Source organism: Ranitomeya imitator, chromosome 3 (genome assembly GCF_032444005.1).
Source record: "Ranitomeya imitator isolate aRanImi1 chromosome 3, aRanImi1.pri, whole genome shotgun sequence".
Classification (NCBI taxonomy): Eukaryota; Metazoa; Chordata; class Amphibia; order Anura; family Dendrobatidae; genus Ranitomeya; species Ranitomeya imitator.
In genome coordinates, this window is record NC_091284.1 from 841838613 (window position 1) to 841982791 (window position 144179).

The 144179-nt window shown below is 49.9% G+C and overlaps 2 protein-coding genes across 2 annotated transcripts; one reads left to right on the forward strand and one right to left on the reverse strand.

Annotated features, from left to right (window-relative positions):
- The first annotated feature begins 24520 nt into the window (after positions 1-24520).
- CCKBR (cholecystokinin B receptor) lies at positions 24521-111077 on the forward strand. The gene is made up of 5 exons (XM_069759606.1): positions 24521-24800; positions 97328-97576; positions 105621-105882; positions 107878-108005; positions 110545-111077. The coding sequence occupies exons 1-5, from the start codon at positions 24614-24616 to the stop codon at positions 111075-111077; spliced, it is 1359 nt and encodes a 452-aa protein (XP_069615707.1). The 5' UTR covers positions 24521-24613.
- A 2506-nt stretch (positions 111078-113583) lies between these two features.
- LOC138671867 (ribosome-binding protein 1-like) lies at positions 113584-115666 on the reverse strand. Its single transcript, XM_069759997.1, has 2 exons — positions 115154-115666; positions 113584-115107 (listed from the first exon to the last, which is right to left on the reverse strand). Exons 1-2 carry the CDS (start codon positions 115664-115666, stop codon positions 113584-113586), a joined length of 2037 nt encoding a protein of 678 aa, XP_069616098.1.
- Between the last annotated feature and the right edge of the window lie 28513 nt (positions 115667-144179).

Genomic DNA, 144179 nt, shown 5'->3' on the forward strand with positions numbered 1-144179 from the left:
TGTACACTGCTGTGTGTATATATATATATAGGGCTAGTATGTGTGTGTATACTGCTGTGTGTGTGTGTATATAGGGCTAGTATGTGTGTGTATACTGCTGTGTGTGTATATATAGGGCTAGTATGTGTGTGTACACTGCTGTGTGTGTGTATATATAGGGCTAGTATGTGTGTGTACACTGCTGTGTGTATATATATATATAGGGCTAGTATGTGTGTGTATACTGCTGTGTGTGTATATATATATATAGGGCTAGTATGTGTGTGTATACTGCTGTGTGTATATATATAGGGCTAGTATGTGTGTGTATAATGCTGTGTGTATATATATATATAGGGCTAGTATGTGTGTGTACACTGCTGTGTGTGTATATATATAGGGCTAGTATGTGTGTGTACACTGCTGTGTGTGTGTATATATAGGGCTAGTATGTGTGTGTACACTGCTGTGTGTGTATATATATAGGGCTAGTATGTGTGTGTATACTGCTGTGTGTATATATATATATAGGGCTAGTATGTGTGTGTATACTGCTGTGTGTGTATATATATATAGGGCTAGTATGTGTGTGTATACTGCTGTGTGTGTATAGGGCTAGTATGTGTGTGTACACTGCTGTGTGTGTATATATATATAGGGCTAGTATGTGTGTGTATACTGCTGTGTGTGTATAGGGCTAGTATGTGTGTGTACACTGCTGTGTGTGTATATATATAGGGCTAGTATGTGTGTATACTGCTGTGTGTATATATATATATATATAGGGCTAGTATGTGTGTGTATACTGCTGTGTGTGTGTATATATATAGGGCTAGTATGTGTGTGTACACTGCTGTGTGTATATATATATATAGGGCTAGTATGTGTGTGTACACTGCTGTGTGTGTGTATATATATAGGGCTAGTATGTGTGTGTATACTGCTGTGTGTGTATATATATATATAGGGCTAGTATGTGTGTGTATACTGCTGTGTGTGTGTATATATATAGGGCTAGTATGTGTGTGTACACTGCTGTGTGTGTGTATATATAGGGCTAGTATGTGTGTGTATACTGCTGTGTGTATATATATATAGGGCTAGTATGTGTGTGTACACTGCTGTGTGTGTGTATATATAGGGCTAGTATGTGTGTGTATACTGCTGTGTGTGTGTGTATATATATAGGGCTAGTATGTGTGTGTACACTGCTGTGTGTATATATATATAGGGCTAGTATGTGTGTGTATACTGCTGTGTGTGTGTGTATATATATAGGGCTAGTATGTGTGTGTACACTGCTGTGTGTATATATATATAGGGCTAGTATGTGTGTGTACACTGCTGTGTGTGTATATATAGGGCTAGTATGTGTGTGTATACTGCTGTGTGTGTGTGTATATATATAGGGCTAGTATGTGTGTGTACACTGCTGTGTGTATATATATATAGGGCTAGTATGTGTGTGTACACTGCTGTGTGTATATATATATATAGGGCTAGTATGTGTGTGTATACTGCTGTGTGTGTATATATAGGGCTAGTATGTGTGTGTATACTGCTGTGTGTGTATATATAGGGCTAGTATGTGTGTATACTGCTGTGTGTGTGTATATATAGGGCTAGTATGTGTGTGTATACTGCTGTGTGTGTATATATATATAGGGCTAGTATGTGTGTGTACACTGCTGTGTGTGTGTATATATAGGGCTAGTATGTGTGTGTACACTGCTGTGTGTGTGTATATATAGGGCTAGTATGTGTGTGTATACTGCTGTGTGTGTATATATACAGTGGGGCAAAAAAGTATTTAGTCAGTCAGCAATAGTGCAAGTTCCACCACTTAAAAAGATGAGAGGCGTCTGTAATTTACATCATAGATAGACCTCAACTATGGGAGACAAACTGAGAAATAAAAATCCAGAAAATCACATTGTCTGTTTTTTTAACATTTTATTTGCATATTATGGTGGAAAATAAGTATTTGGTCAGAAACAAAATTTCATCTCAATACTTTGTAATATATCCTTTGTTGGCAATGACAGAGGTCAAACGTTTTCTGTAAGTCTTCACAAGGTTGCCACACACTGTTGTTGGTCTGTTGGCCCATTCCTCCATGCAGATCTCCTCTAGAGCAGTGATGTTTTTGGCTTTTCGCTTGGCAACACGGACTTTCAACTCCCTCCAAAGGTTTTCTATAGGGTTGAGATCTGGAGACTGGCTAGGCCACTCCAGGACCTTGAAATGCTTCTTACGAAGCCACTCCTTCGTTGCCCTGGCGGTGTGCTTTGGATCATTGTCGTGTTGAAAGACCCAGCCACGTTTCATCTTCAATGCCCTTGCTGATGGAAGGAGGTTTGCACTCAAAATCTCACAATACATGGCCCCATTCATTCTTTCATGTACCCGGATCAGTCGTCCTGGCCCCTTTGCAGAATAACAGCCCCAAAGCATGATGTTTCCACCACCATGCTTTACAGTAGGTATGGTGACTGATGGATGCAACTCAGTATTCTTTTTCCTCCAAACACGACAAGTTGTGTTTCTACCAAACAGCTCCAGTTTGGTTTCATCAGACCATAGGACATTCTCCCAAAACTCCTCTGGATCATCCAAATGCTCTCTAGCAAACTTCAGACGGGCCCGGACATGTACTGGCTTAAGCAGTGGGACACGTCTGGCACTGCAGGATCTGAGTCCATGGTGGCGTAGTGTGTTACTTATGGTAGGCCTTGTTACATTGGTTCCAGCTCTCTGCAGTTCATTCACTAGGTCCCCCCGCGTGGTTCTGGGATTTTTGCTCACCGTTCTTGTGATCATTCTGACCCCACGGGGTGGGATTTTGCGTGGAGCCCCAGATCGAGGGAGATTATCAGTGGTCTTGTATGTCTTCCATTTTCTAATTATTGCTCCCACTGTTGATTTCTTCACTCCAAGCTGGTTGGCTATTGCAGATTCAGTCTTCCCAGCCTGGTGCAGGGCTACAATTTTGTTTCTGGTGTCCTTTGACAGCTCTTTGGTCTTCACCATAGTGGAGTTTGGAGTCAGACTGTTTGAGGGTGTGCACAGGTGTCTTTTAATACTGATAACAAGTTTAAACAGGTGTCATTACTACAGGTAATGAGTGGAGGAAAGATGAGACTCTTAAAGAAGAAGTTACAGGTCTGTGAGAGCCAGAAATCTTGATTGTTTGTTTCTGACCAAATACTTATTTTCCACCATAATATGCAAATAAAATGTTAAAAAAACAGACAATGTGATTTTCTGGATTTTTTTTCTCAGTTTGTCTCCCATAGTTGAGGTCTACCTATGATGTAAATTACAGACGCCTCTCATCTTTTTAAGTGGTGGAACTTGCACTATTGCTGACTGACTAAATACTTTTTTGCCCCACTGTATATAGGGCTAGTATGTGTGTGTACACTGCTGTGTGTGTATATATATATAGGGCTAGTATGTGTGTGTACACTGCTGTGTGTGTGTATAGGGCTAGTATGTGTGTGTACACTGCTGTGTGTGTATATATATATAGGGCTAGTATGTGTGTGTATACTGCTGTGTGTATATATATATAGGGCTAGTATGTGTGTGTATACTGCTGTGTGTGTATATATATATATAGGGCTAGTATGTGTGTGTACACTGCTGTGTGTGTGTGTGTATATATAGGGCTAGTATGTGTGTGTACACTGCTGTGTGTGTGTATATATAGGGCTAGTATGTGTGTGTACACTGCTGTGTGTGTATATATATATAGGGCTAGTATGTGTGTGTACACTGCTGTGTGTGTGTATATATAGGGCTAGTATGTGTGTGTACACTGCTGTGTGTATATATATATATAGGGCTAGTATGTGTGTGTACACTGCTGTGTGTGTGTATATATAGGGCTAGTATGTGTGTGTACACTGCTGTGTGTATATATATATATAGGGCTAGTATGTGTGTGTACACTGCTGTGTGTGTATATATATAGGGCTAGTATGTGTGTGTACACTGCTGTGTGTGTGTATATATAGGGCTAGTATGTGTGTGTACACTGCTGTGTGTGTATATATATAGGGCTAGTATGTGTGTGTATACTGCTGTGTGTATATATATATATAGGGCTAGTATGTGTGTGTATACTGCTGTGTGTGTGTGTATATATATAGGGCTAGTATGTGTGTGTACACTGCTGTGTGTATATATATATAGGGCTAGTATGTGTGTGTATACTGCTGTGTGTGTATATATATATAGGGCTAGTATGTGTGTGTATACTGCTGTGTGTGTATATATATATAGGGCTAGTATGTGTGTGTACACTGCTGTGTGTGTGTATATATAGGGCTAGTATGTGTGTGTATACTGCTGTGTGTGTATATATATATAGGGCTAGTATGTGTGTGTATACTGCTGTGTGTGTATATATAGGGCTAGTATGTGTGTGTACACTGCTGTGTGTGTGTATATATAGGGCTAGTGTGTGTGTGTATACTGCTGTGTGTATATATATATAGGGCTAGTATGTGTGTGTACACTGCTGTGTGTGTATATATATAGGGCTAGTATGTGTGTGTACACTGCTGTGTGTGTGTATATATAGGGCTAGTATGTGTGTGTATACTGCTGTGTGTGTATATATATATAGGGCTAGTATGTGTGTGTACACTGCTGTGTGTGTGTATATAGGGCTAGTATGTGTGTGTACACTGCTGTGTGTGTGTATATAGGGCTAGTATGTGTGTGTACACTGCTGTGTGTGTATATATATAGGGCTAGTATGTGTGTGTACACTGCTGTGTGTGTGTATATATAGGGCTAGTATGTGTGTGTATACTGCTGTGTGTGTATATATATATAGGGCTAGTATGTGTGTGTACACTGCTGTGTGTGTGTATATAGGGCTAGTATGTGTGTGTATACTGCTGTGTGTGTATATATATAGGGCTAGTATGTGTGTGTACACTGCTGTGTGTGTGTATATATAGGGCTAGTATGTGTGTGTACACTGCTGTGTGTGTGTATATAGGGCTAGTATGTGTGTGTACACTGCTGTGTGTGTGTATATAGGGCTAGTATGTGTGTGTACACTGCTGTGTGTGTATATATATAGGGCTAGTATGTGTGTGTACACTGCTGTGTGTGTGTATATATAGGGCTAGTATGTGTGTGTACACTGCTGTGTGTGTGTATATAGGGCTAGTATGTGTGTGTACACTGCTGTGTGTGTGTATATAGGGCTAGTATGTGTGTGTACACTGCTGTGTGTGTATATATATAGGGCTAGTATGTGTGTGTACACTGCTGTGTGTGTGTATATATAGGGCTAGTATGTGTGTGTATACTGCTGTGTGTGTATATATATATAGGGCTAGTATGTGTGTGTACACTGCTGTGTGTGTGTATATAGGGCTAGTATGTGTGTGTACACTGCTGTGTGTGTATATATATATATAGGGCTAGTATGTGTGTGTATACTGCTGTGTGTGTATATATATATAGGGCTAGTATGTGTGTGTATACTGCTGTGTGTGTATATATAGGGCTAGTATGTGTGTGTATACTGCTGTGTGTGTATATATATATAGGGCTAGTATGTGTGTGTATACTGCTGTGTGTGTATATATATATAGGGCTAGTATGTGTGTGTATACTGCTGTGTGTGTATATATAGGGCTAGTATGTGTGTGTACACTGCTGTGTGTGTGTATATAGGGCTAGTATGTGTGTGTACACTGCTGTGTGTGTGTATATAGGGCTAGTATGTGTGTGTACACTGCTGTGTGTGTATATATATATATAGGGCTAGTATGTGTGTGTATACTGCTGTGTGTGTATATATATATAGGGCTAGTATGTGTGTGTATACTGCTGTGTGTGTATATATATATAGGGCTAGTATGTGTGTGTACACTGCTGTGTGTGTATATATATATATAGGGCTAGTATGTGTGTGTATACTGCTGTGTGTGTATATATATATAGGGCTAGTATGTGTGTGTATACTGCTGTGTGTGTATATATATATATAGGGCTAGTATGTGTGTGTATACTGCTGTGTGTGTATATATATATAGGGCTAGTATGTGTGTGTATACTGCTGTGTGTGTATATATATATATAGGGCTAGTATGTGTGTGTATACTGCTGTGTGTGTATATATATATAGGGCTAGTATGTGTGTGTATACTGCTGTGTGTGTATATATATATATAGGGCTAGTATGTGTGTGTATACTGCTGTGTGTGTATATATATATAGGGCTAGTATGTGTGTGTATACTGCTGTGTGTGTATATATATATATAGGGCTAGTATGTGTGTGTATACTGCTGTGTGTGTATATATAGGGCTAGTATGTGTGTGTACACTGCTGTGTGTGTGTATATATAGGGCTAGTATGTGTGTGTACACTGCTGTGTGTGTGTATATATATATATAGGGCTAGTATGTGTGTGTATACTGCTGTGTGTGTATATATAGGGCTAGTATGTGTATATACTGCAGTGCTGTGTGTGTATATAGGGCTAGTGTGTGTAATTTCTGCTGTGTGTATACTGCTGTCTGTGTATAGGGCTAGTATGTGTGTGTATACTGCTGTGTATACACATATGTTATTATAGGTATTTTATATACAGTGTACATGCATGAGGGGGGGCCCCAAATGTATTTCCTGCACAGGGGCCCATTGTTCTTGTGTCCGCCCCTGACCTGTACCCCTACCCCGGTGACAGTGACCTATACCCGCCATATCGGTGAAAAAGGGTGGTATGCTTTGGATTGCAAAAAGTGTATTAAAGTGCAGAAAGTCAGATCAGGCTGCAACGTCAGTTCACGGAAGAGCAGCAGCAGGCCAGTTACTAATGCCACCAGTCCACCTAGACACCAGTGGTGGAACCAGCCAGTGTGCCCTGGTATGCCGTACCAGTTGAGAGGTACGATCCGGAGTTTTCCCGGTCAGGCAGTAGCAGTCACCAGGAGCTACCCTGGAAACAGCAAAAATAAACAAGATAAATGATGTGACTGTGAAGAGTTAAAAGTTAATACGGCAAGGTTTCTGCTTTAAAGGTTCTCTTATTTGAAAAGACACTGAGGTCATGGACAGTGACTGGTCCACAAACTTTCCTGTATATAGTTGGCACCTTCTTAGATGCTTTCTACTGGTTTTACATAAAACCACTGAAGAAGCTGTTCATTGTTGATTGCACTAAAAAGTTTACAACTGTTCAAGGAGAAAAAACCCGCTTGGCGTAGCCGAAGGAACGGTCCAAAGAGGAAGCCAGTCATGTCTTGCAGAACACCCAAAGCCTATGTTGGGGGTTTACAAATGGGTCCACCGCATCATTGCAGATTGTTAGTGAGAAAAATCTCACAATATGTTGAAACTGAAACTGTTGCTGTTATTATGTGAATTCCTTGAATAATGTTTGCACCTTTAGTTGCACTACCTCAGAATAGAAAAATGTTGACTTTGGCTTTGTTTAATAGAGTGATAGTGTTTAGTACTGCCAGAGAAGTTAAGCTGTAATGGAAGTGAATAGTAGTTTAAATGTCAGATTGGTAATGTATGCACAGGTAATATTGAGTATCACAGTGAGAGTTTCCTATATTTGTAGGAGAGCTAATGTTTCTGCACTATATCAGAGGAAGTGTTGCCAAAGATAGTATACCCGTAAAGGGTAATTGCCATTTCACATTTAGTATTTAATATTAATGTCATAGAAAGTTCTATTCTGAAAAAGTTCATTTCTACCTTATATTAAAGTTTTGTAAGGTTTAAAGCTAATTACTTCCCATAAAGGGAAGCCAAAGTTTTCTTTACCAGTTGAAATGCATTTCAAAAATTTTGCACTTGTCTTTAATCGTTTATTGTTGTTTTTGTTTTCCCAGTCTGGGAGTACTGGATTTAACGGGTGGGGGAGAGTGTAACACCCTAGGTTCCTGGTTGTTACAGTGGCATTGCTTTCCTCAAGGGGAGAGTGATGTCATGCTTGGAAGCGAGGAAGGATTCCTTTTATCAGGTATTCACATACATGCAACACAGTTCTGACTCCAGGTTAGAAGGGGGAGCTCTGAACCTGGTTTCAGGGGAGCTTCCCTGTGTGTGTATATATATATATCTACTATATAATTGTCTAAGGGTCACTTCCGTCTATCTGTCTGTCCTGGATATTCATTGGTCGCGGCCTCTGTCATGGAAATCCAAGTCGCTGATTGGTCGCGGCAAAACAGCCAAGACCAATCAGCGACGGGCACAGTCCGGCGACAACATGGCCGCTCCTTCCTCCCCACAGTCAGTGCCCCCTCCATACTCCCCTCCAGTCAGCGTTCACACAGGGTTAATGGCAGCGTTAACTGACCGGGCTATACCGCGGTGTAACGCACTCGGTTAACGCTGCTATTAACCCTGTGTGACCAACTTTTTACTATGAATGCTGCCTATGCGGCATCAATAGTAAAAAGATCTAATGCTAAAAATAATTTAAAAAAATAAAAAATTGTTACATACTCACCGACCGTCGGCCCCTCGGATCCACAACAGGCCTTTCCCGCTCGCGACACTCCGGTAACCAGTCCATGCTGCGATCTTGCGAGATGATGACGTAGCCGTCTCCCGAGACCGCTACGTCATCATCTCACGAGACCGCAATGCACTCTTGACACCGGAGCGCGGGAGGACTCAGCGTTGGTAACCGCTTCGATTGGATCCAGGGACTCCGGAAGGTGAGTATATAACTATTTTTTATTTTAATTCTTTTTTTTAACAGGGATATCATGCCCACATTGCTATATACTACATGAGCTGGGCAATATACTACGTGGGCTGTGCAACGTGGCTGGGCAATATACTACGTGAGCTGTGCAATATACTACGTGACTGGGCAATATACTACGTGAGCTGTGCAATATACTACGTGACTGGGCAATATACTACGTGGCTGGGCAGTATACTACGTGGCTGGGCAATATACTACGTGGCTGGGCAATATACTATGTTACTGGGCAATATACTACGTGGCTGGGCAATATACTACGTGAGCTGTGCAATATACTTCGTGACTGGGCAATATACTACGTGGCTGTGCAATATACTATGTTACTGGGCAATATACTACGTGGCTGGGCAATATACTATGTTACTGGGCAATATACTACGTGGCTGGGCAATATACTATGTTACTGGGCAATATACTACGTGGCTGGGCAATATACTACGTGGCTGGGCAACATACTACGTGACTGGGCAATATACTATGTAACTGGGCAATATACTACGTGGCTGGGCAATATACTATGTTACTGGGCAATATACTACGTGACTGGGCAATATACTACGTGGCTGGGCAATATACTACGTGGCTGGGCAATATACTATGTTACTGGGCAATATACTACGTGGCTGGGCAATATACTACGTGAGCTGTGCAATATACTTCGTGACTGGGCAATATACTACGTGGCTGGGCAATATACTATGTTACTGGGCAATATACTACGTGGCTGGGCAATATACTATGTTACTGGGCAATATACTACGTGGCTGGGCAATATACTACGTGGCTGGGCAACATACTACGTGACTGGGCAATATACTATGTAACTGGGCAATATACTACGTGGCTGGGCAATATACTATGTTACTGGGCAATATACTACGTGGCTGGGCAATATACTATGTTACTGGGCAATATACTACGTGGCTGGGCAATATACTACGTGGCTGGGCAACATACTACGTGGCTGGGCAATATACTATGTTACTGGGCAATATACTACGTGGCTGGGCAATATACTATGTTACTGGGCAATATACTACGTGGCTGGGCAATATACTACGTGACTGGGCAATATACTATGTAACTGGGCAATATACTATGTGGCTGGGCAATATACTACGTGGCTGGGCAATATACTATGTTACTGGGCAATATACTATGTGGCTGGGCAATATATTACGTGGACATGCATATTCTAGAATACCCGATGCGATAGAATCGGGCCACCATCTAGTGTATGTATATGTATGTATATGTATGTATATGTATGTATATATATATATATACATATATATTTTATATATACACAGTACAGACCAAAAGTTTGGACACACCTTCTCATTTAAAGATTTTTCTGTATTTTCATGACTATGAAAATTGTACATTCACACTGAAGGCATCAAAACTATGAATTAACACATGTGGAATTATATACTTAACAAAAAAGTGTGAAACAACTGAAATTATGTCTTATATTCTAGGTTCTTCAAAGTAGCCACCTTTTGCTTTGATGACTGCTTTGCACACTCTTGGCATTCTCTTGATGAGCTTCAAGAGGTATAAGCTGGAGGAGTGGAGGACACTGCACATGGAGAAAGCACCAAGATAAGGAACAAAGCCTTGCAGGGAGTATCGCGCTGAAGGTCTGGATCCCGAGGAGCAACGCGCCGTGCAGCAAGGAGGACGCTCCGGACCTTCAGCGCGATACTCCCTGCAAGGCTTTGCGCCTTATCTTGGCGCTTTCTCCATGTGCAGTGTCCTCAAATCCTCCAGCTTATACCTGCCGCAGCATTTCCTTTGGACGCTCATTCATCTATGCATTTTACCTGCTTCTACATCCAGTTCATGTTAAAGAACGCTCTGACGAAGGTCCTCTGTTGGACCGAAAACATTTAGTACTTTTTTGTTTGGATGCACTAATTAACAAGAAGCTTTCTGATTCACATTGAGTGCCAAGTTTATTCATCTTATCTCCCAGAAAGAGACATTCAGAAGGTAGAATTGTATTGCAGCGAGCGTGCAAGGAAAGCAAAACAATGGAGAGGATTCCAGAAGGGGCCAGCCCTACACAGGCTGCCTCCTTCTGAGGCGCAGAAGCCCGGTAGCCGGAACACCGAGGGAGTAAGGACCTTTATGCTTTGCTCCAGAGACCGTCAGGACAGCTAATTGCAGGTTACCTGTCCGCACCTATACCCAGGAGGAACGGTGGCATCCCTTAGAGGCCGGGGCATGCTAGAGTCCCTATAAACAGCCACAAGCCACCAGTCATACGGGTTTTGTCCTATCCTATATGGGGGACAGAGAGAGAAAGACATCACATCTGTGAGACCCTTATGTGAAGCCGTAGGCAGTAAGGCACTACACCACTGCAGCACAAGGGAAGGCTACTGATTTCCACCTGGACAAGGGGACTCTGGACTTGCCTCCAAACAGCCCGGACTCTGCCCTGTGATCTGGTGCTCTGGACTGTGGATGCTGAAGTCTTCAGTAATGGTAAAGAGACTGCAACCTTGTTTCCTCGTTCTTCTCTGCGCCTCTCACCATACCACCATCTACACACCGGGAAGCCCTGGGGAGTGTGGGAAGGTATACCATCTAGCTGCCGTAACATCACCCCAGCGGACCCTTAAAGCGGCATCGGTCACCCTGAGCGAATACCACACGTGGCGTCACGAACACAAACTCTTTTCCCCTTTAAAGACCTTTCCCTTTTACACGGACGTCCCAGGGCCATGGACCGGGTCAGCCACTGTGACATCCCCCTGTGAACCGCAGGACCCGGTACCGAGTACCCCACGGCCCCAAGGGGGCGCTCCAAAAACCATCAAGCACTACAAAGAAACTGGCTCACACGAGGACTGCCCCAGGAAAGGAAGACCTAGAGTCACCTCTGCTTCTGAGGATACATTTATCCGAGTCAGCAGCCTCAGAAATCGCAGGTTAACAGCAGCTCAGATTAGAGACCAGGTCAATGCCACACAGAGTTCTAGCAGCAGACAGGTCTCTACAACAACTGTTAAGAGGAGACTTTGTGCAGCAGGCCTTCATGGTAAAATAGCTGCTAGGAAACCACTGCTAAGGACAGGCAACAAGCAGAAGAGACTTGTTTGGGCTAAAGAAGACAAGGAATGGACATTAGACCAGTGGAAATCTGTGCTTTGGTCTGAGGAGTCCAAATTTGAGATCTTTGGTTCCAACCACCGTGTCTTTGTGCGACGCAGAAAAGGTGAACGGATGGACTCTACATGCCTGGTTCCCACCGTGAAGCATGGATGAGGAGGTGTGATGGTGTGGAGGTGCTTTGTTGGTGACACTGTTGGGGATTTATTCAAAATTGAAGGCATACTGAACCAGCATGGCTACCACAGCATCTTGCAGTGGCATGCTATTCCATCCGGATTGCGTTTAGTTGGACCATCATTTATTTTTCAACAGGACAGTGACCCCAAATACAGCTCCAGGCTGTGTAAGGGCTATTTGACCAAGAAGGAGAGTGATGGGTGCTACACCAGATGACCTGGCCTCCACAGTCACCAGACCTGAACCCAATCGAGATGGTTTGGGGTGAGCTGGACCGCAGAGTGAAGGCAAAAGGGCCAACAAGTGCTAAGCATCTCTGGGAACTCCTTCAAGATTGTTGGGAGACCATTTCCGGTGACTACCTCTTGAAGCTCATCAAGAGAATGCCAAGAGTGTGCAAAGCAGTCATCAAAGCAAAAGGTGGCTACGTTGAAGAACCTAGAATATAAGACATAATTTCAGTTATTTAACACTTTTTTGTTAAGTATATAATTCCACATGTGTTAATTCATAGTTTTGATGCCTTCAGTGTGAATGTACAATTTTCATAGTCATGAAAATACAGAAAAATCTTTAAATGAGATGGTGTGTCCAAACTTTTGGTCTGTACTGTATATATTCTGGTCTGGGGGAGGAGTTGGTCAGTCTGTCAGAGGCAGGTAATGAGACAGTCTGTCAGAGGGACAGAATGGAGAGGAAGCAGATGGTGAGAGTGTGAGAGAGAAAGAGGGGGCCGTGCAGCCACGAGAGGTGCTGCAACTCCTAGAAGGAACGACAACAGAACACTTTGTAGAGACAGCGAAGGAGGAAAAGGAGCAAAGAGTTAAGAGCTGGAGCGAGAAGTTGCGACTGGGCTTCCTCCACGCTGAGCGCAGATACCGGTAGCCGGAAGACTGAGGTTGTGGGGGTAACTCTATGCCCCATGGCAGAAACCAGCGGACAGCGGATTACAAGTTACCTGTCCACTATTGACACCTGAGGACACAGCAGATAGAGCCCGGGTCATGATAGAGATCCTGTAAAAAGGCTCGAGCTACCTGTCCTAAGGGTAGTGTCCTACCAATAAGGAGGACTGAAAAGAAACGTGAGGACCTTTTGTGAGGCCCAAGACAGCAAGAGACTACAACGCAGCGCTAGTAGGAAGGCTTCCAACCCCACCTGGAAAAGGGGATTCCAGATTTGTTTCCAAGCCAGCCAGACCTTACCTGTACCTTTGATCCGGTCCCCTGGACTGTGGCTGCCTGAATTCTTCAGTAAACCAGGTAAAGAGACTGCAACCCTGTGTTCTCTGTTTATTTTCCGGCACCACACCATCCTTGCCAAACATCTCGGGAGCCCTGGGGACCCAGCTTCACCTGTGGGAAGCCATACAATCCCTGCTGCCATAACATCACTGTCACGATAATGTAAAAATGCCATGCTCTGAGTAATTTTTTAGAAGGTACCATTGTGGCAGACACACGCTGTGGGCTCTCTGACCCACCCTCTTCACACTGCCTAGAAAGCTCTTCTCTATTGGCCTGCAGGCAACTCCTTCCCCCCTGCATGCAGCTGGAATGTGAAACCAGTGTGCTGTGAGCAGGCCTACTCAGCCGCCTGCAAAAAGCACATGGCCAATGGGGTTTTCCCTTTGTTCTCTTAAACTGGTACATAATCGCGCAGGTTAGGTCTGGAAGCAGGACAAATACATTTTTGGCCTCTGCATTGGCTGGGTCATCACCCAGTGCCTTTTCCAATTTCTTGTACCCTTGGTATCCGAGAAACGAATTACTGCTTACCCGCGTGGCATAGCCAGGTAATGTTTGGTCTTAATAGAATGCTAGTTGCAAAACAAGATCAATACTAATTCCGTTGTTGCTATACGAGGTTGCATCCTGGAGCTACGGTGGATATGAATGTTCCATAACTCTGAGTCCCTCTGAGAAAGTAGGAGTGCAATCCATAGCTCTGCCCACTCAGTGATGTCACGACCAGGGGGTATAAGAATGTAAGAGCTCATTTTTCACTAGTCTTTGCCCAGGAAAAGAGATAACAGCATCTCTGCACGCTGCTCCGATGCACTCTGACGTTCGCCCCTCCCCCAGCCACATGGTTTACCATGATCTGAAATGATAGGAGAGAACTGTGTTTTTTCCAACTTTAATCCCTTTTTATTTGTAATCATCTGTATATTCATAATCGTCTAATTTTATAATATCTTTTTACCCTTTTGTAAACACTGCCTATCTTTTGGAGTAAAATATATAAAATTACTATCTTCGTTACTCCTTGCTCTATAACGTACTGTCACGTCCTCTGAAGAGAATTAGACTACTAATTGGATTGGCTCCTGACCCCTTAATTCAGAGATAGGAGCTGGTGGCAGCGGATTTGTCCTGCATGTTTGGGAAACCTGGCAGCGATGGACGGTGTTGATAATTATTATTCCCACCTGAGTAGGAGTAGTTATACTCACTGCAGTGTGCCCACCAGCTAGTGCAAAGTAAGGCAGCCTTTCTGGCGACTAATTATCCTAGGCGCTGTACCCTGTCTGACCTAAGGATAAGGGGGGCACCAGATAGCTGCGAGTTCCAAACCAGAACTGGGAAGTGGGATATAGACAAATCCCCTTCAGAAAAAAACTAGGGGCAACCAAACAACCCCGGTTCATATCATATTAGTGTGAGTGGTGGGGATGATAGAAATATCCTCCCTGTGATTCATGACATATTGGTGGCAGCGGTGGGATGATAACGTTATCCTCCCTGTGAGTCCTGAGAATCACCCCAGAGGACCCCTTTAAGCAGCGTTGGTCACCCCTGACCGAGTACCACAGGTGGCATCACAACTTTTATTATTTCACAAACCCCTTTAAAGACCGTCCTTTTAACCAGGGATTCAAGCTTTAGGAGGCTAATTTGCATATTCCAGGTGCCTTCTGGGAGAAGCGAAGTCTCCCTAAGCTAGAAGATCGTTGGGTACAGCCGGGACCAGCTGCTTCGAAAGCATCACCAAACCAGGGATTCAAGCTTTAGGAGGCTAATTTGCATATTCCAGGTGCCTTCTGGGAGAAGCGAAGTCTCCCTAAGCTAGAAGATCGTTGGGTACAGCCGGGACCAGCTGCTTCGAAAGCATCACCAAACCAGGGATTCAAGCTTTAGGAGGCTAATTTGCATATTCCAGGTGCCTGTAGGACATTATTGCAAGAGAGCTTGGCTGAGTAGATTACACAAGAAGGAAAACACACAGCAAGTCAGCAGGATCTAGGAGCAACATGGCAGATGTGACAACCTACATGGTGAGCTGCAGCATGTGCTACATGTTCACAGATCGACCAGAAGAAGAATCCAATTTCACCTGTCAGAAGTGTAGACTAGTGGCCCTTTTAGAAGAAAAGGTGCGGGGTCTGGAAGAAAGAATAGCAACTTTGAAACTCATCAAAGAGAATGAAGACTTTCTAGACAGAACAGAAGCATCTCTACTGGTCACAGAAGGTGAAAAAAGTGTCAGAGAACCTCCAAAAGCAGATGAGTGGAAGCATGTGACCAAAAGAAGCAAGAAGACCATGGAGAAATCACCAACCACACAACTGAAGAACCGATATCAAATCTTTGTAGAGGATGAAGATGGCACACCTAAGAATGAAGCAATACCAGCAAGCAAAAAAGAAAAGGGCACACAGCAACAAGTGACAGCAAAAAGTACAGCCAAGAAGCAATGAAGAGTGGTGGTGGTGGGAGACTCACTACTGAGTGGCACAGAAGCAGCCATCTGCAGACCGGACATAACTGCAAGAGAAGTATGCTGCCTTCCAGGTGCGATGATCAAGGATGTGACCGATAGGATACCAAAGCTCTTCAGCTCCAAGGACGTCCACCCATTTCTTCTGATACATGTTGGCACCAATGACACGGCAAGGAAGGACCTACCGACAATCTGCAAGGACTTTGAAGAGTTGGGGAAGAAAGTAAAGGAACTGGATGCACAGGTAGTTTTTTCTTCTATCCTTCCAGTAGACGGGCATGGCACCAGGAGATGGAACAGGATCCTTGATGCAAACAACTGGCTAAGACGATGGTGCAGACAACAAGGATTTGGATTCCTGGACCACGGTGTGAATTACTGGTATGATGGACTCCTCGCCAGAGACGGACTACACCTCAACAAACCTGGGAAACACACATTCGCCAGAAGACTCGCTACACTCATCAGGAGGGCGTTAAACTAGAAGAAGAGGGGACGGGAAGAAAAACATTAGACTCGAACAAAGACGACCCAGGAAAACATACTCAGAAGGGAGGTAAGAACATTTCTAAAACAATCCACAGTGAGGAGATTGGAACAAAACAAAATCCTCTAAACTGCATGCTCGCAAACGCCAGAAGCCTGACAAACAAGATGGAAGAACTAGAAGCAGAAATATCTACAGGTAACTTTGACATAGTGGGAATAACCGAGACATGGTTAGATGAAAGCTATGACTGGGCAGTTAACTTACAGGGTTACAGTCTGTTTAGAAAGGATCGTAAAAATCGGAGAGGAGGAGGGGTTTGTCTCTATGTAAAGTCTTGTCTAAAGTCCACTTTAAGGGAGGATATTAGCGAAGGGAATGAGGATGTCGAGTCCATATGGGTTGAAATTCATGGAGGGAAAAATGGTAACAAAATTCTCATTGGGGTCTGTTACAAACCCCCAAATATAACAGAAACCATGGAAAGTCTACTTCTAAAGCAGATAGATGAAGCTGCAACCCATAATGAGGTCCTGGTTATGGGGGACTTTAACTACCCGGATATTAACTGGGAAACAGAAACCTGTGAAACCCATAAAGGCAACAGGTTTCTGCTAATAACCAAGAAAAATTATCTTTCACAATTGGTGCAGAATCCAACCAGAGCAGCACTTTTAGACCTAATACTATCTAATAGACCTGACAGAATAACAAATCTGCAGGTGGTTGGGCATTTAGGAAATAGCGACCACAATATTGTGCAGTTTCACCTGTCTTTCACTAGGGGGACTTGTCAGGGAGTCACAAAAACATTGAACTTTAGGAAGGCAAAGTTTGACCAGCTTAGAGATGCCCTTAATCTGGTAGACTGGGACAATATCCTCAGAAATGAGAATACAGATAATAAATGGGAAATGTTTAAGAACATCCTAAATAGGCAGTGTAAGCGGTTTATACCTTGTGGGAATAAAAGGACTAGAAATAGGAAAAACCCAATGTGGCTAAACAAAGAAGTAAGACAGGCAATTAACAGTAAAAAGAAAGCATTTGCACTACTAAAGCAGGATGGCACCATTGAAGCTCTAAAAAACTATAGGGAGAAAAATACTTTATCTAAAAAACTAATTAAAGCTGCCAAAAAGGAAACAGAAAAGCACATTGCTAAGGAGAGTAAAACTAATCCCAAACTGTTCTTCAACTATATCAATAGTAAAAGAATAAAAACTGAAAATGTAGGCCCCTTAAAAAATAGTGAGGAAAGAATGGTTGTAGATGACGAGGAAAAAGCTAACATATTAAACACCTTCTTCTCCACGGTATTCACGGTGGAAAATGAAATGCTAGGTGAAATCCCAAGAAACAATGAAAACCCTATATTAAGGGTCACCAATCTAACCCAAGAAGAGGTGCGAAACCGGCTAAATAAGATTAAAATAGATAAATCTCCGGGTCCGGATGGCATACACCCACGAGTACTAAGAGAACTAAGTAATGTAATAGATAAACCATTATTTCTTATTTTTAGGGACTCTATAGCGACAGGGTCTGTTCCGCAGGACTGGCGCATAGCAAATGTGGTGCCAATATTCAAAAAGGGCTCTAAAAGTGAACCTGGAAATTATAGGCCAGTAAGTCTAACCTCTATTGTTGGTAAAATATTTGAAGGGTTTCTGAGGGATGTTATTCTGGATTATCTCAATGAGAATAACTGTTTAACTCCATATCAGCATGGGTTTATGAGAAATCGCTCCTGTCAAACCAATCTAATCAGTTTTTATGAAGAGGTAAGCTATAGACTGGACCACGGTGAGTCATTGGACGTGGTATATCTCGATTTTTCCAAAGCGTTTGATACCGTGCCGCACAAGAGGTTGGTACACAAAATGAGAATGCTTGGTCTGGGGGAAAATGTGTGTAAATGGGTTAGTAACTGGCTTAGTGATAGAAAGCAGAGGGTGGTTATAAATGGTATAGTCTCTAACTGGGTCGCTGTGACCAGTGGGGTACCGCAGGGGTCAGTATTGGGACCTGTTCTCTTCAACATATTCATTAATGATCTGGTAGAAGGTTTACACAGTAAAATATCGATATTTGCAGATGATACAAAACTATGTAAAGCAGTTAATACAAGAGAAGATAGTATTCTGCTACAGATGGATCTGGATAAGTTGGAAACTTGGGCTGAAAGGTGGCAGATGAGGTTTAACAATGATAAATGTAAGGTTATACACATGGGAAGAGGGAATCAATATCACCATTACACACTGAACGGGAAACCACTGGGTAAATCTGACAGGGAGAAGGACTTGGGGATCCTAGTTAATGATAAACTTACCTGGAGCAGCCAGTGCCAGGCAGCAGCTGCCAAGGCAAACAGGATCATGGGGTGCATTAAAAGAGGTCTGGATACACATGATGAGAGCATTATACTGCCTCTGTACAAATCCCTAGTTAGACCGCACATGGAGTACTGTGTCCAGTTTTGGGCACCGGTGCTCAGGAAGGATATAATGGAACTAGAGAGAGTACAAAGGAGGGCAACAAAATTAATAAAGGGGATGGGAGAACTACAATACCCAGATAGATTAGCGAAATTAGGATTATTTAGTCTAGAAAAAAGACGACTGAGGGGCGATCTAATAACCATGTATAAGTATATAAGGGGACAATACAAATATCTCGCTGAGGATCTGTTTATACCAAGGAAGGTGACGGGCACAAGGGGGCATTCTTTGCGTCTGGAGGAGAGAAGGTTTTTCCACCAACATAGAAGAGGATTCTTTACTGTTAGGGCAGTGAGAATCTGGAATTGCTTGCCTGAGGAGGTGGTGATGGCGAACTCAGTCGAGGGGTTCAAGAGAGGCCTGGATGTCTTCCTGGAGCAGAACAATATTGTATCATACAATTATTAGGTTCTGTAGAAGGACGTAGATCTGGGTATTTATTATGATGGAATATAGGCTGAACTGGATGGACAAATGTCTTTTTTCGGCCTTACTAACTATGTTACTATGTTACTATGTTACTATGTTAACATGGGCGCCCAGGTCCACGGACCAGGTCACCGCCGCCGGGATACATCCCTTTAAGTACCAGACCAGGTACCGAGTACCCCACGGCCCTGGCGGGTGTTCCACCTGCATAGTATTTTACAGGTGCCTGTGAGCATGTGTGGTAGGAAGCTTCACCCCTGTGTAGAATATTATTACAGGTGCCTGTGAGCATGTGGTAGGAGTTCTGCCCCTGTATAGAATGTTAGGCCAGTTGTATGTATGTGCGGTAGGAAGCTCCGCCCCTGCGTAGAATGTTTTACAGGTGCTTGTTAGCATGTGTGGTAGGCGCTCCACCCCTGTATATAATGTTAGGAGGACAGTTGTCTGTATGTGTTGTAGGAAGTTCCGCCCCTGCATAGAATGTTAGGATGACAGAGTTCGGTGAGTATGTGTGGTGAGCAGGTCTGCCCATGCGTAAAATGTTTCTACAGGTGCCTGTAAGGATATGTTGTTAGTGCTCCACCCCTGCATAGAATGTTAGGACAGTTTTCTGTGAGCATGTGTGGTAGGAAGCTCCGCCCCTGCATAGAATGTTAGGACAGTTTTCTGTGAGCATGTGTGGTAGGAAGCTCCGCCCCTGCGTAGAATGTTAGGACAGTTGTCTGTGAGCATGTGTGGTAGGAAGCTCCGCCCCTGCTTAGGATGTTAGGACAGTTGTCTGTGAACATGTGTGGTAGGAAGCTCCGCCCCTGTGTGGAATGTTAGAACAGTTGTCTGTGAGCATGTGTGGTAGGAAGCTCCGCCCCTGCATAGAATGTTAGGACAGTTGTCTGTGAGCATGTGTGGTAGGAAGCTCCGCCCCTGCATAGGATGTTAGGACAATTGTCTGTGAGCATGTGTGGTAGGAAGCTCCGCCCCTGTGTGGAATATTACAACAGTTGTCTGTGAGCATGTGTGGTAGGAAGCTCCGCCCCTGCATAGAATGTTAGGACAGTTGTCTGTGAGCATGTGTGGTAGGAAGCTCCGCCCCTGCGTAGAATGTTAGGACAGTTGTCTGTGAGCATGTGTGGTAGGAAGCTCCGCCCCTGCATAGGATGTTAGGACAGTTGTCTGTGAGCATGTGTGGTAGGAAGCTCCGCCCCTGTGTGGAATATTACAACAGTTGTCTGTGAGCTGGGCTGTGCTTGGTATAGGTTATCTCCAGGTCATAGCAGCCACTCAGCAATTGAAAAGATGATATTTCCACTGGGAGCAGATCTTCTTACATTTGGCGGCAGGGTGGAGCTTCCTACCACACATGCTCACAGACATCTGTCCTAACACTCTATGCAAGGGCTGAGGTTCCTAGTGCACATGCTCACAGACAACTGCCCTAGCACTATGCATGGGCGGAGCTTTCTACTGCACATGCTCACAGATTATCCTAATATTCTACGAAGGGGTGGAGCTTCCTGCAGCACATGGTCACAGATGATTGTACTAACACTCTATGTCCCCCGGTGCTCATGTCAACTCTCGCCCCTCAAATTCCCATCATCCCTCATGTCACCAATTTCCCTTCATGTCCTCAGATCCCCTGGCACCATTCCTTTCACCCATCACCTCTCTTGTCCCCCGACACTCTTCTTGTCTCCTGGTGACCATCTTGTCCTCCGTGCCCCTCATGTCCTCCGTTGCTCCTCATGTCCTCCGGTCCCCTGGCGCCCCTCCTGTCACACATCAACTTTCCCTTGTCCCTCAGCGCCCCTAATGTCCTCAGGTCCCCTGGTGCCAGGATTGGATTGGCCCACCAGAGAACCAAAGAATCCTCCGATGGGTCCTGGCTTCTTCTTCAGGAGAGTTCATAGTGCAAACCTTGTAATTGCTATGGGGCTCTTCAGTGGGGGGAAAGGTGGGCCCTCAGAATCAAATCCTCCGGTGGGCCCAATGTTCTTCAGTCTGACACTGCCTGGCGCCATTCCTGTCACCCATCACCTCTCTTGACCCTCGGCACAGCTCATGTCCTCCAGCACTCCTTTTGTCCCCCGACACCCCTCTTGTTTTCCGACACCCTTATTGTCCCCTGGCGCCCCTATTGTCCCTCGGCGCAACTCATGTCCCCCTGCAACCCTCTTGCCCCCCTACGTCCCTATTGTCCCCTGGAGCCCCTCATGTCCCCCGACACCCCTCTTGTCCCCCTTGTCCCCAGGAACCCCCCATGGCCTCCAGCACCTCTAATGGCCAGTTGCAGATTCAGCGACACCTTCATAGAGAAGTATAAGTTGAATTCTGCATGAGACAATACAAGTCGCCGGAGCCATCTGTTGATATGTCTCGTGTAGTGTTCGCAGCAGGAGGCATGTCTCACAGAACAGCACACACTTTGCATCCACCTGTAAAGTGGGGAAACACTAATAACATTGAGCCACTTTCTCCAGCATTGGTGGTGTGGATTGTGCTGGGAGATGTGACGGTTACTTTAGCTTTACACAAAGCAAATGATTGGACTCAGATTGAGAGGAGGAATATATAGGAAGAGAAAAAGGAGAAAGGGCATCAGCAAGGATGGGTGAGGCAATCACTGGATTCACGTATACGAAACAAAGACAGGCCACCCAAACTCAACAAAGAATATGCACGAGAACTCTGGAGGAAGAGAAGACAGGAAAAAACACAAGATGGGAGATTCTAGAGTAACAAGATACTGGTAAAACTAGGAAAGTCAAAGCTAGATATTCGAAACATGACAAGATATTCTGGAGGATGGAACATTCTGGAGAAATACAAACAAGATGTTCTGAAGAAACATAAGACTGGATATCCTGAAGGAACCGAAGGTGGGACAATATGGAGGAACAAAAGACTGAATATCTTTGGGGACCATAAGACTGCATATCCTTTAGGAACATAAGATGGGACAATATGGATGAACACATAACTGGATATCCTGGAGGAGCACAAGCCGACACAATATTGACGAACATAAAACTGGATATTCTAGAGGAACCAAAGACAGGATGTTCTTCAGGAACACAAGACTGAATATCCTGGAGGAACACAAGATGGGACTATATGAAGGAACACAAGACTGGATATCTTTTAGGAACCAAAGATGGGATGTTATTGAGGAACACAAGGCTAGATATCCTGGAGGAACACAAGAAAAAACTATATGGAGGAACATAAGACTGGATATCCTGGAGGAACCGAAGACAGGATGTTCTTGAGGAACATAAGACTGGATATCCTGGAGGAAAATAAGATGGGACAATATGGATGAACACATAACTGGATATCCTGGAGGTACACAAGCTGACACAATATGGACGAACATAAAACTGGATATTCTAGAGGAACCAAAGACAGGATGTTCTTCACCAACACAAGACTGAATATCCTGGAGGAACACAAGATGGGACTATATGAAGGAACACAAGACTGGATATCTTTTAGGAACCAAAGATGGGATGTTATTGAGGAACACAAGGCTAGATATCCTGGAGGAACACAAGAAAAAACTATATGGAGGAACATAAGACTGGATATCCTGGAGGAACCGAAGACAGGATGTTCTTGAGGAACATAAGACTGGATATCCTGGAGGAAAATAAGATGGGACAATATGGATGAACACATAACTGGATATCCTGGAGGTACACAAGCCGACACAATATGGACGAACATAAAACTGGATATTCTAGAGGAACCAAAGACAGGATGTTCTTCAGGAACACAAGACTGAATATCCTGGAGGAACACAAGATGGGACTATATGACGGAACACAAGACTGGATATCCTTTAGGAACCAAAGATGGGATGTTATTGAGGAACACAAGATTGGATATCGTGGAGGAACACAAGACAAAACTATATGGAGGAACGTAAGACTGGATATCCTGGAGGAACCGAAGATAGGATGTTCTTGAGGAACAAAAGACAGGATGTTCTTGAGGAACACAAGACTGGATATCCTGGAGGAACACAAGACAGGTTAATATAGAGGAACACAAGGCTGGATATTCTGCAGGAACACAAGACAGGACAATATGGAGGAATACAAGACTGGATATCCTGGAGGAACCGAAGATAGGATATTCTTGAGGAACACAAGACTGGGTATCCTGGAGGAACACAAGACAGGTTAATATAGAGGAACACAAGGCTGGATATTCTGGAGGAACACAAGACAGGACAATATTGAGGAATACAAGACTGGATATCCTGGAAGAACCGAAGACGGGATGTTATTGAGGAACACAAGACTGGGTATCTTGGAGGAACACAAGACTGGATATCCTTTAGGAACCGAAGATGGGATGTTATTGAAGAACACAAGACTGGATATCCTGTAGGAACACAAGATGGGACAATATGGAGGAACACAAGACTGGATATCCTTTAGAAACCTAAGATGGGATGTTATTGAGGAATCTTTACTGTTAGGGCAGTGAGAATCTGGAATTGCTTGCCTGAGGAGGTGGTGATGGCGAACTCAGTCGAGGGGTTCAAGAGAGGCCTGGATGTCTTCCTGGAGCAGAACAATATTGTATCATACAATTATTAGGTTCTGTAGAAGGACGTAGATCTGGGTATTTATTATGATGGAATATAGGCTGAACTGGATGGACAAATGTCTTTTTTCGGCCTTACTAACTATGTTACTATGTTACTATATTACAAGACTGGGTATGCGGGAGGAACACAAGATGGGACAATATGGAGGAACACAAGACTGGATATCCTTTAGAAACCTAAGATGGGATGTTATTGAGGAACACAAGACTGGATGTACTGGAGGAATCGAAGGCTGGTTGTTTTGAAGGAAATAAAGATGGGACCTTATTGAAGAACACGAAATGGATCATTCTGTAATACCCAAGTTGGGACATTTTAGAGGAGAAGGCAGGATATTTTGGAGGAACGCAAGATACAACCTTGAACTTTGTTGAGTAACAGAAGATGAAACTTTCTAGATAAGTAAATACACTGGACGGTACAAAAAGAGGAGCACTTAAAGGGATGCTTTACTGTAGTGTTCTTCTGGTGTTGTCCTGTATCAGAGGCTCCATAGATGTGATGGCTCCTGGTAGTCCGGCAAGAGCCGCATCACTGGGCACCAGACTGACAGATTTGCAGAGAGCAGTGGCTGTGATCCGCGGTGCCCACCCTCCAGGGTGCAGACCCCAGCTGCCAGTCTCCGGAGCGCCGGCAGGGTGCAGCTCGGCGCTCGGGCACTGGGGGGCGCTGCTGCCCATCACTGCTCTGCGCTCGGTGCGCTGTAGTGCGGGGCTGCGCTCAGTGCTGCTGTGAGGATCGCGGGCTGCACATGGCACCGGGAGCGGCGGAGCCGGGCACCGGGAGCGGCACTGACTGAGCTCTGACCGGTGGACATGGAGCCCGCACGGCTGCTGCCCGGGAACCTGAGCGTCCTGCAGGAGCTGTTGTGCCGCCGCAGCCTCCTCAGCCGCCTGCACAACCTGAGCAGCAGCAGCAGCAGCAATGCCACCTGGAACCTGACAGCTGGCCTCAACCTCACCTGTGACCTGGTGGGCAGCAGAAGACCGCAGAGCCCTGCAGGTGAGAGGGCAGGGGGTCTGCACCCGGGGCCGGGGGGCACAGGAGGAGAGAAGGTACAGCCAGCTGTCAGTGATCACAGACCCGCACCGGGCATCACCCCGACAGAGGGCATCACCCTGACCCAGGGCATCACCCCGACACCGGGCATCACCCCGACACCGGTTATCACCCCGACACCGGGCATCACCCTGACACCAGGCATCACCCTGACAGAGGGCATCACCCCGACACCGGGCATCACCCCGACACCGGGCATCACCCCGACACCGGGCATCACCCCGACAGAGGGCATCACCCCGACACCGGACATCACCCCGACACCGGGCATCACCCCGACAGAGGGCATCACCCTGACACCGGGCATCACCCCGACACCGGGCATCACCCCGACACCAGGCATCACCCTGACCCAGGGCATCACCCTGACCCAGGGCATCACCCTGACACCGGACATCACCCCGACACCGGACATCACCCCGACACCAGGCATCACCCCGACACCGGATATCACCCCGACACCAGGCATCACCCTGACCCAGGGCATCACCCTGACCCAGGGCATCACCCTGACACCGGACATCACCCCGACACCGGACATCACCGTGACACCGGACATCACCCCGACACCGGATATCACCCCGACACCGGACATCACCCTGACACCGGGCATCACCCCGACACCGGGCATCACCCAGACCCAGGGCATCACCCCGACACCGGGCATCACCCTGATACCGGGCATCACCCCGACACCGGACATCACCCTGACCCAGGGCATCACCCCGACACCGGGCATCACCCCGACACCGGGCATCACCCCGACACCGGATATCACCCCGACACCAGGCATCACCCTGACACCAGGCATCACCCTGACCCAGGGCATCACCCCGACACCGGACATCACCCCGACAGAGGGCATCACCCCGACACCGGACATCACCCTGACACCGGGCATCACCCCGACACCGGGCATCACCCCGACACCGGGCATCACCCCGACAGAGGGCATCACCCTGACACCGGGCATCACCCTGACACCGGGCATCACCCCGACACCGGATATCACCCCGACAGAGGGCATCACCCCGACACCGGGCATCACCCCGACAGAGGGCATCACCCTGACACCGGGCATCACCCCGACACCGGGCATCACCCCGACACCGGTTATCACCCCGACACCGGGCATCACCCTGACACCAGGCATCACCCTGACAGAGGGCATCACCCCGACACCGGGCATCACCCCGACACCGGGCATCACCCCGACAGAGGGCATCACCCCGACACCGGACATCACCCCGACACCGGGCATCACCCCGACAGAGGGCATCACCCTGACACCGGGCATCACCCCGACACCGGGCATCACCCCGACACCAGGCATCACCCTGACCCAGGGCATCACCCTGACCCAGGGCATCACCCTGACACCGGACATCACCCCGACACCGGACATCACCCCGACACCAGGCATCACCCCGACACCGGATATCACCCCGACACCAGGCATCACCCTGACCCAGGGCATCACCCTGACCCAGGGCATCACCCTGACACCGGACATCACCCCGACACCGGACATCACCGTGACACCGGACATCACCCCGACACCGGATATCACCCCGACACCGGACATCACCCTGACACCGGGCATCACCCCGACACCGGGCATCACCCAGACCCAGGGCATCACCCCGACACCGGGCATCACCCTGACACCGGGCATCACCCCGACACCGGACATCACCCTGACCCAGGGCATCACCCCGACACCGGGCATCACCCCGACACCGGGCATCACCCCGACACCGGATATCACCCCGACACCAGGCATCACCCTGACACCAGGCATCACCCTGACCCAGGGCATCACCCCGACACCGGACATCACCCCGACAGAGGGCATCACCCCGACACCGGACATCACCCTGACACCGGGCATCACCCCGACACCGGGCATCACCCCGACACCGGGCATCACCCCGACAGAGGGCATCACCCTGACACCGGGCATCACCCTGACACCGGGCATCACCCCGACACCGGATATCACCCCGACAGAGGGCATCACCCCGACACCGGGCATCACCCCGACAGAGGGCATCACCCTGACACCGGGCATCACCCTGACACCGGGCATCACCCCGACACCGGATATCACCCCGACACCGGGCATCACCCCGACACCGGGCATCACCCCGACACCGGACATCACCCTGACCCAGGGCATCACCCCGACACCGGACATCACCCCGACAGAGGGCATCACCCCGACACCGGACATCACCCCGACACCGGACATCACCCTGACACCGGGCATCACCCCGACACCGGGCATCACCCCGACAGAGGGCATCACCCTGACACCGGGCATCACCCTGACACCGGGCATCACCCTGACACCGGCCATCACCCTGACCCAGGGCATCACCCCGACACCGGGCATCACCCCGACACCGGACATCACCCCGACAGAGGGCATCACCCTGACCCAGGGCATCACCCCGACACCAGGCATCACCCTGACACCGGACATCACCCCGACACCGGACATCACCCCGACACCGGACATCACCCTGACACCGGACATCACCCCGACACCGGATATCACCCCGACACCAGGCATCACCATGACCCAGGGCATCACCCCGACACCGGACATCACCCTGACACCGGACATCACCCTGACACCAGGCATCACCCTGACCCAGGGCATCACCCCGACACCGGACATCACCCTGACACCGGGCATCACCCCGACACCGGACATCACCCCGACACCGGACATCACCCTGACAGAGGGCATCACCCTGACACCGGACATCATCCTGACACAGGGCATCACCCTGACCCAGGGCATCACCCCGACACCGCACATCACCCTGACACCGGACATCACCCTGACACCAGGCATCACCCTGACCCAGGGCATCACCCCGACACCGGACATCACCCTGACCCAGGGCATCACCCCGACACCGGACATCACCCCGACACCGGACATCACCCCGACACCGGACATCACCCTGACACTAGGCATCACCCTGACACCGGACATCACCCTGACACCGGGCATCACCCTGACACCAGGCATCACCCCGACACCGGACATCACCCCGACACCGGACATCACCCTGACACCGGACATCACCCTGACACCGGGCATCACCCTGACACCAGACATCACCCTGACACCGGACATCACCCTGACACCGGGCATCACCCCGACACCGGACATCACCCTTACACCAGGCATGACACTGACAGCAGACATCACCCCGACACCGGACATCACCCCGACACCGGACATCAGCCTGACACCAGGCATGACACTGACAGCAGACATCACCCCGACACCGGACATCACCCCGACACCGGACATCAGCCTGACACCGGACATCACCCTGACACCGGATATCACCCTGACACCGGATATCACCCTGACCCAGGGCATCATACTGACTCCGGGCATCACCTTGTCACCAACATCACCCCAACACCAGACATCACCCTGACACCAGACATCACCCTGGTATCTTCTGCCCTACACGAATACCTCTCTATCTAAGCGACATTTCTTCTCTCCCATTTATGAACTTTCCCATCGTATCTCTTTCTATCCTTGTCATCTCTCCTGGCATACTGTCTCTACTCGTACCTGACTGTTTCCACTCGTATCTGACTGTCTCCTCTCACATCTCTTATTTTCTACTGTTTCCTTTTATATCTGCCTGTCTTATTCTTTTACCCATCACCTCTTCCATCCCGCTGTCAGTTCTCCTTTCTGTCACCTCTTCCAACCCGCTGTCAGTTCTCTTTTCTTCCTGTCACCTCTTCCATCCCGCTGTCAGTTCTCCTTTCTTTCTGTCACCTCTTCCATCCTGCTGTCAGTTCTCCTTTCTGTCACCTCTTCCATCCCGCTGTCAGTTCTCTTTTCTTCCTGTCACCTCTTCCATCCCGCTGTCAGTTCTCCTTTCTTTCTATCACCTCTTCCATCCCGCTGTCAGTTCTCCTTTCTTCCTGTCACCTCTTCCATCCCGCTGTCAGTTCTCCTTTCTTTCTGTCACCTCTTCCATCCCGCTGTCAGTTCTCCTTTCTGTCACCTCTTCCATCCCGCTGTCAGTTCTCTTTTCTTCCTGTCACCTCTTCCATCCCGCTGTCAGTTCTCCTTTCTTTCTATCACCTCTTCCATCCCGCTGTCAGTTCTCCTTTCTTCCTGTCACCTCTTCCATCCCGCTGTCAGTTCTCCTTTCTTTCTGTCACCTCTTCCATCCTGCTGTCAGTTCTCCTTTCTTTCTGTCACCTCTTCCATCCCGCTGTCAGTTCTCCTTTCTGTCACCTCTTCCATCCCGCTGTCAGTTCTCCTTTCTTTCTGTCACCTCTTCCATCCTGCTGTCAGTTCTCCTTTCTTCCTGTCACCTCTTCCATCCCGCTGTCAGTTCTCCTTTCTTCCTGTCACCTCTTCCATCCCGCTGTCAGTTCTCCTTTCTTCCTGTCACCTCTTCCATCCCGCTGTCAGTTCTCCTTTCTGTCAGCTCTTCCATCCCGCTGTCAGTTCTCCTTTCTTTCTGTCACCTCTTCCATCCCGCTGTCAGTTCTCCTTTCTTCCTGTCACCTCTTCCATCCCGCTGTCAGTTCTCCTTTCTTTCTGTCACGTCTTCGATCCCGCTGTCAGTTCTCCTTTCTGTCACCTCTTCCATCCCGCTGTCAGTTCTCCTTTCTGTCACCTCTTCCATCCCGCTGTCAGTTCTCCTTTCTGTCAGCTCTTCCATCCCGCTGTCAGTTCTCCTTTCTTTCTGTCACCTCTTCCATCCCGCTGTCAGTTCTCCTTTCTGTCACCTCTTCCATCCCGCTGTCAGTTCTCCTTTCTGTCACCTCTTCCATCCCGCTGTCAGTTCTCCTTTCTTCCTGTCACCTCTTCCATCCCGCTGTCAGTTCTCCTTTCTTCCTGTCACCTCTTCCATCCCGCTGTCAGTTCTCCTTTCTGTCACCTCTTCCATCCCGCTGTCAGTTCTCCTTTCTGTCACATCTTCCATCCCGCTGTCAGTTCTCCTTTCTTCCTGTCTCCTCTTCCATCCCGCTGTCAGTTCTCCTTTCTGTCAGCTCTTCCATCCCGCTGTCAGTTCTCCTTTCTTTCTGTCACCTCTTCCATCCCGCTGTCAGTTCTCCTTTCTGTCAGCTCTTCCATCCCGCTGTCAGTTCTCCTTTCTTCCTGTCACCTCTTCCATCCCGCTGTCAGTTCTCCTTTCTTCCTGTCACCTCTTCCATCCTGCTGTCAGTTCTCCTTTCTGTCACCTCTTCCATCCTCCAGTCAGATCTTTTTTGTTTCTGTCACCTCATCCATCCCGCTGTCAGTTCTCATTCCTTTCCGTCACCTCTTCCATCCCGCTGTCAGTTCTCTTTTCTTCCTGTCACCTCATCCATCCTCCTGTCAGTTCTCCTTTCCCTCACCTCTTCCATCCCGCTGTCAGTTATCATTTCTTCCTATCTTCTCTTCCATCCCGCTGTCAGTTCTCCTTTCTTTCTGTCACCTCTTCCATCCCACTGTCAGTTCTCCTTTCTGTCACCTCTTCCATCCCGCTGTCAGTTCTCCTTTCTTCCTGTCACCTCTTCCATCCCGCTGTCAGTTCTCCTTTCTTTCTATCACCTCTTCCATCCCGCTGTCAGTTCTCCTTTCTTCCTGTCACCTCTTCCATCCTGCTGTCAGTTCTCCTTTCTTCCTGTCACCTCTTCCATCCCGCTGTCAGTTCTCCTTTCTGTCACCTCTTCCATCCCGCTGTCAGTTCTCCTTTCTGTCACCTCTTCCATCCCGCTGTCAGTTCTCCTTTCTTCCTGTCTCCTCTTCGATCCCGCTGTCAGTTCTCCTTTCTGTCACCTCTTCCATCCCGCTGTCAGTTCTCCTTTCTGTCACCTCTTCCATCCCGCTGTCAGTTCTCCTTTCTTTCTGTCACCTCTTCGATCCCGCTGTCAGTTCTCCTTTCTGTCACCTCTTCCATCCCGCTGTCAGTTCTCCTTTCTGTCACCTCTTCCATCCCGCTGTCAGTTCTCCTTTCTTCCTGTCTCCTCTTCCATCCCGCTGTCAGTTCTCCTTTCTTTCTGTCACCTCTTCCATCCCACTGTCAGTTTTCCTTTCTGTCACCTCTTCCATCCCGCTGTCAGTTCTCCTTTCTTCCTGTCACCTCTTCCATCCCGCTGTCAGTTCTCTTTTCTTCCTGTCACCTCTTCCATCCCGCTGTCAGTTCTCCTTTCTTCCTGTCTCCTCTTCCATCCCGCTGTCAGTTCTCCTTTCTTTCTGTCACCTCTTCGATCCCGCTGTCAGTTCTCCTTTCTGTCACCTCTTCCATCCCGCTGTCAGTTCTCCTTTCTGTCACCTCTTCCATCCCGCTGTCAGTTCTCCTTTCTTTCTGTCACCTCTTCCATCCCGCTGTCAGTTCTCCTTTCTTCCTGTCACCTCTTCCATCCCGCTGTCAGTTCTCCTTTCTTCCTGTCACCTCTTCCATCCCGCTGTCAGTTCTCCTTTCTGTCAGCTCTTCCATCCCGCTGTCAGTTCTCCTTTCTTTCTGTCACCTCTTCCATCCCGCTGTCAGTTCTCCTTTCTTCCTGTCACCTCTTCCATCCCGCTGTCAGTTCTCCTTTCTTCCTGTCACCTCTTCCATCCCGCTGTCAGTTCTCCTTTCTTTCTGTCACCTCTTCGATCCCGCTGTCAGTTCTCCTTTCTGTCACCTCTTCCATCCCGCTGTCAGTTCTCCTTTCTGTCACCTCTTCCATCCCGCTGTCAGTTCTCCTTTCTTCCTGTCTCCTCTTCCATCCCGCTGTCAGTTCTCCTTTCTTTCTGTCACCTCTTCCATCCCGCTGTCAGTTCTCCTTTCTTCCTGTCACCTCTTCCATCCTGCTGTCAGTTCTCCTTTCTGTCACCTCTTCCATCCTCCAGTCAGATCTTTTTTGTTTCTGTCACCTCATCCATCCCGCTGTCAGTTCTCATTCCTTTCCGTCACCTCTTCCATCCCGCTGTCAGTTCTCTTTTCTTCCTGTCACCTCATCCATCCTCCTGTCAGTTCTCCTTTCCCTCACCTCTTCCATCCCGCTGTCAGTTATCATTTCTTCCTGTCACCTCTTCCATCCCGCTGTCAGTTCTCCTTTCTGTCACCTCTTCCATCCCGCTGTCAGTTCTCCTTTCTGTCACCTCTTCCATCCCGCTGTCAGTTCTCCTTTCTTCCTGTCACCTCTTCCATCCCGCTGTCAGTTCTCCTTTCTTCCTGTCAACTCTTCCATCCTGCTGTCAGTTCTCCTTTCTGTCACCTCTTCCATCCCGCTGTCAGTTCTCTTTTCTTTCTATCACCTCTTCCATCCCGCTGTCAGTTCTCCTTTCTTCCCGTCACCTCTTCCATCCCGCTGTCAGTTCTCCTTTCTTCCTGTCACCTCTTCGATCCCACTGTCAGTTCTCTTTTCTTTCTATCACCTCTTCCATCCCGCTGTCAGTTCTCCTTTCTTCCCGTCACCTCTTCCATCCTGCTGTCAGTTCTCCTTTCTTCCCGTCACCTCTTCCATCCCGCTGTCAGTTCTCCTTTCTTCCTGTCACCTCTTCCATCCCGCTGTCAGTTCTCCTTTCTTTCTGTCACCTCTTCCATCCCGCTGTCCGTTCTCCTTTCTTCCTGTCACCTCTTCCATCCCGCTGTCAGTTCTCCTTTCTTTCTGTCACCTCTTCCATCCCGCTGTCAGTTCTCTTTCTTTCCTGTCACCTCTTCCATCCCGCTGTCAGTTCTCCTTTCTTTCTGTCACCTCTTCCATCCTGCTGTCAGTTCTCCTTTCTTCCTGTCACCTCTTCCATCCCGCTGTCAGTTCTCCTTTCTGTCACCTCTTCCATCCCGCTGTCAGTTCTCCTTTCTGTCACCTCTTCCATCCCGCTGTCAGTTCTCATATAGTAACATAGTAACATAGTTAGTAAGGCCGAAAAAAGACATTTGTCCATCCAGTTCAGCCTATATTCCATCATAATAAATACCCAGATCTACGTCCTTCTACAGAACCTAATAATTGTATGATACAATATTGTTCTGCTCCAGGAAGACATCCAGGCCTCTCTTGAACCCCTCGACTGAGTTCGCCATCACCACCTCCTCAGGCAAGCAATTCCAGATTCTCACTGCCCTAACAGTAAAGAATCCTCTTCTATGTTGGTGGAAAAACCTTCTCTCCTCCAGACGCAAAGAATGCCCCCTTGTGCCCGTCACCTTCCTTGGTATAAACAGATCCTCAGCGAGATATTTGTATTGTCCCCTTATATACTTATACATGGTTATTAGATCGCCCCTCAGTCGTCTTTTTTCTAGACTAAATAATCCTAATTTCGCTAATCTATCTGGGTATTGTAGTTCTCCCATCCCCTTTATTAATTTTGTTGCCCTCCTTTGTACTCTCTCTAGTTCCATTATATCCTTCCTGAGCACCGGTGCCCAAAACTGGACACAGTACTCCATGTGCGGTCTAACTAGGGATTTGTACAGAGGCAGTATAATGCTCTCATCATGTGTATCCAGACCTCTTTTAATGCACCCCATGATCCTGTTTGCCTTGGCAGCTGCTGCCTGGCACTGGCTGCTCCAGGTAAGTTTATCATTAACTAGGATCCCCAAGTCCTTCTCCCTGTCAGATTTACCCAGTGGTTTCCCGTTCAGTGTGTAATGGTGATATTGATTCCCTCTTCCCATGTGTATAACCTTACATTTATCATTGTTAAACCTCATCTGCCACCTTTCAGCCCAAGTTTCCAACTTATCCAGATCCATCTGTAGCAGAATACTATCTTCTCTTGTATTAACTGCTTTACATAGTTTTGTATCATCTGCAAATATCGATATTTTACTGTGTAAACCTTCTACCAGATCATTAATGAATATGTTGAAGAGAACAGGTCCCAATACTGACCCCTGCGGTACCCCACTGGTCACAGCGACCCAGTTAGAGACTATACCATTTATAACCACCCTCTGCTTTCTATCACTAAGCCAGTTACTAACCCATTTACACACATTTTCCCCCAGACCAAGCATTCTCATTTTGTGTACCAACCTCTTGTGCGGCACGGTATCAAACGCTTTGGAAAAATCGAGATATACCACGTCCAATGACTCACCGTGGTCCAGTCTATAGCTTACCTCTTCATAAAAACTGATTAGATTGGTTTGACAGGAGCGATTTCTCATAAACCCATGCTGATATGGAGTTAAACAGTTATTCTCATTGAGATAATCCAGAATAACATCCCTCAGAAACCCTTCTGAGGGATGTTATTCTGGATTATCTCAATGAGATAATCTCCTTTCTTCCTGTCACCTCTTCCATCCCGCTGTCAGTTCTCCTTTCTGTCACCTCTTCCATCCCGCTGTCAGTTCTCCTTTCTGTCACCTCTTCCATCCCGCTGTCAGTTCTCCTTTCTGTCACCTCTTCCATCCCGCTGTCAGTTCTCCTTTCTTCCTGTCACCTCTTCCATCCCGCTGTCAGTTCTCCTTTCTGTCACCTCTTCCATCCCGCTGTCAGTTCTTCATTCTTTCTGTCACCTCTTCCATCCCGCTGTCAGTTCTTCATTCTTTCTGTCACCTCTTCCATCCCGCTGTCAGTTCTCCTTTCTGTCACCTCTTCCATCCCGCTGTCAGTTCTCTTTCCTTCCTGTCACCTCTTCCATCCCGCTGTCAGTTCTCCTTTCTTCCTGTCACCTCTTCCATCCCGCTGTCAGTTCTCCTTTCTGTCACCTCTTCCATCCCGCTGTCAGTTCTCTTTTCTTTCTGTCACCTCTTCCATCCCGCTGTGAGTTCTCCTTTCTGTCACCTCTTCCTTCCCGCTGTCAGTTCTCCTCTCTTTCTGTCACCTCTTCCATCCCGCTGTCAGTTCTCCTTTCTTTCTGTCACCTCTTCCATCCCGCTGTCAGTTCTTCATTCTTTCTGTCACCTCTTCCATCCCGCTGTCAGTTCTTCATTCTTTCTGTCACCTCTTCCATCCCGCTGTCAGTTCTTCATTCTTTCTGTCACCTCTTCCATCCCGCTGTCAGTTCTCCTTTCTGTCACCTCTTCCATCCCGCTGTCAGTTCTCCTTTCTGTCACCTCTTCCATCCCGCTGTCAGTTCTCCTTTCTGTCACCTCTTCCATCCTGCTGTCAGTTCTCCTTTCTGTCACCTCTTCCATCCCGCTGTCAGTTCTCCTTTCTGTCACCTCTTCCATCCCGCTGTCAGTTCTCCTTTCTGTCACCTCTTCCTTCCCGCTGTCAGTTCTCCTTTCTTTCTGTCACCTCTTCCATCCCGCTGTCAGTTCTCCTTTCTTCCTGTCACCTCTTCCATCCCGCTGTGAGTTCTCCTTTCTGTCACCTCTTCCATCCCGCTGTCAGTTCTCCTTTCTTTCTGTCACCTCTTCCATCCCGCTGTGAGTTCTCCTTTCTGTCACCTCTTCCATCCCGCTGTCAGTTCTTTCCTTCTGTCGCCTGAACTATTTTATTTCTTGCCTCTTTTTTTAGTGTCTCACCTACTGTCAAACTATTCCCTCATTTGTGCCACTGTTGCTCGTCACATCCCTGTTCCCGGCCATAACCAGCTGGCTTTTGTACTGTTTCTCATGCTTCTCTCGTTTCCTGACCACTCTTCCTTTCTCACTATCTTTGCCTTTTGTCCCTCGTCTCCCCTCTTACTGCTTTTTCCCCACTGCCGTGTCTCCTTTCCCAAAGTCTCATCTGTTGTATCTCCTGCTCTCTCCGCTCTCATCCCTCAGTATTTTGCCTTACTCCGCTGACAGCTCTTCTCTTTGCACTGATCTGTTTCCTCTCCTACATTCAGTGCTGCTGTAACTTGTTACATTTACTGATGCTGAAACCTGATCTAATCTTTGCCACTGAATCATTTTTTTACCCCGAGCTGCTGTAACCTGCTGTACTCCATACACTGAACCTTTTATACTCGTTGCCACAGTAGCCCTGTGTCGGTGTTGTTGTAGTAACATGATATACTTATTGTTGCTGTAGCTTATTTTACTTAATTATAATATTAATATGATTCACTTAGCACTGCTGTGACTTGTTATTCTTGGTGCTGTTCTGATATTCGGTACCTAGTGCTGCTCTGACCTGTTATTCTTGATGCTTTTCTGATATACCTACTGCTGCTGTGACCTGTCATTCTTGGTGCTATTCTCATATACCTAGTGCTGCTGTGACCTGTTATTCTTGGTGCTGTTCTCATATACCTAGTGCTGCTGTGACCGGTTATTCTTGGTGCTGTTCTCATATACCTAGTGCTGCTGTGACCTGTTATTCTTGGTGCTGTTCTCATATACCTAGTGCTGCTGTGACCGGTTATTCTTGGTGCTGTTCTCATATACCTAGTGCTGCTGTGACCTGTCATTCTTGATGCTGTTCTCATATACCTAGTGCTGCTGTGACCGGTTATTCTTGGTGCTGTTCTCATATACCTAGTGCTGCTGTGACCTGTTATTCTTGGTGCTGTTCCCATATACCTAGTGCTGCTGTGACCTGTTATTCTTGGTGCTGTTCTCATATACCTACTGCTGCTGTGACCTGTTATTCTTGGTGCTATTCTCATATACCTAGTGCTGCTGTGACCTGTTATTCTTGGTGCTGTTCTCATATACCTAGTGCTGCTGTGACCGGTTATTCTTGGTGCTGTTCTCATATACCTAGTGCTGCTGTGACCTGTTATTCTTGGTGCTGTTCTCATATACCTACTGCTGCTGTGACCTGTTATTCTTGGTGCTGTTCTCATATACCTACTGCTGCTGTGACCTGTCATTCTTGGTGCTATTCTCATATACCTAGTGCTGCTGTGACCTGTTATTCTTGGTGCTGTTCTCATATACCTAGTGCTGCTGTGACCGGTTATTCTTGGTGCTGTTCTCATATACCTAGTGCTGCTGTGACCTGTTATTCTTGGTGCTGTTCTCATATACCTAGTGCTGCTGTGACCTGTCATTCTTGGTGCTGTTCTCATATACCTATTGCTGCTGTGACCTGTTATTCTTCGTGCTGTTCTCATATACCTACTGCTGCTGTGACCTGTTATTCTTGGTGCTGTTCTCATATACCTACTGCTGCTGTGACCTGTTATTCTTGGTGCTGTTCTCATATACCTATTGCTGCTGTGACCTGTTATTCTTGATGCTTTTCTGATATACCTAGTGCTGCTGTGACCGGTTATTCTTGGTGCTGTTCTCATATACCTACTGCTGCTGTGACCTGTTATTCTTGGTGCTGTTCTCATATACCTACTGCTGCTGTGACCTGTTATTCTTGGTGCTGTTCTCATATACCTACTGCTGCTGTGACCTGTTATTCTTGGTGCTGTTCTGATATACCTACTGCTGCTGTGACCTGTTATTCTTGATGCTGTTATTCTTGGTGCTGTTCTCATATACCTACTGCTGCTGTGACCTGTTATTCTTCGTGCGGTTCTCATATAAAAGTAATCTTGGATCTGCACTACGTCGAGTCAGGACGAAGTTCCGTGCTCCTTGCACATATCGGTGAGCTGGCTTTTTTCTTTCGCTGTTCTCATATACCTACTGCTGCTGTGACCTGTTATTCTTGGTGCTGTTCTGGTATACGGTACCTAGTGCTGCTGTGACCTGTTATTCTTGGTGCTCTTCTGATATACCTACTGCTGCTGTGACCTGTTATTCTTGGTGCTTTTGTGATATACCTACTGCTGCTGTGACCTGTTTTTCTTGGTGCTGTTCTGATATACCTACTTCTGCTGTGACCTGTTATTCTTGGTGCTTTTGTGATATACCTACTGCTGCTGTGACCTGTTATTCTAGGTGCAGTTCTGATATACCTACTGCTGCTGTGACCTGTTATTCTTGGTGCTGTTCTGATATACCTACTTCTGCTGTGTCCTGTTATTCTTGGTGCAGTTCTGATATACCTACTGTTGCTGTGACCTGTTATTCTTGGTGCTGTTCTGATATACCTAGTGCTGCTGTGACCTGTTATTCTTGGTGCGGTTCTGATATACCTACTGCTGCTGTGACCTGTTATTGTTGGTGCTGTTATGATATACCTACTGCTGCTGTGACCTGTTATTCTTGGTGCTGTTCTGATATACCTACTGCTGCTGTGACCTGTTATTCTTGGTGCTGTTCTGATATACCTACTTCTGCTGTGACCTGTTATTCTTGGTGCTGTTCTGATATACCTACTTCTGCTGTGACCTGTTATTCTAGGTGCAGTTCTGATATACCTACTGCTGCTGTGATCTGTTATTCTTGGTGCTGTTCTGATATACCTACTTCTGCTGTGATCTGTTATTCTTGGTGCTGTTCTGATATACCTACTGCTGCTGTGACCTGTTATTCTTGGTGCTGTTCTGATATACCTACTTCTGCTGTGATCTGTTATTCTTGGTGCTTATCTGATATACCTACTGCTGCTGTGACCTGTTATTCTTGGTGCTTTTGTGATATACCTACTGCTGCTGTGATCTGTTATTCTTGGTGCTGTTCTGATATACCTACTGCTGCTGTGACCTGTTATTCTAGGTGCAGTTCTGATATACCTACTGCTGCTGTGACCTGTTATTCTTGGTGCTGTTCTGATATACCTACTGCTGCTGTGACCTGTTATTCTTGGTGCTGTTCTGATATACCTACTTCTGCTGTGATCTGTTATTCTTGGTGCTTATCTGATATACCTACTGCTGCTGTGACCTGTTATTCTTGGTGCTTTTGTGATATACCTACTGCTGCTGTGATCTGTTATTCTTGGTGCTGTTCTGATATACCTACTTCTGCTGTGACCTGTTATTCTAGGTGCAGTTCTGATATACCTACTGCTGCTGTGACCTGTTATTCTTGGTGCTTTTCTGATATACCTACTGCTGCTGTGATCTGTTATTCTTGGTGCTGTTCTGATATACCTACTGCTGCTGTGACCTGTTATTCTTGGTGCTTTTGTGATATACCTACTTCTGCTGTGACCTGTTATTCTTGGTGCTTTTGTGATATACCTACTGCTGCTGTGACCTGTTATTCTTGGTGCTGTTCTGATATACCTACTTCTGCTGTGATCTGTTATTCTTGGTGCTTTTCTCATATACCTACTGCTGCTGTGATCTGTTATTCTTGGTGCTGTTCTGATATACCTACTGCTGCTGTGACCTGTTATTCTTGGTGCTTTTCTGATATACCTACTGCTGCTGTGACCTGTTATTCTTGGTGCTGTTCTGATATACCTACTTCTGCTGTGTCCTGTTATTCTTGGTGCAGTTCTGATATACCTACTGCTGCTGTGATCTGTTATTCTAGGTGCAGTTCTGATATACCTACTGCTGCTGTGATCTGTTATTCTTGGTGCTTTTCTGATATACCTACTGCTGCTGTGACCTGTTATTCTTGGTGCTGTTCTGATATACCTACTTCTGCTGTGACCTGTTATTCTTGGTGCTTTTCTCATATACCTACTGCTGCTGTGATCTGTTATTCTTGGTGCTTTTCTCATATACCTACTGCTGCTGTGATCTGTTATTCTTGGTGCTTTTCTCATATACCTACTGCTGCTGTGACTTGTTATTCTTGGTGCTGTTCTGATATACCTACTGCTGCTGTGATCTGTTATTCTTGGTGCTGTTCTGATATACCTACTGCTGCTGTGACCTGTTATTCTTGGTGCTGTTCTGATATACCTACTTCTGCTGTGTCCTGTTATTCTTGGTGCAGTTCTGATATACCTACTGCTGCTGTGACCTGTTATTCTTGGTGCTGTTCTGATATACCTACTGCTGCTGTGACCTGTTATTCTTGGTGCTGTTCTGATATACCTACTGCTGCTGTGACCTGTTATTCTTGGTGCTTATCTGATATACCTACTTCTGCTGTGATCTGTTATTCTTGGTGCTTTTCTCATATACCTACTGCTGCTGTGATCTGTTATTCTTGGTGCAGTTCTGATATACCTACTGCTGCTGTGACCTGTTATTCTTGGTGCTGTTCTGATATACCTACTGCTGCTGTGATCTGTTATTCTTGGTGCTTATCTGATATACCTACTGCTGCTGTGACCTGTTATTCTTGGTGCTGTTCTGATATACCTACTTCTGCTGTGTCCTGTTATTCTTGGTGCAGTTCTGATATACCTACTGCTGCTGTGACCTGTTATTCTTGGTGCTGTTCTGATATACCTACTTCTGCTGTGATCTGTTATTCTTGGTGCTTTTCTGATATACCTACTGCTGCTGTGACCTGTTATTCTTGGTGCTGTTCTGATATACCTACTTCTGCTGTGATCTGTTATTCTTGGTGCTTTTCTGATATACCTACTGCTGCTGTGACCTGTTATTCTTGGTGCTGTTCTGATATACCTACTGCTGCTGTGTCCTGTTATTCTTAGTGCTGTTCTGATATACCTACTGCTGCTGTGACCTGTTATTCTTGGTGCAGTTCTGATATACCTACTGCTGCTGTGACCTGTTATTCTTGGTGCAGTTCTGATATACCTACTGCTGCTGTAACCTGTTATTCTAGGTGCAGTTCTGATATACCTACTTTTGCTGTGATCTGTTATTCTTGGTGCAGTTCTGATATACCTACTGCTGCTGTGACTTGTTATTCTTGGTGCTGCTGTGACCTGTTTTTCTTGGTGCTGTTCTGATATACAGGTGCATCTCAAAAAATTAGAATATCATCAAAAAGTGAATTTATTTAAGTTTTTATATACAAATAGTGAATCTCATATATTCTATAGAATCATTACAATAAGAGTGATCTATTTCACGTGTTTATTTCTGTTAATGTTGATGATTATGGCTTACAGCCAATGAAAACCCAAAAGTCATTATCTCAATAAATTAGAATACTTATAACACCAGCTTGAAAAATGATTTCAAAATCTGAAATGTTCCCTACTGAAATGTATGTTCAGTAAATGCCCTCAATACTTGGTCGGGGCTTCTTGTGCATCAATTACTGCATCAATGCGGCGTGGCATGGAGGCGATCAGCCTGTGCACTGCTGAGAGGTTATGGAAGCCCAGGTTGCTTTGATAGCAGCCTTCAGCTCGTCTGCATTGTTGGGTCTGGTGTCTCATCTACCTCTTGACAATACCACGTAGATTCTCTATGGGGTTAGTGTCAGGTGAGTTTTCTCGCCAATCAAGCCCAGTGATACTGTTGTTTTTACACCAGGTATTGGTACTTTCGGCAGTGTGGACAGGGGCCAAGTCCTGCTGGAGAATGACATTTCCATCTCCATAAAGCTTGTCAGCAGAGGGAAGCATGAAGAGCTCTAAAATGTCCTGGTAGACGGCTGCGCAGACCTTGGTCTTGATAAAACACAGTGGACCTACACCAGCAGATGACATGGCTCCCCATGACTCATGTGTACCGGCACAAGGATCTTGAAGTCACTGATTTGGGGCAGCTTGGCAGCCGGCCCTCACATTTTTCATGCTTTTGGTTTCCATAGATGGATGATATGTCAATAGGTTTTCAGTGGATGCCACAAGTGGTGAGATGCGATGAGTGGTCTTATTAGTCTTCCCTTGTGATCAGTGACTGGCAGCGTCCTGCCACCAGGAGGACTATTAACGAACTGTCATGTCTGCACCCACGCTCCTCCAGCAGATCTTGGCTCAGATGTAGTGGGGATTCCACGTTCTGATTTTTTGGGGGCGATTACTAATTTATTAGCACTTCAAACTCCTTCCTGATCAAAGTGAGATTTCCTGTGAAGAACGCCAGAAGCGAGGGAATTGCGAGCGTCTCCCCGACACCGAGGCCAGATCCAGGGTTCACGCTGGGGACATCTCCAGCCAATCTCATCGGATCGATGAGAGATGGAGCGATGGCCTGCAGACTGATGACCGCCCCAGCAGGAGGCCGCGGGAGCTGGCGGAGAAGCAGCATGACATAGGAGTGCATTATGATGCCATCATGATGCCACATTGATCCTACTTCATTGCTTTGTGATTACGTTATTTATGGATTTGACGCTCATCATTTCAGTGAGATCCTGCCAGACAAATCTTCTGACCCGCTCTCATCAGCTGTACCCAAGGACTATAACTCAAGGATGATGAGTTCTGGGGAGAGTAGGTGACCGAGGCACAACAGGCCAGTGACATCAGAACGACCATTCATTACAGAGGCCACCAAGAGGCTCTGTGGATCCCTCGGCCTCAGGATCTGCAGCTATTCCTCACAGCACCGAGTCCCCCCGGGGTAATGAGGCCACAGGACAATGTGGAGCCGCTGACCTCCCGGAACATCCCGTGATCTGCAGGATGAAGAGACGCAGCGTCCCGCCACGTATCTGGAAACAATCCACAACGACACCACATAGGGCCGTGGGGCTTCCTACTGCCACAGTGCAGACCACTGCCAGGAATGGGGGAATTTGGGCGGCCATCATGCTTAGACAATCGTCACTGCCCAAACCAGGGCGCACCAAGAAAACCTTCCCCACCATTACTGCACAACCACCAGCCTGATAGGAAGAAGCTATCCATCCGCAGGAGCCAGGGAACACCAAGAAAACCCCTCCACCATTACTGCACAGCCACCAGCATGACAAGAAGGAGCTATCATCCACAGGAGCCAGGCTGCACAAAGAAATTCTTCCCCATTACTGCACAACCACCAGCATGACAAGAAGCAGTCCTTCTGCAGGAGCCAGGGTGCACCAACAAAACCTTCCCCACCATTACTGCACAGCCACCGGCCTGACAAGAAGGAGCCATACTTCCGCAGGGGCCAGGGTGCACCAAAAAAACCTTCCCCACCATTATTGCACAGCCACCAGCCTGACAGGAAGAGCCAGGGTGCACAAGGTAAACTTTTCCTACCACTACTGCACTACCATCAGCTGACTGGAAGGAGCCATCCATCCGCCGGAGCCATGGTGTACCAAGAAAACCTTTCCCACCTTTACTGCATAGCCACCAACCTGAGAGGAAGGAGCCATCCATCTGCAGGAGCCTGGGTGCACCAAGAAAACCTTCACCGCCATTACTGCATAGCCACCAGCCTGACAGAAAGGTGTCATCCATTCTCATGAGCCAGGGTCCACCAAGACAACCTTCCCCACCATTACTACACAGCCACCAGCCTGACAGAAAGGGGTCATCCATCCGCAGGAGCCAGGAAGCACCAAGAAAACCTCCACCATTACTGCACAACCACCAGCATGACAAGATGGAACCATCCTTCCGCAGGAGCCAGGGTGCACCAACAAAACATTCCCCACCATTATTGCACAACCACCAGCCAGAAAAAAAGGAGCCATCCATCCTCAGGAGCCAGGGTGCACTAGGAAAACTTTCCCCATCATTACGGCACTACCATCAGCCTGACAGGAAGGAACCATCCATCCGCAGGAGCCAGGGTGTACCAAGAAAACCTTTCCCACCTTTACTGCCCAGCCACCAACCTGACAGGAAGGAGCCATCCATCTGCAGGAGCCAGGGTGCACCAAGAAAACCTTCACCACTAAATAAGATTAAAATAGATAAATCTCCGGGTCCGGATGGCATACACCCACGAGTACTAAGAGAACTAAGTAATGTAATAGATAAACCATTATTTCTTATTTTTAGGGACTCTATAGCGACAGGGTCTGTTCCGCAGGACTGGCGCATAGCAAATGTGGTGCCAATATTCAAAAAGGGCTCTAAAAGTGAACCTGGAAATTATAGGCCAGTAAGTCTAACCTCTATTGTTGGTAAAATATTTGAAGGGTTTCTGAGGGATGTTATTCTGGATTATCTCAATGAGAATAACTGTTTAACTCCATATCAGCATGGGTTTATGAGAAATCGCTCCTGTCAAACCAATCTAGTCAGTTTTTATGAAGAGGAAAGCTATAGGCTGGACCACGGTGAGTCATTGGACGTGGTATATCTCGATTTTTCCAAAGCATTTGATACCGTGCCGCACAAGAGGTTGGTACACAATGAGAATGCTTGGTCTGGGGGAAAATGTGTGTAAATGGGTTAGTAACTGGCTTAGTGATAGAAAGCAGAGGGTGGTTATAAATGGTCTAGTCTCTAACTGGGTCGCTGTGACCAGTGGGGTACCGCAGGGGTCAGTATTGGGACCTGTTCTCTTCAACATATTCATTAATGATCTGGTAGAAGGTTTACACAGTAAAATATCGATATTTGCAGATGATACAAAACTATGTAAAGCAGTTAATACAAGAGAAGATAGTATTCTGCTACAGATGGATCTGGATAAGTTGGAAACTTGGGCTGAAAGGTGGCAGATGAGGTTTAACAATGATAAATGTAAGGTTATACACATGGGAAGAGGGAATCAATATCACCATTACACACTGAACGGGAAACCACTGGGTAAATCTGACAGGGAGAAGGACTTGGGGATCCTAGTTAATGATAAACTTACCTGGAGCAGCCAGTGCCAGGCAGCAGCTGCCAATGCAAACAGGATCATGGGGTGCATTAAAAGAGGTCTGGATACACATGATGAGAGCATTATACTGCCTCTGTACAAATCCCTAGTTAGACCGCACATGGAGTACTGTGTCCAGTTTTGGGCACCGGTGCTCAGGAAGGATATAATGGAACTAGAGAGAGTACAAAGGAGGGCAACAAAATTAATAAAGGGGATGGGAGAACTACAATACCCGGATCGATTAGCGAAATTAGGATTATTTAGTCTAGAAAAAAGACGACTGAGGGGCGATCTAATAACCATGTATAACCAGGAAGGTGACGGGCCCAAGGGGTCATTCTTTGCGTCTGGAGGAGAGAAGGTTTTTCCACCAACATAGAAGAGGATTCTTTACTGTTAGGGCAGTGAGAATCTGGAATTGCTTGCCTGAGGAGGTGGTGATGGCGAACTCAGTCGAGGGGTTCAAGAGAGGCCTGGATGTCTTCCTGGAGCAGAACAATATTGTATCATACAATTATTAGGTTCTGTAGAAGGACGTAGATCTGGGGATTTATTATGATGGAATATAGGCTGAACTGGATGGACACATGTCTTTTTTCGGCCTTACTAACTATGTTACTATGTTACTATTTTACCACCATTACTGCATAGCCACCAGCCTGACAGAAAGGTGTCATCCATTCTCATGAGCCAGGGTCCACCAAGACAACCTTCCCCACCATTACTACACAGCCACCAGCCTGACAGAAAGGGGTCGTCCATCCGCAGGAGCCAGGAAGCCCCAAGAAAATCTCCACCGTTACTGCACAACCACCAGCATGACAAGATGGAACCATCCTTCCGCAGGAGCCAGGGTGCACCAACAAAACATTCCCCACCATTATTGCACAACCACCAGCCTGAAAGAAAGGAGCCATCCATCCTCAGGAGCCAGGGTGCACTAGGAAAACTTTCCCCACCATTACGGCACTACCATCAGCCTGACAGGAAGGATCCATCCGCAGGAGCCAGGGTGTACCAAGAAAACCTTTCCCACCTTTACTGCACAGCCACCAACCTGACAAGAAGGAGCCATCCATCTGTAGGAGCCAGGGTGAACCAAGAAATCCTTTTCCACCATTACTGCACAGTTACCAACCTGATAAGAAGGAGCCACCCATCCACCGGAGCCAGGCTGCACAAAGACAACCTTCTCCACCATTACAGCTCAGCCACCAGCCTGACAGGAAGGAGCCATCCATCCACAGGAGGCACCAAGAAAACCTTTCCCACCATTACTGCGCAGCCTGTAGCCTGACAGTAAGGGGTTGTTCCTTCATTCTGCTCTGTGAACAGAAGTCTGGATTCAGCAGATCCAGTGATGCTTCTGTTCCTGCCAACGCCATCTTTGCTTTGTGCAGTTACCTTTCTGTTTCGCTAGCTCCTTCCTCTCTGTGTGCCTCCTTTAGCTCCCCCCCCTGTGTCTCCTATAGCTCCTCCCCCTGTGTCTCCTATAGCTCCTCTAGGTCTTCTCTAGCTCTTGCCCCTTGGTCCCCTCTAGCTCCTGTCATGACTCAGGATGGGGTGGTTCGGCTCTGTCCTGGCCGGGTCAGGGTTACGTTTGTCCACCTCTCTTTGGTTCTGGGGTGGCTATTTAATGCTGGTAGTTCCTGGGCCCAGTGTCGTTGATACTTCTGTTTACTCGGCTAGGGATTGCTGACCCAGGTTACTCGTCTGTAATCACTGTTCCTCTGCGTGTGTGACTTTCACTGTGTATGACCAGGTTTGTCCATATACTATTGTCTCTGTCTCCCTGCTCGGTACTGCTTTGTCCCTCTTGGTATTCTGACCCCTTGGCTCATCCCTGTTTACTCGTCTGTTTCCCCTGGTTACCTCGCACTTGTCTGGGTTCTGACCCTTGGCTTTGCTTTGACTACGTTATTCGGTTTGCGCACCTTTCTGCGCACCACGGTTGGCTCTCTGTCCGCTCGCTGGGTAGCTCCGCCATTGTGGTCCCGTGATCAGCTTAGCCCCGCCCCTGTGGTCACGTGATTGGCCTAGCTCAGGTCTTGTGCGCTCTGCACACCTTGGTCTTCTTGCTCCGTGTGTATCGGCTTGCGTTCCCGGCTAGCACCCCTGGCCTTAACCCCGGTGACACTATTCCCATGTCACTACAACTCTTTCCCCCTCGGTCTCCTCTAGCTCCTCTCCATCAGTCGAATCTAGCTCCTCCCCTAGTCTCTAGCTCCTCCCCTAGTCTCCTCTGGCTCCTCCCCTCCATCTCCTCAGGCTCCTCCCCGCCGTCTCCTCTAGCTCTGCTCCCTCCTCCCCAGACTCTTATAAGCCATCTCCACCCTGGGTAAGCTGACGGTCTGTCATCAATGATTACAGTTTTTATCTGAATGATCGGTCCTGGAGGAGAGAGGAACGGATCCCTCGGATGCCCTGGAGTGGTTCCTGGTGTCTACCGGCAGCCTGTCCTCACCCTCAGAGGGTCTAGTGAATATCCGGTTCACACTTAGCCATTCCCCTCCAGGATAAGCCTGGCCCTTGGCACAGTGTATCTACACCCACCAGTGTTTACAGCGTGCACTGCCTGTTCATCAGAACGATTCCTCACATCCTGCTTTGATCCTTCTATTACAGCGATTCCTCACATCCTCCTCTTATACTTTTAGAATAACGATTTCTTACGATGTCTTCTGATCCTTTTATTAGAACGATTCCTCACATCTTCCTTTGATCATTCTATTACAATGGTTCCTCACAACCTCCTCTGATCCTTTCCTAGAGAACTTGTTTCAGACCACAGGATCCGGTTTCTCTTGATATTCTTCCCGCTGCTCGTTGTACGCAGTGAGATCCTGGCCTCTGATCCTTCACCGGTCCCTCGGCCTCGTTCCAAGCTTTTCCAATCGCTCAATTTTTCCATTTAAATGTCGGTTTTTACCCGATCTGGTCTATGGAAAGCTGGATTTATTCTGCGCTCTACGCTGAAGGGTGTGAATTCATTATCGAAGAGCTCTGACATGACAGACGTGACGCATAATACCCCGAACATCAGAACAGTCCCGGCGGCTTCAGTCACCTGTGATGTGAGGCGCGAGGAGAGGTCGGATCATAAAGCTGCTGACAGCTAGGAAGCAACATGTGGGATCAGCGGCGGCATAACAAGCTCACGAGGGACGGCTCGTCATCATCAGAGGCATCGTCAGGAGAAAACTCAGCTCCTCTTCATAGGAAAAACATCCAAAATGGGGAAAAACACAATCTGCCAACTCCTTAATGCAATTCTTGTGCTGTCTCCTAGAAGAAGAAGACAAAACAGAGACATGAGGACGTCTCCTGTCAACCACAGCAACCCAAGACACAACCATATTACTAGTCATCAAAAGTATGGATGTCAAATAATACAAGTATCCAGTGTCCATTCATAGTCCGCCTTCTGTCCTGTGCAACGAAGAACCGGCAGGATGGGAACCCTGTACCGTATCGCCAGTATCAGACCTACAGACACATCGATTATCACCTCCATCAGGTTGTCAGCTCTGCCGTAGTGATCATAGTCACTTATCAGCTCTATCAGGTGTTCTGCTCTGCCATAGTGATTGTCATGGTTCACGGAGAGGATACCTTTATCATCCCCATCACTCACACCAATTTGTCATGAATCGGGGTTGTTTGGTTGCTCCTGGTTCTTTCTGAAGGGGATTTATCTATATCCCACTTCCCAGTTTCGTTTTGGATCTTACAGCTCTCCGGCACCCCCCTTACCCTCAGGTCAGACCAGGTACTGCACCTAGGATAAGTAGTCAACAGAAAGACTGCCTTACTTTGTACTGGCTAATGGGCACACTGCAGCGAGGGCGATATAATTACTCCCACTCAGCGGGAACACTAATTATCAACGCCGCCGTCACTACAAAGCCTCCCAACGCACAGGACAAATCCGCTGCCACCAGCTCCGATTTCTTAATTAATAATGGGTCTGGAGCCAACCCAGATTGGTAGCGTTATTCACTTCAGAGGACGCGACAGCACATTATAGAGCAAGGAGAAACAATGCCAGTAATTTTATATTTTACTCCAAAACAGGTAGGCAGTGTTTACAGAAGTATAAAAAGATATTATAAAGAAGACAAGTATCGTATGTACCGTATGTACAGTACAATTACAAATAAAAGGGGATTGAAGTTGAAGAGAACACTTACATGGCGTTCAGATTATTTCATCTCATGGCTGACCGTGTGCTGTGGGGGATGGGCGAACATACAGAATATCCAGATGCATAATCACACCTGTCTTGCAGCTAGACCCCGGACAAAAGACTCTGGAAGACTGCTGCTTCACTCACTTATTTCCCAGCCTAAAACCAAGGCACTCCCCCTGTGGTGACCTCACTCAGGGGCTGAATCCTCCCCTTTCTTAGAGCTGTGACTAACCATTTTTATACATAGCTCGCTGTATGAACCTTGTATACGAACGACACAATGATCAGGATGTGCACCCCGTCAGGGAGGATTCTTTTAAGTGTAAACACAGTGTAGTTACTTGACCCGCTTATGGAGAAACAGACAAAAAATTATAAAGTGCTCAAAAATATCAGTGCATGTAATAAAATGGTACAATCTCACCCAATTGTTGTTTCCTGATTTTCCACCATTCATAAAGGATCAGGACAGGTGAACTTGAAGTAACGAGGGGAAAAAAAAAATATGGGGGGGGTCTGACTTCCCTGTCGTGCCCTCTGGAAAAAGACTCCCGCCCTGACAAGGGCAGTACCCAAGTATAGATCTACTACACGGTGCCCATGACAAGTATAGCCTCCCTGAGTAATGTATCTTCCTTTCCCAACGCGTTTCCTCCCCTGTTCAGGGGGTTCATCAGGGGAAATAGTTCAGGTTCATAAAGGTCTCCTGCAGTGGCAGTTCTGACCTTCCTATATGATAAGAGTCCCAGTGTGAGGGTAAAAGATCTCCGTGCAGAGGGCACGACAGGGAAGTCAGACCCCGAGACCCCCACCCCCCCATATTTTTTTTCCTCTCGTTACTTCAAGTTCACCTGTCCTGATCCTTTATGAATGGTGGAAAATCAGGAAACAACAATTGGGTGAGATTGTACCATTTTATTACATGCACTGGTATTTTTTTGCACTTTATAATTTTTTGTCTGTTTATTGTCTTTTTATCTTATAAATTAAAGGTTAAGTTTTATCAGATTTAGAAGCTGGCTACGCTAGATGGTGGATATATGTACTAGTCAGAGTAATTTAGAGCAAACTGCTCAGATTTGAATTGCTGAGTATACCGCTTACGGAGAAACCTACTCCTTGCACTCGTTGGGTTTAGCTCCTAGCGATTTCCGTGAGGTATGGATCTCTCGATGGACATCTGGAATATATAGTCCTTATATCTCTAGCCTTGATCAGTGCCAATATACATAACCTTAAAGGAACAATAGCATCCCATGCTTGCTTTACCAGATTTGGCCAGTTTCAGATGGGAGGGGGGAATGAGGAGTTTTACACCGAGTCTGGTTTTCGCAGCACCAAGCCAGAAACATTTGGTAGGACTGGGAGGGGGGAAATGAGGGGTTTAAGATTACACGCAGAGGCAGAAGGAGAAAAGTTGTTTTTTCCCAGGTGAAGGGGCGCTGTCATCACCCACAGGCATGGGTCGGAAAAGCCATGGACCATTTTGGTATGTACTCAAAACATTGCATAGCATATTTATATTATCGTGACAGTGATCATAGTTACTAATCAGCTCCATCACTCTGTCAGGTCTGCCATAATGATCATAATCACTTGTCAGCTCCATCAGATGTTCAGCTTTGCCATAGTGATCAGTCACTTATCAGCACCATCAGATGTTCAGCTTTGCCATAGTGATCAGTCACTTATCAGCTCCATCAGGTTGTCAGCGCTGCCATAGTGATCATAGTCACTTATCAGTTCCATCAGGTTGTCAGCTCTGCCATAGTGATCATAGTCGCTTTTCAGCTCCGTCAGGTGTTCAGCTTTGCCGCGATAGTGATGATGATTCCTTCTTGTGGGTAGTGTATGAGGTTTTGTGCAGAGCTATGTGTGGCCAGTGCCTGTCGGGGCCCCTACATATTTTGTAATTCAGAGTAGTTTCTGGATTCTCTGGCCACCTCCGCTTATTGATGGACTGATCTCCGTGGAGTCGCTCATGGTTCACTGTGAACGTTGTGGCTGCAGGTAGTGACACTGACTCCCTGCCAGCCTCCGTTTATTGATGGACTGATCTCCGTGGAATCACTTACGTTTCGAGTGGACGTTGCGGCTGCAGGTGGTGACACTGGCTCCCCGGCAGCCACTGGTTGCTGATCTTCTTCTTTATGGAGGTCCCTCACGTTTCGCTGTGTACGCTGTGGCTGCAGATGGTGACCCTGACTCCCGACAGCCTCCGGTTATTGATGGACTGATCTCCATGGAGTTGCTCACGTTTTGCTGTGGACACTGCGGCTGCAGGTGGTGACACTGGCTCCCAGGCAGCCTCCAGTTATTGATGGACTGATCTCCATGGAGTTGCTCACGTTTCGCTGTGGACGCTGCAGCTGCAGGTGGTGACACTGACTCCCTGGCAGCATCCGGTTGTTGATGGACTGATCTCTGTGGAGTCCCTTACGTTTTGCTGTGGACGCTGCGGCTGTAGGTGATGACACTGACTCCCTGGCAGCCTCCGGTTGTTGATGGACTGATCTCTGTGGAGTCCTCACGTTTTGCTGTGGACGCTGCTGCTGCAGGTAGTGACACTGACTTCCTGGCAGCCTCCGGTTATTGATGGACTGATCTCTGTGGAGTCCCTTACGTTTCGCTGTGGACGCTGCGGCTGTAGGTCATGACACTGACTTCCTGGCAGCCTCCGGTTATTGATGGACTGATCTCTGTGGAGTCCCTCACGTTTCGCTGTACACGTTGCGGCTGCAGGTGATGACACTGACTTCCTGGCAGCCTCCGGTTATTGATGGACTGATCTCCGTGGAGTCACTTACGTTTCGCTGTACACGTTGCGGCTGCAGGTGGTGACACTGACTCCCTGGCAGCCTCCGGTTATTGATGGACTGATCTCCGTGGAGTCACTTACGTTTCGCTGTGAACATTGCGGCTGCAGGTGATGACACTGACTCCCTGGCAGCCTCTGGTTATTGATGGACTGATCTCTGTGGAGTCCTCACGTTTTGCTGTGGACGCTGCTGCTGCAGGTAGTGACACTGACTTCCTGGCAGCCTCCGGTTATTGATGGACTGATCTCCGTGGAGTCACTTACGTTTCGCTGTGGACACTGCGGCTGCAGGTAGTGACACTGACTTCCTGGCAGCCTCCGGTTATTGATGGACTGATCTCCGCGGAGTCACTTACGTTTCGCTGTGGACACTGCGGCTGCAGGTAGTGACACTGACTTCCTGGCAGCCTCCGGTTATTGATGGACTGATCTCCGTGGAGTCACTTACGTTTCGCTGTGAACATTGCGGCTGCAGGTGATGACACTGACTCCCTGGCAGCCTCTGGTTATTGATGGACTGATCTCTGTGGAGTCCCTCACGTTTTGCTGTGGACGCTGCGGCTGTAGGTGATGACACTGACTTCCTGGCAGCCTCCGGTTATTGATGGACTGATCTCTGTGGAGTCCCTCACGTTTCGCTGTACACGTTGCGGCTGCAGGTGGTGACACTGACTTCCTGGCAGCCTCCGGTTATTGATGGACTGATCTCTGTGGAGTCCCTCACGTTTCGCTGTACACGTTGCGGCTGCAGGTGGTGACACTGACTTCCTGGCAGCCTCCGGTTATTGATGGACTGATCTCCGCGGAGTCACTTACGTTTCGCTGTGGACACTGCGGCTGCAGGTGGTGACACTGACTTCCTGGCAGCCTCCGGTTATTGATGGACTGATCTCCGCGGAGTCACTTACGTTTCGCTGTGGACACTGCGGCTGCAGGTAGTGACACTGACTTCCTGGCAGCCTCCGGTTATTGATGGACTGATCTCCGTGGAGTCACTTACGTTTCGCTGTGAACATTGTGGCTGCAGGTGATGACACTGACTCCCTGGCAGCCTCTGGTTATTGATGGACTGATCTCTGTGGGGTCCCTCACGTTTTGCTGTGGACGCTGCGGCTGTAGGTGGTGACACTGACTTCCTGGCAGCCTCCGGTTATTGATGGACTGATCTCCGCGGAGTCACTTACGTTTCGCTGTGGACACTGCGGCTGCAGGTGGTGACACTGACTTCCTGGCAGCCTCCGGTTATTGATGGACTGATCTCCGTGGAGTCACTTACGTTTCGCTGTGAACATTGTGGCTGCAGGTGATGACACTGACTCCCTGGCAGCCTCTGGTTATTGATGGACTAATCTCTGTGGGGTCCCTCACGTTTTGCTGTGGACGCTGCGGCTGTAGGTGATGACACTGACTTCCTGGCAGCCTCCGGTTATTGATGGACTGATCTCCGCGGAGTCACTTACGTTTCGCTGTGGACACTGCGGCTGCAGGTGGTGACACTGACTTCCTGGCAGAATCCGGTTATTGATGGACTGATCTCCGTGGAGTCACTTACGTTTCGCTGTAGACGCTGCGGCTGTAGGTGGTGACACTGACTTCCTGGCAGCCTCCGGTTATTGATGGACTGATCTCCGCGGAGTCACTTACGTTTCGCTGTAGACGCTGCGGCTGTAGGTGATGACACTGACTTCCTGGCAGCCTCCGGTTATTGATGGACTGATCTCCGCGGAGTCACTTACGTTTCGCTGTGGACACTGCGGCTGCAGGTGATGACACTGACTTCCTGGCAGCCTCCGGTTATTGATGGACTGATCTCCGCGGAGTCACTTACGTTTCGCTGTACACGTTGCGGCTGCAGGTGGTGACACTGACTTCCTGGCAGCCTCCGGTTATTGATGGACTGATCTCCGCGGAGTCACTTACGTTTCGCTGTGGACGCTGCGGCTGTAGGTGATGACACTGACTTCCTGGCAGCCTCCGGTTATTGATGGACTGATCTCCGCGGAGTCACTTACGTTTCGCTGTAGATGCTGCGGCTGTAGGTGGTGACACTGACTTCCTGGCAGCCTCCGGTTATTGATGGACTGATCTCCGCGGAGTCACTTACGTTTCGCTGTGGACACTGCGGCTGTAGGTGATGACACTGACTTCCTGGCAGCCTCCGGTTATTGATGGACTGATCTCCGCGGAGTCACTTACGTTTCGCTGTAGATGCTGCGGCTGTAGGTGGTGACACTGACTTCCTGGCAGCCTCCGGTTATTGATGGACTGATCTCCGCGGAGTCACTTACGTTTCGCTGTAGATGCTGCGGCTGTAGGTGGTGACACTGACTTCCTGGCAGCCTCCGGTTATTGATGGACTGATCTCCGCGGAGTCACTTACGTTTCGCTGTGGACACTGCGGCTGCAGGTGGTGACACTGACTTCCTGGCAGCCTCCGGTTATTGATGGACTGATCTCCGCGGAGTCACTTACGTTTCGCTGTAGATGCTGCGGCTGTAGGTGGTGACACTGACTTCCTGGCAGCCTCCGGTTATTGATGGACTGATCTCCGCGGAGTCACTTACGTTTCGCTGTGGACACTGCGGCTGTAGGTGATGACACTGACTTCCTGGCAGCCTCCGGTTATTGATGGACTGATCTCCGCGGAGTCACTTACGTTTCGCTGTGGACACTGCGGCTGCAGGTGGTGACACTGACTTCCTGGCAGCCTCCGGTTATTGATGGACTGATCTCCGCGGAGTCACTTACGTTTCGCTGTAGATGCTGCGGCTGTAGGTGGTGACAGTGATGGCTGCTTGGTGATTCAGTCACCATCGTATGACCACCGGTCATTACCGAGCAGTGAGGCAGAGCCGGCGCTCCATGTGATGGGATTTCTTTGTGGATGACCCGCTAATTGACAATTTGTGCTTCCATTGAGAGAATGATAAGTGAGGACGGAGCCTGTGAATGGTGACTGGAGGGGACGGCTATAATCCCACCACAGCAGCCTGCCTGGTGGGGAGAGGAATGGAGACTGAGCTGTGGTCTAATGATCGCTGGAGGCTTCAAGGGCAACTCCAGTATTTGGAAACCTGAAATAAAGATGAGTGGGGGGGTGTTGATATGTGTGAGTGTGATTCTTTTTTGCTTTATTATGTTGAATATGTAGTGGTATCAGAAATGTTCCTGCTGGGGGTCCCTGAAGCTGGAAAGTTTTAAGGACTCTGGTGAAGGATTTCGTTTTGTTGGATTTTAAAAATGCTGTTTATTTCTTTTTCTGTTGCAGAATATGTTTTGTGTCTTTTGATTGGTTTTTGTAATGTTTATGTGTTTCGTATTTTTATAATAAAAAAAAGTTCCAGTATTTGGAAACCTTGTCGTCAGCCATCAGTGCATGCTGAGAGTTGTAGTTCTGCAACAGCTGCATAGGTGAGGTGTCCCCCTGGGTCGTCGTCACGCGGTCACAGGCCAAACATTGTCGTCACCGGCGTCATTCCTGAGCTCTGAGTGCGGCAAGTGTTTGCCCAAAACAAGATAAGAGAAAATATCAGCAGGAGCCGAGAGGAGAAGAACCTGCGTCTGCCCCCCGCACCCCAGATCACGTGACCAGCAGGGGTGGCTGGAATCTGATTGGCTGGAGTGGGATTATTAGGGTCTGCATATGATCAGAGTCCCCCACATAAGGGGCTAAAGATCAGGCTAGGGGGCGTACGGTCAGACTAGGGGGGAGTACGGTCAGACCAGGGGGGAGTACGGTCAGACCAGGGGGGAGTACGGTCAGACCAGGGGGGAGTACGGTCAGACTAGGGGGCGTACGGTCAGACCAGGGGGGAGTACGGTCAGACCAGGGGGGAGTACGGTCAGACTAGGGGGGAGTACGGTCAGACTAGGGGGCGTACGGTCAGACCAGGGGGGAGTACGGTCAGACTAGGGGGCGTACGGTCAGACCAGGGGGGAGTACGGTCAGACCAGGGGGGAGTACGGTCAGACCAGGGGGCAGTACGGTCAGACCAGGGGGGAGTACGGTCAGACCAGGGGGGAGTACGGTCAGACCAGGGGGGAGTACGGTCAGACCAGGGGGGAGTACGGTCAGACTAGGGGGCGTACGGTCAGACTAGGAGGGGCGTACGGTGAGACTAGGGGGGCGTACCATCAGACTACGGAGCGTATGTTCAGACTAGGGGGGCGTAGGGTCAGACCAAGGGGGCGTAGGGTCAGACTAGGGGGACATATGGTCAGACCAGGGAGGCGTACGGTCAGACTAGGCAGCGTATGTTCAGAGTAGGGGGCGTACCGTCATACTAGAGGGTGTACAGTTAGATTAGGGGGCGCACGATCACACTACTGGGTGTATGTTCAGACTAGGGGGCATACGGTCAGACTAGGGGCATACGGTCAGATTAGGGGGTGTACGGTCAGACTACTGGGCGTATGGTCAGACTAGGGGGCGTACGGTCAGACTAGGGAGCGTATGGTCACAGTCTCCTCCTGTCACTGCTGTCACCCAGTCTGCTCCTGTCACTGCTGTCACCCAGTCTGCTCCTGTCACTGCTGTCACTCAGTCTCCTCCTGTCACTGCTGTCACTCAGTCTCCTCCTGTCACTGCTGTTACTCAGTCTCCTCCTGTCAGTGCTGTCACTCAGTCTCCTCCTGTCAGTGCTGTCACTCAGTCTCCTCCTGTCACTGCTGTCACTCAGTCTCCTCCTGTCAGTGCTGTCACTCAGTCTCCTCCTGTCAGTGCTGTCACTCAGTCTCCTCCTGTCACTCAGTCTCCTCCTGTCAGTGCTGTCACTCAGTCTCCTCCTGTCACTGCTGTCACTCAGTCTCCTCCTGTCAGTGCTGTCACTCAGTCTCCTCCTGTCAGTGCTGTCACTCAGTCTCCTCCTGTCAGTGCTGTCACTCAGTCTCCTCCTGTCAGTGCTGTCACTCAGTCTCCTCCTGTCACTCAGTCTCCTCCTGTCAGTGCTGTCACTCAGTCTCCTCCTGTCACTGCTGTCACTCAGTCTCCTCCTGTCAGTGCTGTCACTCAGTCTCCTCCTGTCAGTGCTGTCACTCAGTCTCCTCCTGTCACTCAGTCTCCTCCTGTCAGTGCTGTCACTCAGTCTCCTCCTGTCACTGCTGTTACTCAGTCTCCTCCTGTCACTGCTGTTACTCAGTCTCCTCCTGTCACTGCTGTCACTCAGTCTCCTCCTGTCAGTGCTGTCACTCAGTCTCCTCCTGTCACTGCTGTTACTCAGTCTCCTCCTGTCACTGCTGTTACTCAGTCTCCTCCTGTCACTGCTGTCACTCAGTCTCCTCCTGTCACTGCTGTCACCCAGTCTGCTCCTGTCACTGCTGTCACCCAGTCTGCTCCTGTCACTGCTGTCACCCAGTCTGCTCCTGTCACTGCTGTCACCCTGTCTGGTCCTGTCACTGCTGTCATGCAATCTGGGGCCGCAGGGTGCGGAGCGGAAGGAGAGTGAGCATGATTCCTGCACACAGGGGTGCGGAGTGGGAGGGGGGTGAGCACGATTCCTGCACACAGGAGTGCGGAGCGGGAGGGGGGTGAGCATGATTCCTGCACACAGGGGTGCGGAGTGGGAGGGGGGTGAGCACGATTCCTGCACACAGGGGTGCGGAGTGGGAGGGGGGTGAGCATGATTCCTGCACACAGGGGTGCGGAGTGGGAGGGGGGTGAGCATGATTCCTGCACACAGGGGTGCGGAGTGGGAGGGGGGTGAGCACGATTCCTGCACACAGGGGTGCGGAGTGGGAGGGGGGTGAGCATGATTCCTGCACACAGGGGTGCGGAGTGGGAGGGGGGTGAGCATGATTCCTGCAAACAGGGGTGCAGAGTGGGAGGGGGGTGAGCATGATTCCTGCACACGGGTGCGGAGTGGGAGGGGGGTGAGCACGATTCCTGCACACAGGAGTGCGGAGTGGGAGGGGGGTGAGCCTGATTCCTGCACACAGGGGTGCGGAGTGGGAGGGGGGTGAGCACGATTCCTGCACACAGGAGTGCGGAGTGGGAGGGGGGTGAGCACGATTCCTGCACACAGGGGTGCGGAGTGGGAGGGGGGTGAGCACGATTCCTGCACACAGGAGTGCGGAGTGGGGTGAGCATGATTCCTGCACACAGGGGTGCGGAGTGGGAGGGGGGTGAGCATGATTCCTGCACACAGGGGTGCGGAGTGGGAGGGGGGTGAGCCTGATTCCTGCACACAGGGGTGCGGAGTGGGAGGGGGGTGAGCACGATTCCTGCACACAGGAGTGCGGAGTGGGAGGGGGGTGAGCATGATTCCTGCACACAGGGGTGCGGAGTGGGAGGGGGGTGAGCACGATTCCTGCACACAGGGGTGCGGAGTGGGAGGGGGGTGAGCATGATTCCTGCACACAGGGGTGCGGAGTGGGAGGGGGGTGAGCATGATTCCTGCACACAGGGGTGCGGAGTGGGAGGGGGGTGAGCACGATTCCTGCACACAGGGGTGCGGAGTGGGAGGGGGGTGAGCATGATTCCTGCACACAGGGGTGCGGAGTGGGAGGGGGGTGAGCATGATTCCTGCACACAGGGGTGCGGAGTGGGAGGGGGGTGAGCATGATTCCTGCACACAGGGGTGCGGAGTGGGAGGGGGGTGAGCATGATTCCTGCACACAGGGGTGCGGAGTGGGAGGGGGGTGAGCACGATTCCTGCACACAGGGGTGCGGAGTGGGAGGGGGGTGAGCACGATTCCTGCACACAGGGGTGTGGAGTGGGAGGGGGGTGAGCATGATTCCTGCACACAGGGGTGCGGAGTGGGAGGGGGGTGAGCACGATTCCTGCACACAGGGGTGCGGGTGTGACCCCATCACCTATAGAATATTTTACCTGGGCGTCCATCGAGGGGAAAAAGCATCCGGCAGCCGTGAGTGCCTCATCTTGCAGCTTCGGCTGTGACTACTGACATCTCTTGCTTTGGCCTCAGATCTGGATGTGGAATTTGACATCGGATAATACGGGATTATCGTCATGTGATGGATTATTACAGGAAACAGCACGGTGTGGACGGGGGCCAAGACCCCGAGCAGGGAGGGGGCGACCTACACAGGGCCGTGGTCACACACCTTCACTGGAGACTAGGGGGCACTAGGTCTGTAACTAGGGGGGCACAATGCCTGTATCTAAGGGGGCGCCGTCACCTGGGGCTGGGGGGGGCACTAGGCCTGTAACTAGGGGGGGGCACAAGGCCTGTAACTAGGGGGGCCCGGTCAGCTGGGCCTCTGTCTTCTCACCTCTCCTCTCAGCCGCCTCCGCACGCTGGCTGTACAGGTACCTGAGGCCGAAATTTGGGAATGAGCTTCCATTACTCGGCCGCTCGTTGGCTGCGGTGTAAATGCCGAAACACCCAGAGATTGGACAAGGAAAGTGCAGCCTGGAGCTGCCGGTCACATGACACACGATGACCCCAGAACAGCGGAGACCACCTGGCAGTACAATGGGAAGCAGATCTGTGTACATCGGCAACTACACCTCCACCAGTCACCGAATACATCGCCCATAGTGATAGGATAGTGACTGCAGCTCTGGAGGTGATTGGAGGATAAGACTGGTTGAAGGAGGAGCTGCGGGTGGCCCGGGTCCTGAACACCCGAGCCTCTAACGGAGAAACCCGCGACCTCCCAGAGGTTCAGAGCCCTCAGACATGAGATGGTCCGGTTAGTGCTCCTCCGGGAGGGGATTGAGAAAAGTGCAGGTCCCTTCCTGGAGAGGTTTAAGAACCAGCGGCGGTTCTCAGAAATGAAGGGGTTAAATACCTCAGGAGAGCCGCCAGCCGGCGTCCTAAGCGACGAGGAGGAGGAGGAGGACATAGTAACATAGTAACATAGTTAGTAAGGCCGAAAAAAGACATTTGTCCATCCAGTTCAGCCTATATTCCATCATAATAAATACCCAGATCTACGTCCTTCTACAGAACCTAATAATTGTATGATACAATATTGTTCTGCTCCAGGAAGACATCCAGGCCTCTCTTGAACCCCTCGACTGAGTTCGCCATCACCACCTCCTCAGGCAAGCAATTCCAGATTCTCACTGCCCTAACAGTAAAGAATCCTCTTCTATGTTGGTGGAAAAACCTTCTCTCCTCCAGACGCAAAGAATGCCCCCTTGTGCCCGTCACCTTCCTTGGTATAAACAGATCCTCAGCGAGATATTTGTATTGTCCCCTTATATACTTATACATGGTTATTAGATCGCCCCTCAGTCGTCTTTTTTCTAGACTAAATAATCCTAATTTCGCTAATCTATCTGGGTATTGTAGTTCTCCCATCCCCTTTATTAATTTTGTTGCCCTCCTTTGTACTCTCTCTAGTTCCATTATATCCTTCCTGAGCACCGGTGCCCAAAACTGGACACAGTACTCCATGTGCGGTCTAACTAGGGATTTGTACAGAGGCAGTATAATGCTCTCATCATGTGTATCCAGACCTCTTTTAATGCACCCCATGATCCTGTTTGCCTTGGCAGCTGCGGCCTGGCACTGGCTGCTCCAGGTAAGTTTATCATTAACTAGGATCCCCAAGTCCTTCTCCCTGTCAGATTTACCCAGTGGTTTCCCGTTCAGTGTGTAATGGTGATATTGATTCCCTCTTCCCATGTGTATAACCTTACATTTATCATTGTTAAACCTCATCTGCCACCTTTCAGCCCAAGTTTCCAACTTATCCAGATCCATCTGTAGCAGAATACTATCTTCTCTTGTATTAACTGCTTTACATAGTTTTGTATCATCTGCAAATATCGATATTTTACTGTGTAAACCTTCTACCAGATCATTAATGAATATGTTGAAGAGAACAGGTCCCAATACTGACCCCTGCGGAACCCCACTGGTCACAGCGACCCAGTTAGAGACTATACCATTTATAACCACCCTCTGCTTTCTATCACTAAGCCAGTTACTAACCCATTTACACACATTTTCCCCCAGACCAAGCATTCTCATTTTGTGTACCAACCTCTTGTGCGGCACGGTATCAAACGCTTTGGAAAAATCGAGATATACCACGTCCAATGACTCACCGTGGTCCAGCCTATAGCTTACCTCTTCATAAAAACTGATTAGATTGGTTTGACAGGAGCGATTTCTCATAAACCCATGCTGATATGGAGTTAAACAGTTATTCTCATTGAGATAATCCAGAATAACATCCCTCAGAAACCCTTCAAATATTTTACCAACAATAGAGGTTAGACTTACTGGCCTATAATTTCCAGGGTCACTTTTAGAGCCCTTTTTGAATATTGGCACCACATTTGCTATGCGCCAGTCCTGCGGAACAGACCCCGTCGCTATAGAGTCCCTAAAAATAAGAAATAATGGTTTATCTATTACATTACTTAGTTCTCTTAGTACTCGTGGGTGTATGCCATCCGGACCCGGAGATTTATCTATTTTAATCTTATTTAGCCGGTTTCGCACCTCTTCTTGGGTTAGATTGGTGACCCTTAATATAGGGTTTTCATTGTTTCTTGGGATTTCACCTAGCATTTCATTTTCCACCGTGAATACCGTGGAGAAGAAGGTGTTTAATATGTTAGCTTTTTCCTCGTCATCTACAACCATTCTTTCCTCACTATTTTTTAAGGGGCCTACATTTTCAGTTTTTATTCTTTTACTATTGATATAGTTGAAGAACAGTTTGGGATTAGTTTTACTCTCCTTAGCAATGTGCTTCTCTGTTTCCTTTTTGGCAGCTTTAATTAGTTTTTTAGATAAAGTATTTTTCTCCCTATAGTTTTTTAGAGCTTCAATGGTGCCATCCTGCTTTAGTAGTGCAAATGCTTTCTTTTTACTGTTAATTGCCTGTCTTACTTCTTTGTTTAGCCACATTGGGTTTTTCCTATTTCTAGTCCTTTTATTCCCACAAGGTATAAACCGCTTACACTGCCTATTTAGGATGTTCTTAAACATTTCCCATTTATTATCTGTATTCTCATTTCTGAGGATATTGTCCCAGTCTACCAGATTAAGGGCATCTCTAAGCTGGTCAAACTTTGCCTTCCTAAAGTTCAATGTTTTTGTGACTCCCTGACAAGTCCCCCTAGTGAAAGACAGGTGAAACTGCACAATATTGTGGTCGCTATTTCCTAAATGCCCAACCACCTGCAGATTTGTTATTCTGTCAGGTCTATTAGATAGTATTAGGACGACGTGGCTGTGACTGGAGTCCTACAAGCTGAAACCAGCCGGGAGAGTGAGTCGCAGATCCGACAACAGGGGAGCGGCCTCCCGGCACGGCAGAGGACTCCGACAGCACAGGCTGGAGTGTCAGCGGAGGAAGAGGAGGAGGGCGGTCTGCTAGAGGAGGAAGAGGAGGAGGGCGGTCTGCTAGAGGAGGAAGAGGAGGAGGGCGGTCTGCTAGAGGAGGAGGGCGGTCTGCTAGAGGAGGAAGAGGAGGAGGGCGGTCTGCTAGAGGAGGAGGGCGGTCTGCTAGAGGAGATCCAACAGCTGGAGTCTCCAGTGAACCTGGACCGCTTTTCCTTTGGTGAGGACGAGCCAGCAGAGGAATCCAAGAAGAGGAAGAAGACGACGAAGGAGACTGCACGGGAGTTGGTGAGTTTCAGATATGTACTGATGGATGATGTTACACCTACCGCCTCCTGTGTAAACCCCACCAAACCTAAAGGCACGGGCTCTGCAGTGGGTCCGGGGCATAGGCAAGGTGGGGAGAGGAGGAGGACGTCCGGCGGTGCTGCCGTCTGTGCGGGGAACAGTGCAGGGGGCGAGGCTGTGGTGGTACTCACGGCGCCGGATATAGGGGACCCCGAGGAGCTTCCCTCCCTGCCCTCTGCGGCTAAGCCGGTTATCACCGGGGCGGCTGAGGGGGGCGAGGGGGATGTCCACGCCGTTGCGAAAGGGGGACGGTGTGGGCAGACTCCATCCCTGCTCACTATGGCTGAGCCGGCCGACGCCGGGGCTGTGGGGGGCAGGTCCGAGAGACTTGGTGCGGCGAAAGGGGGGCGCATTGTTGTGACAGGGGGCTCAGTGCGCCTCAACAGAGAAGAGGCATGCGGCTGCGACAGGGGAGCAGCAAGTCCAAAAAGGACAAAAAAAGCAGGAAAAATCATCTGCAGGGAACACTGGGCGCCCTGCAGTGACAGGAGGACAGAGCGCTCCAGCGCCCAAACGTGACACCAGGACCCCGAAGTCTGTGGGTGCGGGGCAGGCGGTGCCCCCCAACAAGCAGCGGGCCCAGGATAATAAAATACAAACTGCTGCAGTGGGGGGGCAAGGAGCTCCAGAGACACAACACAGCACCAATCAAGGGAAAACGGGTGTGGTGCTGCACCCCTCCCCCGGTCCAGCAGGTGTGAGTGCAGAGAAGCCAGACACAAGTGAGGAAGGAATGGATGTGACTGTGGAAGGTGCAGAGAACACTGGGACAAATGGTGGTGACACTACTGGTAATAAAGTGACGGGAAGTGGTGGCAATGGTAAGGGGAATGATGGGAGTAGTAGTGGAGTGAATGGTGGGAGTAGTGGTGGAGTGAATGATGGGAGTAGTGGTGGAGTGAATGATGGGAGTAGTGGTGGAGTGAATGGTGAGAGTAGTGGTGGAGTGAATGATGGGAGTAGTGGTGGAGTGAATGATGGGAGTAGTGGTGGAGTGAATGGTGGGAGTAGTGGTGGAGTGAATGATGGGAGTAGTGGTGGAGTGATTGATGGGAGTAGTGGTGGAGTGAATGATGGGAGTAAAAAGGACGCCATGTCTGCCCAGGAACCTTCATCCGGTGATAGTCTGGATGAGGGAGAGGGGGAGTGGTCACAGCAAAAGAAAAAAGGTAACAGGAAAACAACTAAGGATAAGAGGGGGTCCGGGCCTCGAGCCTCCTCCTTGGAGTGCGACCCCTCTGACTCCGTAGCCCTGATCCAGGTGCCATTGGAAGGTCCAGCCGCCCCCCCTCTGGTGGATCTCTCTAACCGGTTCCGGGCCCTCCAGGACTCCCCTCCAGAGGGGGCGATGGGGACCCGGGGCCGGAGGTTGTGGACAAGGATGTTGGGGCTCAGGAGATCGCTGGGTCTTCTCAGGGGGCAAATACAAAGCCTTCTGGGGGGCGACTACCTCAGGACCACCAGACAGGGGCCAGAGTGTATGTAAGGAGAGAATGGATGAGTCTGTTTGTCTTAAGCGCACTAAAAACTCATCATTGTCAGAGGAAGAGGGTGAAACTGTTGGGGGTGGGAAGAAAATGGCTATCTAATTCAATCAATCATGATGGCGGCACCCACCCCGTTGACGCTGGCAACCATTAATGTTGCCAGCATAAAGTCAGAAGCGGCAAGGTACACGGCCTTTCATTTTCTCGGCCAACTTGACGCCGACATTTTGTTTTTGCAGGAGACCAGGTTCACCGACCTATCAACCATGCATAAAGCAAGGCAGGAGTGGAGGCACGGGCCCTCCTACTGGTCTCTTGCGGCCAAGCCGTATAGCGGGGTGGCGGTCCTTTTTAAGACCTCAGCGGTTGAATGCAGACGATTGATCGAGTTAGAAATGGGGAGATGCTTGATCTTAGATGTCTCCATGGGAGGACAGGAGCTTCAGCTCATTAACATCTACGGTCCCCAGTCCAAGTGGGACCGCACGTGTCTCTTCATGAAGATCAAACCTTTCTTATTTTCGAGTCGGCAGGTGGTCTTTGGAGGGGATTTCAACAACGTCACAAGACCCTGTGATAGAGGAGGTTCCAGAGACCGGCTGGCTTACGATTGTGTCGCACTAAATAGGAGAGTAAGTGAGGCACGCCTAGTAGATGTCCACATCCGGCACAAAACAGGCCACGCGGGGTTCACCTTTTTTAGAGGTAGTCAGTGCAGGTCTAGGTTAGACAGGTTTTATTTGAAGGAGGAGGCCGTTTCCTCGCCGTTGTCGGTTGTGGAGGTGGAATTCTCCGATCACTGTTTGATTATGTTTTCTCTGAGCGTTACAGAGACTCCTCGGATGGGAAGAGGTTATTGGAAGCTGAATTCGTCACTTCTTGAGGAAGAAGCTGTAAGATGGTCCTTTGAGGAATTTCTTCAGAGCCAGGTACCGCTGCTGGGCCTAAGTAACACTAAGGCTAGGTTCACATTGCGTTAATGGGTGTCCGTTAGCGGACTCAGTTACATGTCACAATTGTCGCAATTAACGCTATGTAACGGATCCGTTAGCGCACCCATTGACTGCAATGTGCTAACGGATCTCTAGCGCATCGCTGGCGCATGCCATTTTTGGCATGCGCTAGCGATGTCTCGTTAGTTTCGGACGGACCTCGGACGCTGCTTGCAGCGTCTGAGGTCCGTTCCTCGCTAGCGGGATCGCCAAATGCGATCCTTTTCGGGACATTGCATTAGCGCAATCCGCTAGCGAATGCGCTAAACGGATTTCCCTAACGCAATGTGAACCTAGCCTAAGTCTGAGTGGTGGGAGATGTTCAAACATCGAGTGGCGAGATTCTTCCGGCAACTCTCAAACCTCAGAAGCCTGAACAGGGATCGCCTGTATTAGAGCCTGAGGAGGAAATTCGAGCATCTTGTCTCGACTGGGGGTAGCCAAGAGGTGATCTCCAGTGTGAAATCCTTGCTAAAGAGGTGTCAGTACGATAGGCACGCATCTTTGGTTTTTGAGAGGGACTACGGGAAATACTACTCGCCCGACCCTTTCAGAAGCTGCAAGATGTCAGTGAATAGTAAGATAGTGACAGGGCTGATGGACAGTACGGGATCCTTGACAAGGTCCAGATCAGGGATCTTGGAAGTCGTCAGTTCATACTACTCACACCTCTTGGGAAGGAAGGAACTGGATCATGACAGGATGTCGGCTTTCCTGGCTGAAGCTGTTCGTGAGCCAGGGGCTGACCTCTCGCTGGGCGGTTTGGCAGAAGCGATCAAAGAAGAGGAAGTGAGACTGGCGATCGATGGGCTCCGGCCCAAAAAATCTCCAGGTCCGGATGGCTTAACATTTGAGTTCTCTAAGACCTTTATGGACTCCTTGGTCCCCCTCTTGACTCAGGTGTTTAATGAGTGTCTCTCCTCTGGCACTCTGCCGAGATCATTAAGGAGGTCGGCTTTGATCATTTTGTCAAAGGGTAAGGATCCGGCACGCATTGAGAATTGGCGTCCCATATCACTTCTCAATGTGGACAGCAACGTTTTGGCTAAGATACTCTTCAACAGGCTGGTGAAGTTTGCACCACGGCTCCTTTCTTAGGCCCAGCACTGTTGCGTTCCTGGCCGTAGCACTTTCAGCGCTGTTCTGGGTGTGTGAGAAGCCGTGGAGCAAGGCAGGGCGGGCCTTTGGAAGGGGTTCTTTCTGACCCTGGATCAGGCAAAAGCCTTTGATCGGGTCGACCACGAGTACCTCTGGTCCACTCTTTTGAGGTATGGTCTGCCTGGAGGGTTTGTGGACTGGCTTAAGACCTTGTACGCGGGGGCTGAGACTTTCCCTCTTGTAAACGGGTGGATTGGACAACCTTTCGGGGCGGGATCTGGTGTCAGGGCTGCCCTCTTAGCCCTTTGCTTTACGCGTTTGCGATCGATCCCTTCCTCAGAAGGGTTGATTGTGGACCGTTGGCGGGGGTGAGAATGGGCGGGTTGGAGCCAGAGGCTATCCTGAGGGTAGTGGCCTACGCGGACGACGTTACCGTCTTTGTTTCTTCACAAGAGGAGGCGATGGTGGTGATGTCAGAAGTGGAGAGCTACTCGGAGGCATCCGGGTCCAAGGTCAACCAGGACAAGTGTGAGAGTCTCTGGCTGGGAGGCGGGGATCCCACGTTTGATCTTCCGGACACCCTCCCCGAACCCCAAGAACATGCCAAAGTCCTAGGCATTGAATTTGGCCAGGGTGATTACCCCACGAAAAACTGGGAAGGCAGAATCAAAGGTGTCGCCCAAAGAGTGGACCAATGGAAGGGTTGGTCTTTGACCCTGAGGGAAAGGGTTGACCTGTGCAAAGCTTTCCTGCTCCCCTTGCTAATCTACCTGGGCAGCGTCTGTGTCTTGCCAGAGCGTCTCTGGACACGGGTTTACAGTCTGTTCTTCCAGATGTTATGGGGGAATAGACTAAACCTAGTCAAACGGGAGGTCACTTATCGCACAAGGAGACTAGGGGGTTGAATATGGTGGACCTTGTGGTGTTTCTAGTGAACACCTTTTTGAAAGTTAACGTGGCAAACCTCTGAAAAGAGAGGGCTCCTCCGTGGGTATTCTCCTGCAAGGGATGGTTTCAGCCTTTCTTCCAGGAATGGAAGACGGGGAAGATTGAAGGATCTTCGCACACCGCACGGGCATCTCCCGGCTTATGTTACCCCGGTTCTGAAAATGATACACCGGTGGGGTCTGGGAATGTGGGAGGTGAGGTCACTCCCGAGGAAACTCCTCGACATGCGGGTCTTGCTTTCGCATTTTCAGAGACCATTGGTCCTCAAGGACTGCCCGAGTCGGGATCTAGAGGTTGGGTTAAGTTTGTTAAATTCTAGCAGGATCCCCAAGAAGTATTGGGACTTGACTTGGCGCTGCTTCCAAGGTAAGTTGTATGTGAGGGACAATTTGAAGCACAGGACCTCCGTGGACAGGAATTGTCGCCGTGAGGCTTGTGCTACCATGCTGGAAAGCATGGAGCACTTCCTGCTTCATTGTCCCTTTAATACAGAGGTGTACAACAGGGTGGGCGCTTCCATTGGTTGGCCGCGGCTGGCCACTCTGTCCTAGGCCGAGTGGGCCTATGGAGCGTTCAGAGACCTCGGGAGAAGGGACCGAGCCACTTTATTCTTAGTTAGCGCAGTGGTCAGGTACTTCACGTGGAACGCACAAGTTTTAGTTTCGACGCAGAGTAAAATCCTCCATGTAGATGAAGTTTGTAGCAGCATCCTAGGTGCCCTGGTGAAGGTGCGTTCTCTGGAGTGCGGGGGTCTGGGTGCCCGGAGGGCGGCCCATCTCTGGAGGGGTTTCTCCTTCGGGGTGCCTTAGTCCATTAGCGCTCCTATATCCTGGTGGTGGGCTGATGTCTTTACACCCTAGATTTTTGTTTTATATTTCTGTTCCCTGAATAGAAGGTTAGCAGGCATCGAACTTGAGCCTCGGGTGGTGAGTATGTAGGTTGTGTTCTGTGATGTTGGTTTATGTATATATTGTATATAGTGTATTGTATATATTGTATATAGTGTGTATAATAGAGGGTCTTAGTTAGGTTGGGTGGGGGGGTTGGGGGGTTCAACGGCGGTGATAAGAGACTGATCTGGCCTGGCCCAGGCCCCACCTGGGGAAAAACTTTGGGGCCTGATCCTAGCTCGGATGATTCCTGAACTTTGTGGCCAGAGCTGCATCAGGGGTGGCGGGATAGTTAGAGTAGGTGTGTGTATATTAAAAAAAAGGAAATATAATTAAAAAACAAACAAACAAAAACAACAACAAATGTTAATGTTGTACACTGTACTGTATTTCGGTTTGTTGTAGGGTGAATGTGGTGGTGTAAGGGGGGCTGTAAGGTTCGGCAGTGGGACCAGTAGGGTTTTGTTGTGTTTGCGGTGTTGTATAGTGTTTGGTTTAGTGTAATGTGTTTATAGTGTATATATTGCATATAATATTGTATATAGGACAGTGTGAATGTAGTTGGGGTTGTATATAGTAGTATGAATGAAGCTGGGCCTGGGGTCTTACATGATTTTATACTATTTATTATTTATAATTTTTTGCAGGTATTCACATAAGATATGAGTATTTTGTTTGTTGTCTTTTAGTTTTGCTTTTTTTATGTTATTGGAATTTTTCTTTCACGTCCCTGATTTGTAGGTCATGAACTTTCTCCATTTTTGTTCCATTTCCGGTTTATTACCGTATATACTCGAGTATAAGCCGACCCGAGTATAAGCCGACCCCCCTAATTTTGCCACAAAAAACTGGGAAAACTTATTGACTCGAGTATAAGCCTAGGGTAGGAAATGCAGCAGCTACTGGTGAATTTCAAAAATAAAAATAGATGCTCCATACCGTTCATTATTGCCCCATAGATGCTCCATATACAACTGTGCTATATAGAATGCTCTGCACCGTTCATTATGGCCCCATAGATGCTCCTTATAATGCTGTGCCATATATGCTCTGCACCGTTCATTATGGCCCCATAGGTGCTCCTTATAATGCTGTGCCATATATGCTCTGCACCTTTATGGCCCCATAGGTGCTCCTTATAATGCTGTGCCATATATGCTCTGCACCTTTGATTATGGCCCCATAGGTGCTCCTTATAATGCTGTGCCCCATATATGCTCTGCACCTTTATGGCCCCATAGATGCTCCTTATAATGCTGTGCCCCATATATGCTCTGCACCTTTATGGCCCCATAGATGCTCCTTATAATGCTGTGCCATATATGCTCTGCACCGTTCATTATGGCCCCATAGATGCTCCTTATAATGCTGTGCCCCATATATGCTCTGCACCTTTATGGCCCCATAGATGCTCCTTATAATGCTGTGCCCCATATATGCTCTGCACCTTTATGGCCCCATAGATGCTCCTTATAATGCTGTGCCCCTTATATGCTCTGCACCTTTATGGCCCCATAGGTGCTCCTTATAATGCTGTGCCCCATATATGCTCTGCACCTTTATGGCCCCATAGATGCTCCTTATAATGCTGTGCCCCATATATGCTCTGCACCTTTATGGCCCCATAGATGCTCCTTATAATGCTGTGCCCCTTATATGCTCTGCACCTTTATGGCCCCATAGATGCTCCTTATAATGCTGTGCCCCATATATGCTCTGCACCTTTATGGCCCCATAGATGCTCCTTATAATGCTGTGCCCCATATATGCTCTGCACCTTTATGGCCCCATAGGTGCTCCTTATAATGTTGTGCCATATATGCTCTGCACCTTTGATTATGGCCCCATAGATGCCCCTTATAATGCTGTGCCCCATATATGCTCTGCACCTTTATGGCCCCATAGATGCTCCTTATAATGCTGTGCCCCATTTATGCTCTGCACCTTTATGGCCCCATAGGTGCTCCTTATAATGCTGTGCCCCATATATGCTCTGCACCTTTGATTATGGCCCCATAGGTGCTCCTTATAATGCTGTGCCATATATGCTCTGCACCTTTATGGCCCCATAGGTGCTCCTTATAATGTTGTGCCCCATATATGCTCTGCACCTTTATGGCCCCATAGGTGCTCCTTATAATGCTGTGCCCCATATATGCTCTGCACCTTTATGGCCCCATAGGTGCTCCTTATAATGCTGTGCCATATATGCTCTGCACCTTTATGGCCCCATAGGTGCTCCTTATAATGCTGTGCCCCTTATATGCTCTGCACCTTTATGGCCCCATAGATGCTCCTTATAATGCTGTGCCCCATATATGCTCTGCACCTTTATGGCCCCATAGGTGCTCCTTATAATGCTGTGCCCCTTATATGCTCTGCACCTTTATGGCCCCATAGGTGCTCCTTATAATGCTGTGCCCCATATATGCTCTGCACCTTTATGGCCCCATAGGTGCTCCTTATAATGCTGTGCCCCTTATATGCTCTGCACCTTTATGGCCCCATAGGTGCTCCTTATAATGCTGTGCCCCATATATGCTCTGCACCTTTATGGCCCCATAGGTGCTCCTTATAATGCTGTGCCCCATATATGCTCTGCACCTTTATGGCCCCATAGGTGCTCCTTATAATGCTGTGCCCCTTATATGCTCTGCACCTTTATGGCCCCATAGGTGCTCCTTATAATGCTGTGCCCCATATATGCTCTGCACCTTTATGGCCCCATAGGTGCTCCTTATAATGCTGTGCCCCTTATATGCTCTGCACCTTTATGGCCCCATAGATGCTCCTTATAATGCTGTGCCATATATGCTCTGCACCTTTATGGCCCCATAGGTGCTCCTTATAATGCTGTGCCCCTTATATGCTCTGCACCTTTATGGCCCCATAGGTGCTCCTTATAATGCTGTGCCCCATATATGCTCTGCACCTTTATGGCCCCATAGGTGCTCCTTATAATGCTGTGCCCCATATATGCTCTGCACCTTTATGGCCCCATAGGTGCTCCTTATAATGCTGCCCCCATATATGCTCTGCACCTTTATGGCCCCATAGGTGCTCCTTATAATGCTGTGCCATATATGCTCTGCACCTTTATGGCCCCATAGGTGCTCCTTATAATGCTGTGCCCCTTATATGCTCTGCACCTTTATGGCCCCATAGATGCTCCTTATAATGCTGTGCCCCTTATATGCTCTGCACCTTTATGGCCCCATAGATGCTCCTTATAATGCTGTGCCCCTTATATGCTCTGCACCTTTATGGCCCCATAGGTGCTCCTTATAATGCTGTGCCCCTTATATGCTCTGCACCTTTATGGCCCCATAGATGCTCCTTATAATGCTGTGCCCCTTATATGCTCTGCACCTTTATGGCCCCATAGATGCTCCTTATAATGCTGTGCCCCTTATATGCTCTGCACCTTTATGGCCCCATAGATGCTCCTTATAATGCTGTGCCCCTTATATGCTCTGCACCTTTATGGCCCCATAGATGCTCCTTATAATGCTGTGCCCCTTATATGCTCTGCACCTTTATGGCCCCATAGGTGCTCCTTATAATGCTGTGCCCCATATATGCTCTGCACCTTTATGGCCCCATAGGTGCTCCTTATAATGCTGTGCCCCATATATGCTCTGCACCTTTATGGCCCCATAGGTGCTCCTTATAATGCTGTGCCCCATATATGCTCTGCACCTTTATGGCCCCATAGGTGCTCCTTATAATGCTGTGCCCCATATATGCTCTGCACCTTTATGGCCCCATAGGTGCTCCTTATAATGCTGTGCCCCTTATATGCTCTGCACCTTTATGGCCCCATAGATGCTCCTTATAATGCTGTGCCCCTTATATGCTCTGCACCTTTATGGCCCCATAGGTGCTCCTTATAATGCTGTGCCCCATATATGCTCTGCACCTTTATGGCCCCATAGGTGCTCCTTATAATGCTGTGCCCCTTATATGCTCTGCACCTTTATGGCCCCATAGGTGCTCCTTATAATGCTGTGCCCCATATATGCTCTGCACCTTTATGGCCCCATAGGTGCTCCTTATAATGCTGTGCCCCATTTATGCTCTGCACCTTTATGGCCCCATAGGTGCTCCTTAGAATGCTGTGCCCCTTATATGCTCTGCACCTTTATGGCCCCATAGGTGCTCCTTATAATGCTGTGCCCCATATATGCTCTGCACCTTTATGGCCCCATAGATGCTCCTTATAATGCTGTGCCCCATATATGCTCTGCACCTTTATGGCCCCATAGGTGCTCCTTATAATGCTGTGCCCCATTTATGCTCTGCACCTTTATGGCCCCATAGGTGCTCCTTAGAATGCTGTGCCCCTTATATGCTCTGCACCTTTATGGCCCCATAGGTGCTCCTTATAATGCTGTGCCCCATATATGCTCTGCACCTTTATGGCCCCATAGATGCTCCTTATAATGCTGTGCCCCATATATGCTCTGCACCTTTATGGCCCCATAGGTGCTCCTTATAATGCTGTGCCCCTTATATGCTCTGCACCTTTATGGCCCCATAGGTGCTCCTTATAATGCTGTGCCCCATATATGCTCTGCACCTTTATGGCCCCATAGATGCTCCTTATAATGCTGTGCCCCATATATGCTCTGCACCTTTATGGCCCCATAGGTGCTCCTTATATAATGCTGCTGGTGCTGCCATAAAAAAAAAAAAAAAATCACATACTCACCTCTCTTCTCAGGACGCCGGCGCTTTCAATAATTACCTGCTCCTCTGCGGCTCCGTCTCCAGCACTGACTACGTCACAGCGCCCTCTAACCTGAGCGTCACTGCTAGAGGACGCTGCAGACGGAGCCGTACCGGAGCGAGGAGCAGGTAATTATAGCGCTGCGCTCCCCGTATACTTACCTGCTGCGGCGCGGTCCCTGCAGTCCCTGGCTTCTCCGGCGCTGCAGCTTCTTCCTGTAATTGAGCGGTCACATGGCACCGATCATTTACAGCAATGAATATGCGGCTCCTCCCCTATGGGGGTGGAGCTGCCTATTCATTTCTGTAATGAGCGGTGCCATGTGACCGCTCAATTACAGGAAGAAGCTGCAGCGCCGGAGAAGCCAGGGACTGCAGGGACCGCGCTGGGAGCAGGTAAGTATGACTACACGGCCCCCGCTCCCCCTCACCTGCCGACCCCCGGGTATATGACTCGAGTATAAGCCGAGAGGGGGACTTTCAGCCCAAAAAAATGGGCTGAAAATCTCGGCTTATACTCGAGTATATACGGTACTTTGTGGCTTTTGTCGTCGTCTGATTGGAGCTTTGTTCTTATGTTCTGTTCTGTTGTGTTTTATTTGTAATGTATCACAGTTATTGTCATGTAAAGTATTTTTATTTTATTTAATTAAAGACCTGGAGGATAAGACACGATGTAACAGGAGAATAGTGAGTGCAGCTCTGGAGGTGACTGGAAGGTAAGACATGATGTGACAGTAGAATAGTGAGTGCAGCTCTGGAGGTGACTGGAGGATAAGACATGATGTGACAGTAGAATAGTGAGTGCAGCTCTGGAGGTGACTGGAATGTCACGAATCCCACCGTGTTGACACCACTATGTCACAGATCGGGGTGACCTTTGGCCAGCACCCGGCTATCACATGTGCAGGGGGGCTTATCTTAGTTATCCCACCACTGCTACAATGTGATGAAAACACAAACAAGGCTATTGACCTATCAATTTACCGCAGGGGCTTATTTTAGTTATCCCACTGCTGCTACAATATGTCACGAACTGCAGGGATTTATGTATATCCCGCTTTCCAGTTCCGCTTTGGAACTTGTAGCTCTCCGGCGCCCCCCTTACTCTCAGGTCAGTCAGGGAACTACACCTGGGATAATTAGTCACGGGATGGGCCGCTTCACTGTGGACTGGCTAGCAGGCACGCTGCAGTGAGGGAATTATAAATGCTCAGGCCACAGCCAGACAATTGCTTATAAAACCCTGTTCCGTTTCTGCCAGCGGCACCCACCTTGCCCAGAACACACTTCGAAACCCCCAGCTCAGATTACTCACAGAGAGGGGTTCGAGCCAACCCAAATTAGTAGTGTAATTACTTCAGGCACTAGTGGGCGGAGCCAAATATCCCAGTTCATCAGGGAGTGTGGATAGTGTGAAATCCCATGCAAGAAAAAATGCTGGACTCACTGGCAGTAACTTATACTGGTAGGCTGTGACATCACTAAAGGGGCTGGTTTACCTGCACCCTCCCCTCTCCCCAAAGTTACAGATTTTACCAGCAATACTTATCATTCTCATATCTTGGCAGAGTCACAGGACACCCATCATTCATCTTATATTAAAATTTGCTTTCTAATGATACCGCACTCGGACTAGTTGTTCCACACGGTTCAGGAGAAATACGCACTTTGTACTCGTTGCGTTTAGCTGCTAGCGCTTACAGTGATTGACAGATCTACCGATGGGAATTTGCTATATGTACTCCTTATTTTCCTAGCCCAAATAGGTTGCCCAATATTTCACTATAACAGAACAAAGAACCTCATGTCTTTTGAGAGAGACTATACCAGTTTTAGCTGGTACTAGATGGGCGGAGGGAGAAATGAGCAATGTAGGGAGATCGGCTTGCAGCTAGAAGCCATAAACATTCCTGAGGTGGGAGAGAATGAGAGGTTTTGGATTCACACACACAGCAGCAGAAGCAAAGAGAGAAGGGGGTTCAGAGCCCACAGCATGCGTGATAACTCCATTTTATGCATTATCGTGGCACCTCCCCCTTTTAGTGTGCATTACGGAGGCAGAACCCCTCCGTATACCTCCATACACACCTCAGCAGGTTCACCCTGGCGGGACAACCCATCCGCATTGCCATGCTCCCTGCCCGTTTTCTGTTCGATGGTGAAGTCAAACTGCTGAAGGCCAAAGCTCCAGCGTAGCAACCTTCCATTGGTTCCACACATGGCATTTAGCCAGCGCAGAGGGTTGTGATCAGTCACCACAGTGAAGGAGCAACCGTACAAGTAGGGATGCAAGCGTTGCAGGGCCCAGACTATGGCCAGGCACTACTTCTCGGTGGTGGAGTAGGCCACTTTCCTTGGCAGAAGTTTTCAGCTCAGGTACAACATGGGGTGCTGTTGGTCTTCCGAGTCAACCTGGCCAAGAACAGCACCGAGGCCAAACTCGCTGGCGACGGTCTGCACCAAGAACGGTCGACGGCTGTCGACTGCTTTCAACACGGGCATTACACAGTGCTGTTTTCAATGCCTAGAAGGCCCCCTCACAGTAGCTTTTTCCTGATGAGGTCCGTCAAGGGTTTTGCCAGGCTACTGTAGTGCTGTACGAAGCGCCTATAGTACCCTGCAGTGCCCAGGAAGGACATCACCTGTTTCTTGGTCCTGGGGTGTGCCGGTTCACACTTGATAGTCAGTCCGGCTCAGTGAATTCGCCTGAGCACCTCCTCGAGATGCTGCAGGTGTTCATCCTAGGAGGAAATGAAGATGGCAATGTCATCCAAGTACGCCACGGCGTACTTCTCCAGTCCCTGAAGCAGGTGGTTGACCATCCGCTGGAAAGTGGCAGGGGCATTCTTCATGCCAAAGGGCATGACTGTGGACTCATACAGTCCAAAGAGTGTGATAAAGGCGGACTTCTCCTGCGCCTCGGGGCTCAGGGGAATCTTCCAGTATCCTCGACTCAGATCCATTATGGTCAGGTATTTTGTTCCAGCTAACTTCTCAAGCAGCTCCTCGATGCGCCGCATTGGGTGCGCGTCAGAGGCTGTGATGGCGTTGAGCTCCCTGTAGTCCACGCAGAACCGGGTGGTCCGATCCTTCTTGGGCACGAGAACTACAGGTGAGGCCCACGTGCTTTTTGACCGTCGAATCACCCCCAGCTGTAACATCTCATCGATCTCCTGGCGCATAACCTGCTGCACCTCATCGGAGATTCGATAGGGTGTTCGCCGTAGTGGGGCATGATTCCCGATGTCCACCTTGTGGACCGTTAGCTCAGTCTTTCCAGGTCGGGTGGAGAACACGAACTGGAAGGGTTCAAGCTTGGTCCGCAACTGTAACCGCTGGGGTTTGGTTAGCGAGGCGCTTACCTCCATGTCCTCAATGGACCCACCGGCCTTGGCTTGGGCCAGCATATCCAGGAGGGGTTCTTCCTCCCAGTGTTCGAGCAGGCTGCAGACCAGTAGGATGAAAGGTTTACGTCCGTGATGAGCCTTCATCATGTTGACGTGAAAGGCCTTTCGCCTACCCCAAGCGTGGTCAAGCGTGACCACGTAGGTGACCGGGTTGAGCTGTTGGTGGATGACATACGGGCCTTCCCAGGCTGCCTGAAGCTTATCCATTGATACGGGGACCAGCAACCACACCTTTTGACCCACGTGGTAGGTCCACTCCTGCGCATTTTGGTTGTACCAGTGCTTCTGGTCAGCCTGAGCCTGCGTCATGTTGTCATGCACCAACCGCGTCAAGGTCTGCATCTTGTCACGGAAGCGCATGACATACTCCACTATGGACACTTCAGAAGGGTTCGACTCCTATTCCCAGGACTCCCTTACCAACCCAAGGGGTCCCCGGACTCGCCTGCCATACAGGAACTCAAACGGGGAGAACCCCGTCAAAGTCTGCGGAACCTCTCGGTAGACGAACAGCAGGTGTGGGAGGTACCGCTCCCAGTCTCACCCTTGGGTGTCAACCAGCATGCGTAGCGTCTGTTTGAGGGTACCATTGAAGCATTCACACAAGCCATTGGTCTGTGGGTGATACGCACTCAATACCAGACGGTTCACCTGCATTTTCTTACAGAGAGCCTTTATTAGGCGAGATATGAATTGGGTCCCTTGATCAGTAAGCATCTCCCTGGGCAATCCTACATGTGAAAAGATAGCCAACAGGGCATCCGCGACCTTATCTGCCATAGTTGACGACAGAGCTACTGTCTCTGGGTACCGGGTAGCGTAGTCTACCACAGTAAGGATGTATTGCTTTCCAGAGCTGCTGGGAACGGCCAGCGGGCCCACAATGTCCACCGCGATCCTCTGGAAAGACTCCTCTATCACTGGCAAATGGAGCAGGCCCCACCTTCCCCACTCTTTGACAGGTGACACAGGAGCGGTAGTAGTGTGACACATCTTTTCCCATCTTGGGCCAATAGAAGTGTTGAGACAGCCGGGCCTTAGTTTTTCTTACCCCCAAGTGTCCAGCGAGCAGGATCTCATGGGCAATCCACAACAGCTCACTCCGTAATTGCTGCGGGACGACCAGCTGTCTTTCCCTCAACCACTCCTTTTGCGATTTTCCAGGCACTGTCTCCCGGAACAACCTCCCTCGTTCCCAGAACACCCTCTCCTTATCAGTCACGGAGGTGGGCATCTTGGCAAGTTGTCTCAAATTCTCTAGGCTTGCATCTGCGCGCAGATCGGCCTGAAACTCCTGGCTAGGGGAAGCCAGAAGCGACGTCAGGGTCCCTTCCCCACGGGAACCATGTAGGACCTGCTCTGGGTCCATCTCTGATTCAGTCATACCTGTGACTGAGGAGGGTCCAGAAGGCAGACCGTTATCTGCGTTCCCGGCACTCTGTCTACGGGTGACAGCAGCTACGTAGGCTGTCTCCCTGGGGATTTCTACAGACCCATCAGCCCGCGCTGCTGTGCTGTACTACCTCCCCATCCACCTCCATTACCTCACGAGCACTGCTACTTATGGGTCAGTTACCTTCCTCGGTGGCACTGGTCAGTTGCATGGCATCACCTTGCTCACGGTCACCATGCACCTCCCCATTTCCTTGAGCACCGACGTTTGCTCCTGTTAGGTGTTCCTCAGCCATCCCACCCCGCGGAGTGACGTGGCTGAGCACTCCTGCACCTGTGGACACATCAACCTTGGCGGAAAAATGATTATCAGGTTCAGTTGGCACATTTACATAATTTTCAGCAACATCCAAGGGGACATTCTTTGCGTCTGGAGGAGAGAAGGTATTTCCACCAACATAGAAGAGGATTCTTTACTGTTAGGGCGGTAAGAATCTGGAATTGCTTGCCTGAGGAGGTGGTGATGGCGAACTCAGTCGAGGGGTTCAAGAGAGGCCTGGATGTCTTCCTGGAGCAGAACAATATTGTATCATACAATTATTAGGTTCTGTAGAAGGACGTAGATCTGGGGATTTATTATGATGGAATATAGGCTGAACTGGATGCACAAATGTCTTTTTTCGGCCTTACTAACTATGTTACTATGTTACTATGTTACTATCCCTAGGGAAAAAATGAAATGGTTATCAGATGCCTCATTACTAGATAAAGCATGGTCAGGTAACACATACGATTTCCCATCATCATCATCATCATCATCAGGGTTAACGTTACCCTTATCAGCAGATTGGGGAGGGGTGTCAGGGACATAGTATGCAACCATCCTCCCCAAATCAGTCCCCAACAAATCATCAGTGGGCAAATTATCAGACAGCCCCACTTCCTTCACCCCGCTCCCGGCACCCCAATCAATATAAACCCGGGCCATTGGCAAGGGACAGCGGATGCCGCCAATCCCGGTGACAGTTAGGGTTTTCCCGGAATGATCTCTTCAGGGACCGCCAGTTTGGGTCGGATGAGGGTCCGCTGAGCCTCGGTGTCCTTGAGGCCTGTAGCGACATGGCCCCCCATGGTGATGCGCTGCACATTTTCACACACCCTCCCAAACGCCCCACCCACCAAAAGAACTGCTGCATTAGGCCCTGGGGCCTTGGATGGGGGCTTCCTCTGCTTGTCTGGACAGTAGGGACTGATATGACCAGTCTGTTTGCAAACAAAACACTGGTGGTCGGTGGTAGGTCTGGTGCTGTTCGCAATGAAGACAGGGCGTCTCTTGTGTTGGCTGGCAGGGGTACTGGCATTGGTTGCAGGCTTACCCCCTCTCCAGCTGGTGGTGACTGGCTTACACACCTCCGGTTTATGGTTGGCCTCAGACATCGGCAATCTGCGCTGCTTTCGTCACGTCTTTGGGTTCTCTGTCCATCACGAACAGTCACACCTCAGCTGGGCAAAGATGTAGGAACTGGTCTCTGATCATCAGGTCTCACAGCTGTGCAAAGGTGGTCACTGACAGTCCTTGGGTCCACTGGTCAAAGTGGGTTCCGAGTCCATACGCCACATCGCTGTAACTGTCGTGTGGGCCACTTTGGAGGTTCCGGAACTTTCTACGGTAAACCTCGGGTGTAAAGTAGTACTTAGCTATTAAGGCCTGCTTAATGGCCTCATAGTCACCATCCTCTTCTGGCGGGAGAGCAGCAAACGCCTCTAGAGCTTTGCCTCTCAGCCCTGGGGTCAGGTATTGGGCCCATTGGTTCCCAGGCAGCTGGTACTGTCTGCAGGCTTTCTCAAAGGCCCGCAGGAAAGTGTCCAAGTCCCCGTCCTTTTGCATCACAGGAAAGTGCTCTGGCCGGGGTTTAGGGGTCTGAGCGCTGTTGGGCTCGCCGCTGGACTGGGACGACCCCTGCACTTGGAGTCGGGCTAACTTCAGCTCTGTCACGCTCACGTCCTGACTGGTGGGCGTGAGCTCGGGGGGTTTGTGGCCCCACTGAGCCACAAACCAGACTATTCTGGAAGGGGCGTGACTATGACAGCTGCCTTGGTCTTCTCTGGAGCCTCTGATGGTGAGGTCAGGCTTGTGCGGCAGGCAGCTGCCAGGTGCTACTCCAGGGTGGTGTCTGGCTGTGGGTGCTGATCCCACTTGAGAAACAGGAACACCAGGATTGGTGCGGGCATTAGGCAGGACTAGCAGATAAGCACGGATGAGACTCAGACAAGTAGGCTGGCACGGCTGAGACACAGAGCTGGCAGAGACACAGGACTGGCAGGAACAATAGAGACACAGGACTGGCAGGTACGGCAGAGACACAGGGCTGGTTGGTGTGGTGTATGAAGGAACAGGTAGGGACCTGTTCACACTGGAGGTGCAGGTACGGATATGTAGTATGAAGGAACAGGTTGGGACCTGTTCACACAGGAGATGCAGGTACGGAAACAAGCCAGAAGGAAAGGAGAATGAAGGAACAGGTTGGGACCTGTTCACACAGGAAGAGAACCGCAAGGCTGCGGATAGGAGCGGTAGAGCAGCAAGAGATAGTGCAGCAACAAAAGCTAAGCAGAGCGGAACCACAAGGAATGCGGAGAGGAGCTGCAGCAAGAGACTCTGCAGCAGCAACAGCAGAGTAGAACGGAGTAGAACTGCAGAAGTGCGGAGCAGAGGTAAAGCTGCAAGAGAGCGGAGCACAGGCAAAGTCACAAGAGCCGCAAGAGTGCGGAGCACAAGCAAACAGAGAGAACTGTTGTGAGTTCTGTTTTTGGGCTCCCTCTGGTGGTTACTGATGGTACTGGGTGACTTGTCTTTCCTGGGTCTCTGGGTTCCACCTGTTCCATCAGGATATGGGAGTTTCCTATTTAACCTGGCTTTGCTGGCATTTCCTCGCCGGTTATCAATGTATCCAGTGTGTCTTGTTACCTCTGCTCCCTGCTCCTAGAACCTTCTGGTCAAGCTAAGTTTGGATTTTCCTGTTTTGGTGTTTTGCTTTATTTGGTTTTTTAGTCCAGCCTGCAGATATGTGATTTTTTGCTGCTGGTTGCTCTAGTGGGCTGAAATTGCTCCTCATGTACCATGAGTTGGCACATGAGTTCAAGTAATTTCAGGATGGTTTTTTGAAGGGTTTTTCGCTGACCGCGCAGTTCACTTTTGTATCCTCTGCTATCTAGCTTTAGCGGGCCTCATTTTGCTGAAACTGTTTTCATACTGCGTATGTGCTTTCCTCTCATTTCACCGTCATTATATGTGGGGGGCTGCTATTTCTGTGGGGTATTTCTCTGGAGGCAAGAGAGGTCTGTGTTTCTTCTAATAGGGGAAGTTAGATCTTCGGCTGGAGCGAGACATCTAGGATCATCGTAGGCACGTTCCCCGGCTACTTTTATTTGTGTGTTAGGTTCAGGGTCGCGGTCAGCTCAGGTTCCATCGCCCTAGAGCTTGTTTGTATCTGTGCTTGTCCTTTAGTGATCCCCTGCCATTGGGATCATGACAGTATAACCGGCCCACAAAGTGTTAATTGTATTGGCTGAAGTAGGAGGATAAGTAGTCTGAGGAAGTTTTTTTTTTTTTTTTTTTTTTCTCTCTTTCCCTCAGAGTTTGCTGCCTAGCCTTATTGCAGCCTGGCTACTTCCTCCTCCTCTTAATCTTTGAATGGCTCTGATCCCAGCTGTTTATCATGGACGTCCAGAGTTTGGCTTCCAGCCTGAATAATCTTGCCGCTAAGGTTCAAAATATACAGGATTTTGTTGTACATGCTCCTATGTCTGAACCTAGAATTCCTGTCCCAGAGTTTTTTTCTGGAGATAGATCTCGTTTTCTGAATTTTAGGAACAATTGCAAGTTGTTTCTTTCTTTGAAATCTCGCTCCTCTGGAGACCCTGCTCAGCAAGTCAAGATTATTATATCTTTCCTGCGGGGTGACCCTCAGGATTGGGCATTTGCATTGGCACCAGGGGACCCTGCGTTGCTTAATGCGGATGCGTTTTTTCTGGCATTGGGTTTGCTCTATGAGGAACCTAACCAAGAGATTCAGGCTGAAAAAGCTTTGTTGGCCCTCTCTCAGGGGCAAGATGAAGCAGAAATTTATTGTCAAAAATTTCGGAAGTGGTCGGTGCTTACTCAGTGGAATGAGTGCGCCCTGGCTGCAAAGTTCAGAGATGGCCTTTCTGAGGCCATTAAAGATGTTATGGTGGGGTTCCCTGCGCCTACTGGTCTGAATGAGTCTATGACTATGGCTATTCAGATTGATCGGCGTTTACGGGAGCGCAAACCTGTGCATCATTTGGCGGTGTCGTCTGAACCGTCACCTGAGATAATGCAATGTGATAGAATTCAGTCCAGAAGTGAACGGCAAAATTATAGGCGGAAAAAAAGGTTGTGCTTTTATTGTGGTGATTCAGCTCATGTTATATCAGCATGCTCTAAACGCACAAAAAAGGTTGATAAGTCTGTTGCCATTAGTACTTTACAGTCTAAGTTCATTCTGTCTGTGACTCTGATTTGTTCATTATCATCCATTTCCGTCGATGCCTATGTGGATTCAGGCGCTGCCCTGAGTCTTATGGATTGGTCATTTGCCAATCGCTGTGGGTTTAGTCTGGAGCCTCTGGAAGTCCCTATTCCTTTGAAGGGAATTGACTCTACACCTTTAGCTATGAATAAACCTCAGTACTGGACACAAGTGACCATGCGTATGACTCCTGTTCATCAGGAGGTGATTCGCTTCCTGGTACTGTATAATTTGCATGATGTCCTAGTGCTTGGTCTGCCATGGTTACAAACTCATAATCCAGTCCTTGACTGGAAATCGATGTCTGTGTTAAGCTGGGGTTGTCAGGGGGTTCATGATGATGCACCTCCGATTTCTATCGCTTCATCTACTCCTTCTGAGATTCCTGTGTTTTTGTCTGACTATCGGGATGTTTTTGAGGAGCCTAAGCTCAGTTCGCTTCCTCCTCACAGGGATTGCGATTGTGCTATACATTTAATTCCAGGCAGTAAATTTCCTAAAGGTCGTTTGTTCAATCTGTCAGTGCCAGAGCATACTGCTATGCGGGATTATGTTAAGGAGTCCTTGGAAAAGGGACATATCCGTCCATCTTTGTCCCCTTTGGGAGCAGGTTTTTTTTTCGTGGCCAAAAAAGATGGTTCCTTGAGGCCTTGTATAGATTATCGTCTTTTGAATAAGATTACCGTAAAATATCAGTATCCTTTGCCATTGTTGACTGATTTGTTTGCTCGCATTAAGGGGGCTAAATGGTTCACTAAGATTGATCTTCGGGGTGCGTATAATCTTATACGAATAAAGCAAGGTGATGAGTGGAAAACCGCATTTAATACGCCTGAGGGCTATTTTGAGTATTTGGTAATGCCTTTCGGACTTTCTAATGCTCCTTCAGTCTTCCAGTCCTTTATGCACGATATTTTCCGTGAATATCTGGATAAATTTATGATTGTGTATTTGGATGATATTTTGGTTTTTTCTGATGACTGGGAGTCTCATGTTCAGCAGGTCAGTAAGGTGTTTCAGGTCCTGCGGGCCAATTCCTTGTTTGTAAAAGGCTCAAAGTGTCTCTTTGGAGTCCAGAAGATTTCTTTCTTGGGGTATATTTTTTCCCCTTCTACTATTGAGATGGATCCCGTCAAGGTTCAGGCTATTTGTGACTGGACGCAGCCTACATCTCTTAAGAGTCTACAGAAGTTCTTGGGCTTTGCTAATTTCTATCGTCGTTTTATAACAAATTTTTCTAGTGTTGTTAAGCCTTTGACGGATTTGACTAAGAAGGGTGCTGATGTTGCTAATTGGTCTCCTGCGGCTGTGGAGGCCTTTCAGGAACTTAAGCGCCGGTTTTCTTCTGCTCCTGTGTTGCGTCAGCCAGATGTTTCGCTCCCTTTTCAGGTTGAGGTTGATGCTTCCGAGATTGGAGCGGGGGCGGTTTTGTCACAGAGAAGCTCGGTGATGAAGCCATGCGCGTTTTTTTCTAGAAAGTTTTCGCCGGCTGAGCGGAATTATGATGTTGGTAATCGGGAACTTTTGGCCATGAAGTGGGCATTTGAGGAGCGGCGTCATTGGCTAGAGGGTGCTAGACATCGTGTGGTGGTCTTGACTGATCACAAAAATTTGATTTACCTTGAGTCTGCCAGGCGTCTGAATCCTAGACAGGCTCGTTGGTCACTGTTTTTCTCTCGTTTCAATTTTGTGGTTTCATACCTGCCAGGTTCAAAGAATGTGAAGGCGGATGCTCTTTCTAGGAGTTTTGTGCCTGACTCCCTTGGAAATTCTGAGCCCTCTGGTATCCTTAGGGATGGGGTGATTTTGTCTGCTGTCTCCCCAGACTTGCGACGTGCTTTGCAGGAGTTTCAGGCGGGTAAACCTGATCGTTGTCCGCCTGAGAGACTGTTTGTTCCGGATAATTGGACCAGTAGAGTCATCTCCGAGGTCCATTCTTCTGCGTTGGCAGGTCATCCTGGAATATTTGGTACTAGAGACTTGGTGGCCAGGTCTTTTTGGTGGCCTTCCTTGTCGAGGGATGTGCGTTCTTTTGTGCAGTCTTGTGAGGTTTGTGCTCGGGCTAAGCCTTGCTGTTCTCGGGCCAGTGGATTGTTGTCACCTTTGCCTATCCCGAAGAGGCCTTGGACGCACATTTCCATGGACTTTATTTCGGATCTCCCTGTCTCTCAAAAAATGTCCGTCATCTGGGTTGTGTGTGATCGCTTTTCTAAAATGGTTCATCTGGTACCCTTGCCTAAGTTACCTTCCTCCTCTGAGTTGGTCCCTCTGTTTTTTCAGAATGTGGTTCGTTTGCATGGGATTCCTGAGAACATCGTTTCTGACAGGGGATCCCAGTTTGTGTCTAGATTTTGGCGGACGTTCTGTGCTAAGATGGGCATTGATTTGTCCTTTTCGTCTGCATTCCATCCTCAGACGAATGGCCAGACTGAACGAACTAATCAGACCTTGGAGACTTATTTAAGGTGTTTTGTTTCTGCTGATCAGGATGACTGGGTTACCTTTTTGCCGCTGGCCGAGTTTGCCCTTAATAATCGGGCTAGTTCTGCTACCTTGGTTTCTCCTTTCTTTTGTAATTCGGGGTTTCATCCTCGTTTTTCCTCTGGTCAGGTGGAACCTTCTGATTGTCCTGGAGTGGACATGGTGGTGGATAGGTTGCATCGGATTTGGAGTCATGTGGTGGACAATTTGAAGTTGTCCCAGGAGAAGGCTCAGCAGTTTGCTAATCGCCGTCGCCGCGTGGGTCCTCGACTTCTTGTTGGGGACTTGGTGTGGTTGTCTTCTCGTTTTGTTCCTATGAAGGTCTCTTCTCCTAAGTTCAAGCCTCGGTTCATCGGTCCCTATAGGATCTTGGAAATTCTTAACCCTGTGTCGTTTCGTTTGGATCTCCCGGCATCGTTTGCTATTCATAATGTGTTCCATCGGTCGTTGTTGCGGAAGTATGAGGTACCTGTCGTTCCTTCGCTTGAGCCTCCTGCTCCGGTGCTGGTGGAGGGTGAATTGGAGTATCTTGTGGAGAAGATCTTGGATTCTCGTGTTTCCAGACGGAAACTCCAGTATTTGGTCAAGTGGAAGGGTTATGGTCAGGAGGATAATTCTTGGGTGGTTGCCTCGGATGTTCATGCTGATGATTTGGTTCGCGCTTTTCATAGGGCTCATCCTGATCGCCCTGGTGGTTCTCGTGAGGGTTCGGTGACCCCTCCTCAAGGGGGGGGGTACTGTTGTGAGTTCTGTTTTTGGGCTCCCTCTGGTGGTTACTGATGGTACTGGGTGACTTGTCTTTCCTGGGTCTCTGGGTTCCACCTGTTCCATCAGGATATGGGAGTTTCCTATTTAACCTGGCTTTGCTGGCATTTCCTCGCCGGTTATCAATGTATCCAGTGTGTCTTGTTACCTCTGCTCCCTGCTCCTAGAACCTTCTGGTCAAGCTAAGTTTGGATTTTCCTGTTTTGGTGTTTTGCTTTATTTGGTTTTTTAGTCCAGCCTGCAGATATGTGATTCTTTGCTGCTGGTTGCTCTAGTGGGCTGAAATTGCTCCTCATGTACCATGAGTTGGCACATGAGTTCAAGTAATTTCAGGATGGTTTTTTGAAGGGTTTTTCGCTGACCGCGCAGTTCACTTTTGTATCCTCTGCTATCTAGCTTTAGCGGGCCTCATTTTGCTGAAACTGTTTTCATACTGCGTATGTGCTTTCCTCTCATTTCACCGTCATTATATGTGGGGGGCTGCTATTTCTGTGGGGTATTTCTCTGGAGGCAAGAGAGGTCTGTGTTTCTTCTAATAGGGGAAGTTAGATCTTCGGCTGGAGCGAGACGTCTAGGATCATCGTAGGCACGTTCCCCGGCTACTTTTATTTGTGTGTTAGGTTCAGGGTCGCGGTCAGCTCAGGTTCCATCGCCCTAGAGCTTGTTTGTATCTGTGCTTGTCCTTTAGTGATCCCCTGCCATTGGGATCATGACAGAGAACACAAGGAAAGACACAGCAGGGAGAGAAGCCAGGGAGACCGAGGTAGGACAAAGTTCAGACAAGGTAATGGAACAAGACAAAGAACAAGAACAAAGAGACAGGGACCAGGATATTCTGCCTCCTGGAGGGCAGACAACAAGATCAAGGCAAGGCCAGGAGAAAAGCCTCTAGAGAGGGAGTACCACAGAGCAAGGCCTGGAAACTCAGAAGCTAAACACAAACTGAGCTAACACATTGCACAGGCCCAGACCACAGGGTGGAGCTGCACTAAATACTGGAGGCATCTTGGTAATTGGTCAGGAACAGATTAGACAGGTGCACCTGATTCCTATGAGAACCAGAGAGTTCAGGCGCCGGCCCCCTATGCACACAGCCAGGAAGCATGCAGAGAGCAGAGACACAGAACATGGAGCTGGCATGAAATAGAAACCACAACATGACCTGGAGCAGTGGGTAAGATAGTGTGAGAGATGAGAGGCCATGCAAGGACTGGGCAGCCAGCAAGTGAAGGGCAACGGAGGGCTTGCTATATTGTCTCTATATTTTGTGAGCCTTCTGTCTGGATCACCCTCTAGCTGCCGCAGCATGTTCCCCTCTTTTGCTCAGGACGGGTGACAGCCGTGCTCCTTTTTCCTATTTGGGGTAATTATTGGCCATATTTGCATGTGCCCTACCCATTACATACCAGGAGGACTATCTGCTTTGGGTGAGCTGCAGCCTGACAGGGTTTTGCTATTGACAGATATATCTTTTGCTGATCAGGACAGGGCGGCTTTGCCTGTAATTATTTGTGTATACCATTTGATTATCTGCCATATTTGATGCATGTTTTCCACTACTATATGGAAGCAGGGCCGCCATCAGGGCATTACAGCCGTGACTGGCGTATGGGGCCCACATCGGGCCCCCTCTTACCTGCTCACCGGGCCCCTACCGGCAGCCGCAGGCTGAACCGGGCCCTTAGCGGCGGCCGGCGCTACAGCTGTTTAACGCTATATAGTTAACAGCCGCAGCGTGCAGGTCGCCGGCGTCTGACGTCATTGTCAGTCGCCGGCGAGTGCACGATGCAGCTGCGTGGAGAGAGCAGGAGCGCGGCAGGTAAGCAGAACTTGTTTTTTTTTTATTGAGAGCGGTGATCTGGGGGGGTGGGCAGTAAAGCTGGACACAGAGGGGGCAGTAAAGCTGGACACAGAGGGGGCAGTAAAGCTTGACACAGAGGGGGCAGTAAAGCTGGACACAGAGGGGGCAGTAAAGCTGGACACAGAGGGGGCAGTAAAGCTGGACACAGAGGGGGCAGTAAAGCGGACACGGGGGGCAGAAAGCTGGACACAGAGGGGGCAGTAAAGCTGGACACGGGGGGGGCAGTAAAGCTGGACACGGGGGGGGCAGTAAAGCTGGACACGGGGGGCAGAAAGCTGGACACAGGGGGGGCAGTAAAGCTGGACACAGGGGGGGCAGAAAGCTGGACACAGGGGGGGCAGTAAAGCTGGACACGGGGGCAGTAAAGCTGGACACAGGGGGGCAGAAAGCTGGACACAGAGGGGGCAGTAAAGCTGGACACGGGGGGCAGAAAGCTGGACACGGGGGGGGCAGTAAAGCTGGACACAGGGGGAGCAGAAAGCTGGACACAGAGGGGGCAGTAAAGCTGGACACGGGGGGCAGAAAGCTGGACACATAGGGGGCAGTAAAGCTGGACACGGGGGCAGAAAGCTGGACACAGAGGGGGCAGTAAAGCTGGACACAGGGGGGGCAGTAAAGCTGGACACGGGGGGCAGTAAAGCTGGACACAGAGGGGGCAGTAAAGCTGGACACAGGGGGGGCAGAAAGCTGGACACAGAGGGGGCAGTAAAGCTGGACACGGGGGGCAGAAAGCTGGACACAGGGGGGGCAGAAAGCTGGACACAGAGGGGGCAGTAAAGCTGGACACGGGGGGGCAGAAAGCTGGACACAGAGGGGGCAGTAAAGCTGGACACAGAGGGGGCAGTAAAGCTGGACACAGGGGGGGCAGAAAGCTGGACACAGGGGGCAGTAAAGCTGGACACGGGGGGGGGCAGTAAGCTGGACACAGATGGGGCAGAAAGATGGACACAGGGGGGGCAGAAAGCTGGACACGGGGGGCAGAAAGCTGGACACAGGGGGGGGCAGAAAGCTGGGCAGAGTGCTGGACAGAGATGGGGCAGAGTGCTGGACAGAGATGGGGCAGAGTGCTGGATAGAGATGGGGCAGAGTGCTGGACAGAGATGGGGCAGAGTGCTGGACAGAGATGGGGCAGAGTGCTGGACAGAGATGGGGCAGAGTGCTGGACAGAGATGGGGCAGAATGCTGGACAGAGATGGGGCAGAGTGCTGGACAGAGATGGGGCAGAGTGCTGGACAGAGATGGGGCAGAGTGCTGGACAGAGATGGGGCAGAGTGCTGGACAGAGATGGGGCAGAGTGCTGGACAGAGATGGGGCAGAGTGCTGGACAGAGATGGGGCAGAGTGCTGAACACAGATGGGGCAGAGTGCTGGACACAGATGGGGCAGAGTGCTGGACACAGATGGGGCAGAGTGCTGGACACAGATGGGGCAGAGTGCTGGACACAGATGGGGCAGAGTGCTGGACACAGATGGGGCAGAGTGCTGGACACAGATGGGGCAGAGTGCTGGACACAGATGGGGCAGGATTGGACACAGATGGGGCAGAGTGCTGGACACAAATGGGGCAGGATTGGACACAGATGGGGCAGAGTGCTGGACACAGATGGGGCAGGATTGGACACAGATGGGGCAGAGTGCTGGACACAGTCGCCGGCGAGTGCACGATGCAGCTGCGTGGAGAGAGCAGGAGCGCGGCAGGTAAGCAGAACTTGTTTTTTTTTTTATTGAGAGCGGCGATCCGGGGGGGGGGGGGGGGGGGGGTCAGTAAAGCTGGACACAGAGGGGGCAGTAAAGCTGGACACAGGGGGGGCAGAAAGCTGGACACGGGGGGGCAGTAAAGCTGGACACAGGGGGGGCAGAAAGCTGGACACAGAGGGGGCAGTAAAGCTGGACACAGGGGGCAGAAAGCTGGACACAGAGGGGGCAGTAAAGCTGGACATGGGGGGGCAGTAAAGCTGGACACGGGGGGGGGGCAGTAAAGCTGGACACAGGGGGGGCAGAAAGCTGGACACAGAGGGGGCAGTAAAGCTGGACACGGGGGGCAGAAAGCTGGACACAGAGGGGGCAGTAAAGCTGGACACGGGGGGCAGAAAGCTGGACACAGAGGGGGCAGAAAGATGGACACAGGGGGGGCAGAAAGCTGGACACGGGGGGCAGAAAGCTGGACACAGAGGGGGCAGTAAAGCTGGACACGGGGGGCAGAAAGCTGGACACAGAGGGGGCAGTAAAGCTGGACACAGGGGGGGCAGAAAGCTGGACACAGAGGGGGCAGTAAAGCTGGACACGGGGGGCAGAAAGCTGGACACGGGGGGCAGAAAGCTGGACACAGGGGGCAGTAAAGCTGGACACAGGGGGGGCAGAAAGCTGGACACAGGGGGCAGTAAAGCTGGACACAGGGGGCAGTAAAGCTGGACACGGGGGGCAGAAAGCTGGACACAGAGGGGGCAGTAAAGCTGGACACGGGGGGGCAGAAAGCTGGACACAGAGGGGGCAGTAAAGCTGGACACAGAGGGGGCAGTAAAGCTGGACACAGGGGGGGCAGAAAGCTGGACACAGGGGGCAGTAAAGCTGGACACGGGGGGGCAGAAAGATGGACACAGGGGGGGCAGAAAGCTGGACACGGGGGGCAGAAAGCTGGACACAGGGGGGGGCAGAAAGCTGGGCAGAGTGCTGGACAGAGATGGGGCAGAGTGCTGGACAGAGATGGGGCAGAGTGCTGGATAGAGATGGGGCAGAGTGCTGGGCAGAGATGGGGCAGAGTGCTGGACAGAGATGGGGCAGAGTGCTGGACAGAGATGGGGCAGAGTGCTGGACAGAGATGGGACAGAGTGCTGGACAGAGATGGGGCAGAGTGCTGGACAGAGATGGGGCAGAGTGCTGGACAGAGATGGGGCAGAGTGCTGGACAGAGATGGGGCAGAGTGCTGGACAGAGATGGGGCAGAGTGCTGGACAGAGATGGGGCAGAGTGCTGGACAGAGATGGGGCAGAGTGCTGGACAGAGATGGGGCAGAGTGCTGGACACAGATGGGGCAGAGTGCTGGACACAGATGGGGCAGAGTGCTGGACACAGATGGGGCAGAGTGCTGGACACAGATGGGGCAGGATTGGACACAGATGGGGCAGAGTGCTGGACACAAATGGGGCAGGATTGGACACAGATGGGGCAGAGTGCTGGACACAGATGGGGCAGGATTGGACACAGATGGGACAGAGTGCTGGACACAGATGGGGCAGAGTGCTGAACACAGATGGGGCAGAGTGCTGGACACAGATGGGGCAGAGTGCTGGACACAGATGGGGCAGAGTGCTGGACACAGATGGGGCAGAGTGCGGGACACAGATGGGGCAGGATTGGACACAGATGGGGCAGAGTGCTGGACACAGATGGGGCAGAGTGCTGGACACAGATGGGGCAGGATTGGACACAGATGGGGCAGAGTGCTGGACACAGATGGGGCAGAGTGCTGGACACAGATGGGGCAGGATTGGACACAGATGGGGCAGAGTGCTGGACACAGATGGGGCAGGATTGGACACAGATGGGGCAGAGTGCTGGACACAGATGGGGCAGGATTGGACACAGATGGGGCAGAGTGCTGGACACAGATGGGGCAGAGTGCTGAACACAGATGGGGCAGAGTGCTGGACACAGATGGGGCAGGATTGGAAACAGATGGGGCAAGATTGGAGACAGATGGGGCAGGATGGATACGATGGAGACAGATGGGGCAGGATGGGGAGATCATATGGGGCAGAATGGATACTCATGAGTGCAGGATGGGAGAACATATGGCTGGAGCCTGGAATGAGACACACTGGGGCTAGGATGGCGAATATTACTATAGGGGCTAATTAAGGAATATTATTATTGCAGTGATGTATTTATTTTATTTTTTGAGTATACTGTTTTAAATGGGGGGGCGGTCCTGTTACTGTGTAGAGTGATACTATGTTGCCTTCTTCATGTTGTGTAATGTAGAAGTTGGGAAAATTAAGTAATGTGTTCTACAAGCGGAACTCGAGATAACTGTTTTATTTCCTGCAGAGACGACTCCTGGCTGGATGAAGTGATGGCGGTCTGTGCTGGATGAAAGATGAAGGACTTCACCTAGAGACGTCACTGGTGAGTCAGTGTTACCTATACACTGACACTATACACTGTATACTATATACAGAGGTCCTGTGTACAATGTCACCAGTGATCACTGTATTACCTGTACACAGACACTGCATACTAAGTACAGATCTCCTGTGCATAATGGCACTGATGGTGATAGTATTGTGGGGTTTTTTTTATTACTGATCAGTATTGTGGGCGGCACGGTGGCGCAGTGGATAGCACAGCAGCCTTGCAGCACTGGGGTCCTGGGTTCTAATCCCAACCAGGACAACATCTGCAAAGAGTTTGTATGTTCTCTCCGTGTTTGCATGGGTTTCCTCCGGGCACTCCGGTTTCCTCCCACATTTCAAAGACATACAGATAGGGATTCTAGATTGTGAGCCCCATCGGGGACAGTGATGATAATGTGTGCAACCTGTAAAGCGCTGCGGAATATGTTAGCGCTATATAAAAATAAAGATTATTATTATTATTACTATTGTAGTATTCAGTCACTATGTGGTGACATCTGGTCATGATGTTGTGGTATTTGTTCCTTGTATTTTATATTATTCGATCACTGTGGTGGTAATATGTGGTCTGGTCATAGTGCTGTGGTATTTGTTCCTTGTATGTAGTATTATAGGTAATTTTAAACATTGAAAAATAAATAAAAATATTCCTAAATTGTATTGCATATTTTAACAAATATTTAGTAGGTTACAGTAGAGTAGGGCCCGGCCAAAAGTGTCTACCGTGTTATGGTGGCGGCTTAAAACAAAAGCTGCCGGCCATATGTGTGATCTGGTGATGGGAACTGTTAATGTGTGATAGGTGAGAAGTGGAGATTTTCCAAGAGAGAGCGGTGGGACTGTGGACAGTTCGTGGGGTGGAGCCTGGAGGCGGGGCTGGGGTGGAGCCTGGGCGGAGTTTCAAGGGGGCCCCGAAAATTTTGCCAGTATGGGGCCCCGAAATTTCTAGTGGCAGCCCTGTATGGAAGTATTGTGTATTGGGCAGTGTTGGGCACACGTATATGGAGGGAGTTTTGTGTATGGTTTTAATTGTTTTTATATGTTACCAATTAGGCCATGTTCACACAATGCGTTTTTTACTGCGGAACCACCGCGATTTTGCCGCTGCGGGTCCGCAGCTGTTTTCCATGCAGGGTACAGTACAATGTCCCTATGGAAAACAGGAACCGCTGTGCACATGATGCGGAAATTCACTAAAAAAGCCGCGCTGAATAGCTGCGGTAAAAAAGAAGGACCATGTCACTTCTTTGTGCGGAACTGCAGCGGTTCTGCACCCATTGACCTCCATTGTGAGGGTCAAACCCGCAGTAAAACCCGCAGACGAAAAAAATATCTGCGGGTTTTCTGCGGTTTGTGGTGCAGAACCGCTGCAGCAGGAAGTGCGTGGGCGGAGTGTGGCTGTCCCCCCGTGCCCCAATCCCACCCCCCCATGCTCCGATGCCACCCCCCGTGCTCCGACGCCCCCCCCTGCCCCCCTCCCCCCGTGCCCTCATCTCCCCCCCTTATACTTACCGGGCCTCCCGGTGTCCGTCCGTCCGACTTCTCCCTGGGCGCCGCCATCTTCAAAAATGGCGGGCGCATGCGCAGTGCGCCCGCCGAATCTGCCAGCCGGCAGATTCATTCCAGGCACATTTTGATCACTGCGATAACCTCACAGTGATCAAAATAAAAAAAAGGTAAATGCCCCCCCCCCCCTTTATCACCCACATAGGTAGTAACAATAATAAAATAAAGAATTTATTTTTTTTTTCCCCCCCACTACAGTTAGAACTTGGGTTAGGGGTAGGGGTAGGGTTAGGGTATTTTCAGCCATTTTAACCCTAAAAAAACTTCCTAGAAAGCACACAGACTCTGCAGAGAAAACTGCATAAAAAACGCACTAAAAACCGCATCAAAAAACGCACCAAAAAACGCACCTGCGTTTTCTGCCAAGAGCTGCGGTTTTTAGTGCAGAAAAAACAGCAGGGAAATCAGGAACGTGTGAACATGGCCTAAAGCTTGTGTGACTTATTATAACTTTTGGTGGTGTGCATACATTATAGTGGCTTTTCTTTTCTTGTTTATTATCTGCTCTGTGTATTAGCCATTGTTTTGCACCCCCAATATATATTTATTTATTTGATATCATTGTGGTGCGCCAACTAATTTTTCTATGATGCATGTCATGAAAACACACACAAGGCTATTGACCTATCAATTTACCGCAGGAGCTTATTTTAGGTATCCCACTGCTGCTACAATATAACACGAACTGCAGGGATTTATGTATATCCCGCTTTACAGTTCCACTTCGGAACTTGCAGCTCTCCGGCGCCCCCCTTACCCTCAGGTCAGGGAACTACACCTAGGATAATTGGTTGCTGGATGTGCCGCTTCACTGTGGACTGGCTAGCAGGCACGCTGCAGCGAGAGAATTATAAATACTCAGGCCGCAGCCAGACAATAGCTTATAAAATTCCGTTCCGTCGCTGCCAGCGGCACCCACCTAGCCCAGAACACACTTTGCTGCCACCAGCTCAGATTACTCACAGAGAGGGGTTCGAGCCAACCCAAATTAGTAGCGTAGTTACTTCAGGCATGTGAAAAATTTGCATAGAACATGAAGAAGATTAACTAGTAGTTTTATATTTTACTCCTAAAAGGTAGGCAGTGTTTACAAAAGGTCTATTAAGATTTTACAATATGAGACAAAGTACCGTTTATACTCGAGTATATGCCGACCCCCCTAATTTTGCAACAAAAAACTGGGAAAACTTATTAACATCTCAACTTACAATCACTCTCTGAGTCCCTTCTCCTTCTTACAGACATAGCCTCCCTTCATGACACAGATGCTGCTGCCACTTTTTATAACACCACAATAACAGCAACACTCGATTCGGCCGCCCCACTCATGCATAGCAAAACTCGTACACTCAACAGGCAGCCCTGGCTGACCAGCCTGACCAAAGAACTGAGACGGGCTTCCAGGATCGCTGAGCGGAGATGGATGCAATCCCGCTCTGCCGACCACTTCACTGCATACAAGCAGTCCCTCGCCAGCTTCAAGTCTGCGCTCACTGCCGCAAAATAAACTTACTTCTCATCTCTCATATCCTCCCTGTTTCACAACCCTAAACATCTTTTCAACACTTTCAATTCTCTACTCTGTCCCCCAGCACCTCCTCCCTCCCCTCTCATTTCTGCTGAAGACTTCGCCTCTTTCTTTAAACACAAGATCGATACGATCAGATAAAGCTTTGGCCCACAGCGCCCACTGCCCCTCTTAGCTGCTCAACGCTGCTCCTCCAAAACCAGCTTCTCCACCATGACAGAAGATCAGCTCTCCACCCTCCTGTCAAGATCACACCTCACCACCTGCACGCTTGACCCGCTCCCGTCCCACCTCATCCCTAACATTTCCACGGTCTTCATCCCAACCCTAACGCACCTCTTCAACCTCTCACTCACAGCAGGTGTCTTCCCCTCATCCTTCAAGCATGCCAAGATCACACCCATCCTCAAAAAGCCCTCTGTGTCTAGCTATCGCCCGATATCTCTTCTCCCTTATGCCTCCAAATTGCTGAAGCAACACGTCCATCTTGAACTGTCCTCCCACCTCTCCTCCTGCTCCCTCTTTGATCGGTTACAATCCGGCTTCCATTCTCATCACTCAACTGAAACTGCCCTAACTAAAGTCACCAATGACCTACTAACTGCCAGGAGCAAGCGACACTACTCTGTCCTCCTTCTCCTGGACCTGTCTTCCGCCTTTGACACTGTAGACCACTCCCTTTTGCTACAAATCCTCTCATCCCTTGGCATCACAGACTTGGCCCTTTCCTGGATCTCGTCATATCTGACAGACCGAACATTCAGTGTCTCCCTCCCCCACACCACCTCCTCACCTCGCCCCTTGTCAGTCAGTGTTCTTCAAGGCTCTGTTCTAGGACCCCTACTCTTCTCCATCTACACCTTTGGCCTGGGACAGCTCATAGAATCCCACGGTATGCAGTACCATCTCTACGCTGATGACACGCAGATCTACCTCTCCGGACCTGACCTCTCCTCCTTACTTACCAAAATCCCACACTGTCTGTCTGCTATCTCGGCCTTTTCTGCTCGCTTTCTACAACTGAACATGGACAAAACAGAATTCATCATCTTTTCCCCATCTCACTCTACTCCTCCACCCGACCTATCCATCAATGTCAATGGCTGCTCACTTTCCCCAGTCCCAAACGCCCGATGCCTCGGGGTAATCCTCGACTCTGCCCTCTCTTTCAAGCCACATATCCAAGCTCTTGCCTCCTCCTGCCGTCTCAAACTTAAAAATATTTCCCGGATCCGTGCTTTCCTTGACCGCGACACCACAAAAATGCTAGTGTACGCCCTTATCATCTCCCGCCTCGACTACTGCAACCTCCTACTTTCTGGACTCCCCTCTAGCACTCTAGCACCACTCCAATCCATCCTACACTCTGCTGCCCGACTAATCCACCTGTCCCCCCGCTATTCCCCAGCCTCTCCACTATGTCAATCCCTTCACTGGCTTCCTATCGCCCAGAGACTCCAGTTCAAAACCCTCACACTGACATACAAAGCCATCCACAACCTGTCTCCTCCATACATCTGTGACCTCGTCTCCTGGTACCTACCTACACGCGACCTCCGGTCCTCTCAAGATCTCCTTCTCTACTCCCCTCTCATCTCTTCTTCCCATAACCGCATCCAAGAATTCTCCCGTGCTTCCCCCATACTCTGGAACTCTCTACCCCAACACATCAGACTCTCGCCTACCATAGAAACCTTCAAAAAGAACCTGAAGATTCACCTCTTCCAATAAGCCTACAGCTTGCAGTGATCCTGAACCTACTGGACCACCGCACAACCAGCTCTACCCTCTATTAGTGTATCCTCACCCATCCCCTGCAGACTGTGAGCCCTCGGGGGCAGGGTCCTCCATCCTTATGTACCCGTCTGCCTTGTTATTTGCTCATGTTTAATGTATTTGTCTATATTTGCCCCATATTCACATGTAAAGCGCCATGGAATAAATGGTGCTATAAAAATGTATAATAATAATAATAATTGACTCGAGTATAAGCCTAGGTTGGAAAATGCAGCAGCTACCGGTAAATGTCAAAAATAAAAATAGATACCAATAAAAGTAAAATTAATTGAGATATCAGTGGGTTAAGTGTTTTTGAATATCCATATTGAATCAGGAGCCCCATGCAGTTCATAATGACCCCATAGATGCCCCATATAATGCTCTATGCAGTTATGGCCCCATATAATGCTCCATGCAGTACATAATGACCCCATAGATGCCTCATATAACATTGTGCCACATGTAATGCTGCTGCTGCACTAAAAAAAAAAAAAAAATGACATCCTCACCTCTCGTCGCTGCTCCTCAGCTTCCCGTCTCTCCACAGTAACTGTTCAGGCAGCGGGCGGCGTGCACAATACGCCATCGCGCCCTCTGACCTGAACAGTCAGTGCAGAGGACGGGAAGACGGAGCGTCGGTGGAACGCGGAAAGGTGAATATGAAATACTCACCTGCTCCCGAAGCTCCTGACGCGGCCCCTGCATGTCCCATGGTCTCCGGGCGCGGCAGCTTCTTCCTGTAGTGAGCGGTCACATGGTACCGCTCATTACAGTAATGAATATGCGGCTCCACCCCTATGGGAGTGGGGTCCATATTCATTACTTTAATGAGCGGTACCAGTGACCGCTGAACAGGGGAAGAAGCACGGTCCGAAGACCGTGGGAAATGCAGGGACCGTGTCAGGAGCTCCGGGAGCAGGTATTTGACAGGCGTCGCTTCCCCTCACTGATCCCCCCGCCGACCGTGACTCGAGTATAAGCCGAGAGGGGCACTTTCAGCCCATTTTTTTAGGCTGAAAATCTCGGCTTATACTCGAGTATATACGGTATATACAAGGCAATCACAAAATAAACGGATTAAAACAGAAATTAACACATGTGCTCAGATTATTTCAGCTAACCATGCTGGTGGGCGGAGCCAAATATTCCAGTTCCTCAGGGAGTGTGGATAGTGTGAAATCCCAGGCAAGAAAAAATGCTGGACTCACTGGCAGTAACTTATACTGGTAGGCTGTGACATCACTAAAGGGGCTGGTTTACCTGCACCCTCCCCTCTCCTCAAAGTTACAGATTTTACCAGCAATACTTATCATTCTCATATCTTGGCTTCAGACCATGGCAGAGTCACTACACCCCCATCATTCATCTTATATTAAAATTTGCTTTCTAATGATACCGCACTGGGACTAGTTGCTCCACACGGTTCAGGAGAAATCCGCACTTACAGTGATTGACAGATCTACCGATGGGAATTCGCAATATGTACTCCTTATTTTCCTAGCCCAAATCGGTGGCCCAATATCTCACTATAATAGAACAAAGAACCTCATGTCTTTTGAGAGAGACTCTACCAGTTTTAGCTGGTTCTAGATGGGAGGAGGGAGAAATGAGCAATGTGGGGAGATCGGCTTGCAGCTAGAAGCCATAAACATTCCTGAGGTGGGAGGGAATGAGAGGTTTAGGATTCACACACACACAGCAGCAGCAGAAGCAAAGAGAGAAGGGGGGTCAGAGCCCACAGCATGCGTGAGAACAGGGAAAATGAAAAATCCTACTCCATTTTATACATTATCGTGACATGGAGTATAAGACATGATGTAACAGCAGAATAGTGAGTGCAGCTCTGGAGGTGACTGGAGCACAGGCCTCGGTGACGGATGTCTTTTCTTTTTCAGACCTGAACTGGGTGCGGATCCTCCTTTACTGCCTGATCTTCCTGCTCAGCGTCTTCGGGAACACTCTCATTATCATCGTGCTGCTGATGAACAAGCGGCTCCGCACCGTCACTAACTGCTTCCTGCTCTCCCTGGCGGTCAGCGACATTATGGTGTCCCTGCTGTGCATGCCCTTCACCCTCATCCCCAACCTCCTGGGCAACTTCATCTTCGGAGAGGTCATCTGCAAGACGGCCGCCTACTTCATGGGTGAGGATCAGGGCCACACGGCCGGGCTCATGTCTGACACCGTGGGCTCATGTCTGACACCGTGGGCTCATGTCTGACACTGGGGGCTCATGTCTGACACTGTGGGCTCATGTCTGACACTGTGGGTTCATGTCTGACACCGTGGGCTCAAGTTTATCTCTGACTCCGTGGGCTCATATCTGACACCGTGGGTTCATGTCTGACACTGTGGCCTCATGTCTGACCCCATGGGCTCTTTTCTGATACCATGGGCTCATATGTGACACTGTGGGCTCATGTCTGACACCGTGGGCTCATGTCTGACACCGTGGCCTCATGTCTGACACTGTGGCCTCATGTCTGACCCCATGGGCTCTTTTCTGATACCATGGGCTCATGTGTGACACTGTGGGCTCGGGCTCATGTCTGACTCCGTGGGCTCATGTCTGACACCGTGGACTCTTGTCTGACATTGTGGGCTCGGGCTCATGGGTGACACCGTGGGCTCTTGTCTGACTCCGTGGGCTCTTGTCTGACACCGTGGGCTATTGTCTGACACCGTGGGTCCTTGTCTGACACCGTGGGTCCTTGTCTGACACCGTGGTGTCTTGTCTGACACCGGGGTCTCCTCACCATTTTCAGGATCTCTGCTTGCTGTGACTGAGTTGATGATATCTAGAGGAATAAACCCTCACCGATCTAATCCTTCTGTCAGCTGAGGGTTTGGTGCAGTGTATTAGTCTTGACAATTCTCCGAACTCCACACGTCACAGCAGAAGTCTGGGGCTGAGCACCCTCCGCTCCTCGGAGCCGTCACCTGAGTGCGTCTCCTTCCATTCACTGACAGCAATCCAAGATCTTGTCAGTGGTGACTATTGTGGACTTGTCTTCAGCCGTTTCTTGTGGATTTCTTGTAGAGGTGGGAGACGACCAATGTGGCCGCCATAACGCACATCGAGGCTGAGCTGTGAACCATCACCTTCCTCATCAGGCAAAACTTCAATGCAGCCATGAATGTGATAGATGTGCAGCATTATGTGTGAGCCCAGCAACCAGCAAAAATAGGACATGGAAATGTAATATCGTCCTGGGATAATAATCCAGAGCCCTGAGATAATAATCCATAGCCCTGAGATAATAATCCAGAATCCTGAGATAATAATGCAGAGTCCTGATATAACAATCTAGAATCCTGAGACAATAATGCAGAGTCTTTAGATAAACTTGCATGGCCTTGAGATAATAATATAGAGCTTTGGGATGATGATGATAATCCCCAGAGCCCTGAGATAATAATCATGAATCCTGAGATTATAATGAAGAGCCCTTAGATAAAGTTGAAGGGCCCTGAGATAATAATCCAGAGCCTTGAGATAATCCAGAGCCCTGAGATAATAATGCAGAGTCCTTAGATAAAGTTGTAGAGCAGTGAGATAATCCAGAGCCCTGAAATAATAATCTAGACCAGAGCTCTTAAATAATAATGTAGACCTCTGAGATAATAATCCAGAGCCATGAAGTAATAATCCAGAACTCTGAGATAATAATACTAAGCCCTAAAATAATATTAGGGCTAATAAATAATCCAGAGCCCTACGATAAAACTGCAGGACCCTAAGATAATAATGCAGAGCCCTGAAATAATATCACTAGCCCGGTAAAATAATGCAGAGTGCTGAGATAATGCATAGCCCTGTGCTAATAATGCAGAGTCCTGAGATAATAATACAGAGGCCTCAGATAATAACACAGCCCTGAGATAATACAGAGCCCTGATGTAATAATGCAGAGCCCTGAGATTGTAATGCAGAGCCATGAGATTGTAATGCAGAGCCCTGATATAATGCAGAGTCCTGAAATAATGCAGAGCTCTGAGATAATAATGCAGAGTCCTGAGATAATAATGCATAGCCCCGATGTCACGGTTCACAGGGAGGATACCTTTATCATCCCCACCACTCACACCAATTTGTCATGAGCGGGATTGTTTGGTTGCCCCCTGGTTCTTTCTGAAGGGGATTTATCTATATCCCACTTCCCAGTTCCGGTTTGGAACTTGCAGCTCTCTGGCGCTCCCCCTTACCCTCAGGTGAGACCTCGTACTGCAACTAGGGTAATTAGTCACCAGAAAGGCTGCCTTACTTTGTACTGTATAATGGGCACACTGCAGCGAGGGCGATATAACTACTCCCACTCAGGCGCACACAGGACAAATCCCGCTGCCACCAGCTCCGATTTCTTAATTATTAACGTGTCCAGAGCCAACCCAGAATATTGGCATAATTCACTTCAGAGGACGTGACAGTACGTTATAGAGCAAGGAGAGACAAAGCTAGTAATTTTATTTATTTTACTACAAAAAAGGTAGGCAGTGTTTACAGAAGTATAAAAAGATATTATAAAAAAAGACAATTATCGTATGTACAATAAAATTACAAATAATATGGGATTAAAGTTGAAAAACACTTACCTTTCGTTATGTCATACCATTTCATGGCGGACCATGTGCTGTGGGAGATGAGCGAGCATATATCCAGATGCATCACCCCTGTATAGCAGCTAGACCCCGGACAAAGACACGTGAAGACTCCGCTTCACTCACTTATTTCCTAGCCTAAACCCAAGGCACTCCCCCTGTGGTGACCTCACTTAGAGGCTGAAACCTCCCCTTTACTTAGAGTTATGGGAACTATTTTTATGCCTAGCTCGCTGTATGAATCTCTTATACGAAATACACAATGATCAGGATGTGCCCCACATCAGGGGGATTCTTTTAAGTGTAAACATGGAGTAATTACATGACTCGCTTATGGAGAAACCCGCTCTTTGCACTCGTTGGGTTTAGCTTCTAACAGTTTCATGGTGTTTCAGATCCCTCGATGGACATCCAGAATATATAATTCTTATATCTGTAGCCCTGATCGGTGCCAATAGACATAACCTTCAGAGAACAATAGAGTCTCAGGCTTTCTGTACCAGTTTTAACCAGTACCAGGTGAGAGGGGGGAATGAGTAGGGTAGGGAGACTTGTCTGTCGCAGCATAGAGCGATATAAATTCTTGAGGGAGGGGAAGGAACATGAAGGGTTTAGGATTACACATACACAGACAGAGGGAGAAAGAGTGGCTCAGAATTCCAGCCTTGTGTTGGCAGGCAGAGGAAACTGCAGCTGAGAGCTCTGTATGTGTAAGTGAAGTAATCAGAGCTTTCCTATTTCCTGACACCTGATATAATAATGCAGAGTCCTGAGATAATAACACAGAGCTCTTAGATAACACAGCCCTGAGATTATAATGCAGAGCCCTGATATAATTATGCAGAGTACTGAGATAATAATGCATAGCCCTGATACAATAATGCAGGGTCCTGAGATAATATTGCAGAGTCCTGAGATAATACAACGCTCTTAGATAGTAACACAGCCCTGAAATTATAATGCAGAGCCCTGAGATTATAATGCATAGCCCTGAGATAATGCAGACACCTGAGATAATAATGCAGAGTCTGGAGAGAATAATGCAGAGTCCTGAGATAATACAGAGCTATTAGATAATAATGCAGACACCTGAGATAATAATGCAGAGTCCTGAGATAATAATGCAGAGATCTTACATAATAACACAGCCCTGAGATAATAATGCAGACATCTGAGATAATGCAGAGTCCTGAGATAATAATACAGAGCTTAGATAATAATGCAGACATCTGATATAATAATGCAGAGTCCTGAGATAATAATACAGAGCTTTTAGCTAATAATGCAGACACCTGAGCTAATAATGCAGAGCTCTTCGATAATAACACAGCCCTGAGATAATAATGGATACCTGAGAAAATAATGCAGAGGCTTGAGATAATAATGCAGAGTCCTGATATAATAATACAGAGTTCTGATATAATGATACAGTCCTGAAATAATAATGCAGAGCCCTGATATTATAATACAGAGTCCTGATATAATAATACAGTCCTGAAATAATAATGCAGAGCCCTGATATAATAATACAGAGTCCTGAGATTATAATGCAGGCACCTGAGATAATGCAGAGCTCTTAGGTAATAACACAGCCCTGAGATAATAATGCAGATACCTGAGATACTGCAGAGCCCTGATATAATAATAGAGCCTTGAGATAATAATGCAGAGCCCTGAGATAATAATTCAGAGCCCTGAGATAATAATGCACAGTCCTGATATAACACAGAGTCCTGAGATAATGCAGCGCCCTGATATAATAATGCAGAGCCCTGAGATAATAATGCATAGTCCTGAGATAATAATGCAGAGCCATGATATAATAATGCAGTGCCCTGATATAGTAATGCAGAGCCCTGAGATAATAATGAATAGCCCAGAGATAATATTGCAGATTACTGAGATGATAATGCAGAACCCTGAGATTATAATGCAGAGTCCTGAGATGATAATGCACAGCCCTGAGATAATAATGCACAGCCCTGAGATAATAGTGCATAACCAGGAGATAATAATGCAGAGCCCAGATATAATAATAGAGTCCTGAGATAATAATGCAGAGCCCTGAGATTATAATGCACAGAGCTGAGATAATAATGCACATCCCTGAGATTATAATACAGAGTCCTGAGATAATAATGCAGAGCCCTGATATAATAATGCAGACACCTAGATAATACAGAGTCCTAGGATAATTAGGCAGACACCTGAGATAATAATTCAGAGCCCTGAGATAATAATTCAGAGCCCTGATATAATAATAGAGTCCTGAGATAATAATGCCCAGCCCTGATATAATAATGCAGAGCCCTGAGATAATAATGCAGATTCCTGATATAATAATGCAGAGCCCTGAGATAATAATGCACAGCCCTGATATAATAATGCAAAGTCCTGAGATAATAATGCAGAGCCCTGATATAGTAATGCAGAGCCCTGAGATAATAATGAATAGCCCTGAGATAATAATGCAGAGCCCTGAAATTATAATGCAGAGTCCTGAGATAATAATGCAGAGCCCTGAGATAATAATGCAGAACCCTGAGATTATAATGCAGAGTCCAGAGATAATAATGCAAAGCCCTTATATAATAATAGAGTCCTGAGATAATAATGCAGATTCCTGATATAATAATGCAGAGCCCTGAGATGATAATGCACAGCCCTGAGATAATAATGCAGAGCCCTGAGATAATAATGCAGAGCCCAGATATAATATAAGAGTCCTGAGATAATAATGCAGAGCCCTGAGATAATAATGCAGAGCTCAGATATAAGAGTCATGAGATAATGCACAGCCCTGATATAATAATGCAGAGCCCTGAGGTTATAATGCAGAGCCCTAAGATAATAATGCAGTGACATGATATAATAATGCACAGCCCTGATATAATAATAGAGTCTTGAGATAATAATACAGAGTCCAGAGGTAATAATGCAGAGTCATGATATAATAATGCAGAGCCCTGATATAATAATGCAGATCCCCGAGATAATAATACAGAGCCCAGAAATAATAATGCACAGCTCTGATATAATACAGAGTCCTGAGATAATAATGCAGATCCCTGAGATAATAATACAGAGTCCTGAGACAGGAGTTCTGGATGTATGAGATAACAATGCAGAGCCCTGAGATTATAGTATAGAGTCCTAATATAATAATAGAGTCCTGAGATAATGCAGACCCCTGAGATAAACATGCGGAGCCCTGAGATAATAATGCACAGCCCTGATATAATAATGCAGAGCCATGAGATTATAATACAGTCCTGAGATTATAATGCAGAGCCCTGAGATTATAATGCAGAGTCCTGAGATAATAATGCAGAGCCCTGAGATAATAATGCACAGCCCTGATATAATAATAGAGTCCTGAGATAATAATACAGAGTCCTGAGGTAATAATGCAGAGCCATGATATAATAATGCAAATCCCTGAGATAGTAATACAGAGCCCTGAGATTATAATACAGTCCTGAGATAACAATGCAGAGCCCTGAGATAATAATGCACAGCCCTGATATAATACAGAGTCCTGAGATAATAATGCAGACCCGAGATAATAATACAGAGTCCTGAGACAGCAGTTCTGGATGTCTGAGATAACAATGCAGAGCCCTGAGATTATAGTATAGAGTCCTAATATAATAATAGAGTCCTGAGATAATAATGCAGATCCCTGAGATAAACATGCGGAGCCCTGAGATAATAATGCACAGCCCTGATATAATAATGTTGAGCCTTGAGATTATAACACAGTCCTGAGATAATAATGCAGAGCCCTGAGATTATAATGCAGTCCTGAGATAATAATGCAGAGCCCTGATATAATAATGCAGAGCTCAGATATAATAATGCAGAGTCCTGAGATTATAATACAGTACTGAGATAATAACGCAGAGCCCTGAGATAATAATACAGAGTCCTGAGTTAATAATGCAGAGTCTGGATATGTTGAAGGGGTTTTTTGTTTTTTGTTTTTTTAAATATCACTTAGGGGGGGGGGGGGGGTTGGGGGGGTGTTCCGGTATATGGGATCCCCATTGTCACTTCAAAACTGAACAGGTCCCTAAAATAATTAATTTTGTAAATCTCTTTGAGAACTTGCTGCTCCAATCGTAAAGCTTCTAACATCTTCACAAATGAGAACGTGTTACAGACGGCGCCAACAGGAGGGAGCGTGGAGCATTCATGTGCGGCCTGACTCTGGATTAAAGGGTTAATCATTTACAGATGGAAAATTGCTCAGTGTTAATGAAGTATACCTCTGCCAGGGGAACCCTGGGTAGAGCTCAGGGATAATAGGGCAGAGCTCAGGGATAATAGGGCAGAGCTCCGGGATAATAGGGCTGAGCTCCGGGATAATAGGGCAGAGCTCCGGGATAATAGGGCAGAGCTCCGGGATAATAGGGCAGAGCTCCGGGATAATAGGGCAGAGCTCAGGGATAATAGGGCAGAGCTCCGGGATAATAGGGCAGAACTCAGGGATAATAAGGCAGAGCTCAGAGATAATAGGGCAGAGCTCATGGATATTAGGGTAGAGATCAGGGATAATAGGGCAGAGCTCAGGAATATTAGGGCAGAACTCGGATAATAAGGTAGAGATCAGGGACAATAGGGCAGAGCTCAGGGATAATAGGGCAAAGCTCAGGGATAATCGGGCAGAACTCGGAGAATAAGGGAGAGATCAGGGATAACAGGGAAGAGCTCAGGGATAATAGGGCAGAACTCGGATAGGCCAGAGCTCAGGGATAATTGGGCAGAACTCGGATAGGCCAGAGCGCAGGGATAAGAGGGCAGAGCTCAGGGATAATTGGGCAGAGCTAGGGGTCAGGTACAATAGGGCAGAGCTCAGGGATAATAAGGCAGAGCTCAGGGATAATAGGGCAGAACTTGGATAATAGGGCAGAGCTCAGGGGTAAGAGGGCAGAGCTCAGGGACAGTAGGGCAGAGCTCAGGAATGATAGGGTAGAGCTCTGGGATAGTTGGGGCAGGGCTAATGGTCAGGGATAGTAGGGTAGATCTAAGGGATAATAAAGCAGAGCTCGGGGATAATAGGGAAGAGTTCAGGGATAATAAGGCAGATCTTAGAGATAACTGGGCAGAGCTCAGCTATAATAAGGCAGATCACAGATATAATAGGGCAGAACTCAGGGATAATGCAGATCTCAAGGATAATGCGGCAGAGCTCAGGGATCATAGGGCAGAGCTCAGCTATAATAGGGCAGATCTCAGGGATAATAGGGAAGAGATCAGGGCAATAGGGCAGAACTCGGATAATAAGGTAGAGATCAGGGATAATAGGGCAGAGCTCAGAGATAATAGGGAAAAACTCAGGGATAATAGGGCAGAGGTCAGAGCAATAGGGCAGAGCTCAGGGATAATAAGGCAGAACTCAGCAATAATAAGGCAGAGCTTAGGGATAATAAGGCAGAGGATGCAGATAAATGTCCAAGATTCAGGGTTTCTGCTGGCTTTTATGTCTCTCCCCATTACTTGTATAGAGCCCTCTCTTTATCATGTGCCCCTCAGAAAGTTTGTGAAGTTCTTGTCTTCTCCTCTTTGATCACGTCTCGCCCCTTACAGGTATCTCTGTCAGTGTTTCCACCTTCAACCTGGTGGCCATCGCCATTGAACGGTACAGCGCCATCTGCAATCCCTTGAAATCGCGAGTCTGGCAGACCCGATCCCACGCCTACAAGGTGATCGCTGCCACGTGGATCATGTCCATCTTCATAATGATCCCGTACCTGGTGTACAACACGCTGGTGAGCTTCCCCATGGCCGGGAACCAGGAGGGCTACCAGTGCCGGCTGAGGTGGCCCAATAGCCAGGTGCAGCAGGCATGGTGAGTGGTGCCAATGTATATTAGATACCTGTCAGCCTCACACGTGGTCATCTGTCTCCTCACTTCTCCTGGTGTTCTCATTTATGTCCCCCTCCCTCGTTATTAAGCTCTTTGTGTGATGTAAGGCTCTTATAGAGCAGGAGGACACAAGATGGATTACTGCTGGTTCTCTGTGGTGAGACCTGCTGTTGATAAGGTCTCATAAATTCTGTTTCTGGGGACAGACATGATGGCAGCGGTGCAGTGGGAGCGGCCGCCTGGTGTAAGACGAGCCAGAGAGGACAATGTCTCCATGGGGAATATAAGGCCGGAGAAGGTCATAAGCTCCACAAGGACACAGTATCTCATATTTACCTCCAGATTACAAGCTCTTAGTAAACAGGAGCGCAGCCATGTTACCACTAGCTACAACACGAGAGAACCAGGGCATCACAGGTCCCTGACCTCCACAGCACTATGACCATCTCTAAGAAGTGAAATCCGGAGCATCAGAGGCCCCTAACCAGGAGCCGGATCTCCACAGCACTGCAACCATCCCCGAAAAGTGAGTATCAGAGGAGCCTAACCTCCACAGAACTGCGACCTTGTCCAAGAAGTGACAACTAAAGCGTCAGCTGCTCTGACCAGGAGCCTGACCTCCATAGAACTTCAACCATCTCTGGGAAATGAGAACCAGTGTCAGCGGTCCCTTACAGGACCCTGAACTCCACAGAACTGTGACCATATCTTAAGATGTGAGAACCAAAGCGTCAACAGTCCTTGACCAGAATCTTGACCTCCATCCGCACTGTGACCATACCTGAGAAATGAGGGCTTCAGCGTTCTCTGACCAGTAGCCTGGCCTCCATCGACACTACGAACATCTCCGAGAAGTGAGAACTAGAATGTCATCTGCTCTGACCAGGAGCCTGACCTCCACAGAACTGCAACCATCTCCAAGAAGTGAGAACCAGAGCATCAGCAGTCCTTGACCAGAAGCTTCACCTCCACCCGTAATGTCACCATCTCAGAGAAATTAGAGCATCAGCGTTCCCTGACCAGGAGTCTGATCTCCACCGGCATTATGAACATCTCTGAGAAGTGAGAACCAGAACGTCAGCAATGCCTGACCAGGAGCCTGATTTCCACAGCACTGCGACCATCTCCGAGAAGTCAAGACCGGAGTGCAACTGTAGCTGCTAGGTCGAGTCTGACCAGTGATACGTTCATTTAACCCTCCGATAATGATCAGACAAGAGGAGCAGTCTGTCTTTGAACAAACCTTCCTAAGAAGATTTGTCTTCCATCCATGTCCAGTTTGTATGGCAGTAACGGGCAGTATTAAATAAAGAGCGTGACTGCACATGTGTGATGATCGTCCACCAAATTGCCCCATCCATGGTAGTTTGACCATTAACGTTCTTCTATATATTGTGCACCTGTCACTCACCATAAATATGTTGTTTACTCGGGGTAATCACCTCTGTTCTCCAGAATCCGGAGATGTTTATCTTTTGTTCCTGCTCCTCTCAGGTTCCTGAGATACAGTATGGCCCTCTCTTTGAATTATGTAAATCTAGTCCTGTTAGCCAAGTGGGTGTGGTCATCAAGACACACCCACAGAGAAAAGCTGAAGACTACACCCACTTGAATAACAAGACTAGATCTATATAATTTGAAGAGGGAAATATCTCAGTAACAGAGAGCAGGAAGAAAAGAAAAACATCTCCAGATTCAGAACAGCAGCTCCGACCTCTGATCAGTCCGTGGTTGCAGTCAAACTTTTCTTCTGTGGCCAGCATCGTCAGTGTGGCATTTCCCAGATATCCAGGAGCCACACATGGTGGTAGTACAGATCCCACTGGTGTGACAGGCCGCACATTGAGCATTAGGCGATCACAGCTGAAACTGGTAATGGGCTCTGTTGTGTTGGGGTTTTGTGTAACTTGTGGCCCTTGGGGGCCCTGGCTTTGAACTAATGTTCAGCTGGTGTCCTGTGTCTACTCTCTTGGCCAGGTACGTCATCCTGCTCACCGTGCTTTTCTTCATCCCCGGGGTGGTGATGATCGTGGCGTATGGACTCATCTCACACGAGCTCTACAGAGGCATTCAGTTTGAGATGGACCTAAACAAAGAGGCCAAAGGTACGTAATCCCCAGGGTCCCGCAAATCCCCCAAGATCTCCACATTACTATATTCCTGAATTACCGGATGCCATCTTGGAACGGAGGGAGGGTTCTAGTTTTGAATTTTCTTTTTGGGAGGCGTGAAAACACGTCACGCAGAATAGAAACAGGTATATCATCACCCTACAGTCCCAGGAAGGGAAAGAGTTAATCAAGGGGATCATTATCTGATGGATATAACCCAAGGCAGGACATGGATCAGATTCATTAGCATGACAGCCTCAGATCCATCTCTGCTGACACCCCAGGTCCACCAAGGCAGACACCCCAGATCCACCTCTGCAGATGACCCAGATCCACCAAGGCAGATGCACCAGATCCACCTCTGCCGTCATCCCAGATCCACCTCTGTAGACACCCCAAATCCACCAGGGCAGATTCCCCAGATTCACCTCTGCAGATGACCCAGATCCACCAAGGCAGATGCACCAGATCCACCTCTGCCGTAATCCCAGATCCACCTCTGTAGACACCCCACATCCACCAGGGCAGATGCCCCAGATTCACCTCTGCAGATGGCGCAGATCCACCAAGGCAGATGCACCAGATCCACCTCTGCCGTCATCCCAGATCCACCTCTGTAGACACCCCATATCCATCAGGGCAGATGCCCCAGATTCACCTCTGCAGATGACGCAGATCCACCAAGGCAGATGCACCAGATCCACCTCTGCCGTCATCCCAGATCCACCTCTGTAGACACCCCATATCCACCAGGGCAGATGCCCCAGATTCACCTCTGCCGACGCCCCAGATAACACCTCTAGATGCCCCAGATCCACCAGGGCAGATGTCCCAGATCCACCTCTGCAGACTCCCCAGATCCACCAGTGCAGACACCCCAGATTCACCTCTGCAGACACCCCAGATCCACCTCTGCAGACACCCCAGATCCACCTCTGCAGACGCCCTAGATCCACCAGTGCAGACACCCAAGGTCCACCAGGGCAGATGCCCCATACCCACCAATGCAGATGCCCCCAATCCACCAGGACAGATGCCCCAGGTCCACCAGGGCAGATGCCCCAGATCCAGCAGTGCAGACGCCCCAGATCAAGCAGTGCAGACGCCCCAGATCCAGCAGTGCAGATGCCCCAGATCCAGCAGTGCAGACGCCCCAGATCCACCAGAACAGACGCCCCAGATCCACCAGGGCAGACCCCCCAGATCCACTAGGGCAGACACCCCAAATCCACCAGGGCAGACGCCCCAGATCCAGGAGTGCAGATGCCCCAGATCCACCAGGGCAGACACCCCAAATCCACCAGGGCAGACGCCCCAGATCCAGGAGTGCAGACGCCCTAGATCCACCAGTGCAGACACCCAAGGTCCACCAGGGCAGATGCGCCATACCCACCAATGCAGATGCCCCCAATCCACCAGGACAGATGCCCCAGGTCCACAAGGCAGACCCCCAGATCCACCAAGGCAGACACCCCAAATCCACCAGGGCAGACGCCCCAGATCCACCAGGGCAGACGCCCCAGATCCACCAGGGCAGACGCCCCAGATCCACCAGGGCAGACGCCCCAGATCCACCAGGGCAGACGCCCCAGATCCACCAGGGCAGATGCCCCAGATCCACCAGGGCAGATGTCCCAGATCCACCTCTGCATACGCCCCAGGTTCACCTCTGCGGACACCCCACATCCACTAGGGCAGACGCCCCAGATCCACCAGGGCAGATGCCCCAGATCCACCAGGGCAGACGCCCCAGATCCACCAGGGCAGATGCCCCAGATCCACCAGGGCAGACGCCCCAGATCCACCAGGGCAGATGCCCCAGATCCACCAGTGCACACGCCCCAGATCCACCAGGGCAGATGCCCCAGATCCACCAGGGCAGACGCCCCAGATCCACCAGGGCAGATGTCCCAGATCCACCTCTGCATACGCCCCAGGTTTACCTCTGCAGACGCCCCACATCCACCAGGGCAGACGCCCCAGATCCACCAGGGCAGACGCCCCAGATCCACCAGGGCAGACGCCCCAGATCCACCAGGGCAGATGCCCCAGATCCACCAGGGCAGACGCCCCAGATCCACCAGGGCAGACGCCCCAGATCCACCAGTGCACACGCCCCAGATCCACCAGGGCAGATGCCCCAGATCCACCAGGGCAGACGCCCCAGATCCACCAGGGCAGACGCCCCAGATCCACCAGGGCAGACGCCCCAGATCCACCAGGGCAGACGCCCCAGATCCACCAGGGCAGACGCCCCAGGTCCACCAGGGCAGATCCACCAGGGCAGACACCCCAGGTCCACCAGGGCAGATCCACCAGGGCAGACACCCCAGATCCACCAGGGCAGATGCCCCAGAACCACCAGTGCACACGCCCCAGATCCATTATCTGCATGACAGTGTGCAGTGTTCCCATTGCTGGAAATAAAGACCAGTATAAAGATTATGATTCACTCCTGTTTCTGAACTCACGGCTATTATTTTGAACGCTACTGTAAAGATTAAAACCTTTGTATCGTTTCTCTACTTTGCAGCCAATAAGAACGGCGTCAGCGTCTCCATATCGGCATCTGCCAACAGCTGCGACGAGAGTGACGGCTGCTACATCCAGGTTAACAAACGGCGTAACACCATGGAGATGTCCACCCTGACTCCAGGAGACTCCAGCAATATGGACCGCGCCCGCATCAACAACTCCGAAGCCAAACTCCTCGCCAAGAAGCGCGTCATCCGCATGCTGATTGTAATCGTGGCCATGTTCTTCGTCTGTTGGATGCCCATCTATGTGGCCAACACCTGGAAGGCCTTTGATGAGAAGTCGGCCTATATCCTGCTGACTGGAGTTCCCATATCCTTCATCCATTTGATGTCTTACACTTCTGCTTGTGTCAACCCCATCATCTACTGCTTCATGAACAAGCGCTTTCGGAAAGCTTTTCTGGCCACGTTTGCAAGTTGTGTCAAGCCTTGTCGACGTTTTCGTGAGTCGGAGGAGGACATTGGCGCCACAGGGGTCTCTCTGTCCAAGTTCAGCTACACCACGGTCAGCAGCTTGGGGCCGCCCTGAGCGTCTCACACTGACGGATTGGGACTCCCCTCTCAGGACTCCAGTATAGACCACACATCCACCATCCTGGCGCCCCATGTAACGTGTGGGCGAGCTGCTCTCATGTCGCCCGGCCACTGATGGACCTCACCACTGGTTCCTCCTTTTTCCCTTGTGCTGTCTCGTTTTTTCACTGGATCCACTATGATAGACACATAACATGAGTGCGGCTCCGAGGACGCAGAGACAATCCGTCATGTCGTACCTGTCTTGTAATCTAGTTTGGAGGCGCTCATGATATCAGACATGGGGCTTCGAACACCATACAGTGCCATGAGGGTCTGCACCAATCCTTAATCTGTCCCATCAGAACTAGGGATTGTGGGAATACCAGAGGTTGCTGACAATATAACGCCGGAGTCCTGAGGGTCAACCTGGGGTCCTGTGGACATTCCTGGGGTTCAGAATTCTGCGGCTAGTGCTTGGGTCCGGGGTTCTACGGTCAGCATCCGGGATTTGGGTTTTGGAGCCAGTGCTGCTTTCCAGGGTTCTGTGGGTACAGGATTTCACGGTTAGGGCTGTGGTCCGGATTCAGCGGTCAGGGCTGGGGTCCGGATTCAGCGGTCAGGGCTGGGGACCGGTGTCGGCACTGGGGTCCGGATTTAGCGGTCAGGGCTGGGGTCCGGATTCAGCGGTCAGGGCTGGGGACCGGTGTCAGCGGTCGGCGCTGGGGTCCAGATTCAGCGGTCAGGGCTGGGGTCCGGATTCACGGTCAGGGCTGGGGACCGGTGTCGGCGCTGGGGTTTGGATTCAGCGGTCAGGGTTGGGGTCCGGATTCAGCGGTCGGCGCTGGGGTCTGGATTCAGCGGTCAGGGCTGGGGACCGGTGTCGGCACTGGGGTCCGGATTCAGCGGTCAGGGCTGGGGTCCGGATTCAGCGGTCAGGGCTGGGGACCGGTGTCAGCGGTCGGCGCTGGGGTCCAGATTCAGCGGTCAGGGCTGGGGTCCGGATTCACGGTCAGGGCTGGGGACCGGTGTCGGCGCTGGGGTTTGGATTCAGCGGTCAGGGTTGGGGTCCGGATTCAGCGGTCGGTGCTGGGGTCTGGATTCAGCGGTCAGGGCTGGGGACCGGTGTCGGCACTGGGGTCCGGATTCAGCGGTCAGGGCTGGGGTCCGGATTCAGCGGTCAGGGCTGGGGTCCATTCCTGCATCTTCTTCTCCACAGTCCTGCATCCCGTTTTCGTTACATATTTGCACAGCCCTACAGATTATTGTGAGGATGAATTCACACCTGCCGCCCTGGGTGCGGATCACTCCTGTAGATAAGTGGAGGCTCCCGGTCGGGGCGGCTGGCCGTCAGTGTAGGATTGCAGTGCAGTTGCCAGTCTGCTCGCCTGCCAATCTGCGTGGACTCTGCGGTTGGGCCGGTGGCGGCTGCGGCCTCACTGCTGGATTTCTGGGTTGCTCTTTGCTTCATTCCAGCATCAGTGATAAATATTTCATCAGCAATGATGAATTATATATCAGTGAGGAGCGGCGATATCCCCTGATATCCAGACGTATCACACGAATGGACGGGCGACGCAAGAAATACATTTATTCCTCTCCTAATGGGGCGGCGCAGGGTGAGCTGTGTGTGCAGGCAGGGGTGGAGGAGAACATCTACAGGGTTATAATACTGTCAGTAATGTGGGGTGTTATCACCGGGGTAGTCACCATGAGCTGAGACTAATGAGGAACTCGGCTCTGCTACATCTGACTGTCAGCTCTGCTACATCTGACTGTCAGCTCTGCTACAATTCCAATATTTAAAGGAGAACTGCAGTCGCCCATGAACCTTCACCTCCATGTCCGTATTGGCGCCTCCTGTGGAATATTGGTGTCCGGCCCAATGTGTTAGTTGTCCTGTAAACAGTCCAGTGACCACTAAGTGCCACCAACAAGTAGAAGGATCCATATAGTCACATTCAATAGGTTTCATGTCTTCACTCCTTCAAGGATCATTGATGTCACATTATACGTCTGGTTTCCTCTCGTCGCTGTCGGGTTTAATAGTAGAAGTGTCCGTGGCCGCTACGTGACCGCATCATTGTCCCTCCTGAGTCACGGTGGATGCTGCCGCGCTACGCTATGTCCTTGCTGTGGATTAAGTGCTGCAGGCCGGCGACGAGACCGAGGTTATTGATATTCCCAGGGCCACTCTAACGCCCACGACGCGCGCCGGGGCCTGCATGCTGCGACCTTGGAGGGAGAGTTCCTGTTACACACCCTTTATAGCAGTGCTGGGGACTCCGGGTGATAACTGTGCCGCAGGACAAGTGACACAGCCCTGAACAATCACTAGTTAATGTAAGGAGATCCTGGAGGTCTACGGTGACAGGCGGCTGCACCAGAGACCTTGAGCGACGCGGCCGTCATATAGGAAGTCCGAACATTCATAGGTGCTGGATCTCGTATAGCAACTAGAAATGGCGGCTTCTGGGTGATGGCAATGAAGAGCGTCCCATCCTTCACAGCTACACCAACATTTATACAAGAAGCATGATGTGGGCCTGATCCCAGCCGCCCTCCATGGTGTGAGCCTGACTCTGGCCGCCCGCCATGGTGTGAGCCTGACTCTGGCCGCCCGCCATGGTGTGAGCCTGACTCTGGCCGCCCTCCATGGTGTGAGCCTGACTCTGGCCGCCCTCCATGGTGTGAGCCTGACTCTGGCCGCCCTCCATGGTGTGAGCCTGACTCTGGCCGCCTGCCATGGTGTGAGCCTGACTCTGGCCGCCCTCCATGGTGTGAGCCTGACTCTGGCCGCCCTCCATGGTGTGAGCCTGACTCTGGCCGCCCTCCATGGTGTGAGCCTGACTCTGGCCGCCCTCCATGGTGTGAGCCTGACTCTGGCCACCCGCCATGGTGTGAGCCTGACTCTGGCCGCCCTCCATGGTGTGAGCCTGACTCTGGCCGCCCTCCATGGTGTGAGCCTGACTCTGGCCGCCCTCCATGGTGTGAGCCTGACTCTGGCCGCCCTCCATGGTGTGAGCCTGACTCTGGCCGCCCGCCATGGTGTGAGCCTGACTCTGGCCGCCTGCCATGGTGTGAGCCTGACTCTGGCCGCCCGCCATGATGTGGGCCTGATCCCAGCCGCCCTCCATGGTGTGAGCCTGACTCTGGCCGCCCTCCATGATGTGGGCCTGATCCCAGCCGCCCTCCATGGTGTGAGCCTGACTCTGGCCGCCCTCCATGGTGTGAGCCTGACTCTGGCCGCCCGCCATGGTGTGAGCCTGACTCTGGCCGCCCGCCATGGTGTGAGCCTGACTCTGGCCGCCCTCCATGGTGTGAGCCTGACTCTGGCCGCCCGCCATGGTGTGAGCCTGACTCTGGCCGCCCTCCATGGTGTGAGCCTGACTCTGGCCGCCCTCCATGGTGTGGGCCTGATCCCAGCCGCCCTCCATGGTGTGAGCCTGACTCTGGCCGCCCTCCATGGTGTGAGCCTGACTCTGGCCGCCTGCCATGGTGTGAGCCTGACTCTGGCCGCCCTCCATGGTGTGAGCCTGACTCTGGCCGCCCTCCATGGTGTGAGCCTGACTCTGGCCGCCCTCCATGGTGTGAGCCTGACTCTGGCCGCCTGCCATGGTGTGAGCCTGACTCTGGCCGCCCTCCATGGTGTGAGCCTGACTCTGGCCGCCCTCCATGGTGTGAGCCTGACTCTGGCCGCCCTCCATGATGTGGGCCTGATCCCAGCCGCCCTCCATGGTGTGAGCCTGACTCTGGCCGCCCGCCATGGTGTGAGCCTGACTCTGGCCGCCCGCCATGGTGTGAGCCTGACTCTGGCCGCCCTCCATGGTGTGAGCCTGACTCTGGCCGCCCGCCATGGTGTGAGCCTGACTCTGGCCGCCCTCCATGGTGTGAGCCTGACTCTGGCCGCCCTCCATGGTGTGGGCCTGATCCCAGCCGCCCTCCATGGTGTGAGCCTGACTCTGGCCGCCCGCCATGGTGTGAGCCTGACTCTGCCCGCCCTCCATGGTGTGGGCCTGATCCCAGCCGCCCTCCATGGTGTGAGCCTGACTGGCCGCCCTCCATGGTGTGAGCCTGACTCTGGCCGCCTGCCATGGTGTGAGCCTGACTCTGGCCGCCCTCCATGGTGTGAGCCTGACTCTGGCCGCCCTCCATGGTGTGAGCCTGACTCTGGCCACCCGCCATGGTGTGAGCCTGACTCTGGCCGCCCTCCATGGTGTGAGCCTGACTCTGGCCGCCCTCCATGGTGTGAGCCTGACTCTGGCCGCCCTCCATGGTGTGAGCCTGACTCTGGCCGCCCTCCATGGTGTGAGCCTGACTCTGGCCGCCTGCCATGGTGTGAGCCTGACTCTGGCTGCCCTCCATGGTGTGAGCCTGACTCTGGCCGCCCGCCATGGTGTGAGCCTGACTCTGGCCGCCCTCCATGGTGTGAGCCAGACTCTGGCCGCCCTCCATGGTGTGAGCCTGACTCTGGCCGCCCTCCATGGTGTGAGCCTGACTCTGGCCGCCCACCATGGTGTGAGCCTGACTCTGGCCGCCCTCCATGGTGTGAGCCTGACTCTGGCCGCCCGCCATGGTGTTTGCTTGACCCCAACTGCCTTCCATGGTGCGCAACTTACTCCAGCTGAATGCCACGGTGTGGTCCTGACCCTGGCCCCCTTCCTTGGTGTTGGCCACATGTTGACCAGCTGCCACGGTGTGGTCCTTGACTCTGGCCGCCCTCCATGATATCGGCCTGACCCCAGCTACCCATCACAGTGTTGGACTCACGCCGGTCAGTGTAGGCCTGACACCTGCCGCCCTCCATGTTGTGAGCCTAGCCCTGGCCTCCTTCCATGGTGTAACCCTATATAAATCCGCATAATATGATACCAGTACTGCTACATAACCCTATTTAATGTGGATTTTGGGGTCTCTATGTGAAGAAATACAACTGTGATCAAGGCTCGCAGCCACTGTGCACCTCCATTCCTGCCTCCTGAGTGGTGGCCATCCGTCACATCCATATTGCCAACTTTCCTGGAATATGGAGGATTGGTCCAAGAAAAGTGAAAACCTCCCAGCTTCCATGGGAGGAACAGTGCCAATAACAGAGGCCGAGACTGACCTTTATTATGCACATATATAAGTTGGTCGCCCCACTGGACATCGCCCTACCCTGGGGTCGGTGGGTCTTGGATGCCCATACCTGGATGGTAAAGCTCCGCTCCACCCAACAGTTTACACAATCTGATGATCTGCGCTCAGATTTGGGTTGAGGTTGCCTTGGCTCTGCACGCACCTCCTCACCGCTAGTATTAAGAGCAGTAGCGACAGGAAGTGTTGACATGGTTCCGTGATCCCCCACATATCGGTCTTCGTTGCACTGATGCCAGTTGTAAATATGTTGCCATCAGTAAAAGCCAAATCTCTCCATTATATTTTGTATTTGGAATTGTCTTTGTATCTGCATCACCCACCAAACCCGTAGAAAGAGCACACGAGTCAACGGAGGGGCCACACGCGTGACTCCACACATCGAGACCAAACTCGAGTCTGAGATGTCTCCGGCCATATTCACGAAGCGATGGACCTGAAGATGATATATGTGTCTGTACGTGATCATTACTGTGCTGGAATAAAATAATTATCTACAGAGATCTCATAGAATCTATGTGTATATAGCGTCACATCCATCCGCGGGAGTTACAGAGGCCGTGTGTATATAGCGTCACATCCATCACCGGGAGTTACAGAGGCCGCGTGTATATAGCGTCACATCCATCCCCGGGAGTTACAGAGGCCGCGTGTATATAGCGTCACATCCATCACCGGGAGTTACAGAGGCCGCGTGTATATACTGTATAGCGTCACATCCATCCCCGGGAGCTACAGAGGCCGCGTGTATATAGCGTCACATCCATCCCCGGGAGTTACAGAGGCCGTGTGTATATAGCGTCACATCCATCACCGGGAGTTACAGAGGCCGCGTGTATATAGCGTCACATCCATCCCCGGGAGTTACAGAGGCCGTGTGTATATAGCGTCACATCCATCACCGGGAGTTACAGAGGCCGTGTGTATATACTGTATAGCATCACATCCATCCCCGGGAGTTACAGAGGCCGCGTGTATATAGCGTCACATCCATCCGCGGGAGTTACAGAGGCCGTGTGTATATAGCGTCACATCCATCACCGGGAGTTACAGAGGCCGCGTGTATATACTGTATAGCGTCACATCCATCCCCGGGAGCTACAGAGGCCGCGTGTATATAGCGTCACATCCATCCCCGGGAGTTACAGAGGCCGTGTGTATATAGCATCACATCCATCCCCGGGAGTTACAGAGGCCGCGTGTATATAGCGTCACATCCATCCCCGGGAGTTACAGAGGCCGTGTGTATATAGCGTCACATCCATCACCGGGAGTTACAGAGGCCGTGTGTATATACTGTATAGCGTCACATCCATCCCCGGGAGCTACAGAGGCCGCGTGTATATAGCGTCACATCCATCCCCGGGAGTTACAGAGGCCGTGTGTATATAGCGTCACATCCATCACCGGGAGTTACAGAGGCCGTGTGTATATACTGTATAGCATCACATCCATCCCCGGGAGTTACAGAGGCCGCGTGTATATAGCGTCACATCCATCCCCGGGAGTTACAGAGGCCGTGTGTATATATAGCGTCACATCCATCCGCGGGAGTTACAGAGGCTGTGTGTATATAGCATCACATCCATCACCGGGAGTTACAGAGGCCGCGTGTATATAGCGTCACATCTAGCACCGGGAGTTACAGAGGCCGCATGTATATAGTGGCTGTCTCGAATCCCACCAATATATCACGGATCACAGGGATAATTCCTTTATCATCCCCCACCACTCACACCAATTTGTCATGAACCGGGGTTGTTTGGTTACCCCTGGTTCTTTCTGAAGGGGATTTTATCTATATCCCACTTCCCAGTTCTGGTTTAGAACTTTCAGCTCTCTGGCGCCCCCCTTACCCTCAGGTCCGTCCAAGTACTGCACCTAGGGTAATTAGTCACCAGAAAGGCTGCCTTACTTTGTACTGGCTAATGGGCACACTGCAGAGAGGGCGATATATCTACTCCCACTCAGGCGGGAACAATAATTATCAACACCGCAGTCGCTACACAGCCTGCCAAACGCACAGGATAAATCCCGCTGCCACCAGCTCCGATTTCTTAATTATTAATGGGTCCAGAGCCAACCCAGATTAGTAGCGTAATTCAACCCAGAGGACATGGCAGTACGTTATAGAGCAAGAAGAGTAAAAGCTAGTAATTTTATCTTTGGCTCCAAAAAAGGTAGGCAGTGTTTACAGAGGTATAACAAGATCTTATAAAGGAAGACAAGTATCGTATGTACAGTACAATTAAAAATAAAATGGGATTCAAATTGAAAAGAATACTTACATTTTGTTATGTCATTTCATCTTATGGCTGACCGTGTGCTGTGGGGAAGGGTGAGCATATATCCAGATGCATCAACCCCTGTCTCTCAGCTAGACCCCAGACAAAAAACCCTGGAAGACTCCTACTTCACTCACTTATTTCCCAGCCTAAAACCAAGGCACTCCCCCTGTGGTGACCTCACTCAGGACTGAATCCTCTCCTTTCTTAGAGCTGTGACAAACCATTTTTTTTTACATAGCTCGCTGTATGAATCTCGCATACGAAAGACACAATGATCAGGAGGTGCACCCCGTTGGGGGGATTCTTTTAAGTGTAAACATGGCATAGTTACATGACCAGCTTAAGGAGAAACCAGCTCCTTACACTCGTTGGGTATAGCTCCTAGCAATTTCGGTGAGCTATAGATCTCTCGATGGCCATCCGGAATATATATTCCTTATATCTCTAGCCGTTATCGATGCCAATATATATAACTTTAAAAGAACAATAGAATCCCATGCTTTCTGTATCAGTTTTGGCTGATATTAGGTGGGAGGGGGAATGAGGAGTGTAGGGAGACTTGTCTGTCGCAGCACAGAGCCAAAAAAATTCTTGAAGGAGGGGGGAAATGAGGGGTTTAGGATTCCAGCCTTCTGCTGTCAGGCACAGGAAACTGCAGCTGACAGCTCTGTATGTATAATTGCAGTAATCAGAACTTACAATTTCCTGACACCTCCTCCATAGCTTTTCACTAAACAAGCCCTCCTCCTCATCAACTTTTCACTAAAGTCCTCCTCCTTTTATTAAAGTCCTCAGAACTTCTTCCTATTTCCTGACACCTCCCCTTTTTGGGCTGCGCTATGGAGGCAGAACCTCGCGGTACTCCTCCATGTGCACCTCGGCAGGTTCGCCCCGGCGGGACAACCCATCTGCATTGCCATGCTCACTGCCCATTTTGTTTTTCACGGGTAAAGTTGTACTGTTGGAGGGCAAGGCTCCAGCGTAGCAACCTTCCGTTGGTCCCACACATGGCTTGTAGTCAGCGCAGAGGGTTGTGTTCAGTCACCACAGTGAAGGTGCGACCATACAGGTAAGGCTGCAAATATTGCAGGGCCAAGACTATGGCCAGGCACTCCTTCTCGATGGTAGAATAGGCCACTTCCCTCGGCAGAAGTTTCCGGTTTAGTTACAACACGAGGTGCTCTTGGTTCCCCGAGCTGACCTGGCTGAGCACAGCACCGAGGCCAAACTCGCTGGCGTCGGTCAGCACCAGGAACAATCTACTGCTGTCGACTGCTTTTAACATGGGAGAGTGGCACAGGGCTGTTTTCAAAGCCTGGAAGGCCCCCTCACAGCCATCTGTCCAGTCGACTACTTGGGGTAGCTTCTTCCTGGTGAGGTCCGTTAAGGGTTTTGCCAGGCTTCTATAGTTCTGTACGAAGTGCCTATAGTACCCTGCAGTGCCCAGGAAGGACATCCCCTATTGCTTGGTCTTGGGGGTGGGCCAGGACGCAACGCAAGCACTTTCCCAAGCTCTGGTCTTATGGAGTTCCTGCCTACCCGGTGTCCCAGGTAGTGAACCTCTCTCATGCCCATCTGGCACTTTCCTGGCTTGATGGTCAGACCTGCTTGAATTCGCCTGAGCACCTCCTGAAGATGCTGCAGGTGTTCATCCCAGGATGAACTGAAGATGGCAATGTCATCCAAGTACGCCACCGCGTACTTCTCCAGTCCCTAAAGCAGGTGGTTGACCATCTGCTGGAAAATGGCAGGTGCATTCTTCATGCCGAAGGGCATGACCAGGTACTTGTACAGTCCGAAGGGAGTGATAAAGGCGAAATTCTCCTGCGCCTCGGGGTTCAGGGGAATCTTCCAGTATCCTCCACTCAGATCCATTATGGTCAGATATTCTGCGCCAGCTAACCGCTCAAGCAGCTCTTCGATGCGCAGCATTGGGTGCGCGTCAGAGGCTGTGATGGCATTGAGCCCCCTGTAGTCCTCGCAGAACCGGGTGGTCCGATCCATCTTTGGCACGAGAACTACAGGTGAGGCCCACGCACTCTTTGACCGTTGAATCACCCCCAGCTGTAATATCTCATCGATCTCCTAGCGCATAACCCGCTGTACCTCGTCAGAGATCCGATAGGGTGTTTGCCGTAGTGGGGCATCATTCCAGGTGTCCACCTCGTGGGCCGCTAACTCAGTCCTTGGAGGTCGGTTCTAGAACACGGCCCGGAAGGGTTCCAGCGTGGTCTGCAACTGTGACCGCTGGGGTTCGAATAACAAGGCGCTTACCTCCACTTCCTCGATGGACCCGCCGGCCATGAGGCCCCCAGGAGGGGGTCTTCCTCCCTGTCTGGGAAGGCTGCAGACTGGTAGGATGCAGGCTTCACGCTCGTGATGAGCCTTCATCATATTGACATGAAAGGCCTTTCGCCTACCCCGAGTGTGGTCAAGCTTATCCTTTGGTACGGGGACCAGCACCCACACCTTTTGACCTGCCTGGTAGGTCCGCTCTTGGGCAATCTGGTCATACCAGTGCTTCTGATCAGCCCGATCCTGTGTCATGTTGTCATGCACCAACTGTGTCAAGGTCTGCATTTTGTCAAGGAAGCGCTTGACATACTCCACTATGGACACTTCAGAAGGGTTCGGCTACTCTTCCCAGGATTCCATTATCAACCCAAGGGGTCCCCGGACTCGCCTGCCGTACAGGAGTTCAAAGGGGGAGAACCCCGATGAGGCCTATGGAACCTCTCGGTAAGCGAATAGAAGGTGTGGGAGGTACCGCTCCCAGCTGCGTCCTTGGATCTCAACCAGCATGCGTAGCATCTGTTTGAGGGTACCGTTGAAGCACTCACACAAGCCATTGGTCTGTGGGTGATACGCACTCGATACCAGACGCTTCACCTGCATTTTCTTACAGAGAGCCTACATTAGGCGAGACATGAATTGGGTCCCTTGATCGGTAAGCATCTCCATGGGAAATCTTACCTGTGAATGATGGCCAACAGGGCATCCACAACCTTATCAGCCCTGGTTGAGGACAGAGCCACTGCCTCTGGGTACCAGGTAGGGTAGTCTACCACGGTGAGGATGAATTGCTTTCTAGAGCTGCTAGGGATGGCCAGCGGGCCCACAATGTCCACCGCAATCCTATGGAAAGTTTCCTCTATCACTGGCAAAGTGATCAGAGGAGCCTTAAGAGCAGGCCTTCCCCACTCTTTGACAGGTGATACAGGAGCAGCAATGGTTTGTCACATCTGTCTCCATCTTGGGCCAATAGAAGTGTTGAGACAGCCGGGCCTTAGTTTTGCTGACCCCCAAGTGTCCAGCTAGTGGGATCTCATGGGCAATCCGCAACAACTCACCCCGGTATTGGTACGGGACGACCAGCTGTCTTTCCATCAACCACCCCTTTTGGGATTTTCCAGGTATTGTCTCCCGGTACAACCTCCCTTGTTCCCAGAACACCCTCTCCTTATCCATCACGGAGGAGGGCGTCTCGGCAAGGTGTCTCAAATTCTCCAGTCTCGCATCTGAGTGTAGAGCGGCCTGGAACTCCTGACTAGGGGCAGCCAGAAGCGATGTCAGGGTCCCTTCCCCATGGGAATCCTCTGGGACCTGCTCTTGTTCAGTCATGCCTGTGACTGAAGAGGGTCCAGAAAGTAGAACGTTATCTGCGTTTCGGGCACTCTGCGGGTGACAGCAGCTACGTATTAAGTCTCCCCGGGGATTTCCACAGACCCATCAGCCGGCGCTGCTATGGGTACTACCTCCTCATCCAACCCCAACATCCCAGGAGCAGTGCTACTTATGGGGCAGTTACCTTCCTCTGTGGCACTGGTCAGTTGCACGGCATCACCTTCCTCAAGTTTCCCATGCATCTCCCCATTAGCACCATTGCTTGCTCCTGTTACGGGTTCCTCAGCCGTCCCACCCCGCAGAGCACTCCTGCACCTGTGAACACATCATTCTTAGGCTACTTTCACACTTTCGTTTTCTGGGGTCCGTCGTGGTGCAGTAAAATGACGTATCAACGGACGTCATGAAAATAGGTAAAAATGTGTGCGACAGATCCAGTGTAATGATGGATCTTTCGTACAGAAATTCCGGGAAATAAATGAGAGAGAGAGATCCGATTTTCCGACGTGCACAAAAAATGTTACAATGAACGTTTTTTCTGCACGACGGACCGCTATTTTACGATGGATCCAGTGCATGACGGGTGAAACAGATGGCTATCCGTCACAATCCGTCGCTAATACAAGTCTATGGGAAAATGCAGGATCAAAAATCGACAGATTGTGACGGTTCTGAAAAGACAGAAGTGTGAAAGTAGCCTAAGGAAACAAATGGTTAGCAGGTAAAACACGCATATTTTCATCATCAGCATCATCAGTATTACCCTCGGCATTTTCAGAAAAATGATTATCATGTACATCAGAGGTGTCAAACTGCATTCCTCGAGGGCCGCAAACAGGTCATGTTTTCAGGATTTCCTTGTATTGCACAAGGTGCTGGAATCATTCTGTGCAGGTGATTAAATTATCACCTGTGCAATACAAGGAAATCCTGAAAACATGACCTGTTTGCGGCCCTCGAGAAACGCAGTTTGACACCTCTGATGTACATCATTAATCGGTAAAGCATTGTCAGGTAACACATGCTGTAATGAATCCCACCAGAAATGTCAGGGATCCCGGGGAGGATATCCTTTATCATCCCCACCACTCACACCAATTTGTCATGATCCGGGGTTGTTTGGTTGCCCCTGGTTCCTTTTGAAGGGGATTTATCTATATCCCACTTCCCTGTTCCGGTTTGGAACCTGCAGCTCTCTGGCGCCCCCCTTACCCTCAGGTCAGGCCAGGTACTGCACCTAGGATAATTAGTCGCCAGAAAGGCTGCTTGCTATGTACTGGCTAATGGGCACACTGCAGTGAGGGCGATATAACTACTCCCACTCAGGTGGGAATGATAATTATCAACGACGCCGTCGCTACAAAGCCTTCCAACCACATAGGACAAGTCCACTGCCACCAGCTCCGATTTCTTAATTATTAACGGGTCCGGAGCCAACCCAGATTAATAGTGTAATTCACCTCAGAGGACGCGAGAGTTCGTTATAGAGCAGGGAAAGACAAGCTAGTAGCTTTATATTTTACTCCAAAAAAAAGGTAGGCAGTGTTTACAAAGTGGAGCAGACCCGACCCCACAGAGTCCGCTATACACGGCAGGTGGCGCAGACCCGACCCCACAGTGTCCGCTATACACGGCAGGTGGAGCAGACTCGACCCCACAGTGTCCGCTATATACGGCAGGTGGAGCAAACCCGACCCCACAGTGTCCGCTATACACGGCAGGTGGAGCAGACCCAACTCGAAACCACAGTGTCTGCTATACTCGACAGGGATCCCACAGTGTCCACTATACACGGCAGGTGGAGACCTGACCCCACAGTGTCCACTATACACGGCAGGTGGAGACCTGACTCCACAGTGTCCACTACACATGGCAGGTGGAGACCTGACCACACAGTGTCCACTATACACGGCAGGTGGAGACCTGACTCCACAGTGTCCACTATACATGGCAGGTGGAGACCTGACTCCACAGTGTCCACTATACACGGCAGAGACCCCACAGTGTCCACTATACATGGCAGGTGGAGACCTCACCACTCAGTGTCCGCTATACACGGCAGGTGGAGACCTCACCACACAGTGTCCTCTATACACGGCAGAGACCACACAGTGTCCGCTATACACGGCAGGTGGAGACCTCACCACACAGTGTCCTCTATACACGGCAGAGACCCCACAGTGTCAGATATACACAGCAGGTGGAGACCTCACCACACAGTGTCCACTACACATGGCAGGTGGAGACCTGACCACACATTTCCTCTATACACGGCAGAGACCCCACAGTGTCAGATATACACAGCAGGTGGAGACCTCATCACACAGGGTCCTCTATACATGGCAGGTGGAGACCTCACCACTCATTGTCCACTATACACGACAGGTTGAGACCTGACCACACAGTGTCCACTATACATGACAGGTTGAGACCTGACCACACAGTGTCCACTACACATGGCAGGTGGAGACCTGACCACACATTTCCTCTATACACGGCAGAGACCCCACAGTGTCAGATATACACAGCAGGTGGAGACCTCATCACACAGGGTCCTCTATACATGGCAGGTGGAGACCTCACCACTCATTGTCCACTATACACGACAGGTTGAGACCTGACCACACAGTGTCCACTATACATGACAGGTTGAGACCTGACCACACAGTGTCCACTACACATGGCAGGTGGAGACCTGACCACACATTTCCTCTATACACGGCAGAGACCCCACAGTGTCAGATATACACAGCAGGTGGAGACCTCATCACACAGGGTCCTCTATACACAGCAGGTGGAGACCTCATCACACAGGGTCCGCTATACATGACAGGTTGAGACCTGACCACACAGTGTCCACTATACACAGCAGGTGGAGACCTCATCACACAGGGTCCTCTATACATGGCAGGTGGAGACCTGACTCCACAGTGTCCACTACACATGGCAGGTGGAGACCTGACCACACAGTGTCCACTATACACGGCAGGTGGAGACCTGACTCCACAGTGTCCACTATACACGGCAGAGACCCCACAGTGTCCACTATACATGGCAGGTGGAGACCTCACCACACAGTGTCCTCTATACACGGCAGAGACCACACAGTGTCAGATATACACAGCAGGTGGAGACCTGACCACACAGTGTCCACTACACATGGCAGGTGGAGACCTGACCACACATTTCCTCTATACACGACAGGTGGAGACCTCACCACTCAGTGTCCACTATACACGACAGGTTGAGACCTGACCACACAGTGTCCACTACACATGGCAGGTGGAGACCTGACCACACATTTCCTCTATACACGGCAGAGACCCCACAGTGTCAGATATACACAGCAGGTGGAGACCTCATCACACAGGGTCCTCTATACAGGGCAGGTGGCGCAGACCTGACCGGCCTCAGTATTACAACCTTCAGGACTTTATATGAGGTTTCTTTAGTCTTCTTTACATGCTGCAGACATTGGGGGAGGACTGAGGCCCCTGCAGGGAACATGAAGGCTCCATCTGTCCTCAGCGTTGACCGTCTCCTGACCCATGTGATGATCTGTCCATACAGTGTGCAGCACGGGGACAGATGGCGCGTCCTCAACAACAAGCACTGGGTAAATATAAATAAACAGGAAGGTGGCAGACATCATCAGAACAAAAGTGTGTCCCCACTCCCCACCCCAATGTACAGGCCTAGAAGGAGGGAGGAGGAGTGCGGAGGAGGACAGAGGAGCCTGGAGGGAGGAGGAGGAGGATAGAGGAGCCTGGAGGGAGGAGGAGGATAGAGGAGCCTGGAGGGAGGAGGATAGAGGAGCCTGGAGGGAGGAGGAGGAGGATAGAGGAGCCTGGAGGGAGGAGGAGGATAGAGGAGCCTGGAGGGAGGAGGATAGAGGAGCCTGGAAGGAGGAGGAGGACAGAGACATGTGGAAGGAGGAGGAGGATAGAGGAGGCTGGAGGGAGGAGAATGAGGATAGATGAGCCTGGAGGGAGGAGGACAGAGGAGCCTGGAGGGAGGAGGAGGATAGAGGAGCCTGGAGGGAGGAGGAGGAAAGAGACGTGTGGAAGGAGGAGGAGGAGGATAGAGGAGCCTGGAGGGAGGAGGAGGAAAGAGACGTGTGGAAGGAGGAGGAGGAGGATAGAGGAGCCTGGAGGGAGGAGGAGAACAGAGGAGCCTGGAGGGAGGAGGATAGAGGAGCCTGGAGGGAGGAGGATAGAGGAGCCTGGAGGGAGGAGGAGGATAGAGGAGCCTGGAGGGAGGAGGAGGATAGAGGAGCCTGGAGGGAGGAGGAGAACAGAGGAGCCTGGAGGGAGGAGGACAGAGACATGTGGAAGGAGGAGGATAGAGGAGCCTGGAGGGAGGAGGAGGACAGAGACATGTGGAAGGAGGAGGAGGATAGAGGAGCCTGGAGGGAGGAGGAGGATAGAGGAGCCTGGAGGGAGGAGGATAGAGGAGCCTGGAGGGAGGAGGCGGAGGATAGAGGAGCCTGGAGGGAGGAGGAGGATAGAGGAGCCTGGAGGGAGGAGGATAGAGGAGCCTGGAGGGAGGAGGAGGACAGAGACATGTGGAAGGAGGAGGAGGATAGAGGAGCCTGGAGGGAGGAGGAGGATAGAGGAGCCTGGAGGGAGGAGGATAGAGGAGCCTGGAGGGAGGAGGCGGAGGATAGAGGAGCCTGGAGGGAGGAGGAGGATAGAGGAGCCTGGAGGGAGGAGGATAGAGGAGCCTGGAGGGAGGAGGAGGATAGAGGAGCCTGGAGGGAGGAGGAGGAGGATAGATGAGCCTGGAGGGAGGAGGAGGATAGAGGAGCCTGGAGGGAGGAGGATAGAGGAGCCTGGAGGGAGCAGGAGAACAGAGGAGCCTGGAGGGAGGAGGATAGAGGAGCCTGGAGGGAGGAGGAGGAGTCTCCCACGCCTCAGACTGATCCGCACGTACCCGGGGTACGAGCCTCAGACTGATCCGCACGTACCCAGGGTACGAGCCTCAGACTGATCAGCCCAGACCCGGGGTACGAGCCTCAGACTGATCTGCACATACCCGGGGTACGAGCCTCAGACTGATCCGCACGTACCCGGGGTACGAGCCTCAGACTGATCCGCACGTACCCGGGGTACGAGCCTCAGACTGATCAGCCCAGACCCGGGGTACGAGCCTCAGACTGATCAGCCCAGACCCGGGGTACAAGCCTCAGACTGATCTGCACATACCCGGGGTACGAGCCTCAGACTGATCCACACGTACCCGGGGTACGAGCCTCAGACTGATCAGCCCAGACCCGGGATACGAGCCTCAGACTGATCCGCACGTACCTGGGGTACGAGCCTCAGACTGATCCGCACGTACCCGGGGTGTGAGCCTCAGACTGATCAGCCCAGACCCGGGGTACGAGCCTCAGACTGATCCGCACGTACCCGGGGTACGAGCCTCAGACTGATCCGCACGTACTTGGGGTACGAGCCTCAGACTGATCTGCACGTACCCGGGGTACGAGCCTCAGACTGATCAGCCCAGACCCAGGGTACGAGCCTCAGACTGATCAGCCCAGACCCGGGGTACGAGCCTCAGACTGATCTGCACATACCCGGGGTACGAGCCTCAGACTGATCCGCACGTACCCGGGGTACGAGGCTCAGACTAATCAGCCCAGACCCGGGGTACGAGCCTCAGACTGATCCGCACGTACCTGGGGTACGAGCCTCAGACTGATCCGCATGTACCCGGGGTGGGAGCCTCAGACTGATCAGCCCAGACCCGGGGTACGAGCCTCAGACTGATCCGCACGTACCCGGGGTACGAGCCTCAGACTGATCCGCACGTACTTGGGGTACGAGCCTCAGACTGATCTGCACGTACCCGGGGTACGAGCCTCAGACTGATCAGCCCAGACCCGGGGTACGAGCCTCAGACTGATCAGCCCAGACCCGGGGTACGAGCCTCAGACTGATCTGCACATACCCGGGGTACGAGCCTCAGACTGATCCGCACGTACCCGGGGTACGAGCCTCAGACTGATCCGCACGTACCTGGGGTACGAGCCTCAGACTGATCCGCACGTACCCGGGGTGGGAGCCTCAGACTGATCAGCCCAGACCCGGGGTACGAGCCTCAGACTGATCAGCCCAGACCCGGGGTACGAGCCTCAGACTGATCTGCACATACCCGGGGTACGAGCCTCAGACTGATCTGCACGTACCCGGGGTACGAGCCTCAGACTGATCCGCACGTACCTGGGGTACGAGCCTCAGACTGATCCGCACGTACCCGGGGTGGGAGCCTCAGACTGATCAGCCCAGACCCGGGGTACGAGCCTCAGACTGATCCGCACGTACCCGGGGTACGAGTCTCAGACTGATCCGCACGTACCCGGGGTACGAGCCTCAGACTGATCAGCCCAGACCCGGGGTATGAGCCTCAGACTGATCAGCCCAGACCCGGGGTACGAGCCTCAGACTGATCAGCCCAGACCCGGGGTACGAGCCTCAGACTGATCTGCACGTACCCGGGGTACGAGCCTCAGACTGATCCGCACGTACCCGGGGTACGAGCCTCAGACTGATCAGCCCAGACCCGGGGTACGAGCCCCGTACTGATCCGCATGTACTCGGGATATGTACTTAAAGCATGGCGCTATTATTTAATCTTCTATTGCGGTATTTGTCAGGAACATGAGGTATTTGATTGTGTATTATCACGCACACTGAGCTCCTGGGGTGTGAGCATTGGACTGATCAGCCCAGACCCGGGGTACGAGCCTCAGACTGATCCACACGTACCCGGGGTGGGAGCCTCAGACTGATCAGCCCAGACCTGGGGTACGAGCCTCAGACTGATCAGCCCAGACCCGGGGTACGAGCCTCGGACTGATCCGCACATACCTGGAGTGTGAGCATTGGACTGATCAGCCCAGATGCGGGGTACGAGCCTCAGACTGATCCGCACGTACCCAGGGTGGGAGCATTGGATTGATCAGCCCAGACCCGGGGTACGAGCCTCGGACTAATCCGCACATACCTGGGTTATAAGCCTCAGACTGATCTGAACGTACCCGGGGTGTGAGCCTCGGACTGATCCGCATGTACTCGGGGTACGAGCCACAGTGATATGTAGTTATAGCACGGTGCAATTATTTAATCTTCTATTGCGGTATTTGTCAGGAAAATGAGGTATTTGATTGTGTATTATCACGCACACAGAGCTCTGCTACATCCAATACTGGAGGACAGACACCGGCTGCAGATTCGACACCCCCCCCCCCCTTCTTTTCTCTGCCTGCAGCGCAGTGGAATTCAAGCCACTCATTTCCCCCTCCCTCAGGAATGACTTTGTTTACCACTGTGAAGCCAAACATATAGAGTAGAAAAGCATGGCAATTCCTTTGTGTAGCTACAGTGGTCCAATAAGACCAAATATAACTAGGCACAGAAATAGGCTGTCCATATTTCTGGAAATCGCAAGGACAGGGCTCCTAGCTTGTGGGATTGGGGAGCCCAGCGCGCAGCCCAAAGTGAGAAATGCATTACTGCTTAACTGGGGCTCCTGTTATGACCTGGTGGTCAGGACAATAATGGACCTGGTGGTTAAGAGCACACGTAATGACCTCATAGTTACTGATAATAAGGACGAGCTCTGGGACGTGGGAACTCTGCTGACCGCAATCCCTAAACCTATCAAACACACTAGAAATAGCTGTGGATTGCGCCTAACGCTCCCTATGCAACTCGGCACAGCCTAAGAAACTAGCTAGCCCTGAAGAAAGAAAAATAAAGCCTACCTTGCCTCAGAGGAATTCCCCAAAGGAAAAGGCAGCCCCCCACATATAATGACTGTGAGTAAGATGAAAATACAAACACAGAGATGAAATAGATTTAGCAAAGTGAGGCCCGACTTACTGAACAGACCAAGGATAGGAAAGGTTACTTTGCGATCAGCACAAAAACCTACAAAAAGACCACGCAGAGGGCGCAAAAAACCCTCCGCACCGACTCACGGTGCGGAGGCGCTCCCTCTGCGTCCCAGAGCTTCCAGCAAGCAAGACAACAATAAAAATTGCAAGCTGGACAGAAAAATAGCAAACCAAAGAAATACAAGCTGGAACTTAGCTTCTGTTGGGAAGACAGGTCACAAGAACGATCCAGGAGTGAACTAAACCAATACTGGAACATTGACAGGTGGCATGGAGCAAAGATCTAAGTGGAGTTAAATAGAGCAGCAGCTAACGAATTAACCTCGTCACCTGTGGAAGGAAACTCAGAAACATCCACCAGAGGAAGTCCATGGACAGAACCAGCCGAAGTACCATTCATGACCACAGGAGGGAGCCCGACAACAGAATTCACAACAGGCTCCCAACCAAGACGTGTTTCCATTTACCGTAAATTAAACCTTCAGGACTTGCTGAGCATAGTGATAACTGTGTCTTTCTGCTGCGAGGTGCATACGCCGAAATATGGGTAAAAATGGCATTTTATAACTCTGAGAAAAGAGGAGTGCATTTCATAACTCAGCCCACTCAGAGATGTCACAACGAGAGGGCATATCTTAACCCTGCGGAGTTGTCAGTGTGTCTTTGTCTGGGGACTAGCTGAGAAACGGGTATGATGCATCTGGATATATACTTGTCCTCCCTCCTCCACAGCACACAGTCGGCCATGAGATAAGAAGACATAACGAAATGTAAGTGTTAATTTTCAACCTTAATCCCATTTTATTTGTAATTGTATTGTACATATGATATTTGTCTTCTTTATGATATCTATTTTTATACCTCTGTAAACACTGCCTACCTTTTTTTGGAGTAAAAATATAAAATTACTAGCTTGTCTCTCCTTGCTCTATAACGAACTGTCGCATCCTCTGAAGTGAATTACACTACTAATCTGGGTTGGCTCCGAACTCATTAATAATTAGGAAATCGGAGCTGGTGACAGCAGATTTGTCCTGTGCCATTGGGAGGCTTTGTAGCGACGGCAGCGTTGATAATTATTGTTCCCACCTTAGTGGGAGTAGTTATATCGCCCTCGCTGCAGGGTGCCCATTAGCCAGTACATAGCAGGCAGCCTTTCTGGCAACTAATTACCCTAGGTGCAGTACCCTGACTGACCTGAGGGTAAGGGGAGGCGCCAGAGAGCTGCAAGTTCCAAACCGGAACTGGGAAATGGGATATAAATAAATCCCCTTCAGAAAGAACCAGGGGCAACCAAACAACTCCGATTCACGACAAATTGGTATGAGTGGTGGGGATGATAAAGGTATCCTCCCCGTGGACCGTGACATATTGGTGGCAGCAGGGTGGGATTCATGACAGTATTGTCAGTCATTTTAGTTTTCCAATAGATCATGTGTCCTCCAGCATCAGAGAGGGTCATGTCTGTAATAGAGACCCCCTTCTGGGGAGTGAGGGAGGGTTAGCATGGCCCCAGGTGCTTTCACATGCCAGCGCTGGATTTCAGTCCCTGTCCTGTTTTGGGGACATGGCAGCGATTGGTCTTGATGAACATGGATTATGGCAGTGCTGAAGACCCCGCAATGTAAGATCCATCGAGAGAGATGACTAGTCTGATAATAGGGGATCACGATGGGGCATTATGGGGACTACAATATTCCACGTAAGACTGGAGACTGAAAGCCGGGGGAAACTAATTCATCATCCAGGACTCGATACTGTGATCATCTGATCGGCCTTAGCAGCAGCCGCGTGGCACTGAGCACTCACTATCACGATCCCTCCAGTTCTCACTCGCATGTATCCATAGGTTTCTATTACAAGTCATTTGTATCCACAGGAGGAACATGGCACCCGCACAGAAGAACTGTCATCCTTTATAATATAAGGTTTATATCGTCCAGTAATAGAAGACATAATGCCATTGATTATAGGATAATGGCATCATCTTCTGATTCGATTATTGTAAGGAGCAAATAAGAAAAGAGGAAAAGAGGAATCTCACAGCTGCCGAATAGTAGAGAATATACAATATAAAGGAAAGGGAACAATACCGCGCCCTGCGGTCACCACCAGTAATTGTAATGTAATACCGCCCCCTGGGGTCACCACAAGAAATTATCTAATACCGCCCCCTGGGGTCACCACCTGTAATTATCTACTACCGCCCCCTGGGGTCACCACCTGTAATTATCTACTACCACCCCCTGTGATCACCACCAGAAATTATCCAATACTGCTCCCCTGGGGTCACCACCAGTATTTATCTAATACCGCCCCCAGGGGTCACCACCAGAAATTATCTACTACCACCCCCTGTGATCACCACCAGAAATTATCTAATACCGCCCCCAGGGGTCATCACCAGAAATTATCTAATACCGCCCCCAGGGGTCATCACCAGTATCTGTGATCTAATACCGCCCCCTGGGGTCACTGCTAGTAATCGTAATCTAATACCGCACCATGGGATAAGTGTGATCTAATACCGCCCCCTGTGATCACACAAGTAATTATCTAATACCGCCCCCTGGGGTCATCATCAGTATCTGTGATCTAATACAGCCCCCTGGGATAAGTGTGATCTAATACCGCCCCTGTGATCACCACCAGTAATTATCTAATACCGCCCCCTGGGGTCACCACCAGTAATTGTGATCTAATACCGCCCCCTGGGATAAGTGTGATCTAATACTGCCCCCTGGGGTCACCACCAGTAATTATCTAATACTGCCCCCTGGGGTCACCACCTGTAATTATCTACTACCGCCCCCTGGGGTCACCACCAGTATCTGTGATCTAATACAGCCCCCTGGGATAAGTGTGATCTAATCCTGCAACTGTGATCACCACCAGTAATTATCTAATACCGCCCCCTGGAGTCACCACCAGTAATTAACTAATACCGCCCCCTGGGGTCACCACCAGTAATTAACTAATACCGCCCCCTGGGGTCACCACCAGGAATTATCTAATACCGCCCCCTGGGGTCACCACCAGTAATGATCTAATACCGCCCCCTGGGGTCACCAACAGGAATTGTAATGTAATACCGCCCCCTGTGATCACCACCAGAAATTATCTAATATCACCCCCTGGGGTCATCACCAGTATCTGTGATCTAATACAGCCCCCTGGGATAAGTGTGATCTAATGTCGCCCCTGGGGTCACTACCAGTAATCATGATCTAATACTGACTTCTGGGATAAGTGTGATCTAATACTGCCATTGGGGTCCCCACCAGTAACTGTGATCTAGTGCCGCTCCCTGAGATAAATGTGATCTAATACTGACCCCCTGTGGTCACCACCTGTAACTGTGATCTCACACTGCCCCCTGTGGTCACCACCAGTAACTGATCTCATACTGCCCCCTGTGGTCTCCACCAGTAACTGATCTCATACTGCCCCCTGTGGTCACCACCAGTAACTGATCTCATACTGCCCCCTGTGGTCACCACCTGTAACTGTGATCTCATACTGCCCCCTGTGGTCACCACCTGTAACTGTGATCTCATACTACCCCCCTGTGGTCACCACCTGTAACTGTGATCTCATACTACCCCCCTGTGGTCACCACCAGTAACTGATCTCATACTGCCCCCTGTGGTCTCCACCAGTAACTGATCTCATACTGCCCCCTGTGGTCACCACCAGTAACTGATCTCATACTGCCCCCTGTGGTCACCACCAGTAACTGATCTCATACTGCCCCCTGTGGTCACCACCAGTAACTGATCTCATACTGCCCCCTGTGGTCACCACCAGTAACTGATCTCATACTGCCCCCTGTGGTCACCACCAGTAACTGATCTCATACTGCCCCCTGTGGTCACCACCAGTAACTGTGATCTCATACTGCCCCCTGTGGTCACCACCAGTAACTGTGATCTCATACTGCCCCCTGTGGTCACCACCAGTAACTGATCTCATACTGCCCCCTGTGGTCACCACCAGTAACTGTGATCTCATACTACCCACCTGTGGTCACCACCAGTAACTGATCTCATACTGCCCCCTGTGGTCACCACCAGTAACTGTGATCTCATACTGCCCCCTGTGGTCACCACCTGTAACTGATCTCATACTGCCCCCTGTGGTCACCACCTGTAACTGATCTCATACTGCCCCCTGTGGTCACCACCAGTAACTGTGATCTCACACTACCCCCTGTGGTCACCACCTGTAACTGATCTCATACTGCCCCCTGTGGTCACCACCTGTAACTGATCTCATACTGCCCCCTGTGGTCACCACCAGTAACTGATCTCATACTGCCCCCTGTGGTCACCACCAGTAACTGATCTCATACTGCCCCCTGTGGTCACCACCAGTAACTGTGATCTCATACTGCCCCCTGTGGTCACCACCAGTAACTGTGATCTCATACTACCCCCTGTGGTCACCACCAGTAACTGATCTCATACTGCCCCCTGTGGTCACCACCAGTAACTGATCTCATACTGCCCCCTGTGGTCACCACCAGTAACTGTGATCTCATACTGCCCCCTGTGGTCACCACCTGTAACTGTGATCTCATACTACCCCCCTGTGGTCACCACCTGTAACTGTGATCTCATACTACCCCCCTGTGGTCACCACCAGTAACTGATCTCATACTGCCCCCTGTGGTCTCCACCAGTAACTGATCTCATACTGCCCCCTGTGGTCACCACCAGTAACTGATCTCATACTGCCCCCTGTGGTCACCACCAGTAACTGATCTCATACTGCCCCCTGTGGTCACCACCAGTAACTGATCTCATACTGCCCCCTGTGGTCACCACCAGTAACTGATCTCATACTGCCCCCTGTGGTCACCACCTGTAACTGTGATCTCATACTACCCCCCTGTGGTCACCACCAGTAACTGATCTCATACTGCCCCCTGTGGTCACCACCAGTAACTGATCTCATACTGCCCCCTGTGGTCACCACCAGTAACTGATCTCATACTGCCCCCTGTGGTCACCACCAGTAACTGATCTCATACTGCCCCCTGTGGTCACCACCAGTAACTGATCTCATACTGCCCCCTGTGGTCTCCACCAGTAACTGGTCTCATACTGCCCCCTGTGGTCACCACCTGTAACTGTGATCTCATACTACCCCCTGTGGTCACCACCAGTAACTGATCTCATACTGCCCCCTGTGGTCACCACCAGTAACTGATCTCATACTGCCCCCTGTGGTCACCACCAGTAACTGATCTCATACTGCCCCCTGTGGTCACCACCAGTAACTGATCTCATACTGCCCCCTGTGGTCACCACCAGTAACTGATCTCATACTGCCCCCTGTGGTCACCACCAGTAACTGTGATCTCATACTGCCCCCTGTGGTCACCACCAGTAACTGTGATCTCATACTGCCCCCTGTGGTCACCACCAGTAACTGATCTCATACTGCCCCCTGTGGTCACCACCAGTAACTGTGATCTCATACTACCCACCTGTGGTCACCACCAGTAACTGATCTCATACTGCCCCCTGTGGTCACCACCAGTAACTGTGATCTCATACTGCCCCCTGTGGTCACCACCTGTAACTGATCTCATACTGCCCCCTGTGGTCACCACCTGTAACTGATCTCATACTGCCCCCTGTGGTCACCACCAGTAACTGTGATCTCATACTGCCCTCTGTGGTCACCACCAGTAACTGTGATCTCACACTACCCCCTGTGGTCACCACCTGTAACTGATCTCATACTGCCCCCTGTGGTCACCACCTGTAACTGATCTCATACTGCCCCCTGTGGTCACCACCAGTAACTGATCTCATACTGCCCCCTGTGGTCACCACCAGTAACTGATCTCATACTGCCCCCTGTGGTCACCACCAGTAACTGTGATCTCATACTGCCCCCTGTGGTCACCACCAGTAACTGTGATCTCATACTACCCCCTGTGGTCACCACCAGTAACTGATCTCATACTGCCCCCTGTGGTCACCACCAGTAACTGATCTCATACTGCCCCCTGTGGTCACCACCAGTAACTGTGATCTCATACTGCCCCCTGTGGTCACCACCAGTAACTGTGATCTCATACTGCCCCCTGTGGTCACCACCTGTAACTGTGATCTCATACTACCCCCTGTGGTCACCACCTGTAACTGTGATCTCATACTGCCCCCTGTGGTCACCACCAGTAACTGATCTCATGCTGCCCCCTGTGGTCACCACCAGTAACTGTGATCTCATACTGCCCCCTGTGGTCACCACCTGTAACTGTGATCTCATACTACCCCCTGTGGTCACCACCAGTAACTGATCTCATACTGCCCCCTGTGGTCACCACCTGTAACTGATCTCATACTGCCCCCTGTGGTCACCACCAGTAACTGATCTCATACTGCCCCCTGTGGTCACCACCAGTAACTGATCTCATACTGCCCCCTGTGGTCACCACCAGTAACTGATCTCATACTGCCCCCTGTGGTCACCACCAGTAACTGTGATCTCATACTGCCCCCTGTGGTCACCACCTGTAACTGATCTCATACTGCCCCCTGTGGTCACCACCTGTAACTGTGATCTCATACTGCCCCCTGTGGTCACCACCTGTAACTGTGATCTCATACTACCCCCTGTGGTCACCACCAGTAACTGATCTCATACTGCCCCCTGTGGTCACGACCAGTAACTGTGATCTCATACTGCCCCCTGTGGTCACCACCTGTAACTGATCTCATACTGCCCCCTGTGGTCACCACCTGTAACTGTGATCTCATACTACCCCCTGTGGTCACCACCTGTAACTGATCTCATACTGCCCCCTGTGGTCACCACCTTTAACTGATCTCATACTGCCCCCTGTGGTCACCACCAGTAACTGATCTCATACTGCCCCCTGTGGTCACCACCAGTAACTGATCTCATACTGCCCCCTGTGGTCACCACCAGTAACTGATCTCATACTGCCCCCCTGTGGTCACCACCTGTAACTGTGATCTCATACTACCCCCCTGTGGTCACCTCCAGTAACTGATCTCATACTGCCCCCTGTGGTCACCACCTTTAACTGATCTCATACTGCCCCCTGTGGTCACCACCAGTAACTGATCTCATACTGCCCCCTGTGGTCTCCACCAGTAACTGTGATCTCATACTGCCCCCTGTGGTCACCACCAGTAACTGTGATCTCATACTGCCCCCTGTGGTCACCACCAGTAACTGTGATCTCATACTGCCCCCTGTGGTCACCACCAGTAACTGTGATCTCATACTGCCCCCTGTGGTCACCACCAGTAACTGTGATCTCATACTGCCCCCTGTGGTCTTGACCTGCAACTATGATCTAATACCACCCCCTGTGGTCACCACCAGTGACTGATCTCATACTGCCCCCTGTGGTCACCACCAGTAACTGATCTCATACTGCCCCCTGTGGTCACCACCAGTAACTGATCTCATACTGCCCCCTGTGGTCACCACCAGTAACTGATCTCATACTGCCCCCTGTGGTCACCACCAGTAACTGTGATCTCATACTGCCCCCTGTGGTCACCACCAGTAACTGTGATCTCATACTGCCCCCTGTGGTCACCACCAGTAACTGATCTCATACTGCCCCCTGTGGTCACCACCAGTAACTGTGATCTCATACTACCCACCTGTGGTCACCACCAGTAACTGATCTCATACTGCCCCCTGTGGTCACCACCAGTAACTGTGATCTCATACTGCCCCCTGTGGTCACCACCTGTAACTGATCTCATACTGCCCCCTGTGGTCACCACCTGTAACTGATCTCATACTGCCCCCTGTGGTCACCACCAGTAACTGTGATCTCATACTACCCCCTGTGGTCACCACCTGTAACTGATCTCATACTGCCCCCTGTGGTCACCACCAGTAACTGATCTCATACTGCCCCCTGTGGTCACCACCAGTAACTGATCTCATACTGCCCCCTGTGGTCACCACCAGTAACTGATCTCATACTGCCCCCTGTGGTCACCACCTGTAACTGATCTCATACTGCCCCCTGTGGTCACCACCAGTAACTGTGATCTCATACGGCCCCCTGTGGTCACCACCAGTAACTGTGATCTCATACTACCCCCTGTGGTCACCACCAGTAACTGATCTCATACTGCCCCCTGTGGTCACCACCAGTAACTGATCTCATACTGCCCCCTGTGGTCACCACCTTTAACTGATCTCATACTGCCCCCTGTGGTCACCACCAGTAACTGTGATCTCATACTGCCCCCTGTGGTCACCACCAGTAACTGTGATCTCATACTGCCCCCTGTGGTCACCACCAGTAACTGTGATCTCATACTGCCCCCTGTGGTCTTGACCTGCAACTATGATCTAATACCACCCCCTGTGGTCACCACCAGTAACTGATCTCATACTGCCCCCTGTGGTCACCACCAGTAACTGATCTCATACTGCCCCCTGTGGTCACCACCAGTAACTGATCTCATACTGCCCCCTGTGGTCACCACCAGTAACTGATCTCATACTGCCCCCTGTGGTCACCACCTGTAACTGATCTCATACTGCCCCCTGTGGTCACCACCAGTAACTGTGATCTCATACGGCCCCCTGTGGTCACCACCAGTAACTGTGATCTCATACTACCCCCTGTGGTCACCACCAGTAACTGATCTCATACTGCCCCCTGTGGTCACCACCAGTAACTGATCTCATACTGCCCCCTGTGGTCACCACCTTTAACTGATCTCATACTGCCCCCTGTGGTCACCACCAGTAACTGTGATCTCATACTGCCCCCTGTGGTCACCACCAGTAACTGTGATCTCATACTGCCCCCTGTGGTCACCACCAGTAACTGTGATCTCATACTGCCCCCTGTGGTCTTGACCTGCAACTATGATCTAATACCACCCCCTGTGGTCACCACCAGTAACTGATCTCATACTGCCCCCTGTGGTCACCACCAGTAACTGATCTCATACTGCCCCCTGTGGTCACCACCAGTAACTGATCTCATACTGCCCCCTGTGGTCACCACCAGTAACTGATCTCATACTGCCCCCTGTGGTCACCACCAGTAACTGATCTCATACTGCCCCCTGTGGTCACCACCAGTAACTGATCTCATACTGCCCCCTGTGGTCACCACCTGTAACTGTGATCTCATACTGCCCCCTGTGGTCACCACCAGTAACTGATCTCATACTGCCCCCTGTGGTCACCACCAGTAACTGATCTCATACTGCCCCCTGTGGTCACCACCAGTAACTGATCTCATACTGCCCCCTGTGGTCACCACCAGTAACTGATCTCATACTGCCCCCTGTGGTCACCACCTGTAACTGTGATCTCATACTGCCCCCTGTGGTCACCACCAGTAACTGATCTCATACTGCCCCCTGTGGTCACCACCTGTAACTGTGATCTAATACCGCCCCCTGTGGGGCCGAGCGGTTGGGTCCCACATTCGGGCTGTAGATAGCACCCCGAGGGGTGGTGGGAGTTAGTGGAGTCGCTCGCCTCAGGGGTGGGTGACTCGTGGTCTCTCTGAATGGAGCTAGATCTTTTTCCTGCAGGATTTTTCTGTCCGCAGCGCCTGGAGCAGCAGAGCTGACGCTTCGCGCTGACGTGGAGCAGCCGAGTGACATTATGATGGCGGAGATAGAGGACATCATTTCTGTAATTGAATTTGTGTTTGTCCCGTATTTGTAATATGGAGATAATGAGATCAGCGTGGGCCTCGGGGCCGACGCCGCACCCCATATTTACAGAAGATCTCATTCTCTCGCTGATAAGTCTCCGCTCTGATTGCCATGGACGTTGTTTACCTCGAAGAAATCTGTGTTTATTCTATTGTAGGAGGGCAAATATTCAGGTGGCATCATCACAGACGAACTGAGCACCGACTGACGTCACCGAAAGTCCATAGGGTCCTCACCAGAGGTCCACAGGGTCCTCACGAGAGGTCCACAGGGTTCTCACCAGAGGTGTACAGGGTCCTCACCAGAGGTCCACAGGGTCCTCACCATAGGTCCACAGTGTCCTCACCAGAGGTCCACAGGGTCCTCACCAGAGGTCCACAGGGTCCTCACAAGAGGTGTACAGGTTCCTCACCAGAGGTGTACAGGGTCCTCACCAGAGGTCCACAGGGTTCTCACCAGAGGTCCACAGGGTTCTCACCAAAGGTGTACAGGATCCTCGCCAGAGGTCCACAGGGTCCTCACCAGAGGTCCACACGGTCCTCACCAGAGATCCACACGGTCCTCACCAGAGATCCACACGGTCCTCACCAGAGATCCACACGGTCCTCACCAGAGATCCACACGGTCCTCACCAGAGGTCCACACGGTCCTCACCAGAGGTCCACACGGTCCTCACCAGAGGTCCACACGGTCCTCACAAGAGGTCCACAGGATCCTCATCAGAGGTCCACCGGGTCCTCACCAGAGGTGCACAGGGTCGTCACCAGAGCCGCACACCTTCTTAGCCAAAGATGTACACCGTCCTCGCCAAAGCAGCACACACAATCCTCATTTGAGCTAGCATGTGCTCCAAACAGTCCTCTTATTGGATCCACACAGCTCTCACCTGAGCTCCATACAGTCCTAGCCTGTCCACCAGGCAGTCCATTTAAGACCTCCACACAGTACTGACCTGTCCTCAACATTCCTCACCTGAGCTCCAGAAGAACCTCATGTGGCACAGTCCTCACCTGGGCACCACACAATCCATACATGGCCTTTACATACTACTCATTTGGCCTCCACATAATCTTCTCTTGGCCACCAACATTTCTCACCTGAACAATGTCCTCACCTGGGAAATACAGTTCTCACTTGACCATCAGACAGTCCTTGAAAGGCCTCCACACAGTGTTCATCTGGGGTCTGCAAACTTCTTCCATGGCTAAGGCTGGAGTCACACACAGCGTATAAAAATACGGTCCATTTTTTACGGACCAAATACGCAGAAATGTTCCCTGAACAGTGATCCGTAAGTCATCCGTAGGCAAGGTGTGGCGCATGTAAATCTCCGTATGGCGAGATTTTCTGGCCGATTTGCAAAATGGACATAGAATGGATCCATGGGCTCAAATAGTCGTGAAAATATGTATACTGTTAAGGCTGGCGGAACGCACCAAATATATATGTTATTAAAGGTGCGTTCGCAGCCCGGGGTCCACCGTGCAGGAGAGGAACCTGCTGCTAGCAATTGGCGGCACTATATGGCGGTATAAGCAAACTCTTACTTCACAGAGTCACCTAGATAGATAGTCACAGCTGCCTAACATAGCAGAAAGCAATCAGTGGTCACGCAGTCAGCTTAACACACAAACAACTCCTCTCCGGTGGAGCTGGTATCCTAGTGGCTATATGCCTGCCCTGAATTCAAACACACAAAACTCCTCATCGGAGGTGCCGGTATTCTAGGGGCTTATTTCAGCCGAACCTGACCACAAGCAGACATGACCACCAAATAGCAAAGCTCATAACATAAGCTGATACTAGCGCATGGCCATGCGAACCTTTCATAGCTGCAGCAGACAAGGACCTTCCTAGAGGACCAATGGGAGTTGCTACAGGACCTGAGCATGTGACCCCCGACCTCCAATGAAAAGCCTTCCTTTGGGCATGCTCAGAAGGGGAAAAGCAGGACTTAGGCTGGTTTCACATTTGCGTTTTTTGCCGCTGCGTTTTAGCGCAAAAAAAGCATGCGTTTTTTTTCTACACTTAACATTAAAAACGCATGCTTTTTTGCATGCGTTTTGCAGCGTTTTGACGACGCATGCGTTGTTTCTATGCTTGCGTTTTGTTGCGGAAATGCAGCATGTAGTAATTTCTAGAGGCGTTTTTTGCAGCAAAAAAACGTATTGCTGTCTATGTAAACGCATGCGTTTTTAAGCACATGCGTTTGCTTGCGTTTTTAAACGCATGCGTTTCAATAGAAAAACACAAGAATACACACTGATAAGCCACCCCCCAACCCTAACCCTAAAGGGATCCTAACACTAACCCTAACCCTAGGGATCCTAACCCTAACCCTAGCTATTTCTGTTTATAGTTTTCTAGTTGATTTTGATGATTGGCAGCTGTCACACACTTCTCATCATGCGTTTCAAAAACGCAAACGCAGGAAAAAACACATGTAAACGTGTCAAAACGCCGCGTTTTTTTACCACATGCAAAAACGCATGCGAATAAAAAACGCAGCGTTTGCACACGTTTACATGCGTTTTTTTTCACCACCTGCGTTTGCTTTTAAAACGCTGCATTTTTAAACGCAAATGTGAAACTAGCCTTAGTCCCAGAGACATCTGCTCGCTGCTGACAAGTACTGGCTACAACAGCTGAGCCTGGAAGAGTAGCAGCAGCCAATCGCAGAGTATCTGCCTGAGCCAGACTGTTGTGAATTCTGTTGTCGGGCTCCCTCCTGTGGTCATGAATGGTACTTCGGCTGGTTCTGTCCATGGACTTTCTCTGGTGGCTGTGGGTGTTTCTGAGTTTCCTTCCACAGGTGACGAGGTTAATTCGTTAGCTGGCTGCTCTATTTAACTCCACTTAGATCTTTGCTCCATGCCACCTGTCAATGTTCCAGTATTGGTCTAGTTCACTCCTGGATCGTTCTTGTGACCTGTCTTCCCAGCAGAAGCTAAGTTCCAGCTTGTATTTTTTGGTTTGCTATTTTTCTGTCCAGCTTGCTATTTTTATTGTTGTCCTGCTTGCTGGAAGCTCTGGGACGCAGAGGGAGCGCCTCCGCACCGTGAGTCGGTGCGGAGGGTCTTTTTGCGCCCTCTGTGTGGTCTTTTTGTAGTTTTTGTGCTGACCGCAAAGCTACCTTTCCTATCCTCAGTCTGTTCAGTAAGTCGGGCCTCACTTTGCTTAATCTATTTCATCTCTGTGTTTGTATTTTCATCTTTATAAACAGAATATGGAGGGCACCACCTTTTATACAACATTAAGTAACCAGTCCTGAATCTACCTCAACATAAAGAACATCATGAAATTATGGAGAGCAGAAAGACATGTTGAGAAAGGAGATCAACAGGACCACAAAATTACAAAAATATATATCCAAAGTTTATTACACAAACACTGTAAACAGACCATACATTAAAAACAATTAAAATATACCAAAAATACCCGTAATGACGGTAGTACAAAACACAACCCACAGACTAGAATGTATCTTGGCACAAAGGTTTGGAACAAAAAATATATAAATATATACAGCACTTCAAATATATAACATCATATGGTCAGAAACATGATACATAGGTCTTAATCTAATGGAAAACACATAAAATAACGTATATAATCCAATAAAATACCCATAGAGTGTGCCAGTCCCAGTTAGTAACCACAGAACCTAATGAGAAGGAAGGACATGGGTATGGACCACTTTAGAAGGGAATATCCATATGAGCACTATGCCCAGTAAACTGTGTATAATATAAACCAAACGAGAGCCTCCAAAATACCATATCATCTAAGTTATGTAAGGCTAAATATAAAGATCAAAACCAGTTTAGATAGAGCACTTTTAGACCTAATACTATCTAATAGACCTGACAGAATAACAAATCTGCAGGTGGTCGGGCATCTAGGAAATAGCGACCACAATATTGTACAGTTTCACCTGTCTTTCACTAGGGGGACTTGTCAGGGAGTCACAAAAACACTGAACTTTAGGAAGGCAAAGTTTGACCAGCTTAGAGATGCCCTTAATCTGGTAGACTGGGACAATATCCTCAGAAATGAGAATACAGATAATAAATGGGAAATGTTTAAGAACATCCTAAATAGGCAGTGTAAGCGGTTTATACCTTGTGGAAATAAAAGGACTAGAAATAGGAAAAACCCAATGTGGCTAAACAAAGAAGTAAGGCAGGCAATTAACAGTAAAAAGAAAGCATTTGCACTACTAAAGCAGGATGGCACCATTGAAGCTCTAAAAAACTATAGGGAGAAAAATACTTTATCTAAAAAACTAATTAAAGCTGCCAAAAAGGAAACAGAGAAGCACATTGCTAAGGAGAGTAAAACTAATCCCAAACTGTTCTTCAACTATATCAATAGTAAAAGAATAAAAACTGAAAATGTAGGCCCCTTAAAAAATAGTGAGGAAAGAATGGTTGTAGATGACGAGGAAAAAGCTAACATATTAAACACCTTCTTCTCCA

Coding starts and splice junctions, on each gene's coding strand:
- CCKBR (XM_069759606.1), top strand. CDS start 24,614: ATGGAGCCCGCACGGCTGCTGCCCGGGAACCTGAGCGTCCTGCAGGAG. Junction 97,577..105,620: donor GACGGCCGCCTACTTCATGG/GTGAGGATCAGG, acceptor CGCCCCTTACAG/GTATCTCTGTCAGTGTTTCC. Junction 105,883..107,877: donor AGCCAGGTGCAGCAGGCATG/GTGAGTGGTGCC, acceptor TCTCTTGGCCAG/GTACGTCATCCTGCTCACCG.
- LOC138671867 (XM_069759997.1), bottom strand. CDS start 115,666: ATGGAAGGCAGTTGGGGTCAAGCAAACACCATGGCGGGCGGCCAGAGT. Junction 115,108..115,153: donor AGAGTCAGGCTCACACCATG/GCAGGCGGCCAG, acceptor GCGGCCAGTCAG/GCTCACACCATGGAGGGCGG.